The sequence below is a fragment of the Dermacentor albipictus genome, chromosome 5, assembly GCF_038994185.2.
Source record: "Dermacentor albipictus isolate Rhodes 1998 colony chromosome 5, USDA_Dalb.pri_finalv2, whole genome shotgun sequence".
Taxonomy (NCBI): Eukaryota; Metazoa; Arthropoda; class Arachnida; order Ixodida; family Ixodidae; genus Dermacentor; species Dermacentor albipictus.
In genome coordinates this window covers 130916276-131060454 of record NC_091825.1, presented here as the reverse complement: position 1 = coordinate 131060454, position 144179 = coordinate 130916276, and the positions used below count along the sequence as shown (strand labels likewise).

The 144179-nt window shown below is 45.1% G+C and overlaps 1 protein-coding gene across 4 annotated transcripts; it reads right to left on the bottom strand.

The window, feature by feature from the left end:
• Positions 1-24198: 24198 nt before the first annotated feature.
• Positions 24199-80091, bottom strand: LOC135906438 (uncharacterized). Of its 4 annotated transcripts, XM_065437826.2 has the most exons (5): positions 80062-80091; positions 79131-79209; positions 63583-63693; positions 27190-27975; positions 24199-24791 (listed from the first exon to the last, which is right to left on the bottom strand). In XM_065437826.2, the coding sequence occupies exons 3-5, from the start codon at positions 63656-63658 to the stop codon at positions 24271-24273; spliced, it is 1383 nt and encodes a 460-aa protein (XP_065293898.1). In that variant the 5' UTR covers positions 63659-63693; positions 79131-79209; positions 80062-80091; the 3' UTR covers positions 24199-24270. The 4 variants fall into 4 exon arrangements, with proteins under 4 accessions (XP_065293898.1, XP_065293900.1, XP_065293897.1 ...); XM_065437828.1 differs by lacking the exons at positions 63583-63693; positions 79131-79209; positions 80062-80091 and adding an exon at positions 61133-61383; XM_065437825.1 differs by lacking the exons at positions 63583-63693; positions 79131-79209; positions 80062-80091 and adding an exon at positions 42522-42898.
• Positions 80092-144179: the final 64088 nt, after the last annotated feature.

Genomic DNA, 144179 nt, shown 5'->3' with positions numbered 1-144179 from the left:
TCCATCGTAATACTAGTTTGAACAGGCAAAGAATGAAAAGACAGGAAGGAATAATGACAGAGATTTGTGACAAGAAGGAATTTGGTGCCCTTGTAGGCTTATAAAGAAATTACAGGGCTCCAAGAGGAAAGAAATATAGTAAACCAAACATGAATCCTAAAAACTTACGGGCTGTAAAAGAGCCCCGCAAGCGAAATCCTGAGACATTCCCTTGAGATAAAAAGACAACGAAATGTTGTACTGCTCTAAAATACTACCCCACAAACTGAACGCTCTTTTGGCGGTACTTGACGTAACATTTTCTCGGAATTTCTATTTGCATATTTGCCCCCTAGTAACATATAAGCGTGTCAAAAACGGCAGCTCTCTAAAAACAAGCGTCTTCACTAGACTAACATAATCTTAATATAACTTTTGTATTGGCCTTCAATTCTCATACTCCTTCGACTTTCACTTGTAAGCTATTGTGTTCTCGCTTCGCAGTCTAAGAGTGATGATTCTTAGCCTCAGCGCCTTTCTATTTCTTTTTTTTCTCAAAGCGATTACTCGGTATTTTTGTCATTCCGTTTAAATCGCTTCTCCTCTCGGCGCACAGATGATGAATTGTGCCGCAAACGAATTTAAGCACGGGGTTCCTTTTTCAACGTATTTTTTTCTTTTTTCTTTGAGTGTGTGTGTGTGTGGAAGAATACGAGAAAGTATAAGCATCCCATGCAGTAGAGCGTTCAACGTGCTCGTCGTTGATATGCCATAGTGTGCGAGTCATTTTTATATATTTCGCCCATTTCTAGGCATAAGTGCTTATTTACAGTACATGTATGTATATTGATAGGACATTAAAGAGGAGTGCCGAGCCAATAAATAGGTCCGGAAACTCGATCGTCAGGACAGGAAAAAAAGCAAAGTGCAAGAAAGCAGTGAACAGCACTGAAGACAGTCTAAGTGCCCGAACACGAGCGCAGACTTACGCGCAAGAGCATAAGATAAACTCGGAGAAGGGATCCGAAAAACGGGGCAATTGCATGCAGAGTTTCACGAATGAGCTGAAGTGCCGGAAGAATTCCGAGAAGCGCCGGAGATCGCACAATTTCATGCATGAGCGAAGTGACGCAACTGTTAGTTAACTACGCAAAACATCGATTATAGCAAGTTAAGCGTGAATCTGTAATTTCGCGCTCGGACGCAGATATTCGATATAAACCTGAGGAGTACCTCTCTTTTATGACAATTAGAATATCGGCTATCCCCGTTTGCTCTCTGATCCACACCGCTCTCTTCCCGTCTCCTAACGTTACGCCTAACGTTCTTCGCTCCATCGCTCTTTGACGATGCTTAACTTGTTCTCGAGCTGCTTGGTCGGTTTCCAAGTTCGTTCGCCATATATTAGCACCGATAGAATGCGCACACCTGTCTTTTTAATGAGATTGGTAAGCTTACAGTCAGGATCTGACTATATATATATCAAAGAATGTTGAACTCTCCCCTGCACATTTGTTCCGTGGTCACGAATTACCGGTTCGTGGCCGCATTGGCTTTTCGGACTAGTAACGCATTGCGTGCTAAATAAAACGGCGCCGCGTTAACGTTGTCTACCAAGCCGTAGACGATGGCGTGAAAATTATGCAGATCTTTCCTACTGTGGGAATCCAAGACATGCGAAGCATTTAGCGGGTAGCTCGCCATGGTGTCAACTCTGCGGCAGTGCCCCTCGACCGCCTCTTTGACTATCTCGATGAGTTCGAGCAGGTGCTCATTGTGAAGCTCGGACAAGCTGAAGCTCACAACGAGTGCGGGCTTGCCTAGTTGCTTGATCATGACGAGCAATTTGCTCTTCCTCTGCTCATAGAGTAGCAGGCCATCTTCTCGCTACTCAAGTATACCCCTGAGGAGCGCAAATTTTATTTCACGCGCTTTTATACAAAGCTGTGGCCCTCTGATAGCTTCTTTCTTAGCGTCAAAAGCCCGATGTCGTCGTTCCGAGCCACACTATTGAAGCTGCCACGCTGGAGTTAGGCGCAGCATTGTCGCACTCAGATGTCATGTGCAGGATTAAAGAAGCCTCGCGATGCTTGAATAAAAGGCCTGGTAAATACGAGAAGAGCCGTGAAAGTCTAGCGAGGACGCGACACGTTTCTGTCTGGCGATAAGGGATCAACGCTTGCGGGATACTTCCTTTTGAATCGCTCTTCGTACGGCGGCAACGCACCATCAGGTAATGCGCAGCCGAGATGCCTGAACCATCTTACGCGAGCGAGCTGGCTCGTGCGCAGGTAGTACGCGAGAATTAAGGGCAAAAGTAGGATGACGAGGCTCGAGTGACCACGATGCAGCGACCACAGCGGCATCGCCTACACGAGCATACATCCAGCGGCTCAGATTGATAGTTCCTGCCACCACTGTGACGTAGTAGGCTAGACAGATAGATGGATACGCTGAAAAGCCTTAACTTGGCAAAAAATGTTCCGAATTATAAAAATGAAACGTTACAATATATGTGTTCTGAGTATAGTTTGGCGGAAAGTGCACTTTAAAGTAAGGATGAATTGAAAACAATTAGGTGGATACTGACTGCTGATTCAACGAGTTGTTTTCTGCTAAGTCAGTGTTATTAGTTTTCTACACCGAAAAATGATTACGGATAGAAGAAACGAAACACCCTAGCTGGCATCCACCATTAGAGAGAGAAAGAAAAAAAAAGACAGCAGGGGTGTTAACAAGTCAAGAGTCCACTTGGCTGCCCTACGCTGGGAGAAGGGATAAGAGAAATAGAAAGAAGGGAAAGAGAGAGAGGAACAGAGACGAGCACGGACAGCACTACGGAGTCAAAGGTGACCACACAATCCCGACGTCCTCAGAAAGCACAAAAGTGCCTTAACTGCCTTCTGAGCCAATCATGGGTGGGTACAGTGTCATAGTATTCTGTTCACTCAGAAGACGACTTCTTAGTTTCCTGAATACGTTGGACAAAGACAGTCTTTCTGCTTAAAATTGATAACAATGACACAATAAGTGATCATTATTCTCCTCGCAGCCAGAAAAGTCACATGCAGGACTGTCAGCTGTTCCGTTACCTCTGATTAAACTTATGTGAAGGCAACTCCTAACCACATCCGACACAGTAGAGACGCTTCGCGTCGGTGCAGTCCGGCCGAAGGTCCGAGTTGCAGCGAAGGGTTTAGTCTGTGCAGTCTGGTGCAGCTTATACACCACCAGAAGAAGCACAACGCCTACTTGTTCTAAAAGGAATAAGGTACATATATTTCATTTTATTTATATACCTTAAGGACTCAGAAGGGCATTACATAAGGGGAGATGACATACAGTAACCATGAACAAGAGTGGTCTTTCTTAACAAAGCAACATGTTGGGATGAAGGAAAAGCAGTCAGTCATCAAAAAATAGAGCAAGGACCACAGCATAAATATAAAAAGCACTACGCATTGCTTATACAGCATCAAACGTTAACATGGCGAAAAGCGATGATCGGTTTCAAGGAAAGCAAGTGAAGCAGATTGGAACGTTGATTGCTGTGTGTGGGCGACATTGCTAGCGGGCACAAAATTCCCCTCGTTATTCGAGAAAACAAGGGGCGAATACTGTTGTTTCTTTTGTACGAGAAAATATAGGTTTTATCTTCTGTTCATGGTCGATGCGTGTGGAAATGTAGGAAGTCGGGTAAATGAAGGTTCAGTAGAATGGCGAATCACTGTGCTATAACCTGTGGCATAATGATAGGAGGAAAATCAAGTGCGCATGACAAGTGGTGAAAGATTTAAACTTTGTTCAATGGAACATACACTTTCGTAACAAGAATAAGATAACAAAATAAACCGTGAATCTTTGTTTTGAACAGATTCAAGCATATCAGTAAGGTTTGCCGTGTGCGGGTGCCATCCTATCGAAGCGTATTCTAAGGATGGTCTGATTACAGTGTTATGCACCTGAAGTTTTGTATCTTTGTTGGCAAGTTTCAAGCGGTGTTTCAGAAGACCAAGTTTTTTTAATGCTTTGCCCGTGATGTATTCCACGTGTTCAGCCCAATATAAATCAAAATTGAAGAAAATGCCTAGATATTTTACTGCTGGGACCATTTCAATTACTGTGTTGTTTGCAGCGTCTACGTTAGGCGACAGATCTGGAATGGATAAAACGCGTACGTACTTGCTTTTATGAACATTAATTTCCATTTGTCATTAAAGACTATTGAACGTAAACTAGGACAGCGATTAAGAAGGATAGGACATAATTATTGAAAAAATGGGGAGAGGTTAAAAGAAGAATGTTGGGTACAAAGAAAACAACTTATTTGGACACCTTGGGATAACAATGCAAGAAAAAGACATGCATCTGCATCACACACATCAGCACGGAAGTCGACGTCTGACAGATGGCCCACAAACCAGTACCAAGTTAGACCACATCAGTGATCAGAATGATTACGAATGACACAACAATAAAGAGTCTAACTGTGTAGCCTTCAAAAATAACAAAAGGGCTCGGCGAACTTGATCACGCATGGCTTGTAGGAAATAGCACAGTCCGTTGTAGCACCGAATAAGCCAGTTCGTTGGCAGTATATTTGTTCAAGCAGCAGAAAACTTCACTATCTTATTAAGGGAAGCTTGTTTCATCGGGCTGTGGGGATATTTTTCTACACCTTTCTTACAGCTGCATCAGCTGCAGTATATCAAAGAATGTAGCAGTGTTCTGGCAGATGATATCCTGATAGCGCATGTAACCGTGAGTAGCTCGGGATGACCATCCTAGGGATAATATTGTACTCACATACAAAAAATCTTGAGAAGAAGTTAAGGACCGCGCAAATAACGATAGAACGAGTGAGTGAGTGAGAGAACTTTATTTCGAATCAGAACGATACGCGTCCTCCGAGTTAGTGGGCTGGAGCACCCGCCGAGGTTACGGCCAAGAGTTCCTGCCTCTCAGCTCCTTCCTTGGCCCGCTGGACTGCCCAGAGTAGGTCTTCTAGGTTCGAGCTGAGCAGCGCGGCCTGCCATCGCGCGCGGAGGCTGTCGATGGAGGCTTCGCTCGCATCGTCCTGTATTAGCTCCTGGCATTGCCAAAGCATGTACGAGAATGCTAGGCATAACGTTAAGAGACAGAAACAGAATGGTTTGGATAAGAGAGCAAGTGGGTATAGCCGATAATCTAATCGACATTAAGAGAAAAAAATAGAGCTAGGCAGGTTATGTAATGCGCAGGTTAGATTACCGATGGACCATTAGGGTTACATAATGGGTACCAAGAGAAGGGAAGCGCAGTCGAGGACGGCAGAAGACTAGGTGGAGCGATGACATTACGTAATTCGCGGGTGCTAGTTGGAACCGGTTGGCACAGGACTGGGTTAATTGGAGATCGTATGGAGATGCCTTCGTCCTGCAGTGGACATAAGATAGGCTGATAATGATGATGATGATGGCGACGACGACGACGACGACGACAACGACGACGACACAAACAAATTCCTAGGAAAGTTGACGCGTCGATAGCCGTGGCGGTAGCTTACTTGATGAAGCCCCGTACACATAATACGGAAAACGGGGGGATTGGCTTTCTCCTGCGGCAAGTTCTCTTTTAGACCACTTTCATTTCAGTTTTTGTGATTACTTCTAGACCTTAAATGCATATAAAAATTTCCTTTTTGCTTTCTCTGGCGTCATTATCTGTTTGCTACGTATGATATAGAAGGCGGTTGCAAGCAATATATCGTGCCGACCGAAGTCGAGCAGCCAGTGTAATTCATTACCTAATTCAGTTTCATTCACATTTGCATTGTATGTGTGTGTGTGTGTGTCTCATCCATCGTATCCCTTTCCCCTTCCCCCGGTACAGGATAGCCAACCGGATATATTCTCTGTTTAGCCTCCGCTGTCCTACCTTTGTCCTCTCTCTTTCTCTCTCTCTCTTAGTGTTATCGGAGACATTGGACCTCGCGTTCAAAGCATAATACCGGGGTGCGCTCAGTAGAAGACATCACACTGCCTAGTTCATGACATCAGATTTGTGCAGTTTCTCGTCGGCATCATGTACAACAATCTGCGACTGTAATTCATCTTTGTTTCGTAATATGGCATGGTACGCAATCGTTCCTCGCGGTTACAAAAGACGCCCACGATGAGCTTATGCAAGAAAGCATAATAATGTTTTCTAATGCCGAGACACCACGGTTCCGCCTGTCGGAACAGCCTAGCCAAGGACACTTGCGCTGAGCTGTGCCTGGCGCCCACGCGCGTATTCTCCATCGTCTCGCCCACGTGCTCCGTCGTATGGCGCTGATGGGCTCTCGGGTAGATGCTCGTGCGACAGTGTTAGAGAATTGCAACGGCCTAAGTAGCTTTGGCAGGACGGTCAAGAAGTCAGGTGGTCTAATTTGATTCGGAGCATCCCTGTTAGAATGCATGCCGTAGATATCGTCTTGCGTTGGGGCTCCAAAGAAGTGCTTGCATAATATTTTCGATATGTCATTTATTTTGCGTTGAATGTACAAACCCCGGAAACCCTAGAATCGATGGCAAGTAACAGAAGGACGCATTTGGGTCGATCGGCCGGTTGGTCGGTCTGTACAAGTGGGGCACAAGAATTTATTAGTTGTTTCCCATTTATCTTTCAAGCTCTTCACGGAAGTTCACATGCCTTGAAGTGCTTGAGAATTGGTTAGGTTCCTATATTGTACCAGCTGCTCCTAATATTAGAAACTTGTTCAGGTGCAGTCGTTGCAAATGCAGCCTCCAGTGTTTTCGCTTCTATAGGTATTTCAACTTCTGTGGTGCATGCACTGGCGCATATGTTTCCGAGGATTGTGAGTGGCGTGTGCTTTGTTGATGCGGCCAAAACGTTGCCATTGAGCGTTTGCCGAAATTGTCATCCTCAACCAATTTTGGCCTATGTAACGAAAAGTTGGACTCCCACGTTGCAAAATGCATACCCCAGCCATGGAATGCAAACAAACGTGGGAATCGTTATCACTGCGTGCTGTTTTGTACCTTTATCCTCTTTCGGATTTTAAGGCGTACAGCGTCACTGACATTACGTTTGTTCATGAAACTCTGACTTTTACTTGTTTGCCTGTCTATTTTTCGAAGGGCGCCGACTGCTAATGCTGAGAAAAGTTTGGTTTTCGCTGTACAGCACGTATACATTATTCTGCATTTCGCAACATAGCTCGTATTCTATGGTACGCGCATGAGCTATTTAGTGCTCCCAGTGAAGATTGCGAAACGATTTCAGTGTAACCGATCTGTGATTCGAAGAAAAGAATCAATGTTTCACCGCGACAAATTTACCCTTGGGTCAATTCCAAGGCCGCCACATCATTACATTGCAACCAGTTGTCGTGAGCAATTTATCCTATATATATTGTTTCACCTGTCTACAGGTACTGGAAAAAACTTGTCTAAGAGGGGAATCGTTGAAACATTATTAGCACCACTGTAAGTGACATTGTTGGCCTTTACGCACAACGAGTTTGAAACTTCGCGCTCTACAGATAGTTGTCGAAGCTATTCTTGTTCGTTCTAGCATCAAGAGTTGCCGTTGCTAGGACTCGCTCCCCTTTTCACGAGTAATGATTGTTTACCCTTCCTGGTGCGCAAGTCTGGCTATTTATGCTTGCGCTTTAATACTTAGAACATGCATGAGCTAACCTATCCGCATCAGTATTTTCTGCGGAATGTTCTTATGAATTGTCTCGCCCATAAATGAACAAGGCAAGCAAAACCAGTAATCGCGCTCTTGCGTCGCGCGATTTTGGTGTTATTCTAAAACGGGGCGCTTTAAGGTCTCTACAGATTAGGAGGTCGGCTACGTGGCAGAAATATCGTTGTCCAGCAATCGCGCCAAACACATGTGTAATCGCTGTGCTCGCTTATTGTTTTCTTTGCTCGTCTTTGACAAGCACATACTTTGTTTTGCTATCGGACGGTGGCTCTTTTTCAGCAGATTGCCACTGATATCGATTTGTCGCTCGGCGCCGTAAATTCATTATTGTTCTCGCACATTCTGTCGTTCATCTGGTTTATCTCCCTGCCTTTCCTCTCTCTCTGTCTCTCTCTAACTCCAGAATGTTTGTAAACGAGTTCGGGATACTATTACTATATGTACTGTGATTCATGTATGAATAGTGGATGCACTCGACCCTGGGATCAGATTTCGACGACCGACGACTGTGCTCATCGCTGCTATCGTTGAGCTTTAAGTGTTGCTTCAATGCTCAGTGAAAACAAGATTCCTGACACCGTTCCACAGTTATTGGCTTCTTCGCCATTATTACAATGCGAAACTCCTGTTAAAAATATTATCAATGGAGTTTTATAGAGTCGTTGCAGAACACATTGCGAGGTGGTCAGTAGTTGTCGCCATGGTATGTGATACATGGTTGTGGCTACCACTGTAGCGAGATGTCCACCATAGTATACATTGAAACAAAATGCTGTTTCTGCACTGTTAGGCTGTGCCGGCTGCGAGCGAGTTCTGGAGTTTTACGTGCCAGAGCCACGATGATTAGATTATGAGGCACGCCGTAGTGGGGGATTGCGCGGATTGACTTTGACCGCTAGGGGCTCCTTAACGTGCCCCCAATGCGACAGACGCGGGCGTTTCGCCCACATCGCAATGTGTTCACCACGGCCGGGATTTGATCTAGTGACCTCTTGCTTTGCGTAACACCATAATCGTTATGCCACCGAGGCGGGTTGGTATAGGTGATAGTTCGGCGAAGTTAAGGTTATATTGCTCCAAAGTTAAACTTATAATTAGTTTAACCTCTAGGCGGTATGTTCACGTTATTGCGTTAAATTTTGTTTTTTGTTTTTTTTTTATTGAAGTGAATGTTAGGAGAGGTTGGCGCCTTTATGTGGTGGCACCGGCTACTCCTTGTCACTTGGCTGACGAAACAAATTTACACAAAAAGGGAGAATAGCGACACTGAATATAACACTCAGTAGAACACCGGATCAATAAAAAATATACAGTCCATGAGTCGCAAATTACAGTACATGAGTCGCAAAGTTCTGTGAATGAGTTCAGTCCACGTACGCATATATGAAGTCCGATGTTTTGAACAGCCAAAACACACAACAACACTTGTAATACACAACAACTACAGGACAGAAATATACGTATTGCGTAAAAGTTGCGATCACCACATAAACCAACTATGCACCACGAACAACGTTTATGTAACTCATTTAGCGTATTCGGATTATCCAATACTTAACATTTTCCCAAAATGTTGGTGTCCTCTAAAAACTTTTTCAGAGCAAGAAGCGCTCTTTTTTGAAGGCCCGCAGTTGGCCATGGGCCAAGTATCTTTTTTAGAGTGAATGGTCTTCTGTCTAATATAAACAAATTAGCTTGCAGTACCGTTCTTTGTGTATCGTATTTCGAGCACTCGAGAAGAAGATGATGCACATCTTCGTCTGGATGGCCACAAGAACACTGCGGACTAGAGGCACGTTTTATTCTGTACAAGAAGTGTCTCGTAAATGCAGTACCAAGACGCAGCCGGTGTACCAAAGTTTCAAATTTTCTGTTGTTTCTTAGAGTTTCCGGCATTGATAAGTTTATACATGGGTCTAATGAGTATAACTCCGAGTTTTTAGTTTGCTGGTCAAACCACGTAGTTTTGCTGAGACGACAAGAAATCTGTCTCAGGATCAGACGGACTTCACTACTCAATAGGGGAAGATTGGTGGTCTCTGCGTTATTGTGCGCTCGATTCGCAGCTGCGTCGGCTGCAGTATTGCCAGGAATATTGCAGTGCCCAGGTATCCATTGAAATGCAATTACGTGGTCCATTGCGTTTGCTTTGGTAAGTTCTTTGAGCGACTCATACAATAGCGAAGTGTTCAAAGAATTTTTCTTATTGCTCTGTAGTAATGTGAGAGCGGCTTGCGAATCGCTAAAGATAACCCATTTTTGCGAATGGCTTTCTGATGTTATGAAACGCAAAGCACACAGGATTGCAAATAGTTCTGCCATGGTGGAAGATGTCTCCCGGGATAATTTGAATGTTTGCTCTAGCGCTAAATGTGGAATGACGAATGCTGAAGTCGAGGAATTTTTATGACACGAACCATCTGTATAAACATGGATGTACTGGGGATATAATGAGTAAATTTGGAAGAGTGCCAGTTGCTGTGCGGCTACTATGAACATGTCTCTCTTTGATATAATCCCGTCAACCGATAATTCTATTTTAGGGAATGTTAACATCCAGGGAGGGTAACTTACATCCACTTTGAATAATTCAAATCTTGGTAATAATGCTTTATGTTCTCGAACAACATCGTGAATTTTGCTTTTGTTTCTTTCGATGAGCGCGAGGTTTAATGGATGCTTCTCGTGTTGGGTTGAGATGCGATAAATATGTCGGCATGTTTCAACCATTCGTATGACTGGAAATGGGGGGTGACGAGCTTCAGCAATTACTAAAGAACTCGAGGTAGCCTGCGGAACCCCAAGACAGACTCGCAGCCCCCTTGCTAGTAAATGCTGAAGACGTTCCTCAGAAGTCTGCGACAAACCATGGAGAATAGGTGCCGAGTAAGCAATTTTTTGTTTTATGAGTGCGTTATGAACTTGTAGTAGCGAAGAGACTGATCCCCCCCACGTTGTGCCTGCGAGTCGCCGAAGTACGTTTATTACTGCATTGGTCTGTTTTTCAATTGCGCGGATGCGTGAAGCCCATGTAAGTTGGCGATCAAGAATAACTCCAAGAAATTTATGCTCTTTCACAAACATCAAAGCTTGCCCGTTAAGCCTAAGTTGGAAATTAATCAACTGTCGTTTAGTGAAAGGAAGTACGGCTGTCTTTGCGTATGAAAGACTCATGCCTCTTTCTTTTAAAAAGGTGTCGATACTATCAAGGCCCTCTTGCAGCGTTGTTTGAATGTCTTGTATATTAGCACCAGAGGCCCAAATGCAGATGTCATCTGCGTACAGAGAATACCGTAGACCAGACGGGAGCTTTTGTGGCAAGGCTGCCATGACACAATTGAATAAGAACGGACTGAGAACACTGCCCTGCGGAACGCCCTGCGTGATGCTGTGATAATTACTTTCTCCTTCTATTGTTTCAATAAATAATTTTCTATCTTTCAAGAAGTTGGATACCCATCGCAGCGTTCGACCGTGTAGGCCAAGCTCTAACATACCAGCAAGGACGTGTATGTGACTTACAGTGTCGAATGCTCTTTGAATGTCTAAGAATACTGCTACTGTCACATTTCCGCAGCTTCGTTCCTGTTCGACGTATGTGGCAATATCTAATACTGCATCCATTGCACAACGATTTTGTCGAAAACCGGTCATGTGGTCGGAAAACACATGTGTGTGTTCACACCACCATTGCAGTCGACTGTCTATCATCTTCTCCATTAGTTTGGAAAAACAGCTTGTGAGACTGACGGGTCGGTAGGAGTCAAGACAAAGTGGAGTCTTTCCTGGTTTTAGCACTGGAATTACCCGAGCTAGTTTCCATGAATCCGGTAAAGTCTCTCTTATCCAGATATCATTAAATATCTCCAAAAGAATCATTCTTCCTACTGGACCTAGGTTCTTCAACATCACATACGTAACACCATCTGGGCCTGCGGTTGTCTTTGTACGGCATGACGAAAGAGCACTTTTCAATTCATTTAATCTAAACTCACAATCAAGTTGTGGATGTTGTGACATAAAGCACGCACGAAGCTTCTGTTCTGCTAGTGTTATCGAACTTGCAAATTCTTGGCAAGTAACCGGAATTCCTGGTCTGGATATAAGTTGACAAAATTCGTCAGCAACAGATGTTTCCGGAGTGCTTCGAGCTACGACAAGGGCTCGAAAGGGATGGCTCTGGGTAACTGCACCACTAAAAGATCGGACTACAGACCATATTCTGGGAACTGGAGTAAACGGAGACACGACGCGCAGTATTCTCGCCATTTTCTTGTACCTAATTTTTGTAAGCGTCTGCGCGAAGTTGACTGAACTTTCTGTGCCATTTTGTAGTCATCCAGCTTTCCACTGCGGTGGTAAGCCCGTTCCGCGCGTCTTCTAATTGCTCTTAGGCATTCATATTCGCCGTCGACTGCAGCGTATTCATTTGGAATAATGACTTGCTTTGTGCAGTTCTTGTAGGACTCACACAATGTATTTGCAAAACTTTGAAAGTTCGGATTTTCACCTAATGAATTACTTAAATGGTGCCGAAAACTTTGCCAATTAGTATACTTTGAGTAGCGGCGGGTCCCTTCACTCCGTATCAGGCGATGTTTGACCAGGATCGGAAAATGATCACTACCGTGCGTTTCTATGTCCGTTGACCATTCAACACCATCAAGAAGGTCTTGGGAGCAGAGCGTAACATCTATACAGCTTGAGTAACGAAACCCCCGCAAGAATGTTGGAGAGCTGTCATTTAACACAATCAGATTACTTTTTTCTGCGGCAGACTCTATAATGCTTCCACGGGAGTCATTTTATTCACTGCCCCAGAGGACGTTATGTGCGTTGAAGTCCCCACAAACCAGCACATGTGAGTTTGTGATACCAAACACATTCACCAAGCTTTCTACTGATATTTTGCTAGAACATTGTAGATAAAGACTGATCACTGTGACGCATGTATTTCTAAAAGATATCTTGCATGTTACGAACTCCGGTATGTTTGAATTGCTCGACTGTATTAAATAGGACGGCAGGTCTTTTCTCACGCATAACATCGCTCTACTGTTTCCAGCAATGCGCGATGATTTATATATAACATAGTTGGAAAGACGAAAGTCATCTCGTACGCCTGCTTCCTGTATGCATAAAACAGGAAAGTTATGTTGGGCTAGTAGTTTGCGAAAATCAGCTGACTTATTTCAAAGGCTATTAGCATTCCACTGAAATATGAAAACATTGTTATAACGATTATTCATTGTAAGCCTGCAGTGGAGCTGTTGGTGGTTGTGGAAGCACCAACGATTCCATAGAAAGCAGTGCTTTTACCTCTGGAAGGTTGTTTGCGTGTGGAATGGCACTGAGAATTACACGCAGAGCTGTGAATAGCACGGGCGGGATCATCTGTGCCACGGGTAAAGACGCGTAGTCACCAAACGACGCTGAAGCTCCATGTGTGCTCGAAGCAGGTCGCTGAAGAACTGACTGAGATGGTCGCTGGGATGACAGATGTGGTTGAGGCGAATGTTGAGGTAGTCGCTCAGATGTTAGGTGAGGCTGCTGTGTCAATGGCACAGGGCGTTGTTTAGAAGGTCGGCGAAGTTCACTCGAAGCCTGGACAAGATGAGTAGTGTTCTCTGGAGGTGGATCGTGTCGCTCGCTGTCAGAATGTTGTCGACCTGAGCGCTTTAGAGCTGCAGAATAGTTCATATTGACCACTTGCTCTTTCTCTTTGTTGGCAGTTGGGGGCGCGCATCTTACAGCATCAAGGTTGGGTGGGGGCGCATTACGAGGAGGCAGCCTTCCGTATTTCAACTCATGTCTGCGCAACCTTGAGGCAGCTCTGCTCTGAGGGCACCCGGAGAAGGAAGCTGTGTGGTTTCCGCCACAGTTGGCACACTTTGGCTGACACACAGTCTTGCACTCTGAATGGTCGTGGTCTTCTGAGCATATCTTGCAGCGACGTGGACTGCGGCAGTTCTTCGATAAATGTCCAAATCTCTGGCAGTTGTAGCATCTTAGAGCAGGGCCGTGATATTCTTCTACGGGATGACTTGTGAAACCTAGATGCACTCGTTGCGGCATTGGTTTGTCTTCTCTGAAATGGAGAATGACAGATCTCAGAGGGCTTGATTCTACCGCTCCATCTTCTTGGCGATTGTAGCGTACTTAACGACGGGCAGATGTCACGCCAAAGTCCTTCAGGAAGTCAACCAGTTGTTCTTCTGTATACTCAACTGGCACATGGCGTATCCTGCCGACATTCTTGGTATAAGATGCCGGAATGAACGGTTTGACTCCCAAACCAGCCACTTCGCTCATCGACAGAAGATGTCGTACAGATGGGACTGAAGTAACGTTGACAGCGAAACTTCCATCTCTGTTCACGCGGAATGACTGTACTTTTTCCTTTGCCGCGGAGACAATTTCCGACGCAGCGCGGTTTGGATTCACTTGCCAGAAATTGCGCCCTTCCTGTGAGGGTCGAAAAACAACTGGAATTCCCTCAGGCCGCTTCTTTTTATACGATACCAAGGAGAACGGCGTGTCATCGCAGTCTATGTCTTCATCGTCACTTAGCTCATAGGTAGATGCCTTGTCGTCGTCAACCCGTGGTTTCTTGGCTTCACTTTCGCCTGTCTCAGCCATATTCACTGAAGGTGCGCTTGAAGGTAGGGCAGCGTTGAAAACTAGCGTCGCCGGCTTGACGACATTAGGCGTGTGGTGTGGCACTTCCGAGTGCGGCGCCGATTCTGCGGCGCTCATGCGCCTAGGAACGCGCTGTCGGACGTATGGCTCGTGCCGGTGTTCTTTGCCACCCACCGCCGTGCAGGCGTAGATGGGCTGCGGAGCGCAGCAAAACCACGCGATACTGTGCGCGATCTCCAGCACACAGGTATCCCACGGGATGTCCGTTCTCTCTGGACAACAGCGAAGTCTCAACACAGCACTGATTCTTGAAGAAAACAGAAAACAATATCTCACCGAAGAAGCGGCGGCGGCTCGGAGGGACTACTCGGAGCCCGTTTTGCTTTTTCTTTATTTGATATGTCCCGATGCGGTGTCTTCGCGGTGCGAATATTCTCATATTGTATGGTAATAGTGTCATGGCTACGAAATTCAGAAAAACTGGGATACACATGTAGTTTTGCCGAGCGATCACTTTGTAACAGTGGTTGACCGGTGAAAAACGGGCCACTAGAAAAGCATACACAATGTGCGCGTGTCAGTATGGACTGACTTTCGTTCAGGTTTTCTTGTCTCTCTCCAAAAGCTATTTATTCAACGTACTTACAAAGTACGTAGGTATTTATCTATAAAGTTTCTCAATTTGTCTAGTACAATTTACTCTCTGTCACGTTGTCCGTAGAAAACCCGTGGTGTGCTCTTAACTTTCGATCAACCATTGTCTCGACATTTCCTTCAGCGTATGTGTGGAAGAGACCATCTACAGGAAAGCAAAATGCGTATAAGACGACTGCCCGAAACTGCCTCTACTTCTTTTCAGACGAGCGCATGCTGACTTATGCGCGTGTGCGCCACAACTTCAAGGCTTCCAGCCTTTCTCGATCACCACTTACCTTGTATCCCGTTTCCAGTGGTAGGGTAGCAAACTGGATAGAGTGCGGGTAAGCTTCTGTGATTTTTTTTTTTTACTACTCCTCTGTCGCGACAGAAGAAGGCAAAGCCACGAGTACACGTTTTAGCTGTCAACACGCGTGAAAGCTGTTTAAGTATCTTCTAAACGCAGTTTATAACGTTGTAAGACACTAGTAACACCTGCCAGTTCTCCCGAACCTCATTGCACGCTTGTGTTAGCTTACACACGGGCTTGTGTGTGCATGTGTTGCGCTCGCTTTGTTGCCCTCGACACAGCGAGAGATTTTGCCTTTCAGCAAGGGCGCAAATAACGATTGGACTTGCAGCGATCAGGTTCCTTGCTAACGAAGCATTTCAGCCGACTGCTCCTGTTCCGTCGACAACTACGAATGGAAGTTGTTCCAAGGCTACAGGCGTAATTAAGAACGACACCATAAATACACGCGAGCGTAAACGTACTGCCTTGTCGGTAAGACACGAAGCACAGGGGCAATTGAATTCGACATACTCAGAGTGATTGATAAACTTAAATGATGACTCAAGGCGCATTTGCGGCTGTGGGTAAGCGGCAGCGAGGTCGGGTAAGTTTGGCTCACTATGGAAACTTCCCGTGCTAGTCTGTGCAATGAGCATCATTCTCGGCATTGCCATTTCTCGCAATGCCATTTACAGGCATTCCGAAGAGGGCGTTATCTGGTGCGTGGAATTCTTTAGTTTCGCGCAACCTTGCTTCAAATTATACTGATAGCATATGTGCGTTCGAACTTTAATCTGTAATTTTCTTTCTTTCTTTTTTTTTTGCTTCGTTCTCAGTTTGTGTGCGCCTGAATATTATTTGATTCGTTTTTTCTTCTTTCACTCGAATTCTGTGGCACTGATTCACAATTTTATTCTTTTTCAGCTTTTCATGTTAATCAGTGTTTTTAACGTATTTTTATTGCTCCTACCGCCTTAGTCCATACATTAGTGAAATGGAGTCGCGGGATTGAAGCGCGTGTTTCTAACCTCACCAACTGATCCTCCAGCCAAATCTACCTATTTGAGCATCTCTTTAATGCTAGCCCGTGGTTTCACCCAGACCTCGAACGACGTTGCCGCTTTTTGCCGGTACTTGCACCGCAATGTTCTTAGTCCTTCACATTCCTATTTGAGGTGACAAACACTTGTACTTACCTCTCTTCCGCGTATACAGCATTTCACTTGCGGAGGTGATTTCGGGCAGTCAAGGTCATTACGTTACCGTTGCTGCTGCTATAAAGCAACCGCTAAAAACACATGACTTTATTTGAAACGGGGCAAAACGTATATTCAATCATGCCACGCTTACGAGAAAGCAAAGATGCCTTGCTCATCACACCACATAAAAAAAACTATTCTCTTACAGCGATAGCTGTTATGGCCTCACTCCTTGGTCGTTTTAATGACCACTGCTACCACTTAGCTTTACCAGAGTATAGTAGAGTGATTTGCCTGAATGTAATAATTAACAAATACGCAACGCCCATCGAGGATTCGAATTAAATCTGTACCTACAGTTTGGTACCGGACAATTCTACCTCCGAGACACTCCATCAATGCTGCAGATAGTCTACTGCGCCTAGACACTACTGTGTATGGCCTCTTGAGTGCTAAGTTGATAAGCTCAGGCTACTTTGTATAGGTTATCCGTAAACCAGCACCGAAGTGATGAAAGAATATAAACAATGCCGCTGCAAAAAATGAAAGGCCGGTTAGGGAAGAGGAGGAAGAAAGAGCCGTGTCTCTACACTTGTCCACCACCGTTTTGCGCAACCAAGACAACTCACACCATTGAGGCATCACTTGCTAAACTTTTATTTCTCTCGAAAGGAGATTGCTTGTTCGCATGGTGGTGGTCATGGTGGTCATGAAGATGTTGCTACAGGCAGGGTTACTCTGGCCGACTTGGCCGGCATTTGCTACACCTAGGCGTCTCTATAAAAATGTTTAGTGGGTGCATGATCTTGCAATCTTCAGTCGTGTCTCAATATTAATTTTTTAATATTATGTAGTGTGCGAATTGCATACGTGCTCGATCGTGAACGTGATACGAGTTCGTGTATAATTTTCCCCCTTTTAGATAAAGCTGTTTCTTGAAGTGGACGCTTATATTTTGTCCGCTTGCTTAGTCATGTCCTTTATTGCACAAGAACTTTCTACACCTACCTGTACAATGACTAGCAATGTCAATTTAGACGTCACAGCCAAGGAAGCCCGTGTTCGAGGAGTCCACGACGCAGATCCCGTTTTCTCGCGAGGACGTTAGAGCTCTCGTCTCGTACGTTGGATGGAGCACGCAACTCGCTCATTTGAACCGACGTTTGTCGTCTCTGCGCTTCCTTTCTCAATCGGCCCGCATTGCGCTTTAAGCGTTCGGCGGACACTTGGCAAGCAAGCAGAGGGCGACCCACTCCCGCTTGAGGCATCGCGTTGCCTACACTGTAAATCGTTTAAGCGAATATATTTCTCCCCTTGTTCACTCTTTCACCAGTTTTCGCGTTGGTCAGTGATTGATGGCTGAGCTTTCATGGCCGATACAAAGGCGCCGAAACGAATGACGCATGCTGTCGTGCGACCGAGTTGCACGGCGCATTCTTCACTGAAACTATTGCACAGCTTTACTTTAGTGTGTTTAGCGTAATGGCGGACGTAGCGGAATAGCTGGGATGCAATGCGCACGCGCCGAGTGGTAAACACAGCATTTAGCGTACGCATGCTATTTCTCATATTTAACGTCACCGTCTTTGCGTGGTTTACGTAGTTTCCGTATAACATGGCGGTGGTCGCGGCCGCCAGCGTTTAACTAAATTTGGCATTGCTTTTGTAGAATTCACTTCATTCGTGGCAAATGACTGGGTAAACGGCTTTTGCTTAGTCTCAGGCTGCTTCGACGACAGACTATTACGGATTCCATTTCGGAGTTTTCAGGATCGCGTGTCGTTTCGAACGCGTCCACCCCAACGGCAGAAATTTCCGGTGCGGCCGCGGCACCTATCGGTGAAGTCAAGAGCACGGCGTGATGGCGTATAGCCTCCGAGATCGCTTCTATGCACGGCAGGTCTATGCTGTTTTCACCGCGGATCGGCGTACATGTAAAGTACAAGTACAAGGCGCTCCCAGGTTTCATTACGCTCCCTATCTCACTTTTCTGGCGCACCCGCAAAGCCTACTGAATAGACAAGATCACTTATGTGCATTATTATACGCATCTTGCATACTGCCAGCCTGACATTCAGGCTGGCAGTATGCATGATGCGCATAATAATGCACATAAGTGTTGTAATAAATAAATAAATAAATAAATAAATAAATAAATAAATAAAGTTTAAAGCGGAATTGAATAGAATCCAGAGTACGCAAACTACTCCATCATGCTATACTAAAGCTCACTTTCTGCAAAGTCCGTTTGCGGAACTGTAATGCTATTTCCCTTAACCAAGAAATTACGCTAACGTGAAACTAAAACTGTCTATCGTATCTCTTTGAGACTCACGTGCTTTCGCGCGAAAGCTTTAGGGCGTCTGAAGGTTTCTATGCCGTGGTGGAGTGCTCAGGAAGGATAACCCTCCTCTTCTACCGATGCCCTCTCCTCTTGTCTCGGCTGCGGGGGAGGGCAACGTCAGTGGGAGAGTAGGATGGCAGCCACGACGGAGTTCGCACTACTGCAGCCAAAACACACAGTCCGCGTCGGCTTAAGTGTGGAGTCCCACATACTACCACCGCTGCTGCACAAGGACTGCCGGTGTTGCCGTCCATTCGTGATGCGTGGCTTTCCTCGAGAACGAAACGTTTACTAATCCGTCAGCGTTGTATCGCCAATGAGCAGCGCCGCTTCCTGGCATAATACATTTCTCGCAACTTATCTACACGTGCACACCCCAACTCACACACAGACTTACGCCCACTATATCGCCCGCGTATCAAGAATAAGTGAATGGGCACACTCTTCAATCAATACGTAGAAGCATGGGATTTTTCTCTCGCATTTACAGCTAAATACCCGTTGAATTTTATGTTGGACATTTTATTTTTCTTGTTTCATATCCTTCGTGTCTTTTGTATTTTAGAACGACAGAAAGCTGAGCTAGTTGGTAAGGATTCATTTTGCAAAATAGAAGTGAGGCGGGCAGACAGGACACAAGAGTGGAGAAGTGGACAACGCGTGTTGTCCACTTCTCTACTCTTGTGTCCTGTCTGCACGCCTCACTTCTATTTTGCATAATGTGTCTTTTGTACTTTATCTTTATTTCAACCACCCTTTTGAAGAAGTGAACCCTTCGTGTAGCCGGATTGAGAATTTCAGCTTGCATGAATTTCCCGCCTCCCTCTGTAAATATAAAGGGTTGTAAATTGAGGGATTGTATACCATATTGTATACGAATGGTATATTGTATACCATTGTCTGGGTGAGATAACTCTTTCCCTCATTCGTGCTCTTAACTATTGTGGAGTGAGAGATAGCGCGAACAAGATGGCTGAAATAAATTAGGAAGGCAAGAAAAATATGCGCACTAGTAACGCTACTGGGGACATAAAATTACGGATCGTGCTTTTAAGAGCTGTTTATGACGTTATATTCATTATTCCCTGGGTTAGTGTCTAAAACATGCGTTTTTATTGCTGGTGCATTTTTGGTGGGATTCAGTCAAGGAGAAATCCCGGACCTTACACCAATGATGCGGTCGTTGGTGGCGCAGTATTAATTTGCGGGTTCAACACAGGCGACACTAAAGCTTGGGAAATAAGTATTCATCTGCAAGCGATGTTCTTTTTTAGGGGACCATTTCAATTTTTTGTTTCAAGTAACATTGAAGTGGTTCAAAAATATAAGCTTCCTAAGCTTGCGCAACACTGGTTGCCTTCATATTCTCCGTCCTGCAAAGCTGTTCTCGTTAAAATAATTGCAGCTTAACCCCTAAAGAAGTTATTTCCAAACTCAAAGGTACAGTTCCCGATTGCCTAATGTATTAGGCTTAATGTAGTTGTTGCCAAATATGTAAACCACTGATAGACTAGGTGTCGTTTTACGCGTAGTAATCTGTAGTCAGCCCCTACTGATCAGCGCAAAGGGATAAAAGAACCTACGGTAGACATCCTGCACCTGACTTCTTTTTTTTTTTACAACACTGCTTTCGCAACAGTATTATTACTGCTTTCGGCAAACGCACATTGAAGTGTCGCCAATGAGATTGAAACGCTACAGTCAAGGTTGTGCCGTAAATATTTAACGCCACCTCCAGCAGACGGTTTTCCGAGAAAGCCCCTAACTAAATGAAATGCGCGTGAATACGAGTGCATTTCTTTCTGTTGTCATCTTCTTGTAAGAGCATTGATATTCAATCGGAAAGCCCAAAATGAAATTCTCCTTTACGCTCGCGTCAAATTCTACCCCTGTGTAGTAAGGCTTTGCAAGTTCTCATAATGAAGACATTGTAACTCTCGGTAGAAGTGTCTCAGGAATCCGACTCTCTAAAACATTCGTTAACAGTAACAGTAGTTACGAAATTTGTGAAAGTCCTGCTAAACATAGCGATGCCTCCATAGCGGCTACCACGGAGTCATGAGGTGTCGCAACCTTTTCGGGTTTAACAGAGTTTTTCTCTAGTCGCGCGTCGTCGCAGCCCCCCTCTGAGAAAGCGACCTTTCAGCAATCTTTCACACAAGACCCTTATGCCATCTGTAGTGCTCAATGTGGCTAGGGTTGAAGAATAGTTTACGCAATCACCTGGAGGTACGTTTTGCAGGCTCAATCGTAACGTATAGAAATGTATATACATATTTGGCTTCAACTGCGCTAGACATGATATGGAACTGCGCCAGCATGCTGCTATGAGCGCGTTTAGTCATCGCTAACTTCAACAAGGTTTTCGTAACCAGCAGTGGCTCCTAGTGGGCCACAGAAGTGGTTCCCATTAGCTCGCTATGATGAAATGTGCCTTAGATGTCGATTCCGTGGCCTCCCGCTAACGATGGCTGCCTAGAACGAACCTCCTTCATCTTGCGAAATCGAAATACGCACCTTGTCTACAACACCGGTCACGCAAGAAACAAGCGTAATAGAATGTAGTCCAGACTGAATAGACGGAGAATTTTTTAAAACAAGATTGCTTCCTTTGCTATTGGGATGAAGACGCAAAGTACGTAAATCCCTTTGACATCTCCAGGTTTTCACAGCAGTATACTGAGTAAGAGACATAGCCTGCTTTCGGGTGTTCTTTAAACCTGGTCTCATTTGAGGTAGGAGGGAGCTGTGGCGCTTTTGGAGGAAGTTTCAAGCCTTTTTCTGTTTTTTATTTCGGATGAATACCTGCAAATGAAGGTAACTATGCAGGCAGGGGCTTTACTTTGTATTATATTTGTAATTGTATTTATGCCATGCTAAACACGGACAGAAACAGCTGGTCGTAAGACTCCTTCCAAGCTCCTGAATCAAGGAAGGCCTACAGAGAACCAAGAATGCACCTATAATTGTGCTATACAAAGCTAAGATTGTACTGGATCCTGGACTGAGGTCTCCGCCCAACCGGGGTCCTGCCCCTGCCCGTGCTCGATCGAGTTTTGTACGAAAACTTGTTTAGTATGAAACAATGATTACAAAGCCAAGAAAACAAGGTGACTTGAAAACAATATTAGACCACCTGTGTCTCACCTGAACAAGGCCACCTTTTTCATAATGAAAAATATTTTAAAACAGTGACGTGGTGCAGCATCGCTTGCTGTCTAAACAACGTTTTGACAACAGTTATGAAAGCACTCCCTGGCGTACCATTTCTTTATAATAATAGGAGAGGTTGGCGCCTTTATGGAGCACCAGCTTCTTGTCGCTTAGCAAAGGAAACAGATATGTGCAAAAAGGGAGAATAATGTAAGAAAATATGGCACTCAGCAGAACGGCATGAGAATAAAAAACTTTACAGCCTAACAGCACATCAATCGCAGTTTTGTGCATGAGTTCAGTACACATACGCGTATATATAAAGTCAAATATTTTGAATAGCCAAAGGTGCACAGAACACATGTAATTACACTGCAAGCACAGCACACGAGCAGTTACACATAGCGTGTAAATTACGATCACCACATAAATCAATTTTGAACCCAGAACAAGATTTATATCACTCATTTAGTGAATTAAAATAAGCTGAAATTGAATATTTCCCCAAAATGTTGATGTCCTCGAAAAACTTTTCCAAAGCAAGAAGTGCTCTTTTCGGAAGGCCCGCAGTTGGTCATCGACGAAGTATCTTTTTTTAAAGTGAATGGCCTTTTGTCTAAAAGCAAGAAATTTGCTCGTCTTCGTTGTGGATCGTATTTAGTGCACTCGAGGAGTAAATTATGCACATCTTCGTCCGGATGGTCACAATAACACTGCGGACTAGAGGCACGTTTTATCCTGTATAAAAGTGTCTCGTAACAGCAGTACCAAGCCGCAGGTGGTGCACAAATGTCTCTAATTTTCTGTTTTCTCTGATTTGACGGAATTGATGAGTTTATACACGGGTCTATAAGGTATAACTCCGAGTTCTTCGATTGCTGATCAAACCACGTATTTTTTCTGAGACGACAGGACGTCTGTCTCAGGAACAGACGGACTTCACTACGCCAAACGGGAAGACTGATTATGTCTGCGCTATTGTGCATCCGATTTGCAACTGCGTCTGCTGCAGTCCGGAGTATCGTACTTGGCACACTCTTCAGGCAGATTATAAAAGCAACGCACGGCGTGCGGCTATGGAGATATTCGCAGTATATTTTGAATGTGTTTAATCAAGCATTGTGACAACAGCGAAGTCGCCATGATGGCCGTCACTGTACTGCTGCGTCTGGTAGAAACTCGGGTACACTTCCAATATATTTAAATGTCTCCACTGTTATGCACCTTCACGAAACAACTAGTAGACCAAAGCAGAGTATAGCCTTGGGTAAATTTCAACTTTCAAAGCTGATCAGAACACCTGTTACGTGTGATTACATGGGACTGCGACGAGCAATCACTCCTTTGCCAGTTCTTAATTCTGGTGTAAGCGCGGACGTCCGTTTTGGAGCCTACATAGTTATTCCACAGGTAAGAACGCAGGTGGACCTGTAAGCGCAACAATCATTGTCTAGTCGTTTCTGACTTGCACGTGTTTAATTTATGTTGATAGTACATTCTAATTGGAAAATAACGTGAGTTTATCATTGTGCACTACACTTAAAAATAATTGTGGAGGACAGCTTGAACTAAAGCGGAAGCTTGGCATGCAAAAAAAAAGAGGAAACCAAGATATAACCCTGGGCATGAGGCAAACGTGAACTTTCAGCATAATTTATACATTACGCCATCTATTGCAGCCACTTTTAGTCAGAGGTAGTGAAACCTTCATTATTTCAAGCCATTCACTTTGAATCTTGAAACGAACGTAAACTTAAGACGAGGGTGCTTGCAAGCTACTTATGCAAGATAAGACCAAAATACGAAAAACACAAATATACGCGAACTCAGTGACTTCACGCCTAAATGAATGGTACTACAGTTTGAGATAGAAATAAAGACGGATTATTTGTGGCCATCTTGTTCTTCGCCAATGTCCCGGACCTTTCCTTGAAACAAATGTGCAGAGTTTCTGACGTAGGAAACTGCCAGTCTAGCTCGATTAAATGCTCCTATTTATTGCCCACTTAACCAATACTTTTCGGCAGTCAGTCGTAACCGTTCAGCCTCCAAAGACGTAATTCCTTCAAAGTCTATCGGTAATTGATAAATCATAACTTTGCCAATTCAAGTAAACTTATGATATATTCTCAATGCGCATCGTAACAAAAGCACTGGTAGTTGTGACTGCATCCGTCGGGAAGCAATGCCATCAACACTTCGTAAATCGTTGCCGCCCTTCATGCCAGGTACTCTGTTTCGACAACTACATAGGCAACGACTATAAAATGTCACACTTTATTCGCACACTACCATAGAAACTTGTCCTTGGTGCTCGTCATCCTAATGCGCGTTTAAAATAAATACGGTATCAATTGGCACTTGACTAAACTGCAGTACTGCTTCCAGTACTCTCCGTACTTCTTGGAGCACTTTTCCTCGTCCCTATAGCTTCGGTGCAGGAGCAAACCGCAGAGATAGAGCACGTACACATAGGGCACGATGCTTGACGCTCCGGACGGCAGGGACCAGCAGAGAGCGGCGAGAATCTCGAACACGTAGTTCATGTGGCGGCTCAGCGACCAGAATCCCGAAGCCAGAAGCAGGTTGGTCCTCTGTTTTCCCGTCGCGTCTCGGTAAGACGCCTTGATCAGTTTCGGCGAAGATCCCCAGATGGCGCACTTTCCCTGCGTCGCCCTCACCACCTGCCTCTGATAGTCTGTCCAGTAGTTGAGGCCTATCATGGCGACGCCCATCAGGAATGTGAGCGTTGCCCCGACAGGGCCGGACTCGGGGCTGTTCTCGACCATGTACAGACTCGTTAGAGGGTACATCAGGCTCAGAAAGCAGATGCAGCCCCAGCAGATGTAGTAACCTATAATGACAAAAAAAATTAGCACAGTCAAACGTAGTCGATATCATACGTAATGCGATGCATTCATGACTTGTAAAGAACGGTTGTGTGAAGAATGTAACTGCTGTGTAGCTAGCGGGTATCTAGAGATTATAGGTCGTAGATGTTTATATTTATAATAATTGGGATATGATGTTTGCCATGGCAAGATATAGATTGTGGTCAAGCTAAAACCCAGTGGCGTCACTCGGCTTCCAGGCACACGGTGTGGCTTCTCGGCGTGTCAATCCCCCGCACACTTCCCGCCCGCTTCCCAACCCCCTACCCTCTTGCTACTCTCTCATATTTCTTAACGCAAATTTTATGAAATGAACGTGAAATAATTTATTTAAAATGGCGACGCTCCAATTGTGGCCTGTAATTCAACTATTCCTCTAGAATTTCAGCTGCCCCTGGCACTACATGTTCATCGCATTCAGTTTCCAGCCACGGAGAAAACAAAGGCTCGAGTGGCACCACAACACAGCCGCCGCTCAACAGGCTGCCTCCCCCCCCCCCCCCCCCCAGGCGGGCTGCATCCAGGGCAGTCCACCCGCCCCCCTCCCAGTGACGCCACTGACTATATCAGCGGTACAGTCACGTGTATTATGACAGTGCCCGTGGTCGAAGCGGCTACAAGAATGTACGGCTGTGCAGACACAGGGTAAGTTCCAGATCTAAACACAGCTTCGAATAGTGGTATTTATTAAACCACTATTTCACATGTCGGAGCCACCGCGCCGGCCTGGAGCCCCTTCGACCACAAACAGGGGTGTTGCAAGTCATATTGCACGCGACTGTACATACCCAGTCGCCCCAGTCGCACATAATTTTAGACTCCACTATCACCGGGATGGGCCCGCGAAAACAGCGAGATATTCTCGCACGCGAAAAAAAAACAAGGTTGCTGGACTCAGAGAAGGCTGCTTCACATTTAAAAGTGTACGCGCACTGTTTTGTGTTTGCGAAGAAGAGTTACTTGAGTGCAAAAGCTTTCGTTTTTAACGTTTGTCAGGTTTGTAACAAAAATTTCGAGTTCAGGTTGCTCAGACATTTGAATCGACGGTTAAACGTTTCGAAGTTAGACATCGGTGGAAAAGGCCTTCGGTTCTATGCGATCGAAACACGAGTTCTGGAAGTAAGCATCATGTTGTGTCTGCTACGTTCTCAAATTAGGACTGCGCCCCTGGACTTTATAGAGATCGCGAATGCTTTGCGAAAAGTGAGTTTTCTCGGGCCTCTGTAATCATAGCATTTAGAAGTCCGATGGCGCTTTATCATTACCTCTTCCAGCTTAAATGTCAGACTGTACAAGCAAGGCCTGCCTATTAGTCTTTACATAAAAACTCACTAAAATCAATTCAGCCGTGTACAGCTAAACCAACATACATTTTAGAGGTCAATATGAGTACTATTCACCCATGTACGCAATTTATCTAGCTGTGTGCAATATTCAGCTTTTTAGAACATAATTCTGGCCGACGTTCTAAGAGCCCTTGAACGTTCTAAGTTACTGCCGTCGCAAATGGTGGTAAATAAAAAAAATAATAAACTAAAATAAATAAGAAAACTTAGAAATTTGCGTTAAAGAGAGTGCGCTGCCTACTGGTCTGGAGCTGACGTAAATTTTATGACCGGGTACATAATCGTTATCGCTCATGGCAGCGTCTTTGTGATAATAACAATGCCTCTAAAGGAAAATACAGCGTTCACAATGATATGAAGATTGCGGCTGCTTTTTTTTTAACTAAACGAGGTTCACTTTGCTTTTAAGCGACGGTTGTGCATAATGATAATAATAATAATGCTGGGATTTAACGTAGCAGAACCGCAATATTATTATGAAGCAGGCCGTAGTAAGGGGGCTCTAGAACAATCTTGCCCACCTGGGGTTCGTTGGCGAGCACCAAATGCACGTTCACGGGCATTCTTGCACCAGCGTTCTTGCATTTTAATTGCAAGAACGATTGATCAGTCTTGCTAGATTAATCTTCACCACCTGGAGTTCGTTAGCGTGCACCCAATGAACGTTAACGGGCGTTCTTGCATTTTGCAAACGCGGCTGCCACGGCTGGGATTTGATGCCGCGTCTTCGGGCATAGCAGCGCTACGCGAAAGCTACTTCGCCACCCCTGCAGGTGTGTCATAGTAGTGAAGAGGATCATCTTACTGCAAATTACTGTGGAAGCATGACACGCCTACAGAGAAATTTTTGCCATTCATGCCAGCAGCTCATGTAAAAATGATAAAAAAAGACAGGTAATTTTTAAAAAAAGGTATCATTTGTACTCGATGATACTGCACGGTCAGCAAGTTATCGGCCGGATTATCGCGCGGAAGAAGAAACACCCGCAAGCAATGTTAAACGTTTTCGGCGTACCTGCTCTGTCTACGATGATGTCGATGGTCTGCATGTATCCGTCTTCCCACCAGTAGAACTTGGCGATGTAGATCGTCTGCAACAAAGCTGTGGTTGCCATCGACCAATTCCAGCCCGTCGTCTCCACTTGAGCCTTCCAGCTGACCAGCACCAGAAGCTGCCACATCATCATGCCAAAGCGACAGTTGGTCCACTGCTTGACGTCGAAGCGGTCTCCTATGCGCGGGTAGAGCTCCAGGCCCCAGTAGATGTCAAACACCACACTCCCAGTCGAACCGTACTCTCCCGGAGACGGCCACAGTTTGCCTTTGATGTATATGAGCAACGTAACGACGTAGCCAATTATTGTGAGGGCAACAGCCACTCCAGGCAGGTTCCTGTAAATGGACCAGGCGCGCGCATCTTGAACGAGAAGAATGAATGCGGCCAAGGCCATGCTTATCACGTAGTACGTGAAGCCAGAGTTGCGGTAGACAGGTCGATGGCCCGTTAACGTTGGTGGCCCGTAGTATATTTTTCCGGGAAGAACCAGAAGGGAGAGACCGCTGTAAGCTGCGAACAAGGCGAGGAAGACCCAAGTCTGTGGTGCCCCGACACCATGCAGTGTCCAGGCGTCGTACCAGAAGGGTAGCAATCCCCGCTCAAATGCGTCTCCCGTGGATGACCCATAGGTGACCACGAAAGAGATGGTGCACACGATAACGTGCGGTACAAAGAATAATAGGAAGATCGGGAGGAACCAGTGCCAGAAGAAAGTGAGAGAGGACTTGTCCGTGACCTGCACGCCTGCGGGAAAAATTAAAGCGAGATTACTTCACAAGGGGACAAATATAAAGCACAAATTGATGGCGGACGGATCTCCTATAACGTCCGTCGGATTTTTGATTTTCTTTTCGCCTGCTATGTCTTGAGTGCTCGATCGATCAACCGATTGATTGATTGATTGATTATTTCATTCATTCATTGATCGATTCATTCATTCATTCATTCATTCATTCATTCATTCATTCATTCATTTATTCATTAGGAAAGCAGGCCAAAAGTATGTTGGTTCTTTATCCACGGTCTTAAATTCTGAGTGAAAGGATATGGTGTGACGTTAAGCGAATCCAAGTTAGACAGCTCGCTTTATTTTCTGCGCATCGTCGTATCAAAGTTATTTGTCGCCTAAACGTCAGCGTTAGTGTCAGCGTTTATGATGTTATCGAAACATGAAAAAATGATTCCCGCGATTAAAGATCTCATTTTCTCGGAATAACCACGGACTACTCGACACTTGAGAAGCCAAGTGGGGAGGCAGAAAAAACAATTGTGAAATATGAAGCAGGGACACGCATCTCCAAGTAGCTTCATGTTCTCTAGGCCTCAACGCAAAAAAAATATTATAATGCAAAGCAAATCCCAGACTTCACGTCTTATTTTTTTGTCTCTTATAAGAACATTTCAAGGAAATCGCAATTCGGCGGAGCCTGTCAAAAGATAAAAAAGATGGTGCCGGGAAGAACAAATAGTGTTGGTAACTTAAGGTTGTTTTAAAACCTAGATCTCGTATTTAATTTTATTATTATTGCTTTCTTGAGCGTTTTACGGAACAGTCTTTTATATCCACAGCATATGTCACTAAGAGCATATATGGGTCGCTATATTTATTAAAGCAAAGAAATATTTTATGTCAATGAATAAATTATTGGTAGACTGAGATATGTTTGAAATGATTAGTTCATAGTAAGCATTTAGTGCCCTACACTGCTGTTTCTCTAATTAAGTGTTACGTTTATTAAGCAAATCTAATAAATTAGCGAATGCCATGCAAAAAAAAAAATTGTGCGAGAGCTTTATAGCCGTAACGGGACGGTGCAGCAACGCGAAGCAAAGAAAAAAAGGCGGATTCGCTAAAGTAACTTCTTTGTTACCCACCCACGCAAGATACGTTTCGTTATAACAGCGTAATAATGGTGTAAGCGTAGCGTGAACAGGACTAATAAGACGGAGAAAAAAAAATAAAACTGCGCATACTATATTGGGATATTTCCCGATTGTTAACAAAGCTTTCACCATTGATGCTATTGTAGTTCGGAGGGCTGAGCGAAGAAACAGTGAAAAAAATGGCGCACGCAAGCTTGCGTAATTTATTAATGACTTTCAGGAAAAGCGTGGGATTGTGAGCGCCGACCTCGTCAATAAATTAGTGGTAGCGGGAATCGTTCTCGCGTTTATCGCAAGCAACAGTCTTAAACGATCCGCCTGCTATGAGCTTCCCACTCTCCGTTCTATTCTTACGCTGCGACTGTCATTTGAGCATTGTCGTACGTATTCGTTTCTTTTGTACCTTTGAAAGTGCTTGCGCGTGTCCAAAAAGGCTATGTTTTCAATGTGTTCCTTCAACAAGTTTCTCGATGTCCTCTGCCCGGTTTCTGTGTTATCCGTTGTTTCTGTGAAACTTCATTGTTGCCAGAATCCATGTATAGCCTTTTCTATGAATAAAGGGAAAATCAGACATCCATCCGTTCGTAGCAATTGCTACGAACGGATGGATGTCTGATTTTCCCTTCATTCATTACTTCTCTCCACCTTGCGGGTTTCCGCAGAACTACTACGTCAAACTCTTGCCTTTGCTTCGTGTTGTCGACAAATTCGACTTCGCCTTGCCATCTGCTAGCCGCCTGGTTAGCTCAGATGGCAGAGCGGCTGCCCCGGAAAGGCGGTGGTCCCGGGTTCGAGTCCCGGATCAGGACGAATTCTTCTTACAACTATGAGGCTTTTCTTTCGAGGAAACCGTCTGGGTTTGCTTTGTAGCAATTGCTACAAACGGGTGGATGTCTGATTTTCCCTTTATTCAGTACTTCTCTCCACCTTGCGGGTTTCCGCAGAACTACTACGTCATAGCCTTTTCTAGTTCAGGCAACGTGTTGCCGTGTGGCTACTTTGCTCCTCTAGGTTCTTTCTTTAGTTTGACTTTTATAAATTGCTGCTTTGTGTAGTCCTGAGAAGGCACACTGGTCTGATAATAAACTTAATGCTTGCACGTCGAATGCTCGAACGAACTAGGAAAGTATTGATTATGCATGTTTCTGAGTAGTTTTGCTTTTAGTAATTCGTAAGATCAACTGAAATTTTTGTCTTTGTATTCACATAGGTGCTAAACGTTGTCGGCTGCTTCTCACTTGGATATCGCGCCAGGCCGGTGACACTTCTGCAATTTCTATAACGCGTCACCTTTAAAAAAAAAAGTCGCGTACCTAGTTATTTGATAAACTTTTACATGCTTCCGGGCCCGTTTCGAAATGCAAAAATTGTTTTACCAGTCATAGTAAAAAAAAAAAATATGAGATCTGATTAAGTGATAGAATGCTAGATCGCGTGGGCCTCTATGTAAACAATCAATGAAGCTAGGTTAGACCGTAATGCTGTACTAAGACTTCATTCTCTTTCTGAATCGCTTAATCCATGTGGTGTGAGTCATACGTGTCTCTGCCGCAAATCTTCCAATCTTGCTGGTGTGGCGAACAATTTCGGTACGAGAAGAAAGAAGAATCCCTGAGGCATGGGATCTCAAGCTTTCATGTCTTAAGCCGAGCTACACTCCAGTGTTAAAAAATGCAAAAGATTCTGAGGTTGGAAACAGTATTGTTTCTTAAAGAAAATAGGAAGGAGACTGTTACTCTTGATTATGCAGTTACCCCCGTTGGAAATCACTGGTATGTTATATGCAGGAGCATATAGTAACATGCACTTTAGGCTTCTTTTTTTTCCCAATGCAGCCTATTTATTGAACAAAATGTAACTATAACTAGTATTGCTATAATTATCACATAACTTAATTTCGGGGTCCCGAAACTGCACTGCTGGCTATGAGGTAAGACGTAGTGGAGGACTCCAGAATAATTTTTACAACCTGATATTTTATGATGTGCAGCTAAGACCAAGTGAATGGTCGCTTTTGAAAGGCGGCCTCCGCGTACGGGAAACGAGCCCTCGACCTCGTGCTGTAGCAGTAGGACGCCATAGCGACTACCACGGCGGGTACATTACTTCGGCATGGGAACCATTACTAACGAAGTGTCCAGAAGGCACTCTCATTTGAGGTTAAACGGAAAGAGATAGTCTTCCTGTTATCCGTAACCATTGGTGATGTGCGGTGGCTTGCGCACGGTTCTGAAGCCTAAACGCAGTTCGAATACACGTCGCATGGCCGATAGAAGCAATAACTACAGCAATTTAACAATGACGCGGACAGGGAACATCGTGGGTCGTCAGGCGCAGCGACCGAGTATGTTTTGCGTTATGCAATTCGCAGCGCACCAGTGACCGACGCAATCAGCACATTAGGTACATTACAAAAAAAAAAAAGAAACGTTATTATGCGCACGATCAGGCAAGCATGTGTATTTTTTCTCTTTGTTGCGTTCTATTCGCAAGGCACGCGTCATTAGTAATTCCCTGTAAATGTAAGTACGATGACTTCAGGAGGCAGAAAATAAACAAGAGCTTCTTATGGCACTAAAACGTTCAGAACGCGCAATCCGGTCTTTAGTCGGTGAATGCACGTGATCTCAATTCCAACCGGGTCATTTCGTGCCAACATATCGCCTTGCTGTATGCGGTATGATAGTATTGCTTGATTCATCCCGTGGAACGTGGAAGACAACAGGTAAGTATTGACGGTCATCGGTTCTTGAATGGGTGCCAGACAAAGGACAAATGGAGCAGCCTTTTTTTATTTTTTATTCTGCTTCTATCGGAAAATGGACGCCGCAGCTGCGATTCGAGCACGTCACCTCGTGTTAGGCCATAAAGTTCCGTGTGGCATTTTGTCGTTCAGTAATAAAATGCGAAAGGTGCGGAGGTTAACCGGAACATAAATATCCCCTTTGCTACCCTCCACTCACTAACCCTGACTAACCCCGACTTACAGAAAAAGATAGAGATTAAAAAAAAAACACGTACTCGCATAAACACATAAAACAACACGGGAGTGTCCGAGACGTTCATGCAGGGTGAGACGTTGTTTGGTCCAAGATATCGATTTATTTATTTTGCCGGCTCTTTAAAGCGAATGCCTGTAGCTTTCAAAAAATAAGTAATGCTTTTAACACACATATTTATTTCATTTTAATTGTTACGTTGCCTGGTAAGTGGGAATGCCCCGTCGTGGAATCTCAATTTCGTACGAAGCTTACATCGCATGAGAACAACTTGTGCATGAGCCAAGTTCCGGTTTTTTTCTTTGGGACTTTCTTCTTCTATGTTATGCATTCTACAGTCATTAGGGACGTCTCGGTAGCTATCATTCGCTCCTTTTTTATTTGTTTGTGGTGGAACGCGCTCTTCGGAGAGTACACCCGTCCGTCAGACACAAATTTCGTGCCTTTTTTGGAGTCAGTGATGGGGGGAACACAACCACTGATACAAAGAACGACGTGAGTCTTATGGCAAATGCTACAATTCAAGCATGCCAAAATATAGAGATCACTCCTGAACATTTGTATGCTCCCATGCATGCGCTATCGCTGGCGGAAAAATAAAAGCGACTCCACACGTAAAGCTGAAGCAGTAAAGCAAATAAAGGACCGCACGTACAGAGAAAAAAAAAGCTACGCTAATTTCTACAGCGAAACAGAATAACCCTGAGTGGTTTTGCTATATCAAGCAGTTTTACACCACTTTATTTGCATCTTTCTCAGAGCGCTGAGTCTGTGTGATTTAAATTTTGTTGTCATTTGCGTTAGTGCCTCGTACAAATATGGAACTAGAGTTATTATCTGCACATGAATAGTAGCCTTGTAAGCAAATAAAAAAGCGCTTCCTAGCAGCTGTCGCACAGTATACAAGAAGGTTATCTGTCTTGCCTCAATTCATTTACATACCTACAAATAGACATACTTCCAATTCCAGTGGTATAGCATAGCATTTTTCTTCATCTTGCAACATGTCGAAGCTCTGTGTCTAGTAGTCTTTGACAAGAAAGACAGATTTGGGAAAAATCAACATCTATACTAACAAAAGAAAACGGAAACATGACTTTCTAAAAATTTTGCGCTACGTACGCTCTCCGCGTCGTAGACTCCTGAGGCTCCGAGTTAGCATCCGCAACCGCCAATGCATGTTAAGCGGAAACGGCTGAAGAAGCGGCAATCGCTCTCGCCACCACTACTTGCACAGACGCCGCGGTTATATTCACCGACTCCCAGGCCGCCTGTAGAAACTTCTCGAGGGGCCGCATCTCGGCCGATGCACTCAAGATGCTAAAAAGACGGAACCCTCCGCTCCCGCACACCTGCGTAACGTGGGTACCCGGACACGAGGGACTAGAGGGGAACGAATCGGCCCACGCCGCTGCCCGCGAGCCCGTCAGCCGTGCCCCCCTCTCCCCACGCGTTCTCCGACCCGCGATACAGTGAACTAGAAGCAATTCAGTGCAACGAGCGGAGGGGGCTGCGCCTTGCGGCGTGTGTCACCCGCGGTGGCACCCGAAGCGGTGGCGCTGCCGTCGACCACTCTTGAAGGCGACAGGTCTGGGCACGCAATACCATTGCATTTCAGCGGTGTGTTTTGGTGGTGGCTTTTTGCTCTGTGCGGTTGTGCGTCGCAAGCGTTCTCTTGTGAATGCGGCCACTTGCATCAATGAGTGCAAAGCAACGTCTCAACCATTGCTACGCCCCAGGGTGTAGCACAGGATACGCCCGAACTAACAGTGCGAAGAAGCTATCGTTATTCAAGGCGCCTGCAGACCCGGAACGGAGGTGCACGTGGGAGAGAAACCTACATAGAGCCGACAAGCCGCTAACCACAGACTGCGCGGTATGTGAGCTGCATTTTGAGCAGCGCTTCATTGTTCGGGACTATGTGCACCGTATAAATGGGGAGGAAGTTCGCATCCCACGCGGTACGCCTACGCTTACTCCGGACGCAGTCCCCACAATTTTGCCAAATCTGCCAGCTTACCTGAGCAAGCAGCCTACTCCCAAGAGGAACGAAAGAAAAAGGAAAGGCGATGACGAAGTCCCACCACGAAAAAAGGCACGAGGGCAGCTTGCAGAGACGACAGAGGTTGACGAACCTACGGGTGCGACGGTTGACAACGAAGTCTGTGTGGCCGCGACTGTCGCTGCGGTGACGAAAATAAAAGTGCCTGGGAAGCGCTGGACGCTACATGAACTTCACGACGCAGACGGAGTATGTTTTACTTCATGTTCCCTCGACTCGCTCTCAGGTGAGGTGAATGTGGAAAAGGCCGTGTTCTTCACTGCAAACAGTGCCGGTGCTATGAACTCGAAGACGTTCGTGCTGGGTAAGCAGGTGGCTGGCGCGTCAGTGGCAACTATTCAAGATGCTATAACCACTCTGCTGGAAGCGCATGATATGCACCTCTGCAAAGGCGCAGCGTCACGGAATGAAAGCTGCCTAACTACCAGCTTAACAATGAGATTGCAAGGCCAAATTAGGCGCGAGGCAAGAGCAGCTTATAGTACTAACTGCCTAGGCAAGACAACAAAAGAAGGAACAGCTTGCGTCGTTTGCAAGTATCTCAGAAAAGCCCTTGTTAGGCGGCAGTGGCGCCTCGAAAGGCGTCAAGGTCAGAACCAAAGTTGCAATAATGCTAGCTCGCGGTGGCACGGCAGTGTTTTGAAGAAGCTGCAGGCATGTACCCGTAAAAACAAGCGGCTTTTATCGAAGGTAGACAAGCTCGCCTTGGACCTCAAGAAAATCAAAAGCGAATGTGCTGCAACAGCTGAAGATGTACTTGCTGAAAAGTTAAGCTTTTTGTCACCAAAGCAGCAGCTCGCTGTCAGGCAGTGCTTCGAGGCATCAAGAAGGAAGAGTCCGCGGGGCATGAAGTACGACAAAGAATGGATCCTCGAATGCATCTTGCTCAAAATGAGAAGCCCAAAGCTGTATCAATATATGCGGAGGCAGAACATTTTGGTGCTCCCAAGTGAAACAACCCTGCGTAAATACACTGCTCAGTACAGAAGCGGCTACGGGTTCAATGAGAAAATGCTGAGTGTGTTGGAAAAGAAGGTTGCCCACCTGGATGTGTTCCACCGACATGGTGGAATAGTCGTGGATGAAATGAAGCTAGCTGAACATTTGTCAGTGACCACAGGAGCGAAGATTGAAGGTTTTGTGGACCTGGGCCCGTACACACCCGAAAAAGAAAAAACATTGCCATGCAATCATGGCCTCGTAGTGATGTTTGTGCCAATGGTTGGCAGCTGGACTCAGGTTATTGGTGTTTTCGGAAGCAACGAGAATGTGAAAGGGGACCTGTTGGCCAAAATTGTGCTTGAGTCCACAATTTTAGCAGAAAGGGCTGGCCTGTTTGTGGACTTCGTAACTTGCGATGCAGCGGCCTGGAACAGGAAAATGTGGCGCATCTTTAACATTCGAGCATCTTTGAAGGAAGTTGTCTGCAAGAAGCCCCATCCTGTTGAGAGCAGTCGGTTCTTACATTTTCTCTCTGATTTTCCTCACCTAGTAAAAAACGTGCGAAACAGGCTTCTCACCACGACTTTTGACACCCCTGATGGTGCAGTTTCAATGCAGTTTCCAAGAGAAGCTCTCAAACTGGATAGCAATGCTGTCACTATGAAAGCAATGCCTGGAATAACCAGCGTCCACGTATTCCCCAACAATTTCGAAAAAATGCGGGCAAGTTATGCATTCCAGTTGTTTGGGCATGGTCCTTTGAGGGCATTCTTTCTTTACCGTACTCAGTTGGAAAGGAGGTGTGGTAAAATTGAAGCGACAGAGAAGTTCTTCATGAGAATGAAGTCACTGATTGCTGTGATGACTGCAAGGTACACAGCCGAAGATCTCCGACTCCATTCTGCAGGTGAAGAAACCATTGAGGAAATGCTATGTTTCCTGGACGTCTGGGAGCGCCATGCTGATAAGAAGAAATTTCTGAGCGAGTCCACTGCAGAAGGCTTAAGAGTTACTCTAACAAGTACTCTTGAGCTTCTTCGCTATTTGCATCACCAAGTTGGCTTTAGCTACTTGTTGACATCCCGGCTGAGCCAGGATAAAGTGGAAAACTTTTTTGGAATCGTTAGACTCTCATCTGGCTGCAACTCACACCCAACGCCACAGCAGTTTCTGCTAACTGTTAACTGTCTCTCTTTTCATAACTTGGCGCACAGTGTTGCAGGCGGGAATGCAGAGGGAGATGTCATCAGTTCTCTTCTTGATGTTGGGGACCGGGAAGAAACTTCAAAGCAACAGCTGATTGACCAGATGAAGCTTTGCACAGAAAAACAAGCAGTACCTTCAAGTTCACATGGCAGTGAAGCAGTGGAACACGAGTACAATGTCCAGAGGAGCGACTAAAGGCTTATATATTACATTTCCGGATACGTGGCCAAAAAGTGTGTGCTGCCCACCAAATGCTGTGCGTGTAATGACAGCCTCTTACTTCCAACAGAAGAAGGGCGCCGCTTGCATGCTGCAGAATTTGTGCGCCATAATGATGAAGGAGGTTTACTCTACCCCTCGGTGGAACTGTTCCGCTTTATAACAAGGCTTGAAGACATTTTCACTAATTGCTTTAGTGCACAAAAAGTTCATCGGGAAAGCGTAATGGACATCCTGCATATGATTCATTGCGCCGCTCCCTTGAAGGTGGGATGCAGAGATCATGCAGAAAGCCTGACTCCTCGCATAGTCAGCTTTTATGTCACCACACGGCTCCATTTTTTTATCAAAGGCTTGAATAAAGCACATATGCTGTCAAAAAGAAAGGCAGCACAGCACCTGAAGCTAAGCAGACTGACTTAGCCCAATTTCTAAGCTGCTTGTTAAGTACATAAAGCTCTCGGGATGATTCTTGCGCTATTACAGAGCGCCTGGAATAAAATCGTATGGGACAGAGAAATCAGTTTCGAAGTCGTTCTCCCTTTTTTTCTGCGCGTCAGATTTCGTCTTGTGCAGCACATACTTTAAAAATGAAGTGCTTTCTCGTGTAGCCTTAATTTGACGGATATCTGTGCATGTGCACCCTAGCAGACACTGTAAGGTGTCTTTTGCGATCGCGAACATCATGCGAATATTTGGTCCCGCAAATGACAATTGCTTCGCAAAATTTGGTACTCGCAAATTATTCCGGTAGTGCCATCTAGTCCGAGTTGACGACTAAGCGTGAAAAAAGAAATTGCAGCGCATCGACTGTCCTTCGTCTGCTACTGGCTTTGCTCAGTAAGACACGCCCAAAATCTTACGGCCACCTCAAACACCTCTACGCACATAAAGTACCCAAAAAATAATTGAAAACCCAAGCTGAATTGCGTTAAAACAGCGGCTGTGCATAACCAAACACGCTTTCTATTTTTGTGTGCCACGTACGCTTCAGAGGGGAACAGGACGAGCTTTCAAGAGCGGTCGATTGCAGCGCCGCCGCTGCAGGTGCCACCGCGCGCGTCAGCGGAGAGGCGCGGTCGTGCCACTGGAAAGTATTCTAGTACACTGTACCCGCGACAGAAGAGGCGGAAGCCGTAACCACCAACTATTCGGCCATATTGCAACACTACAGGCTCGAGCGTCGAGTGTGCCCTCCACCGCACCCTAAACTCGGCAGAGAAGAAAGCATGATCCTCAGACACCTGCAAAGTAACATGTATACTCATGGAACGACAATGCATCGCCTCTACACGACGCTACACGGCTACCTCCGCCCACTCTGCAACGCACCCGACACTATGGCGCACTTGTTCCCGGAATTCCCGTGGTAGGAAGGCAGCGAGATGCAGTCGGAAACGGACGCAAAACGAGCGCAAGAAGCGAACCACCTATTCGAAACGTGGGAGGCCAAACTCGCCCTCTGGGACCTGGAAGACCAACGACAACTCGCCGCCAGGGCCAAGAGGGCAGACGAAGGCAGAAGGTTGCTAGACTTTAAGAAGCCTTCCCACCTTAGGGTGATACCGGGCCTCACTCGAGTCACTGTTTCGAATAATAAACGTTTCTCTCTCTTTCTCTTTATACACAGCCAAACTCTAATACCACAGAAAAAATTTAAAGAAGCAAACCATATTATTGACACCACTGATTTCAATTCTTACACACCACTTTTCAAAATCTCACTACACCCTAATTTACAAGGAACGTTACGAAAATAAATTTGGTCATTTATTTTCACACGGAAATTTAACTGCTAAAAAAAATGCACCATGACATCACAAACTATACACCTTGCACTAGTCGCCACCGACACATAGTCGGTGGCTGTTTTCACATAATCGCCACCGACATTGAGACAGTCGTCGTAGCGTGCAATCAGTTTTGAGAAACCACTCTGGTAAAACTCGGTGCCCTGCGATGCAAGGAAATGTCGCACAGCCTGCTCCCCCTCAGCATTATATTGGAAGTGACGTCCCGAGAGTGGGGCCTTCAATGCAAGGGCACAGGTGCCCGTTGATGCCGGATCCCAGCACGCGCTTCTATTGGAGACCACGTTGTCTCAGCACGCGTCTGTCTACCATCGTAATTTGTACTCGAATAACCTCGGGCACCCCCCACCGCTCTGCTGCTACTCTCTCTTCTTCGGCGCTCTGCGCGTGCGTCATTGCTCCTCCGCTGAGGCTCCTTCCGTCGTTGAACGAGCAACGGTCGTTGATTCTTACGGTGATTGTTCGTTTCACCTGGTGTACCATCTTTGCAAAAAGAAAAAAAGAAACAGAACTTATCTGCGGAATTAACGTGTCTCGTATAGCTAGGCCATTTCTAGTGTAGTTGGGTGCAGTTACAGTTGGGATGAATGAAGAATCAGCTCGTGGGAGTGTGAAACACTTCTTTTGAAGTTTCGTCACTTCGATTGCAATTAGGAACGCAAAGGGACGTGTGGCAGTAATAAACGCACGTGACAGCTGCAGAACGCGAATCCTGAGGCGTCGATAGACAACCAAGTCTGTTGTCATAATAGCAGCTTTTCCTCTCTTTTGTTCACTGACATATTAGTTATCGCATAATATGTTGGGGAAACGCATACAACGCTCGAATTATGTCCCTACACAGAGTTCAGAAGCAAGCCATGAGCATTATCACTTTGCTAATGGCAAATTCCTGCTACACAGAACAACATCCTTGCCATTTCAGGACTCACCAAATACAACTTACGTATTTTTTTTTTCGTTAGATTTGTGAATAATGACCTACCACCGATAACATATAAATCATTTAACCTAATGATTTAGAGCACTACCAGATTCGCGTTGAATAACATTTTTCGTTTACCGAGTCGGGACTAACTATGGTAAACAGACTGTAAAACTACCTTCAATATCAATATGAGACACACTACAACTCATAATGAAACACGCAAGATCTTTCTTGAAATTTGAAAGAAAAGTAAAAATGTACCTAATATGGACAGAATAACGAGAAGGTTTATTGTGTCCGTTTTTTTTTTTCAATCAATTCACTTGTAACAATAAGAATAAACTCTCGTCTTCTTTCATATCCATGCATTTATTCTCTTACGCTGCAATTTTTCTTGCTACCATGAGATAAGCTAAACCTCCTTATTCTTTGCAATATTTTGCTCCGTTAACGTTTTTTTTCTTTTTTCTGCAGAACCTTATCGATCTGCTGCTGCTCCTTTGAGTTGTTAACTCTCCTAGCTGTCTTTGTACAGGAGGTCCCTATAGAGTATTTAAGTACGGGCCTCTTTCTGTATATTAAATACCCGTAATGTGACCGAATTTCCACAAAATAACTGTGATTCTACAATTTCCCGACAGTCGAAACAGCTTCTACGGGGCCATTGCGGACTGGTCACGAACGTATACCGCCATTCCTGTTTAAAGGACCTTTTCATAGGCTTGTATAGAGCCTCCAAGTTGGGGGGGGGGTCGGGGGGGGGGAGGGTGCATCTCCATCTTGCGCGGGTGAATTTCTGCTGCAGCGGCAGAAACAAAAATGAGAAAGAAACGCGATTTCGTATTGCGCAGCGTAAATTGAAAGTTGCGCGCCCACGTGCAGCTGAATGTACAAGTGCACCATATTCACGAACGTGCGCCTTGCCTAAAACCCCGAACTTGCATTGAAGATTTCGATTTCTGCCGACTCTGCACGCCCGCGCGCTCGAGACAAGTTTTGCCCGGGGGCGCTGTGTAGAACGACCAAACGAGAGCAAACAAAAAAAAAAGCGTTCATCTTCAAACTTACGTGATAAGCGCGGCGACGTGCTGCGCTCGGGGCGATCCATGTTTGCGAGTGAGGTCCTCCGACGACTACTGGCGCAAAGTCAACCCCGTCAGGCTCCCCGCAGCCACGCGTGTTATTTAACACTTAGTATACGCGAGAAGTTCACGAGTTGGAACTCAACGTCGACCCAACGCGCAAATACAGCGCACTGCGCCCTGGCGTCACCGCCAAGCGCTGGGAGACGGCGTTCGCGACGAGCTCGGCACGAGTACGGGCAAAAGGTTCGAGTGGTTCGTCGACCTTGGCCCTGTCAGCCCCGCCTCGGCTGGAGGGAGGTGAAGCGGGGTGTAAGGAAGATGGAGGGGGAAGGGGCGCGGTGTTGGGGGGGGGGGGGGGGTAGAGCGTACTCCGTTGGCTTTCAATGAGATACGCTTGTCGTCTGATAATTGCTGTCGAGCGGCGGCTCGCCGTGTCTCTGCAGCGAGTGGCGGTTGAAAACCACAGAGGCTTTAGCCACGGCGTGCTTTCCCCGACACAAGTGGTGGGATAGTGCTTACGCTGCAGCTGTTGGTGGTGGGGAAGGTCGACAAAAGACACGCGGTGCTGCAGATTATGTTGCGGAAGTTGGGTGCCCTTGTGGAACCATGCAGGTGCAGCTGCGACGATCTATGCCTGCTATGCCACTCCGAAAGCGTTTTTTTTTTTCACGTGGGCGACGTGAAAAAAACCGAGCTGAGCTGAGGAACGAATTGTGAGCTGAGAAACGTGCAGATTTCGAGGTTCGTGGAAACTGGTAGCGAAGCTTCCATAGAAGCCCACATGTCTTGGAAAGTGGTGGCTTGTCGCGACCGCCGCGATTGGTGTGTCGTGGAAACTACTTCTGTCAAGAAAAAAAATAATAAAGAAGAAAGCATGACGTCATAACCGGAGGCGCAAGGGGCGTCGAGATCTTGCGGTACTTGGCGCGAATGTTTGAAATTACTTAGGGTCCGACATTTTGCACGCTGTACGCGAGCTGTTACTTTTCTTCTCTGAGAGTCAGCGTGTCGTTAATATAGAGGAGTGGTCTGCGTTTTTAAAGTGAACCTAATTGGGATGTCAATAACGGCGGTTGCTACTGCACACTCCTCAAGAACTTGAGAGAATAAGATGTAAATAAGTGACACACTGAGAGCAGTTTCAAAAGCCACTTCAATTTTATTTTCCTAGAACTGCGCATGTGGTGAAGATGATCAAAAATTTTTTTTGAGGGACGGAAGGTACTATGGCCATAATATATACTTATCAATATAGCAATTCATGCAAAACCTTTTCACAGAGTCTTTGAAACACTCACAATTAAGTGCAACACCATGGGTTCATACTCATCATTTACCGGACAAGACAGCATTGAACCCATATAATCATTCATAAAACATTTCAACCTACAAATTTTTCCTCGTGCAGTGCTCTTGGAGCTTGTGTGACGGGGAGTGAACAACATAGTCCGACATTTCTTCGTGTAGCGCTCAGCATTCATTGTGATGGCGGAACACACTTCGGATGCAGCAGCGCGAACATTCGCGATATCGAACTGTCAACACTCATACGTTTTAAGCCCAGACCACACGTACGCTCGCGAACGCGCGCAAGCTCGCGTCCGCGCGCCTAGTGCCTTGAGCGCCTCGCGAGTAATGGCGGTTTGCATCCACAAAGACGCGCGACAGCGCGCGCTCACTGGGCTCACTCACAGACGCCTTGGTAGGCACCGCTTCGTACTTTGTTATCGATAGTGTATCAAAATGCTTCGATATCTATAAACTTAATTGTTATATTTTTATAGCTGCTAGATCAGCGCATAAGGGAAAGAAGAACCACTTTCTTGCATGATATAAATCTGCTTCACGGAGAGTTGAACGTTCCGCGCCGTAGGTGCGTAGCCAGGCGCGCAGACGCGAGGCAACCCAAGCGCGCGATAACAGGGAGGAGCTGTTCCCCGCGCTCACGCCGCGTTTCGACGCGTACGAGCCATGTCGCACCATCTGCGCATGCGTGGGCGCGTGAACGCGAGCTTGCGCGCGTCCGCAAGCGTACGTGTTGTCCGGGCTTTACAGATAAATGCTGTGCGCTAGCTCAGGCTAAATCTGTAGTCCAGAGCACGCCACCCCTTAGCAACGCATATAAATAAAGAAAATGACCAACCCATCTCTTACCGGAAAATGGGGGTAAGCAAAGCTTGACCGGCGTGCATCTGAACTTCGACGCGGTTAAGCAACCCACAGGAAACGGCGCCAGATTGCTTTGGCTTCCCGCTCCCTCAGCTAGGGATCTTCTTTTCATTGCTGTCAGATTGCCTGGGCTTGGGCGGCTCTAACGGCTGGATCGGCGCGCAGACAGCGAGCCCTTTCACGGGCGAGTTCTCGCCGCCGCTCGTCGAAGGCTGCCTGTTCCTCAGGGGAACGTACAACACGTGGCCGTCCCATCCATTTGCTGTGGATTAACTAAACGGAACGATCGAACCCGGTGGCAGCGCACGCGAAATGGCTCTAATGGCTGGATCGGCGCATCGACGGCGAGCCCTTTCACGGGCGCTTGTGCAGCTGGAATCCTTGCTTATGACTCACGCTCCGGTGCCGGCGCAGCTGTCAACTCATAAAACAGCCCTTTCCCGCAGCTGCTCTATTCTGTGAGCAACTGTGCTTTTTTTTGCGTGACCACCACAATGGCACTGAAATTTGTGAGCCAATACAAGCTTCGCTTCAGTCTATGCTTCAAAAAGCATAGATTGCTTTGAAATTTAGGACAGTGAAGACAGATGAAGCGCAATAAACAAAGTCACAAGAACGCCTGAATCCACAAGTACAAAGATCAGACAAATCCATGTACTTCTCATGCATGGTGGCTGAACTATTGCGGCGCCAGAGTTCACTCTAGTAATTATTGTAGGAAACTCCGTCAGTGGTATCATTTTTGAAACGGCGCGGTGGCAAGTAGTTCGCCCAGCCTGCTTCATCTACTCAAAGTTTACAGCAGCTATCCCGTTCTAGCATGTTGCCTATCTCTCATTTGTGTTTTCTTTCGAGAACGACGCACCGCCCTCTAGCCACTGAAGTTTGCTAATACACACGCACTGGCTTCCATTTCATGTATACATAGGCGATGCAAAATATAGTAGCAATTTTTATGTGCGAAAAGCCATTGCTACAGATGCCATGGGCATGTCCTCACTCAACATCGCTAGAGATTTGTACACGGCATCGTCGCATTGATGTTGCGCTGTTCATTTCGTAGATGTGTGGCCAGAACAGAATGACGAAACGTCAATTTACGCATTCAAGCACAGAAGTAACTAGAACGCGAATGCAATTCTCCACAACGTTAGGAAATTAATGTCTTGAAACTGGTGTCACCCTGGTATAATTCGTTGCAAGTGGATGCGCCTTGGGAACTTCGCTGCTAGAATTTGTAAATTGAAATATATATATATATATATATATATATATATATATATATATATATATATATATATATATATATATATATATATATATATTGGTCTTCACCCGCGACACTCAGGGCGCGCACGCTCCGATTCCGCGCGCGCAGCAAGGGGGACCCTAGGCAAAGCTCTCGAGAAGACAGAAAGTACATTTATTAAACTGGGACTAAATACAAACATCAGTTTTAACGTCCCTGTCCGAATCTGAAGCTAGTTACACAAAACATGGCCGAATGGTCGCCGGTGGCCACTAACGGCGCACCGCGACAGAGAGAGAGAACAAAGAAACGAGGAACAAAGAACAAAGAACCCGAGCAGTAAGCAGTTGCCTATCCTTCGGTCAGCGCCTGCCATCGCGCGCCCCACAGCAGAGAAGAGGAAAATAGAAAAAAAACGACAGACGAACAGACGGAGGCACGATCGGCGGACGCTGCCTCGGGACATCGAGACGACGGAAGAGTGCGCGCGCGCCCGCCGAGGCCGGGACCCCGACGAGCCGAAGTAACCATCGGCCGGCGGCGGACAAAGGGGGCCGCCGCCGGCAGAGAGGAACACGTACGCACCTTCCGACGCCCCGATGTGGTCTCCCCGGGCCCCGTCTTGTGCGCGCTTACCCGGAGTGCACGCAAGCAAGGCCCGAATCCCTCCAAAATGTCGGCCAATCGGGAAAGCCTGTTGACCTTCCCGTGGGCGGGAGGATGACAGCAGAGTGACAGTGTTTTATGACCCGCTGCCACCCCGTCCAGGCAAGGAGGAGAGGGACACGGAGCCCCCATCAACACAACGCAATGGCCTCCACACAACCACCGCGAGAGCCCGAAAAACTCCGCGAGAGCCAGAAACCCCACAATATATATACATATATATATATAGTGGGATAGCAGGCACAATAAAATGATTCCACTTAGCGAGCACCGGACACCGGCACATCGCATCTTTCCCCGATTAGACCATGGCTTTAAAGTACAACCAAAGATCGCTCGTACCAAGCTTATGCGTCATTCGCCATTGTTCTTTGCCATTTACCATTGGAATAAGCTGCCTGCGGAAATCGTTTTTGTCAATAGCCACGACGCTTTTGTTAGCAAACTGATGTGCTTATTGCGCGCCGACTGTTAGAATTGTATTGTGCTGACTGCTTGGAATTGTATTATTCGCGATTGTTTCCACTACTATTTCAGTTCTACTTTTTCTAGTATGTTCTTGATGTTTGCAATGTATTTTTCAGTAGGTTTTATCAAGTTCTGTTCCCAGCAAATGGCGCTCGTTTTCATTATTTATTCACCGTAATCTGTAGTGTTATGTAAACTCCTATATATTGCCTGTAAAACGGACTTTAGGGTACAAGAATAAAAAAGTATTAAACTGTGAACTTTCTGCTGAAACTTTTTCACATGGCATCTATTATGTCTACTACTACACAGCTTCGTGTTCTTCCATATCTTCTCGCGTCACTTCATTTGATCATTGCTATATGTAATATTCATGTTGTTCGTACCTGTACTTTTATTTCACCTACATATAGTTCAACAACTACTGCTACCCGCCGTGGTTGCTCAGTGGCTATGGTGTTGGGCTGCTGAGCACGAGGTCGCGGGATCGAATCCCGGCCACGGCGGCCGCATTTCGATGGGGGTGAAATGCGAAAACACACGTGTGCTTAGATTTAGGTGCACGTTAAAGAACCCCAGGTGGTCAAAATTTCCGGAGTCCTCCACTACGGCGTGCCTCATAATCAGAAAGTGGTTTTGGCACGTAAAACCCCAAATATTATTAACAACTACTGCTGCAATTGGCGTTTTTCAAGGTTTGTGTTGTAAAACTTGTACTCAAATGTGTGATTAGTGTTTTTCGAAGATTGTATGTTAAAGCTCGTGCTGCTCTTTCTCGTATTTCACATGTACATTCTTCACATTGTACGTGGCAGCAAATTCTTGTATTCTCATACTCGCACTGGATTTTCACGCGTGTTCTGTTGCGCAGTTCTGCGCATGAAGCGAATGTTCTGATACACAACTGTGAATCTACTTCAGCCTAAGGCCTCAACTACAGACCAGCAGTATTTAACTAACTAACTAACTAACTAACTAACTAACTAACTAACTAACTAACTAACTAACTGAAAAACCAACTAACTAACCAACCAACCAACCAACCAACCAACCAACCAACCAACCAACCAACCAATTAACCAACTAACTAACTAAAGAAATAAATAAAAGAAAAATAAATCAGCAAGCAAGCGAATTTCGCAAGTGTGAGAGCCCCGTTGTGAGAGCACCGGGATTGTTTGACCATTGCACGCGAACGCCAACTGCTCCGTATCTGAAAGCGACGGCATCCCTTTAGGCCATCGTACCCCGGACTCGTTGCGTTGTCCGCAAGAGCTGCCGTCTGTTTTCCCTATCAGCGCCATGAAAGAGTGCGCCCGCAGAGCCAAACGGCCAACCCAAGCAGCCGATGTAGACAGACGTCCTTGCAAAGAAGAGAATCCCCAGGGTGCCTGCGGCGATTTGCGAGCATTCCATGCGGCTGCTAAGAGCAAGAGTGAATCGCGTTGCTATAGCGGAACCCCTCCCGATGCGGAGTATGGCTTAGCCTTCGGGACTGGTGAATTGTCCCGGGAGTACCAGCTGTCTCTTTTCGGTACAAGGCCGCTCTATATTGGGGACGGACGACAACCGATCAGGCCTCGAAGCGTTTTTCGGTTTTTGTCTGCTTTTTCGCTGCTGTCTTACATTAGACGTTACATAAAAGGAACGTACTCTGTGAGAGCATTTGTTGCCACTTTTCTTCCACTGTTCCTTTTGTTTTTTTTTTCGTGATTTTCTTTATGCCACATCAAGTGGTTCGCGCTGGCAAGTTCTTATCACGTCGAATTAGCCATTGCGTATATTGCTGTCACAGAGACTAGCTGCCCTAAGCCCCCGATATTACACTGCGGACAGAACTTTTTCACATATTCCCGACCAGACCACTTTTTGAATTTCGGTTTGTGTAGCCAGCGTACTTTAGAGGAGGGTGTCTTGAAAGTAAAACGGTGACTCCGGGCTTAAGAGGAAGCTTTAGCTAGAGCCCAACTCCGAAGTGGCCTATTCAAATACATGTAAAACGCAAAAACATTTTTCTGAGGGGACCCCTGGACCAACTTTAATGAAAGTTGTTGCATTTGAGAGAGAAAGGTTAAATTATAGCGAGTGTTGGAAGCGGAATTTCGATTTAGAGCCTGTATTTTCATAAAGAGATTTTCCAAAATTCAATGATATTAAAAAAATAGAAGCACGAAGTTTACAAATTAATAGCTCTCCATCATGAACAGATATCGCGGTTCTGTAAACGGCGTTCGTGAGATCGTTGAAAGCGGACAAATTGAACATGTCAATATATATCTTACGTGCATTTGTTACGTTGTTAAAAAGGGTTCTGCAAAAGCTTTATTTCTATATTAAATTTTTTTGTAATATTCCTTTGTAACATATAAATTTTGTCCGCTTTAGATGTACTATAAGGTGTAATTCACAGAAGTGTGCTATCAATTTTTGTTGCTGAGTTAGATAGTTGTAAACTTAATAGTTTTGTTTTCTGAAAATTCTCGATTTTTGCCAATTTTTAATAAAAACATTGAAGACTTAAATAAACAATTCAAAACAAACAGTCACTAGATTTCACGTTTTTTTTAAATGCAAAATACCTCGTCAGATATGGTGCAGTGGTTGCCGAAAGAAACGAATTCTCCTTTTACGTGTATTTATATAGGAGCACCCGAGCTAAAGCTTCCTCTTAAGGGTACGTTAAGCTAAGCTAGTTTGTAATAATTCATCTCCCCTCAGGTCTTCTGACGATTCCACGTGAAAAGACATATTGTGAAAACATCTTGAGGCTTTATCATGAAAGGGTTTTGTTATTTTGATTTGATAGAATTGTTATCCGTCGCTACAAGTGGCTGATCCATGTGACGGCGGAGATGGGGCTCCGTGAAATGCGATGATAGAGGGCAAAAGCAATAAAAAAATGAAAAAGAATAATTGTTACAAAATACGCACGAAATAATACTATGGCGTTTCAGATCTATCACACATCACTACGGCTATTTTTGTGAGCGCTATAATTACTCACAGATATTATTCATAGTATTTTAGCTTTCTAAATAGTCCTTCCGCATCACGCTGTTCTTCACGCTCTCTTGCACGCAAGCATAGTTCAGCGTAAATAGTTATTACGCGGACGTATCATTACTAGTTGGGCATATTTCCTCCCTTTAATGACTCCATGAAATTTTTAAAGATCGCCTGTGGCAGATAGCAGAATTCTTGGCGTTGAGCTGGATTATTCGAAGAGGTCGAGATTACTAGCACGAAAAATCAAAACATTTGTTCACCTGATTAACCAAAACTCCCTAATTAAATTAATTTCTTCCCAGCACATATTGCAATTTAGGAATTGTAGCCGGAGAGCTTGCAAGACGTATCTACTCGAAATGAATTTGTAGGATGACAGCAGTCTTGAGATATTTCCCGCAGTTTGGGATGAAATACATGGGCGTTCCAATTATTTTTGCGGTTTAGTGCATAAAAAAGCGTTTTGTTGAAGAAAGAAAGTAACTAGAAAAACAGCGCATTTTTACAGCGACTATGATGGGGCGCATCTCCAAATTGGCGTTTTTCTGGAAATTATTTCCAAGTTGATACACCTTGCAACCTCACCGGCTTCAATCGTAAATTACAACCTGTGCCCTAAAATATTTAATAAAGAAGTTAATTTGTGATTTTTGATAATTAGTCGAATATGTGTTTCCATTTATTGTCCTAGTAATGTTCACCTCAACGAATAATCCAGCTCAAGGACAAAAATTATAAGAATCAGAAAGACAAGACAGGTGATTTTTCAAAATTCCATAAAACTTAAAATTATCCCCTGGTACACTGCGACGCTCTTAGCCCTTATGACGTGCACGAAGCTTCAGTTAATAGGTGACGCATTTGAATGATTGCACTCCATCCACTCTCTTGTTTCGTTCTTCATATCACTTAGCCCCGCTTATTTTGGCTTCATATTTCTGGCAGCAAAAGATAATGTCGATAGTTCACCAGGCGGAGTCTTGTTACTGCGTGCGCAAAATCTTTTCCAGTAATGCCACTATACTGTTGCCCGTTCAACAAAAGTGTATATATAGAATAGTATCACCCGCCTACTCACATTTATTATGGCAGGAATTGCTTGCTATCCTTATTTCTACTAAAGACAGAACAGCCATAACCGAGCCCCGGCCGAAACAGCACGAAAGCTTCATACGTGCTATTATCCTTCATTGTGACATATTTTTGTGGGATCTTGAAAAACTTGTCCTTCGCTGATCTATCCATACATCAGTCCATCCATCCATCTATTAATGCATCTGACCGTCCGTCCGTCCGTCTGTCTGTCTGTCTGTCTGTCTGTCTGTCTGTCTGTCTGTCTGTCTGTCTGTCTGTCTGTCTGTCTGTCTGTCTGTCTGTCTGTCTGTCTGTCTGTCTGTCTGTCTGTCTGTCCATCTGTCCGTCTGTGTGTCCGTCTGTCTGTCCGTCTGTCCGCCCGTCTGTCTGTCCGTCTGTCCATCTGTCTGTCTGTCTGTTGCTCTGTCCGTCCGCCTGTCTGTCCGTCCGTCCGTCTGTCTGTCTGTCCGTCTGTTTGTCCGTCTGTCTGTCTGTCTGTCTGTCTGTCTGTCTGTCTGTCTGTCTGTCTGTCTGTCTGTCTGTCTGTCTGTCTGTCTGTCTGTCCGCCTGTCTGTCCGTCTGTCTGTCCGTCTGTCTGTCCGTCTGTTTGTCCGTCTGTCTGTCCGCCTGTCTGTCCGCCTGTCTGTCCGCCTGTCTGTCCGTCTCTCTGTCCATCTGTCTGTCTGTCTGTCTGTCTGTCCGTCTGGCCATCTGTCCGTCTGTCCCTCCGTCTGTCTGTCCGTCTGGCTATCTGTCCGTCTGTCTCCGTCTGCCTGTCCGTCTGTCCGTCTATCTGTATGTCCGTCTGTCTGTCTGTCTGTCTGTCTGTCTGTCTGTCTGTCTGTCTGTCTGTCTGTCTGTCTGTCTGTCTGTCTGTCTGTCTGTCTGTCTGTCTGTCTGTCTGTCTGTCCATCTGTCTGTCTGTCTGTCTGTCTGTCTGTCTGTCTGTCTGTCTGTCTGTCTGTCTGTCTGTCTGTCTGTCTGTCTGTCTGTCTGTCTGTCCGTCCGGCTGTCTGTCTCTGTCTGTCTGTCTGTCTGTCTGTCTGTCTGTCTGTCTGTCTGTCTGTCTGTCTGTCCGTCCGTCCGTCCGTCTGTCCGTCCGTCTGTCCGTCTGTCTGTCTGTCTGTCTGTCTGTCTGTCTGTCTGTCTGTCTGTCTGTCTGTCTGTCTGTCTGTCTGTCTGTCTGTCTGTCTGTCCGGCTGTCTGTCTCTGTCTGTCTGTCTGTCTGTCCGTCTGTCTGTCTGTCTGTCTGTCTGTCTGTCTGTCTGTCTGTCTGTCTGTCTGTCTGTCCGTCCGTCCGTCCGTCCGTCTGTCTGTCTGTCTGTCTGTCTGGTAATCAAATCCATCTATATGTTAATCAGTCTGTCTGTATGTCTGTTACGCAAATCTATGTAGTATTAATCTGCCTGTCTATTTGGTAATCTAATGTATCTATATATTAATCTATCCATCTGTCTGCTAAACAAACCTATCTAATAATAATCTAATCTATTCGTGTTGCTTGCTATCGTCATCAATCACCAGTCAGAATGAGACTTCATTGTGTGTGGGGGTTGGAGGGGACAGAGAGAAAGATTTCTACATATACAGCTGTTTAAGATAAAAAATTACAAAACAAAAGAGTTGCGTTCAGAGTGTCTGGATCCGAATACCCAACCGCGTCCACACTAAGTTGTTCGAGCGGCAGCAAACAAGATGATGATTATAATGATCCTAATATATGGCGTGTACCCACTAAGGGAGATAGGCCAGGAATCGGTCGGTAGGAAGACGGGTAATAGAAATAATTATTCTAAATAGGCGCACGTAAAAAAAAAAACCGCATTTCCCACGCCCTGTGAGAATCGATGTTATGCAAAGCAATGTGTGGAGAGCCCACCAAGTTAACGAAATTACCATGAGAGCACCAAGACATAAGAGGCTGTTTCATGACCTAAATGAGATGCATGTCGCGATATTCATGTTCTGATCTATCATTTATGTTTGCATGCATTCTTGTCCTACTATGCCAATTTTGGTACATACCAAGACGTAGGCGGCTGTTTCGTGACCTACACGGCACGCATATCACCATGTCATGATCTATCATTTATGTACGTCATACGCTCTTGGCATAATATGCCAACTTTGGCACTTACCAAGTTAATGAAACGACCATGAAGGCACCGCGACGCAGGCGGCTGCTTCACGACTTACATGACACGAATGCAGTTCCGTTCTTGTCATGACCAATCATTTATGTTCGTCATACATTCTTGTCATACTATGCCAATTTTGGCACGTAGCAAGACATAGGCGGATGCTTCATAACTTACATGACAGGCATATGGTGATATTCATGTCGTGAGCGATCATTTACGTTCTATTTATGTTCATCATACACTCTTGTCATAGTATGCCAATTTTGGTACACACCAAGTTACCGACACGACCATGAAAGTACCAAGACGTAGGCAGTAGATAGATACCGTCAAAGTGGCAAATGTTCACCAAGAACTGCTCCTCATTTAATTACCAAGGAAATAGTGCCGAGAGAAGAAAAGTAAGCCAGCATGCTTTCAGATGATGCTAGACAAGCACAGGCATAGGGGGTTAGCGTTTCATCATGCCTAACCTATACCGTACACACACCAAGTTACCGACACGACCATGAAAGTACCAAGACGTAGGCAGTTAGATAGATACCGTCAAAGTGGCAAATGTTCACCAAGAACTGCTCCTCATTTAATTGCCAAGGAAATAGTGCCGAGAGAAGAAAAGTAAGCCAGCATGCTTTCAGATGATGCTAGACAAGCACAGGCATAGGGGGTTAGCGTTTCATCATGCCTAACCTATACCGTAACGACGCTGAGCTGAAGCAGCGCAAGCGTAGGCGACACTTATTTCTGTAAAAGCCCGGAAAACGATACGTAAAACAAACAACAATTTGACATTCGGATTACAAGCATGTTTTGCGACGAGAGTTATGGGAGCTAAAAGAGGGGCTGCAGCGGTATTCCGCATTGAGGCGTAAATGAGCTCTAACGAGGAAGAACATCACAGTGCGTATATTTAATCTTTCTCTTCGAAGAACGCCCATTGTAATAATCCTGCGTCAGAGATGTACAAAGGACGCAGCCAACTATCGGTATTCGCCTTTAGCACCGCTTGCCATTCTACTGCACTCTCACTACTACTGTGTGCGCTTTTGCCCGTTCCGCCCTCGAGTTAGAAAGTGCTCTACGATGTCTCGTAAAGATGCAGCATAGCATGCCTTGCGATTCCTTTATCCGGATGTCGGACTGCGCATCCTCCCGGTATCCGTAAACGTAAACGTAAATTTCTAGTGGATACCTTCGTTATTTCGATACAAGGCAGGTCAGCGCTTAACCCGAACGCCCAACCTTTAGTCGTTATTTGCCTTCCGGGTGAAACGGTATGGCATTAAACTGTTTTTCGACTGGCTCTCTAGGAATGTACAATGAAAAGCGGTGGACATTGGTTCGGCATGCTTCGCCTGCGAGGAGACTGCCACCAGTTTTGTCCAAACTGAGCCCGCGTAGCCAGTGCTTTTCAAATTTCTACACTTTCAGTATTTTCGACCAGAGCTTTCGGTATGCAGCATGGCAACAGGCTTTGTACATGCTTAAAATTATTGTTTAGTCTAGAGTTTCCCCAAACTAAGTTGTTTACAAGGATAGGGCTCTTGTTAGAACTAAACGGGAAAACGTCGTTTGAAGTGCTTTCTCCCATTTCTTTCAAAGCAGTGTTTATCGCTTGTATAGAAAAAAAATCGAAAATAAATATACGTGATTGCGCTGAAGGCCAGTTATCGTCGAAAACGAAACGCAAGATCCCCCAGTTCCACGGTCGTCCTTGATTTTACGGCATGTTTGGGAAACTGAATCGTTCAGTGCCGCCCTTAGCTAAATAGATTAAAGAAAAAAAAACGCCATCGTTTTTCGTTCGCCGTTTGCATTTCGTCCCGATTTGTGCGCCTTCCAAGTACACGTAAGCTTAAAAAAAAAAACGAAAACCGAGGTGCATGGAGCACCCACATGTATTCCCTGTTTAACCAATGTTGTTGCAAACTTTCTTGAACGAAGAAATCCGCAGGCAGCCATTTAGTAAATGCACGCAGCCAAACTTTTTTTGTATTGTTTTTTCTCTCTTCTCGCTTGCTTGTCGCCGTTTTTTCGCACTAAGATACAAAAAGACGCGTGCCTTACCACAAAAACTGATTCTTCAAATTTTTTTTTCAACGTAGCTTCTGTACTTGCGCGCCAAACCAAGCCACAACTTGATACAACATCATCGCTATAGCATTTAATATTATCCGATATTCGTAATCAGTACTCCGAATTTCGTGTTTATTGTCGTCAATAAGTTTTAAGCATTTACGGAACCGTTGTCCATTCGCTGAATTTCAACTGCCTGAGTTCTAACATACGGTGCAGAAAAATAATTTCGGTTGCTAAGGGCCGTTCTCCATTGCCATTTCATGCGTCTTGTAAGGCCAGCGCTTTCAATTGGCCATATTATATACAGGGTAATCATTTCTAAGTTTTACGGAAGTTTAAAAAAAATGCGTGTGGCAGGTAACATAATTCTTGTCGTTGATTTGGAATATTCGAAGTAGCGCACATATGACTAATTGACATATTGAATTTTTAATTAACTTATTTTACGGCACATACTCTAACTTAAGAATTAGAGCCGGTGAGTTTGAAAGATGAAATGACATGAAATTTATTTCTGGGATGACACCTATTTCGGTATAGTACTTCCCAAAGGGTGCGATGGAATACATGGCTGTTCAAGTTAATGTTGTGATTCAATGCATAAAAGAGCGTTTTATTAGAAAAAAAGAAATGTGAGCCATTCTACTCTGTGAAGGCGCATGACCAGCGAAGCTTTTGAAAACGACCACGACAACTGCTGAGGGTGGTATGCAATGCTTTATGGCTTTAGGTTAGTGATAGTAGTGCTATGTGATATAGTAATGGTAGGAATGGGAGTAATCGTAATTTTGACAGTATACACCACGGCCCAAAGCGTTGCTGCAACGACATTGAAGTCAGTTGCTAGGCTGTTTATTTTATAAACGAAAGGCTAGGGACGTCGCACTCCAAGTCGAAAGCTGGCGTCACCACGGCAATTTGCGCACCAGTAATGTTTACCGCTAACCGTATGCGGGGAGTGCTATATGTATACGTGCTTCGCATTACTATCACGAGCGCCTTATATAATCAATTATGCGGTTTCGGATGCTTCTTTTTTAGCTTATTCTTTATTGAAACGTATGCTGCTCTGCATGTTGTATGCGTGATTTCCTACGTTTCTGGATTGACAACGCCCGTGGGTTGATCTGCCGATACCTTCTAAAGCAGCAAATAGACCAGCGTCTTATACACGGATCGTTCCCTCTCCGTAAACGTGGTCGTGGCTTGCCTCGTAGTGCCAGAGCACTGTTAGTGAAATTAGGAGTTGGCTCTGTGTTTTGTTATGGAATTCCAACCGGTGCCACCAGTGTTACGACATCCAACCGGTGCCGCCAGTGTTACGAACTTCAACCGCTGCACCACGAATACGGCTTTGTGGTCCCGTAGCGCTCGTCACCCGTTTCGTGACAGAGCTTTGGTAGCGAAGACTCCGAGCCTGGCGTCGATGAGAATAACAAAAGGGACTTTATACATTATATACAGGTTATCATACAGGACATGAACGGATCGGCACTGGGGCCGAGAGCTCACACAAACGCGACTGTTCTCGCACGACGGCGTCCGGCGAAAACGCGTGACACATCTCACCCCAGTCGGGAGCGACCCTCTCTCCAGGTGGGGTCAGCGGATCCTGTTTTCGAGCGGCGTGTTGCTGCTTTTATAATCCCCGAGGCCCATTGTCACTCAAACGGCCCAATACAAAGTCAGCACACGACGGTCGTCCGAGGGGTCCAACCAGCGACCGCGCTGGCCACCCGGTTCAAAGTTCGCGCGCGCGGTGACCTCCAGGCAAGGGAGGTGCGGCGCCGGGCCGTCGGGCACACGCGGACACGTCAAAACACGCTGCTCCGCCGAGGCTTCTCCCGCACGAAGGCGCAGCATCTTGACTTGTGAAGGGAGAGTTATGGCGCTCGCAGGATAGATTCTGCATCTTGCAGATTCGGGATCCGGGCTTGTGGTAATGGCACAACAGCATCCCCGCCCTCAGATAAGGCGCCGGGAAGACGAGCTGCCTCCACGTGGCTCGGATGCCAGGCGCGCACGTTCGTCAGGCTCGTCCAAGTTCACGTCCAGTGTCGGGACGCCAGGTAACCTCACGTGCCCAGGTCCGACTCGCCAGGACAGGAGCTCTGCTCACCACGTCGTCGCCAAGGCACCTTGACCAGCTCCGCTCGGGTCGTTCCTAAGACCTTGCTTCTCGCCACTGGTCCCGCTTGGTCGTTCTGCAGCTTGCAAAACCGACCGGCAAAAGGCAACACCCAACACGAACAAGTGCCCTCTGTCTCCCGTCAAACACCAGACAAGGCCATAATTCAAATCAACCTAACTAAATTGTTTTCCCCTTTTTTTCTCCCGCTGCAACAAGAGGCAGGTGTACGATCTAGCACACAAGGCTTAAACAATCAGTTTTCAAATCAACAACACATCAAAATAGAAACAATTATTAATCAGCAATAATAATTACAAATAGAATGGTCCCCTTGAAATCGCTTTGGACCGAAAACATACTTCTGAGGAAGCAAATGAGGTCATTCATTTTTCCCGGCGATATTTTCGCGGAATCTGAAGCTGCTTATATTTGCGACCCTGCTTATCCGTGTAGCGGCGGTACAATAAGCCAGATTCCTTGCCAAATGAAACCTCCTTTTTTTTCACTCCCCGTTTGACGCTCTTCCTCAGATCGGCTAGTGAACAATCTTCCTGTTGTTCGCGAATCCGAGTTTCCCTTTCAACTGCAGCCTGCTCCTGCCAGCTGGCGGAAACCGGAGCGAGTGTGGAGCCCGCGTCGCCTAATTGCGGCGTCGCGTCTCTATCGCGGCTAGCACTGCACGCGTCACTCCCACTCACCTCCAGGACCCGCTCGCCTAGGCCAGCCTCCGAGCTCTGCCTCTCCCGTGACTGCTCGCCACTCAAGTTACCGTGATCGGTCCGTGTGCCGCACCGCCTTTCGCTAACCGACGCTAAGCCAAGTTCCCTCGACAGCGGGCGCGCTTTGGATCGCGTGGGGGCCATGTACGCCACGTCGGCAAAGAATGATTTGCCCTGATCCCTCAGCAGCTGCTCCGAGCTATTTGAGAAGAGGTAGGAAAATTGCTCCGGGAGGGCGGCTGACACAGCGGCTTCGGTGTTAAGTTTCCCAAATTCTCCTTCAATGCTAACCGTTGCGATCGGTAAACAGACACTCTCCTTCTCGGCCACTTGCCGTATCCTAACGCACTCTCCCGTAAAATCACTCGAGGAGACGAAAGACGGGTGAACAACGTCCATAGTTGCTGCAGAGTCCCGCAGTGCTCGGCACTTCTTGCCGTTTACCTTAATTTCCTGCACATAGGGCTCCAATAGACGTATGTTTTTGTGAGTTTCCTGTATCGTTGCAAAAGCAATTCTCTCTGGGCAGCTTGCAGCGATGTGCCCTTGCTTTTTGCAATTGTAGCAGGTTAACGGTCTCCGTTTTTCAAAAGAACGCGTCATTTCGTTTCGCTGTTTCGGACCATCGTCATCATTCTGAGATGCATTCTGTCCATCCCTTACAGTTTCTTTGGGAAGGGACTCGTCGTCCCGAAACTCGCGACGCGTGATTTCCTTCCGTTCCTCGGGCTTCCCGTAGAACCCATCTCTTCTATCTGCTTTTTCTACGCGCACTGCCTTGCTGTGCAAGCTGCGGCGGGTGTAATACTCTTCCGCTAACTCTGCTGCCTTGTTTAGCTTAACCTCCTTTAGCCTATCTTGCAGCCAGAGCCGGACATCCTCATCAATGCAACGGTAGAACTGCTCCAACGCGATGCATTCGACAATTTTGTCGCGGTCGTCGAAAACCTCTTCGCCCTTCAGCCATTCCACCAAGTCGGCTTTTAGACGAAACGCGAAGTCAACATTCGACTCCTTACCCTTTTTTGCATACCGGAACCTCTGCCGGAAAGCTTCGGGCGACAATTTGTACTTCCGCAGTAGCGCTTCCTTCACATCACTGTAGCTCTCAAACGCCTCTTTCGATAAGCAAGTTATTACGTCTGATGCCTCCCCAGGAAGCAACGCTAACAGATTCTGTGCCCAGAGGGATCGCTCAATGCTATTCCGTTCGCACACGTGCTCAAATTTCACGAGGTATTTGGCCATATCCTCTCCGACGACAAAGGGTGGAAGTTGATCGCGTATTCTTGGAACGTTAGAAGTGAGACTAGGCGCTGGCGAGCTATTTCGAGTCTCCAACTCTTTCATTTTAAGCTCGTGCTCACGAATCTCTCTCCTTTCCTCCATGCAACGTTCCTTCTCCCTCTTTTCCTCCTGTTGCTGTTCTCTCCTTTCCTCCTCTTCGCGACGTTCCTGTTCTCTCCTTTCCTCCCTTTCCCGTCGTTCATTGATATCCGCCCAGGCCTCAGCGGCCTCCTCAGCCGTTACGTCCCCAGTCCTCATGACCTCAAGGATCGCATTCTTTCTTTTGGTTGAGCCCAACTCAATGCCCAACTCCTCACAAATTTCGAGAAGTTCCTTCACCTTGTACTTCTCCATCGTTCACACTGTCCCCCTGCTGTTTACCCTTTTTGAATATACCTGCCGTACGCTACTATAACACTACTAGTAAGACATATGCAAGTATATCACACACTGCCCTGTTTACCCCCTCAGCATCCCCTGGATTTCAAAACACTCTTACTAGGCTTGAAACACACAAGGTTATCACAATGCAACACCAAATCCTTCCTTAAGCTACTATAACCTGTGTCAAAGAAAGTCTGGTGTTTGAGGTAAACTTCAGGCACTCACCGCGCCGAGGTAGCTGATGCCGGTCAATCCCACCGCTGCCACCAGTGTTATGGAATTCCAACCGGTGCCACCAGTGTTACGACATCCAACCGGTGCCGCCAGTGTTACGAACTTCAACCGCTGCACCACGAATACGGCTTTGTGGTCCCGTAGCGCTCGTCACCCGTTTCGTGACAGAGCTTTGGTAGCGAAGACTCCGAGCCTGGCGTCGATGAGAATAACAAAAGGGACTTTATACATTATATACAGGTTATCATACAGGACATGAACGGATCGGCACTGGGGCCGAGAGCTCACACAAACGCGACTGTTCTCGCACGACGGCGTCCGGCGAAAACGCGTGACACATCTCACCCCAGTCGGGAGCGACCCTCTCTCCAGGTGGGGTCAGCGGATCCTGTTTTCGAGCGGCGTGTTGCTGCTTTTATAATCCCCGAGGCCCATTGTCACTCAAACGGCCCAATACAAAGTCAGCACACGACGGTCGTCCGAGGGGTCCAACCAGCGACCGCGCTGGCCACCCGGTTCAAAGTTCGCGCGCGCGGTGACCTCCAGGCAAGGGAGGTGCGGCGCCGGGCCGTCGGGCACACGCGGACACGTCAAAACACGCTGCTCCGCCGAGGCTTCTCCCGCACGAAGGCGCAGCATCTTGACTTGTGAAGGGAGAGTTATGGCGCTCGCAGGATAGATTCTGCATCTTGCAGATTCGGGATCCGGGCTTGTGGTAATGGCACAACAGTTTGTGCACAGACGTTTGTATCGTCAAGGACGTGTGGACACTCCGTCGTGTACGTCCTGTGGCTCCTGTGACACACTTGAACACCTTATATTGGGTTGTCCCCGCATTCGTCACACAACGTGCACTGCTAATTAAGGAATATGGACTGATTGGAGTCAAGTTTACGACCCTTGACGATTGCCTATTTGCGAGAGGGAGTGTTGCTAAACGCGACGAGGCCCGTAGAGCCTTGCTAAGTTTCATGCAGAAAACTGATTTGGCCTCCCGTTTATGGACATTTTTTTTCCATGTTCCTACTTTCTTTTGTCCGCGTCTCTGTCATTTGTTTATTTCGTATTTTCTACCCTATTTCTTTGTGTACTGTCCTCTTCTCCTCTTCTCCTCTTTTCATTCCCTCCTCCCGAAAGAGTAGGCAGGCGTTGTGCCCCTCTCGGTGGCAGTTGTTAGCTTGCTTCCTCCCTGCTTCCTTTGTGCTTTGTATGTTTCAACAACAACAACAACAACAACAACAACAACAACAACAACAACAACAACAACAACAACAACAACAACAACAACAACAACAACAACAACAACGACGACGACAACGACGACAACAACAAGAACAACAACACAACAACAACAACAAGAACGATGACGACGACGACGACGACGACGACGATGATGATGATGATGATGTCCCTTCCTTTCTATGCAGTAGGCAGGCGTTGTGCTCCTTGCTGTGGCTGTTGCCAGGCTGCTTCTTGCTTCTCCTTTCGTGTCAAGAGTATGTATGTTTTCAAAACAAAACAAAAAATATATGCGCTGTTCGCTGCACTTTTCCGAGTGCTTGTAGCCTCTGCCTCAAGGGGGTATGAGCCATTGATGATCATACTTTTTGTTCACGGAGAACAAAAGTACACGGAACCTTAACCATATACAGCTTCGCTGTAAAAGCAAGTGGACCAAGAGCGCACTTTTATGGCGAGTTCAATGGCGCATATCTCCAAACTGGTGTCGTTCTGTAAATTCATTCCAAGTGGATACGCCTGACAAACTCACCGGCTGCTATTCTTAAATAACAGTGTGTGCCGTAAAGTGAATAATTAAGAAGGGAATTAACGGATTTTTGTGTATTAGTTGAATATGCGTTTCGATTTTTCATGGAAGTAATGTCCGCCTCTCTGACCAGTACAGCTAGAGGACAAGAAATATGATATCCGCTACAGGGGATTTTTAGAAATTTTATAAACGTTAAAAATAATCACCCCGCAGACAGATTGGGCTTGTTCGTGTTGCATTGTTTTGAAGACACGGCCTTCTTCAGCTCCTTCAGACGGGTGTCGGCGTATATAGCAGTTGGGTGTCTATCTGGCCTTTTGGTTTAAGATGGCCCCTTCGTGCTTCCAGAGCGTCGTAGGTCTCAACCAGACAAGAAAGAATAATTAAGGCAGAGTAGGTGAAATTGACAGTATAAGGGTGCAATTAGTGCCAATATAGTCAAAAACTAACCACATGGAACTATTGTCTGCACAATCTTCAGGATCGACCCAACTGTCCTCTTGATTAAAAAAAAGGGGGAGGGGGGAAGGTGTGTTGATCAAAATCAACGCGAAGGAAAACAACACCGATTAGGGCGCGTAAAAAAATATGAGAAAAGAGAAAGAAGAATAAACGAAAAGCCATGAATAAAAGAGAGTCCGCGAAAAAAACTAGGCACTCATAATGTAACTAAAATATACAAATAATACAGAAAAATGCCATTCTCTTATGCAACATCGCATAGGGGAATCTTTAATGCTCCAATTTCAGCACATACATTACATCTACAATGCATGCCCGTCGACTTCGTCATCTTTCGCGTCACCTTTCGTTGACACGCATTACCTTTTGTGCGCAGCGCCGTTGCAGACACAGGATTAACTGTGGCAGTTGGGTTCTATAACGAGCCCCCAGTGTACTATTTTTACCCACCGCAGCGTTTCTATATACATCAAGCCCCTATCTCAATGCGGCGCCTCCGCGGCCGGGCATAAACCCAGGAGCTCGTGCTCAGAAGCGCAGCTCTATAGCCACTGAGGAATCGCGGTAGCTACAATCATCATCATTCGTCATCATCATCATCATCGGCCTATGTTTATGTCCCTTGCAGGACGAAGGCGATTTACAATCATCCCTATCTTGCGCTAACTCATTTCTAGTGCTCCTGCAAATTTCCTAATTTCATCACCTCACCTAATGTTCTGCCGTCCTCGGCTGCGCTTCCCTTGACACCCCTTCTGTAACTGTAATGGGCCAGCTGGCTATCTGCCGTAGCCTATTATTATCATCTTGCCGCTTATACTTATCAGTCAGTGCAATTTTGCTCCTCGAAAACAAATATCCCGCTCGCCTATCACTCGCCCGACAAGAACGGGCAGCAAGAAGTGGAAAGGCTGCGGCCACTCACCGTTCGCGGGCAAGAATTCACGACCATCCGAACGTTTCATTTCTTATTCTCGGCTGAATCTGCGTTCGCTCTTGACACCGGTGCAAACATATACTAAGTCACAATGCGAAGCGAGATTACCGCAGCCTACGCAGCACCTTTTGTGTTGCGGCGTGCTGCAGCCAAGTTTAGATACACCGATGGGCGCCTTCGTCCCCGACAGCGACACGGTTTAACAGAAACTGGTTGCAGCATTCCCTCGTCGACAGCGTCTATGGCTATGCGAAACTGAATAACAGCGTTCTCGTCTTCGGGGAGGAAAACCGGTTTCACGGCCAGCTGAAGGAAGCCGTTGGACTCGGCCCTCTTAATCGAGCGTGCGCTTCTTGCCAGTTGCTCTTCCCGCGCCTTTTTGAGTGCGCCGCTGACTCTCGCTATGGTTTTGTAACGTTTCTACTTTGGCTTCAGCCAACTGCAGGACACAGACAGACGTGCCATTTTCCACAGTCCTGTCGCGCGTCTGCCTCCACTGCGCATACGCATTCTTGTAACATTAGTGGAGATAATAATATTAATATTATACGTATGGAGAATATATTACTCGAACTTGATTATTTATTTGCTCATAATAATTACCATGCCTTTCAGGTTATGCTTAATAACGGGTTCACGTACCACTTAGTTCCTTTCAATTCACTGACGCATGTTAACCCTACTCACTTTGCTCAATAGAAAAAAAGAAATTCCTAAATCATTCATCAATGAGTTTTCATTTTTCTGCTTGTTTGTAACTCGCTTCCAGCTACTGTCACCTGAACTTGGAGCCCTCTTCTGCCTATTATGTTTCTGTAATCATGTTTTGACAAACTTTTATAAACTTCATACTTCGAACTTAAGGCAACAAAGTTTGCACAACCTTTTTCTCAAAAATAAATTAGATTGTGGGGCTTAATACTCCGAGAGCGAAAGAGAGAAAGAGAGTGAGCGAGAGGTCATAAGGAAATGGTGGGGAGGCTTACCATGCTCAGCACGACTGGATAAGAGGCACTGGGTCAGGAGGAAAGAGGGCTAAAAGATTATAAAAAGGAGAGAAGTTCGCAGCATGTACGGACACATGCGCAAAAAAGCGTTCATCGTTGACTTCATCACAAGCTGCACAATAGTTTATGAAGTACTCCACATAGTCAAGAGCTCTGGAATCCATGAGGACAGACACACCTGTCATCGCCTTGGTCATGAGACACCTAGACACGTATTAAGTGCAGGATAGAATAGCTGAGGCCTGGGGCCTCATTTGCTCTAATTTGAAACATTCTGTGCTTCGATTCCGGCTATTGCTAAACGCTTTAAGATGATGATTATGATGACGACGAAGGCGTGGCGTTTTTCATTTTGTAGCGTTCAGCCGTAAAGTTTAGCTACTAGCCATGATAAGGGAGATAAAAATAATGTAAGAAAGTAATGGGAAATAAAAACAAAATAAGAACGATAGATAGACAAGGACGGAAAAATATATTAAAAAATATCCCGAGCGCTGTCACACGCCTTCTTGTGGTAGAACTCTCCTTGGATGGCGTGTTACAACTTACAGCGTATATAACCAAAATTTCCGACGGGGCTGTGGTGAGTGTGCCGTTTAAAATTGTCGAGGGGCGCATCTGTGAAACATTTTTGTGGGGACCCCTGGCACTTGAGCGCCCGGGTTGGCAGCCACCTTAGCGCATATGTTCATGCGGACCTGCATGCAGTGATATCACCACTAATGACATTAGATCGGAGACCATTCGAAGAGAATTTTCTGGGTGTTTTGCATACCATCTGTTTAACTTGACCGAAACGAACTGAATGCAACAGTGCTTTACGTACATAAAGCAAGTTTTCTTTTTTCCTCCTTGCTAACATGTGCCGAAATAAGTCATTGTGTTGGGAAGCTCAAGATGACCGGCGCTTTTTACCAGTCGGTGTTTGTCCCATTCTCTCGACAGTGAAACCAGTCTGTGCAATTTATTTGACCGTTTTGAAATGTAGAAAGATGCAACTAGACTTTTATGACGAATCCCTCCAACTTTCCAATATAAACATGTGCCGCAAACTTTTTTGATGACAAGTTGGTTATTCTAATTAGTTTATCTACTGGGTAAATTTCTTTCTTTTTCTTGCCAGTGATTTCCGCCTGGGCCGATAATTATTCTGTAGTGACGTGATAGACACACGCGCGCGCGCGCTGTTCTCAAATTTGTCAGATAAGTCATAATAATTTCAATAATAATAATAATTTCAATAAGGCAAATGCCTACGTGTTAATATATAGATAAAACACCGCATTCATTGAAGAATATTCTTAGAGCACTTAGAGCACAGCGCAGTAAGCATGCAATACATTCTGCAAATAGCCTTTCAACGGTTAAAGGACGACCATGAAGGCGTTTCCATGCTACAAGATTCTACGCCCCAAATTTTTTCTTGCATACCAGTGTAGGTGCGGCCTTGCTTCCGTTGCTCTTCATGGTGCGAAGACATTCCGGGAAGAAGCCACCCCTTTTGCATTGGCGGAGTCGAGCGGTCTTCTCAAAGCGCTTCTCCTGAGAAGATAAACACAAGCATCTTGCTCGTATCCAGTTATTGGGTTTTTCGATCTTTCAGCTTGTGGGCGTTATATTTGAACCTCCTTGGAGACGAGCATATTGCTTTATTTTCTCAGTCGGTAACGAAATAAGTGTCCCCGGCATTCATCGTGAACTGCCTCCTTAACCTAACTATTACTGCCTCTGATTACTATTTTTTTTTTCTTTTCGTCTAATCAGCTCCGCCCTGCGTCCTGAACGGCTTCGTGGCTGCAGTTTCTCGATATAGGACGGGCGAGCCAGAGCGCGAAAAGAAAAACGTGCGGAGTTAGCATTTCTAATCAAAGCTCACGGGCAGGAACTGGCAAACATGACTAATGAAGTCTGACTAGGAAACACAGCCGCTGTTAATGAGATTGAACTCAAAAGCGCCAAGATTCTATTGGGAAAAATGGGATTGATTTGAACGCGTGCTTAAAGAAAAAAAAAATGCGTTTTGCGACTCGCTAGTTGACCTCGTCCTACAGGCTTTACTTTTTTTTTTTTCAGACTCAGCTTTGTTTTGTGAAAGAAAGCGTGAGACCAGATATTACAATATTGTCATCGCTCCGGAGCAACGGATGCGTTGCCCGTGAGGAAGGTGCGGTTTGTATACACAGACGAGCTTAAGTATCGCTAAAACGACAACACGTACAGGGCCGCCTTCCCGCAGTAGTTCAGTGCCTATGGCGTTATGCTGCTGAACTCGAGGACGTGGGTTCGATGCCGTCCACGGCAACTGTATTAACATGAGAGAGGGAATGCAAAAAAAAAAAATGGTCGCGTACCGGGCTCTGGGGGCTCGTTTAAAGAACCGCAGGTGGTCAAAATAAAACCAGAGCAGGTGTCTCATAAATAGATCGTGGCATCAGCACGCAAAATCCTAAAACCTAATTTAACATGCAAGTGAGGAAAAACATTGATTGAAAGTTATTGCGATTGAAAACTAAGTAAAAAGAACATTTTATTATTTTTCTGTTCTTCAAACCACGGGTACGATTAAAGCAGGACATTTAATTTGAGTTCCTCTAGGTTGACCCCCCCCCCCCCCCCCCTCCATCTTACATTATACCCACCAGTGCGACCTAGAAGCAAATGTATAACTGTCTCATATTATACATACGCCTGCTGCGTTAGCTCAGTTGCGATGGTGTTGGGCTACTGAGTACGTGTCGTGGGTCTAAAGCGAGACGTGTCACAAAGCTGACGTGTCTCTGTCTGCCCTCTACGCGCTTGTCGAGGTCTGTAAGTTCATCTGATCGGTCGTCCGGCGTTTACAAAGAGTAAACAAAAGAAAGTAAGCAGTGTAGCCAATTTTTAAAAAATGCGACCGACGTGGATTACGCCAAGAGTTGACACTTTACATTACTGATGCATTGTATAATATCGCTATCGCAGTGCCTTGTTTTTCCTATTAAGGCCTAGCCTCACTGCGACACATGGAGGCTGCAGTTTTTATGTCATGTCCAGGGAAACACTAGAGTTGTAGAACGTGACGGGAACGTTAGGCTTGTTTCATGCGTGTAGCTCTACACCCTCAGCATCCGCTAAATTATGTGCTCGGCATACGCCATCGATCGATCAAAGCTTGAAATTGCGCAAATATTAATATGGCATGTAGAATGGCCGCACGAAACTAGTTTTCTCCACTGCGTTCCAACTTTGAAGGGGAAGCAGCTAGCGTACTTGAGTAAAACACTCTTTCTTGACACCATCGGAACCTTCTGTTGTTATTCCGTTTAGGATACCCCCTGCTGACCAGTTTGTGAGCTTGAAAAGAAGGTAGCGCAAAATATGAGGAAAGAAATAGTCATCAAGACCGTCACGCTGGCTCTAACATTTTCTCAATAAAGGAGTTCCTGTCATGTGCAGAATTATAACGAGGTGGCAAACATTGGGAGAAACTGAGATGTAATGTCATGAACAGCTCACCGTTAAGATCTGCGCATGACAAGAGAAAAATATGCGGTTTTGAGTAACGCTCGCAGACAACATTAGTTCGTGCCCATGCGGTGAAACGCATTGCGACAAAAACAAAAAAAAACGTTATGCTGATCCAACGCACATGTCGCAATATATGTGAAGCGAAGCTCTGGTACAATAACCTGTTTTGTATAAAAAAATAATCTATCGCGTAATCGCACGTATGTGTAGCATTTAGCACGTAGCATTTATGGACAAATGGTCAATGTACATTACGGTGCTCAAAGCAAATTTGCCGTTTCTTCCTCCAATAAAAAAAAAAGATACATATAGTTAACGGAATTTGCACAACGTATACAGTATCATCCATGATTTGTGTGCAGTTGTTCATACGCGTTATAAAGGGCAAAGCATGACAGCCTACCCGATTCGAATAATGCGACTGTATTTCGTTCCACACACAACATTAATTTTAATTTTAATAGCTATGTGGCTCACCTGTAGTGACTTCCTTGTAAACCAGATCATGCATAGCCAGATAGGCTACTGGAACAACATTCTTGCTCAAATCTCCTTTTTGACATTGTACAATAAAAATCTGATTGATTGATTGATTGATTGATTGATTGATTGATTGATTGATTGATTGATTGATTGATTGATTGATTGATTGATTGATTGATTGTAACGTCGTATGTGCAGAAGTTCAGATTGCGCTTTAAGAACACACTGACACAGTACCATGTGCAACAAGCTAAGCTTTGTATTCGGTTATGTTTTATGTTATCATACCCAATGAATTCCCCTTCACAGATCAGTCTATCTTATTTGCCTTACAATAAATTAAATACAGGCAGTAAATCTGCAAACTCAGGGTATGATTCAACGTGCGAATTTTCCTTGATCTCTTTAGATATGCGACTGAGCATTTTAGAGCACAGTGGCAGCCCTACAAATGTCATTTAATACACAAACTAAGCTTCACTGAGAGCACAAAGGGACTCGAGAAGGGATAGCAAGGGGAAATTATTCTGCAAAGCTCATTTGTTCTCGTATTAAAGTTTGAACGATGTCTTGCATTACCCCAGTTGCATCACCAGATCACTCTGAAATGAGCAGTGGAATATGCCACTGCAGTCAGTGGTTAGACGCATTAACACACAGCAAGATGGTTTCAGCCATTCATCGACACATTATCGCCTTAGCATGTGTAAGTTGGCGGATTTAAACTTCTAAGCCGACGTTAAGCTCGGCAGCCGCTGGGGAAGTATCGTGATATTTTGATAATACCCCACAAATCCCTTTCACCAAGCGAAAGGCATATTCGGTAATTCTATCCAGGCAGCTCAGGATGCTTGCCGTGCTAGTATCAACACCAAGCCGAGCAGCACTTTTTTTTTTTTTTGCACCCAGGCTTATAATTACCCAGCTTAAGCGGTGAGGACTGCAGCCACAGAATAGTCCGGGCCTGAAAATGAGAGGCCCAGTAATTTCAGCGAAGTTTGCCGGTGCACGAATTGTGAAGTCGTGGCTATACACAGTAGTACAGGAGAGCGTGAGCTATCGAATGTCGAGATTGCAACATTTCGCCTGCTTTTGACATCACGTCATGCAGCGAAACTCGTTCAGTGTGGAAAGTTGGAGAGTTGCGCGACCTGCAAGAACATTAGACGTCAATGTCGCGCCAATGAATATGCGCTAGAAGTAATTTTCTTTTTTTTTTGCATTGTGAGCATACGTATAGCATTTTTTTTTTCCTATTCTAAATCTTATGACGTGTTCATGATATTGTTACGTAGGAAGACGCAGACGTGTCGGAGCCGGGGGAGTCCGGTTGTCGTCGCCGGGAGCCATGAATGAAAGCTCGACGTACCGTCCACTGCGAAGCTCCATGACGAGGTACAGGGAACGTCCACCTCCACCAGATATGTTACGTAGGAAGACGCAGACGAAAAGCTATGTACAAGTATATTTACAATAAAATACGCTGCGCTTGGCCAAGAGGCAACAGCCTGCGCTAGCTTCTCATCGTCGTCGTCGTCTTCGCACTGCTCGCCTTTTCGTGATCGCACATATTGTTCCGTTGCAATATGATGCCTGCGCTAGATCGTTAAGTATCCTTTCTTGTTAGGTTTCGCAGTCTTTTGCGTGGCAACTTCATGTTTGTTACTGCCATGCTGAATTCAGTTCTGGATAAACTGTCATTATTTCGTTTCTTTTCCTTTCCTTTCTTCTTTAAGTAACCCCAATCTAACACTCAAATACTCGTCTGTGTTTATGACTGCACCACTGACTCCCTGAGAAGAGAAGCTTAAGAGTTGGTGAGCTGGTGGCTCCCAAAATGGTGAAGCCTTCGATTTCGGGTGCGACGGGTTGTAGTATTCGCTATAATTTCACTCTTTAAGGATACTTGCCGGTCAACCTGTACGAGGCCAGGTGCGAGATTCGGTGGAGCTTAGTTGATTTGTAGTACCTGAAACCCCTTCGTGAGAATAAGACAAAAAAGTGTCACTCGAAAACGAAAGCTTCATTTGACTTAGACGGAGGCCAGAAAGTGACGCATCAGCCCGTAAATATAGCTTGTTTTTGTCTGGGCCCCGACGTTGACAAATTCGCTTGCCGGAAAGTTGGCTACGTATCAAAGCTTCCATTGTGAGCTTCCTGCCAGTCAATATCTTACAAAATGCACCACTTTGGAAATCGCTTGGGCACGTTGCTTCGTTTTTGCTTCCACGTGCGTTTGCCCTCCGGCGGTAATTATAGAAGTACGTTGTGTTGCAGGGTGCTGGGCTCTGTGCTCCTCATGGTTATATTGCGCTCAGTTTTACACAGACGACATTAAGGAAGGACAGGACGTGGACGGACGTAGCGCAAACTACAAACTGTTTAATAATGTTAAATAACGCGCTTATATACAAGGAGATATGGTGCGGGGGGGGGGTATAAAATACCTTTTTATACCCCCCCCCCGCACCATATATCCTTGTATATAAGCGCGTTATTTAACATTATTAAACAGTTGGTAGTATGCGCTACGTCCGTCCACGTCCTGTCCTTCCTTAATGTCGTCTGTGTAAAACTGAGCGCAATATAACCATGAACGTTCACCAACTAGCCCCCTTCATTGCTTTACTATCTGTGCTCCTCGATGTCGCAGTGCTCTGGTTTCCCGCCGCTGGGTGACGTAATAGAACGTCGCCTCGACAGGTGTGGCATTTGCGTTCCTTGGAGCCTCCCAGTTTTGGTTTTGCATGCTCTGATAGCCGAAATTCCTCGTGCCACAGTTTCGCATGTAATCGCATTCTTCCAGATCCAAAATTTCAAATGGCTTGTACGGGCAGCTCATATCCATTTCCCATTTACGATGAGCACACAGAAATTTAAAAAATTAAAATTTATCAAATAATTTTTATTAACTAACGACTCATTATCATACATCACTCGCCACCTCATGGTCACCAGCAACTGACGGCATGCCTCCGAAGAAACTGTCTTTAATTCAAAACAGCTATTTTTAAATATTACATAGAGTCTTCGTAGAAACACTATGTATACAAACTGGAAAATATTTACGAGTTTTGCTTCCTTGCCAAAAAACAAGCTTTAGTACCAAACAGCCATTCAATACAAAGTGGAATGCTCCCTACGCCCCTCCCCCACACCGCCAAGCTCCTCCTTATTCTTCCTAGATAAACTTTCGCGAATGTTGCAGTGGAGGTCGTTCCCCTCTCTGCAATTTTTTTCTTGTAGGTTTTAAAAAATATATTAACAAGTTGATAACTTCAGCCCTAGTTTCAGCTTGTGCATACTTAAACAGAAGCAAGTTTGTCTCGAAATTTCCGTTGGAAGTGGCAAAGGCAGCAGCGTTCGCAAGAAGCTCAGAATTTAAAAAAAAACAAGAAATCCGAAAAGCATAGCCCTTTCCAAATGCACTGAGCTGCGCCGAAACAAAAAATAAAAGTAAAAAAAAAAGACTAGGCATAACATAGAACCGTTTTTTTTTTTATTGATATGATATAAGGAGATGTTGGCGCACAATTTAAGGCGCCGGCTACTCCTCATCTCTTGAGTGGTTCCGTCACACATCGTACAGGGTTCAAGGTTACATATCAAATAGTCTTTTCACAAAAGCACCAGGACTTATCACGCAGCGTTTCCACAGGAAGACTATGACGTAAGGAACACATGGTACATACAATATACAATATAAATGTCTCCACACTTATGAAGATGAAAGTCTCAAAAGTACAAAAGATATTGTCGCCTAATAACACATTGTCTAGTCAGCGGGCGGTACATACTTCGTGTAAATGCATTATCACATACAGTCGCGACAGAACAGTCAACATAACATAATTCACAAACAGATGGATATATACAGTGACAATGAAATGAAGAGAACAATGAAAGCGCTAATACCTTCCAGCAATGCCGCTGTCTTCAAGAAAACTTTTTAGTGCTTTTAAAGCACTCGTCTGCAAGGCCGTTGTTGGCCAAGGGCCCAAAATTTTCCTTAAACTCAAAGGTCTGCGGTCTAATTTAATTAGCGCTGATTTAAGTCGGCTTCTTGGTGTGTCGTGATGTGGGCAATCTAGAAGGAGGTGATATATATCTTCGTCTACAAATTCACAATCACATTCGGGGGTTTCCGCACGGCCAATTCTGTGTAAGAAATGCTTTGTGTAGGCAGTGCCTAGCCTTAATCGATGAATAAGGGTTTCCACAGTTCTATCTAACGAGAATGAAAATTTGAATTCAATAAATGGATCAATATGGTATAAGTCCGAGCTCTTAGAATTCTGGTCAAACCAAGTGTTTCTAGACATATTGAGAGACGTTGTCCTTATAATGCAGCGTAATTCATCCTTTGATATTGGGATCGGAGATGCATCATCTTTGAGGTGTGCTTGTCGTGCTGCTTCATCGGCTGCTGTGTTGCCAGGGATGTCACAATGCCCTGGTATCCACTGGAATGCTATTGCATGTTTTGCTTCGCTTGCCTTTGTGAGGTTTTTAAGTGTTTCATATATTATACTGTCACTGAATGTTTTCCCCTTTGTGTTGCAGAGTGATGTTAGAGCCGCCTGTGAATCACTGAAAATTACCCATTTTTGCGCATCTCTTACTGACAATATAAATTTTATCGCACCTAGGAGTGCGAACAGTTCAGCCGTTGTAGACGAAGTCGCACGAGTTAACTTAAATGATTCTTGTTTGTTGAGGTGTGGTATAATGAATGATGGAGTATAATGAATAATGAATGATGATAGCACCGTTAATTGTTTAGTATGCGAAAGCATACTTCGATGATTGTGACGTCTCGAGAGCCGCGCGCTCGCGCGTTACGGACGGCCTTGCACAACTCGTTTATTAAAGTCACGTTTCCGTACTTCTCATCTCTTTTGCCATTTCGTGCACACTGGGTCGTGTACGCACGTCATACATTGACGACTCTGTTAGATACCTCCAAATTGAATGAAGTCAAGATAGAATGCTGTAAAGAACTGCGGGGCCGACGGTGGGGTCGGACCTGTGTCTTTCCAGCAATGAAGCCCCAATCCCTAATTGTTGGGCCATGGTCACCCACAAGCTTCTCTCGTGCCAAAGACCATACATTTAACGTCTCGCGCATGCGTCGCGTGCCAGTTCCTTTGCATTCTTCCCTCGTGACAGCTAACGTTTTGAGACAATCTATGTAATAGTGAACCACCTTCCTGCATCGGCCCACATATGCAGATTGCACGGCCTTCTTGATGGGCGCGTGTTTTTAGACTGCAGTGAATTAGAGGTGTGCCTACATTTACTTTCTGCACGGCCTCCGTGGTTGGCCCCTCGTTTTACCGAGGGCGGATACGTACAAAGTGTTTGACGTCCGCCTACAGTGCTATCGCATAAATCAAGATAAGCTGGTTTCAGTGATTCCTCAGCCTGTGGAGTAATTTGCTGAAACTGCAGCTGGTTCGCAGAGCGCGCACTGCCATCTACCAAGAACAACTTATTCTTGCAGAAGTGAAGACGAGCAATGCTAAAGTCATGTCTGCTAAGAAGAAATCACAAGACTATAGCACTACTTTCGAGATATCCGTGTCCGAAATCTACTGAAAGATGTCTCGGTGTTACAGTCAAGATCGTCCCGAACTGTTAGAGACATGCTTTTGGGAAACTTAATTCCGACTTCAAGTTTCTTTCACAGCCCAATCTTGAGGTCTCCTATCGAAAGCGGTGTTAGTCTTAGGATTGCTGCTAAGCAGACCGCACTTCACTGCTCCTCCGCCTTAATTTGTCAGTTACAACATGTGCCCTAAAGTTACTAATTAAAAGGTTAACCAGCATATTTAGTTAATTAACGAAATTACCATTGAAACTGTTCCCGCGGCTAACTTCAGCCTATAGCCACGTAGCCTCTACGCAAGAACGTGAGGGGTCTAGATAGGACAGTAAAACAAAGAAGTGTCTCGTACAAAAGGGGAAACGTGAAATATGAAAATGGTAACCTAGGAAGGCGCGCTAATGGCTTCCCAGAAAGTACAACGGCAGCCTCACATTCGTTTTTCTGTCTCCATACCTTTACTGAACCAAAGCTCTTAAGAGACTGGTCTCCCAGCTCGTCTGCTTAGACACACAAGCTCGTCTGCAGTACATGAGGTCAACAGATTTCAGTGCCTGGCTGTAGATACATGATACCTTGCTTAGTGCGTGTGAATGACTTAGGCTAACGCCGTTTCTCTCTGTATTTCTCTCACTACCCCAACCCCTTTCACACGTGTATAGGTTAGCAAACATGACCATGTTGAGATAACCTTCCTGCCGTTCTCCTTTTATCTTTCAAAACATGGCTATTGTATTCCGATCAAGAATGTAAAGGGGGACGGGCCAACATCCCGAAGAAGAAAAAGTGAGACAGAGATTGGAGATGAAGCAAGATTTTCAAATGTTGGCCGAGGGTCTAGGCGGCTATTCGACGAACCGTGTCTTTGTGCACTAACAAAATGCCGTTAAAGTTAGCGCCAGAAACGCTGAACAAAAAAATATAGCCTTCACTTTATTATGACGGGATGTGTATGGCGAACAGGGCTCTAGATTGAGTGACACGCTTTGTCAAAAGTAGTCCGGCGCTTTTTCTTCCTGCTTTTATGTAATTGATATCGAAATCTCGGATTGCCATATGTCTGGCCGCTGGTAGCAAAGGCAAGTAAAGGCTTTGTCGTGCCAGACGCCAGCGCTCTATTTCGCCCAAATTCTTTAATAAGGACGGGAGAGCTCCCTAAATCGGGAGCTTGCAGCCACAGTAATGCATGAAAAAAAAATTTAAAACGAGATGAAGAAGGATAGGGAATATTGTCTCTGTTGCCGTCCTGCTCGTTCTCTTTTCGCGTGCATCCACCAGTGATGCTGATTTACTCTTTTCCCTGTCTATACCCCACAGAGCAACTCGATAGCAATATGCTTGACGAGTGCTCTAACCAATTTGCTGATGAAACACCGAATACCCTTCGTCCCGGGTCGTATTTAGTTTCATTGACCTCTCGTTCATTTATTAAACCAACCTTGGGAAAATACAAGGGTAAGGCACAAAGTATTTTTTCTTTTCTTCTTTCTTCCCCCCTCTCTCTCTGTCCCCCCCTTTTTTTGTAGCTGGTCTGTGGCATTGGCTTGTCGCTGTTACTAATAATATTGCATTGGTCGAAATCTCTTCTTGCAAATGACTCTAGCGTATGGACAGTTTGCAAATATTTTTCCACGTGCATCAGGAGACAGGACAGCTGCTAATGTGTTTACCAGCGAAAGTCTGACATAGATACGAGGAAATGTACATGCTTTCAGCCCTCAATCACCCATCAAAGCAATATATCAAACAGTTGGAATGCAATGATAAAGCGATGTTTCACTAATGCACTCGGTTCATTTTTTTTTACAGCGGAGCCATAGAGAAAGAAATTCAACAAGAGGGGAAACTATGCGAAGACTGGCAACAGGAAATACGGCAGGGTTACGTTAATGCAGTCCATTAGGTACCGCGAGCATCGGAAAAAAGGCGAAGAATGTGAACCCAAGTTAGTAGACATTGTTGTAGACACTGTGAACTCAGTTAGTAGACATATATATATATATATATACAACATAGTTTCTGTGATTGGTACTTCTCCCCGAGGCGAGGCATTGAGCGCATACATCGTCTTGGAACAATGCTGTCAAAAGCGCGATCCGTTATTTTTCGGCTGTATGACTTCAAGGAAAAACAGGAAATTATGCGCAACTGTCTCAAGTTGAAAGGCGTGAACGTTTCGATAAGCGATGACTTCTCAAAGAGCGTGGTGCACAGGAGAAAGTGCCTATGGGAAAGCGCTAAAAATGAGAAATCGAGTGGGAAGCGAGTGCGCCTAGTTTATGACATGCTTTATGTAGACGGCTAGGCGTATTACTGGGATGATGATACTTCCACACGTAGGCCCTGTCGGGAGCCGTGTAGTCATGACAAAAGTAGCAACATGGGCGGCAGAGAAAAGCCCTACGAGAGGGGAAGCAGCTCTGACAGCAGTCACGAGTGTACCTGACAGACTAGTAGCTTTAAAGGTCAATGCTCGGAGCATATGCAACAAATCTTCACTTTTGGAAGCTGTCCTCTTGGAACATGAACCGGATATGGTAATTGTAACTGAAACCTGGTTAAATAAATTAATTGAAAGCGCTGATTTCCTTTCTCCGAACTATACGACTTGCCGCAAAGACAGAGAATCCAGATGAGGCGGTGTTGCTATTGTTTATAAAACTTCAGTGGTCTTCGTTGAAATTTCATCCCCTCCAGAACTGCAGTGTATCGTGGGTACCACAGAGATATGTGGTCTGTATTTTGTAATTGTTGCAGTATATCGCCCCCCTGGCACCTCCAAAGAATACATGCTATTGCTGAATGAATTCTTACTTGAAAAGTTTGGCAACAGTACATGTAAGATTATAATGCCCGGAGATTTTAATTTACCAAATACTGACTGGTTATATTATAGGGAAGGTCAAAATGATCAGGCCGTGTTTCGTGTTCTTCTGAATCTGACTGTTTCCCTTGACATAACACAAATAGTAACTATGCCCGCATGAACCCACGAATCGGGAGAATCACTGCTTGATTTGGTGTTTCTAAGCAGATATGTCACACAATCCAAGTACTGATGTGAAGTCTTAGAAGGGATTTCTGACCACAAAATGGTGATCACGTATGTCTCTACCATATATATCCGAGCAGAAAAGAAGTAAACTTTGCTAGTCTCCGATTTCTCTAAAGCAGATGATGTTGCGGTATTGGACCGTATAGAGGAAGGTTATGATGATTGCAGCCTTTTTATTTCGCTAAAAACTACGTCAGTAAATGATGCTTGGGAGAAGTTTAAAAGTGTGGTTTTGAAATCAATAGCACGATTTATTCCCAAGCGCCCCAATTATTATTATTATTATTTGTTTTGAACAAGTATACATATATATACAGGTATCAGGAAAGGGAAAGCGAGGAGTGGGCTGGCAACTGCCACCGGAAGGGGCACAACGCCTGCCTACTCTTCTGAAGGGAGGTGACAGCAACACAGAAATGGAAGATAGGAAGGAGGGGAGGAAAAAGGAAAGAGGAAAGGAGAGCAACAGGACAAATCTAAAGACCAAAGTAGAACACGCCTTAAGAAAGTTAACAGAAAAAACTCATGGATTACAGGAGAATAATTCACAAAAATCGTCTCCTTAAACGAATGAGGTCTAGAAAATTCTCTACAAGAACACGTCATTGTATTCATTCCGCTTCACAGGAACTTAAAACGGAAATTATTAAAGCGAAACATTCTTGGATGAATAAAACACTTACCAATTTTATTAAATCCTCTCCGGGAAAATATTGGAGGTACATTTCAGGGCCCAAATCCGGCATTCAATTTCAGACAAGTGAAAATAAGACTGTCACGAACAGCTCTGGAATGGCTTGCCTCTTCAATGAATATTTTGAATTGGTCTTCACATGGGATGATAGTTCTACACCCCAAACAGTACATTCCATTAGGCACTATATATCTGAACCAACTATTAGACAAGACGGCATTTTGAACCTGTTCCTTAAGCTATATATATAGATGAGAAAAGATGTCCTGGCCCTGATCAAATTCCCAACGCTTTTTTAAAGAGATACGCTGAGTGGTGTATGTTTCCTTTCGGATATCTATACTAAATCTCTTGAATCTGGTGACGTTCCGAGAGACTGGAAGCGGGCTAAGGTAGTACCGATTCACAAACAACGTTCCAAACATGACGTCACTAATTACCGATCAATCTCTTTGATAAGTACATGTTGCAATACGCTAGAACACATCCTAACTACACACCTAACTAAATTTGTGTAAGAGAACGACATTTTGGGTAAAAACCAGCATGGCTTTCGCCGAGGGTACTCCACAGTCACTATTCTCACTGAAGTTACGCATCAAATCGGTCAGTGTATTGATGGAAGGGGTCAAACAGATATGATCTTTATCGATTTCCGCAAAGCATTCGACAGAATATCCCATAGAAAGCTGCTTATGAAGCTGTCTCATTTCTTACGTAATGCCCAGCTATTAATATGGATTGAGGCATATTTGTCAGAAAGGGAACAATTTGTTTCATTAAACTCTGTTTGCAGTACCAATAAACCAGTTCGATCGGGTGTGCCGCAAGAATCTATTATAGGCCCTTTACTTTCTTCCATTTACATTAGTTATATGGGAGCAGGTCTTTCGCCGCAAACATCCATCAAGCATTATGCATATGACACCATTATATATGCTAAAATATTCACTCCTAATTATCAACAGCAGCTTAGTAACCATTTACAAAAAGTCATTCTCTGATGTGATGAATGGCAAATGGAATTGAATGCATCAAAAACTGTTTGTTTGCGTATGACGCGTAAAAAGAGCCTTTAATTTTCCCATGCAGTATTAACGGAGCCGAATTAGCTGAGGTTAAGGAATTTAAATACCTAGGAATTCATCTCACACATGATTTGAACTGGTTGGTACTTGTCGAAAACATCTGTAATAAAGCGATGTGCACACTTTGGTCATTACGATGAAAACTGCACGACGCCACCCCAGAGGTAGAAACAGCGGCCTACAATATGACTGCATTTCCTGTACTGACTTGCAAGCCATGACTTGCAAGCCATGTTTGGGAGCCGTACACTCACTGAATCGCACTAAAATGTGAGCGCGTACAAAACAGGGCCTTGAGGTTTATTTTTAACACATTGCTAGAACCCAGTCCGTCACCGAACTTAGAAATAGAGCTGGCCTCATGACTGTCAAGCAAAAAATGCAGCTTAACAGGCTGACATTCTTTTTTCGCGTATTAAGCGGAGACTATAAAGTAAACTTGGAAAAACACATCACGTTATAGAGACCTGCTAACCCCAGAACAAAGTATCCAAAACATATTAAACCCCTTAATTATAGAACAGAATCCTTCAAAAATTCGTTCCTGGTTCGAAGCATAGACGATTGGAACAACTTGCCACGTGATATAGTAGAATGTACTGATTTACAATATTTTGTAAAGGCTGTTACCAATTATTTGTAAACCATTGAGAATACGTTTTATTGGTAGCTGTAATAATAATAATAATAATAATAATAATAATAATAATAATAATAATAATAATAATAATAATAATAATAATAATAATAATAATAATAATAATAATAATAATAATAATAATGATGATGATGATGATGATGATGATGATGATGATGATGATACCTGTATATACATATATGCGTCGATGACAGGCTTCGCTACTCGTCCTTCTTCAAAGAGTGGAATAGGTGATGAATTTGTCTTTTTTTTGTACCCTGGTATAGTGGGCTACCGACATATTCTTGCGCTCCTTCTGCACTTCAACTCTGCACTATATACTGCACTATTGCACGATGGTAAAATGAGAAAGGTTGTTGGACAGTATGCGACGCATTTCATACAATTAGACTTACGGCACGGAACCGACACTTCTAATACAGCATGAAACAGCTCTGTCATTCTGGCGCAGTTAAGTTAATGACTCGTACTGGGAGATGTCTGCGACACTTTCTGTGAGCCCAACATTATTGCAATTTACTACGGTATAGTTTTTGGCACGCTTGCCACACCCGACTTTGGGACGCAGTTAGCGAAAAGCATCTCGACCATGTGATGCAGTTAGTTTCACGTGTACTGAATCTTGCTGCGACAAGTTCGTGACGCTTTCTACGACCCACAGCGCGATTATAATTTATTCTGATACTTTTTGGGACACTTTGGGGTACGCGCGCTGAGCCTGGCATTGTGACGCAGTTAGCTAAAAGCAACTCAGCCGTGGCGATGCAGTTTCGCGTGTAGTGAATCATAGTTGGACAACTTCGTGACGATTTCTCTAACTCCCAACATTATTGTAATTGATTTCGTTACTTTTTGGACCCTTTAGCATGCATATGAATCTCTGAACGCGAGCGCGTTTTTATTGCAATATCTTAAGAAACCAGCCTATACGTAGCCGCGCTAAGACCCGTTATAGTGCATTAAGTGCGTTAACGTCGGGGGCATGCCATTATAAACATTCATACAGCGCTGCTTCAAGACTCAGTGAGATTTCTGCCGCGTACGAAATCGGCCTATAGCGTCTCTCATCAGCTAGTACCGTAGAAAAAAGCAGCGCAAACGAAACAGAGCTTAGAAAAGTTTATTTCTGAGCACTAAGCCTGTGTTTGATTATTTCATCCCGTGTTATCGTTACGGTGGCTTTTTGCTTTTGGCATTACTATGCTACCAACTCACCGAAAGTCATCATTTTCATTGAATCTGACATAGCCGGAGCTCCGAGGAGCGGCGGCAGCAGAAGAAGCTGCAGAGTAGACTGCCAGTGCAAAGCCGGCTTCGAAAACCCATCTTAATTAACCTTTGAGAACAAGTGTAAGGAGATTGTGACGGTCGCCGAAAACTAAAAAAAAAAAAAAATCTTAGAGGTGCCGTGCAGAATGTTAAGGCGTGTCTGTTCTACAAAGCAGAGTTGAAGAAAACGCGCAGGAGTTTTTGTTTTTTCATTTCTCCGTTTATGAAGCTAAAAGAAACGTTTGGGGGCGAGGGGGGTGGCACACTCCACTATGACAGTCTTGACCTTTCGAAAGGAAACGAATGAGATTGTGTGTACAAATTCCTACTGCGAGAGAAGAGAGAGAGGGAGAGAAAAGGATACATAGAAAGACAAGGAGGTTAACTAGAGGCAGTTCCGGTTGGCTACCCTGCATGGAGAGAAGGGTGAAGGGGGACAAAAAGAGAAAGAGACCGGAAGGGGGAGGCAAAAAGAAATAAGACGAGCACAACAAAACCGCGTACACTACAGGGCGGTAGGGGGCGGCATTCTTACAGTCTATCGTGAAGCCCCGCAGACCGCAGGAACCTTAATAACGCAAGTAAGGCCTTTAGCGTGAATGATTTGAGGGAGTACTGACCTGAAGTTTTCAGTTCTGATAGTGGACGATTGTCCAACTGGTCCAGTGCTCTGCACAACACTATTATGTTGAAGTGACGCTGTAAGAAAACGGCGAATAACGAAATTCCAGGAAATTCTTTGCTCCACTTGCGTAATTTGAGTGTCATCTGTGTCATATACGTCTGGGACAGCACGAGAATGAGTATTGAAATGGGAACATCAGGGCGCAGAAGTACAGTGCTAGGTTTTTAGCTACTACTGCCGTTACTGGCGTGGCATGTATACGGGAGATGTGCCCTTGAACGCCTGTCAAAAGAAAGATGGCCACTGTTTCAATTAGTCGCCCGCCTTCTGCAAAAGTCTGTTAGCTGTTACTGTGATATGTTGGCTATCCTTGGACCATGACCGTGTGCATGGCTGTCTTCAGAAAGCCACCAGGGCGTTGCTGCAGCGCATGAAGTCGACAGGTCTCTGTGACTGTTTATAGACTTGCCGGGCGCCTTCATGTGCTCTGCAATTAGTGCTCTTTCACTTCCCCTTTCCCTTTTTCGTCCCTATACACCTTTATCCCAGAGTAGGGTAGCAAACAGGACGTGCGTCTGATTAACCTCGCTACATTTCCCGTATTTCTCTCCCTCGTAACCATTACCTGATGCTACGAGCAGCCCTTATTGCCTGGAAACATCTCTAAGAACACATCTAAGAACGCATCTGGTGTGGGGCATGAGCTATCGGTGTTGATGTACAGAGAAGATGATTATGATGAAGTAGTAGTAGTAGTAGTAGAAGTAGTAGTAGTAGTAAGTGGTGGTAGTAATAATGCGAGGCTGTTTGACGTCATCCCAAATGCGGAAAAACTTTCAAGAACGACCTCGTCTTTCCACTACTGTCATTGGCAGTTCGAAAATAAGAAAGCACAGTACAACAAAACATAGAAAACATCCACATACCTGGTTTCTGAGAAGTTAAGTCCTGCTGGACCAAATCGCATACCTTAAGTAAAAACTAACCTGTAAAGATAAAATAAACAAGCATTTGATCATTTGTAAGTCTTCTACTGAAAAGTAGGTACCGATGGGCGCGTTGCTGTGGCAACATATGACACAGCATCGAAGAGACAGTAAGCTGCCTTGTTGTTTTAAAGCGAAAGCTTTACTGGCCGCGAACCTTCGCTTTCGCCGTGGCCGTACTCCGAGGAGGCACATGACGTCACATTGCGTTCCTCGTCACACCACGTTCCTCATTGTTGCGTTCGCCTCCGCTCGCTGCGCCAGCTGCGTCGCATGCCTAATAACATGTCGGAGGCTTGAAAAGGAGAGCTCGCGTGCGCCGCAGCTACAGTTGAGGCGGCAGTATGGATGGCGACAATTCTGATAAGCAGGAGGAGGCCTGGAATCGACATCGGAACAATATGAAGAGGAAACGAATCGCCCAGGAAACAGACGAACAGCACGCCGAACGACTGGCTAAACGCCTCAACATAGCTAGACAGCCAGACTAACCTGAACTTGCAATCAATATTAACCAAGGCTAACCATGCTATGCCTTAGCTTTCGCTACGTGTATCCTGGTATAGCCGAGCTAAGCCACTGCCAATTTTTCTTCGCTTTGTTTTTGTCTTTGGCGCTGTTGCCACCGAAACTTCTTTTCATCGTTATGCCCCCCTCTCCGTCACATTCTTGTCAACCTCCTTCCTTCTCCTTCTCCTCTAAGTCGCTATTTACAGAATGATTTGGTCAGAGAGATTTCTTACTTCGTTCCTCGTCAGGGCTGTCTTGTGAGGCAATCCCTACGCTGTGAGTGACGAAATGCAGTGCTTGGCTCTCAGTTTAACACCCACTAGTGAAAAAGAAAAGATGTTTATCCCGTCTATACGTGTACACTAAGCTTGTGCGTGGGACTTGGAGTTCGGTGTCTGGCAAAGTTGACGATTGCCTTCGCGGGCGGCCGAAAATAGCGTGATGTGTTTGCTCTTCGCTCCATCGACCATTTCCTTAATATCCTTTTCTTGCGTATCAGAGCGCTCGCTTTTGTTGTGTCACCGCAAACACGTCGTATCACTGCCAGACCCAGTGTCACTCACACGTTGTTTGCGTTCTCGCCACCGCTTGGATAACTTGCGTAAACTCCATTCCGTGGCACTTTTTCGGTTTTCAAGCCGTGAAATATGTGATCTGCGAATTACATATTGACCATTCTTTCCTATTTTATCCCATCGTTTCTAGGCACGTGGTTCCATTGAGTATTAGTGCGATAAGGATTTTGTACATGATCCTTCGTCTCAAGGATAATGACATATTGCTGTGTTCCGTGTGATCATGGATGCCTTGTTTCGCTGCCTAATCCGTGTATTAGTGAATGTGTTAACCTGCCCGTTCGCGTTGTTTCAAGATTATGGCTGTGATACTTGCTTTGCCAACACTACTGCCCTATAACAACAGAGCGCTTGGTCGTGCAGAAGATAACTGCTATTTTCTTCAATGTTACTAAACATACCTGCAAAAGATTTAGCATTTTTGTGCGCATATACAGGATATTTTCAAACTGAACAGTTTTTCTACATGGCCTTTTAGCATGCAAATTGGTGGCGGCATACATAAAAAGAAGCAGACTAAAGACACCAGGCATCATATGTGACCACACTGATGGGCGCAGAACTTGCTGCACTTCATGCTACACTTCAATTCATTATCAAGGAGCCACCGCTTTTATTTACAATTGGTCTCATACCTTCTGAAACAACTGGTCTATGAAATTCGACAGGCCTACCATCGCAGCCATTGTCAGGAACAAGAGACAGTTCTTCAAAGGCGGCCGGGCCACTGCAATATCAGCGAGAATGAACACATTGATAAAACCAGCCGATCTGCGCATAAGAGTGGTCGATGTGTTTTGATTCCGCGTTCGCAAACTACGTGGCGGCTGGGCTCCGGTCAATGTGCCGGGAATGTATCTGCGTTGTCCCTGTGGGACTCTGATGTTCTCACCATGTGTCGTTTACGTTTTATCTATCCGGATATACAGGTATATCTAGGGCCTGACTTACCGTTTGTACCATGTTATAGCATGCTGTACCATTAGGGGTTCTGCGCCACATTTACTAACTCCTATGTATCCTTCATTGGAATGGTCAACAACCTCATGTGCGACATATGCAGCGCGACGATATGCTCCCACACATTATATGTGTGTGCATGCGCTATAAAGCTGAAAGGCAAGCGTTGAGCCAACTGCTGGCATAACTGCATAGTCATCCATTGGAAGAATAAAGTAATCTAGGCCATTGCTTCCCTAGCCCCTCCCCCCCCCCCCACCCCCTCAATAAAAAAACTCCGCGCAGAAGACTTTATTCACTTTACTCAGGTTCTCGAGGTTTTAGGGCCTTCATGATAGACGCCTGCTACCGCTTCATAGTGTAAGCGTTAACTTTATTCCCGTCTCTCTTTTTTCTCTCTTCCCGCTCTCTTTCTCTTTTTTATCTGCCTACGCCTTCCCTCCATGCAGGCTAGCCAGCCGAAACTAAGTCTGGTTAACCTCCCTGCCTTTTCTGTGCATCTTCTGCCTCTCTCTTTCTCTACCCGTCGAAATGAAAGGCGCTTAGGCACGTAAAAATGCCGTGCCAAGTAATGGGGAATGGTTGGAAGGAAACAGAAATGACTTGAACAGCGTCTGGTACGGGCGCCTTAATAAGGGCTCATTAACCTTATTCAGTAAGCTTTACCTTCTCCGGTTTAATTGCGTCTTCCATTCGCGGGTGCAGTCAGAGTGTGCATTGATTGATCACACTGGAACCTCCCTCGGCTCGTTTGCACTGAACTGCCATTTGCTAGACCGCGTCTTCATCCCTCACTTCCACTCCTACTTCTCTCTGCCTCTGCTCGTCACCCCTCCCTCGCCCTTTCCCTCTTTCCCACAAACTTACAACAATCACTGCCGCAAGGAAACTCGTACTAATTACTAATACATACTCAGTTCTAACATCGGTTTCGTAATCAGCGAAACCTATATGTGAATGTAGAGCGGGGAAAAAAAACATGACCGCTAACCACGGCTGACATTCCGTTTTATTCGGCGTATAATAAATAGGGTACCGAAATAATAAAAGAAAAGAACGATTAGAACGCATGTTGCACCCGAGGTAAAGAACATGAAAAAAAATTATTCGGGTTTTTAGGTTTATGAAGAGAAAATAACGAATAACCAGAGGAAAGCGGAGAATTGCATTCTTGGCGCCAATTAGCGAACAGTGAACGTGGAATTACTCTTGTCGTCGGAGAGGACATTCTTTTCCGGTCATCGCATGTACACCTCATTAGGGCTAGCGAGGCCCGAAAAGTGTGCTTGTAGAGCTAGACCGGCCGGGTAAGAAATGAAAGAAGCAAAATTTCCAAGAACAGGGACATCTTTTCTTTCTTTTTTTTTGTGGGGGGGGGGGGTGCTTTTCGTGTGAGCTGCAGTCACAATCCAGCACCGGGCTTCGCTATACGGTGACATCTGGTACATCTGTCCCAGCAATGTTTATTTTCATTTTCTCGTTGGTGTATCAAAACTCCAATGTCGTTTCCAACACCCGCAGCTGTTGCTGAGCGATTTTTCTGCTATGCGGCCGTTTCCACATTACCCCCTTCGCCCCCCCCCCCCTCCCCCACTGAACTATGATACCAGCGTGCCGGGAAAGAAGAAGAAGAAAAGATTTGGGCTTAGCAGGAGGAGAAAAGTTTAAGAAAGGAGCAGATTTAGGTACGTGGTAAAGAGGAGCTTTCATTTGGGGTCAACTGCCCTATCCTATTAAAGAGAGAGAGAGAGAAAAAAATTTGTGACACAGAAATTGTCTGACCATTTTCAACAGCACAGGTTTATTTTAAATTAAAATACTATGCTGCAGTGACTTTTGCGAAGGTATTTAGGATCTACAGATCCTCTAATTATTGTATCAATGATGCAAAAGATTGTTCAACTCAAACAAAGAAGGAAAACAATGAGGTAGCAACTCAAATGCCTAACGCCACGCCAAAATCATGTCGCAGTTCGGCAAACCTGAATATAATTTATTAATTTAGAGTTCGCAAGGAAACCTGCCGTGCCATTACAAAAAAAGAGGTTGATGTTCACAAGCTATCGAAATATTTTGGAGTAACTTCTTACATACGAATAATCTCTTACGATGGTATTGCACAATTGTTTGTTACTTAGTTGTGACCTCAGCGTTCATTTTTAAATCATTCAATTGTAACTTTGCTGCCTCAAGGTTTCGAAATTTTCGAGCGTTCCGGCAATTCTCGCAAAACAATTTAGCGCATGCATTCGCAACATGCTTCCAAGAGTGACCCGAATTCGTTCTATTTTTATTGTTACCTACACACGGCCACACGGCCAGATGCACGCGCCACACGTTTCAGAGAGCGACTTTGGCACGTGAAAATCATGCATGCGAAAGTGGCCCATAGTGCTTAGAGCAATGGGTTGCTGTGCTGGAAGACAAAAGTTCGATGCCATCAATGGTAACGCATTTCTTTATATCATTATGGGCAGAAATTCCTATTATGGAAGTACCTAAAAGAAAACTCGAGGTGGTGCTGAGCATACGCAAGAGTGTCACAGTGTACACAAATTCTCAAAAGAGATACTAGGCATAAAAACTTCATACTGCGATAAATGATAGTCGCCCGTAGAGACGTCATGTCAGGTCGCAGTCTTCAAGACATCACGATCATGATATTCTAATTGTGCTGTCGCATGCTCAGAGGATTAGCGTTAAGTTCTGGCCTACTATTACCTTCTTTTTTTTAATTTCAACAGATTTTTTTTCAAATCAGTTCAGTGTTGATAAATTGATAGCGTTTTCCTTCTTTTCGTTCGTATGTTACACTGTACTAAAGACATAAAGCTACTAAAAAAGAGCGAAGAAGAAGAAAGGACCTGAGTCGTCTTGAGATTATTCCCATTCCTCCTTTATTGGTGTCTCATAATCTGGCTGCTGGTTTGGAACACAGCACCCCCACGAAATATTCGTGCTATAAATATTATTGTCCTTTCCTGCTTGCTCAGCACAGGAATCGTCGAGAAATATTGCGAGGACTTCGCGTCCGCCTTCTGAGAAACATGGCGTCTGGGTTACCTGCTACATAGAAGTGCTTGTCGACAAAAACGATCGTGTGTTTGGGTCGTTATATCAGGAGGTGCGCCTCTTCTTATCAAAATATTGGTAGAAGTGACCTTAGAGATCTGGAGCGCCAGCAAAGTTCTGGGTAAAAACAGCGTTTTAGTGGGAACGCGGTTCCTTGGATTGGCGTCACTCTTGAAACAGGAACTGCTGCGTTACAGTATATGACAGCGATGTATCTAGGTGCGTAAGGGGGGGGGGGGAGGAGGGGGAACACCATCCAGATGAAACGTCTTTTCTTTTTATTTTTACAGTGTACGCCGGCCCTTTCAGCTAGAAGTTATTTCTGATAATAAAGCCAAAACGACGCACTCTTCCCCCGCGATATTGGCTTCAGATATATTGGCCCACGCTGTGGAGTATGATGACAGCGATTTCGTCAAGTTGGCCCGTTGATTAAAATGCCTGCGTCTATCCAAGCTTAATTTCACGACTTCACTGCTTTGCTGCTGTCGAAAGCGCCCTGCTTTCCGCAAAAGTGTACGGACCAAACAAACTCGCGTATATTGGTGTTGCCTCCGCTGGCATCCTTTGTTCACAGCAGCAAGATGACTCACGAAAAGCAATATAGCCAGAATTCTCGTCCGTCCGGTAATGCGCGAAGCGCTCACTTCGCCAAATATGGCGCATCCACGTGTATTCCGTAATGAAATTTCTTGCGTGTTAGTGTATTTGCGGCGCGGAAGCTATTTCAGTCGGAAGGTTCCCGAAGTGCTCTTGCATAGGCGCTGCACGAGGTCTTTAGGACAGTTTGTTTTGAGGCTAATGTACTTGGAACGAAAACCGGGCCAAGCGAATGAGACAAGACACAGCACTGACTTGCAACACTCGCCACAGTTGCAAGTGGTCATTGCGCCTGTCTTTCTTTTTTTTTCTACTCCCGTTTTGATTGCGGCGCTTTCCTTTCTTCACTAACAACTTCTGTGGTGCATTTCATCCCCATCCTTCCGACGTGAGAAGCTTCCACTCCTGGGGGCCTTTCCCTTTCCCCACGTACCAACAAGTACGTTAAACATTCCGCTGCAACTGAAGATATGCGTATTTAGGGTTAACTCCCATAGCTACAGAACGTTCCTCCACTTAACAGCCCAACTCGACTTGTTTTATTATTATTATTATTATTATTATTATTATTATTATTATTATTATTATTATTATTATTATTATTATTATTATTATTATTGTTATTATAGCCGTCCACCTTGAAACGCGACGGAGACAAATAGTAACCTGGTCTGCTTCATTTATTCAGCTTTTACCACATTTATCGCTGTCTAACCGTCTGGCTATATGATCTAGATTTAAAGTATCACTACATTGTATCACTACGTTGGCCTATCACTATATTGTGCCATTACCTACACTCGCAATGTCTTCAGTTCTATGAATCTCGTCCTAGCCTTTCGTTTTTTTTTTCAGCAATACTTCAGTTGTCTTACTTATCTAGTCTGCTGACCAGTTAATACTTCCATCTTCTTTGAATCCTATCACTTCTGAAAGGTTGACAGCCCTTACGGGTCTCGCTGGATATCATGATATCATCGTAATGTGGTACCTTGGCATCACATTACGATGGAAGGAGTCATTTCCGCACTTTTTTTGCAGCACCTACTGTTAGATATGGCGCCGTTTCCTGCGGCTACTTAGAGTTCCCCAGACCACATCGAATCGCAGCACAGCTAATTGAGGAATGCAGAAGCAGGGATGCCACATTCCTGAGGCAAGACACGTGCAAACAAGTTGGCGGCCCCCAGGTCGTGTGCCGCCGGGGAACTATTCAATGCTTGACTTTTCCAGAAAGCGAAGGGATAGCCAGGCACTGTTGCGAAGAAAGGGGGGTCTCGAACCAAGACGGCTGTAATGCGCCGTGACAGCATGACGGCTGTAATTGAGCGTGTCCGCCTTCGTCCGCCGTCACCCCCTACCCTCTAGGCTGACGGAGCATTGCAAGTCGGCAAGGCAAGACCGCAGGGAGCCGCCTGGTGTGGCACCGCGGCACGGGCGCCAACCATTGGCCGAAAATGGCGTCATCTGAGCGGACTCTCCCATTGGATGAACATGACGCGACTTCCAGTCCTCGAAGGATTTATAAGAAGCATTCCAGAGATACCAGAGCATTCTGGAGAATTCCCTGATTCCCCTCTCTCGAACTTCTTGCCGCGGGCCGCAGCGTCCGAGTTGCTGCCGGGCCGTAATGACTGTACGACTGTTACGTACTTGACTCTCACCTCTCTGTATATAATGTAAAATAAACCCTCCCAAGTTTGTTTTCATCCCGAAGTCCGTCCTCAACCCCTACAATACATGTGGCGCATATTTGTTGCGGTATGTTTTTATCCTCAGCCAGCCAGCTAAGGCCTCAAATAGCAAGAGGCTTTACCTTGCGTTATAATAGAGATGTACCCCCTGATGTATTTCTTGTTTCTTTATTTAAGTGCTCATTAAAAAGTCCGAGTGGTCAAAAATGAACCGGCAGAGCACTTCGGAATTACGTAGTTCGTTGCCTACTGTTCAGCTTCGGTGTGTAAACGATCATTAATTTAATAGAATTGTTGTGGTTCGTACTGCCTAAAAACGATTACCACTCGGCGATGTGGCACTTCACATTTAAAGTACATAGCTAAATTACTCGTCTGTGACCATATCGACAAGCTTATGGTCTATTTTATTGAACGCGCTCGCGGCCCATGGCCTCTGGCATGAGATAGCACCATGGATAAAACATAGCAGTTCGGGCGATGCCAGCTAAGCTTGTTGCATATGGTGGGAGAAAACGCCTCGTCGTGAATTATGATTGGTCGCCGTGATTCCTACTAAGGAGCGCCTTGCTCCTGGCAATTAAGATAAGGTCGCTTATTAAAAGTTCATACCGCACCCTCAAACTGTATTCCTTAGAGATGACAAATTACTGCAGAACCTCTGAATACCGAGCGTATCGCTACGATGCTACGTATTTACTAACTTAGCACCACGTCGAGACCAGAGTGGGAGATATTTGCTCCGGAAGCGCATTAAGTAGAAGAATCCCAGGTCAAGCATACAGGGCAGCATTGCTGCCTGTTGAAAACCTGCCGCCCGGAATCTCCTAGAATAACAATGGGAGGTTTTGCAAGCATTTGCTTAATGAGATGTACTTTCCGAAGCAATTTACGACGAAAGGTGCTCTGCAACTTTGCAGCAGCCTAGTGCCTGCCGAGTTGCAAACATTGTCTTAATTACGCGTTCCGTCCGACATGCCGAGTAATACTTACAGATTTACACTGTTGATCAGTATTTTCCAAACGAAACTCAAACTTTTTAACCCCATTGATGATATGGGTTTGTGAAAGCTTTAATTTTTGTCTACTTTTCTTCGGGATACTTCGAAGTTTACTGCGAACGAAATCGTTCGCAGTTCAATAATATATTGCGATCGGCAAGCACTTTTGTATCTTCGCAGTTTCCGTGACAGCGTACGTCTAACACGCATGCATGTATATATATATATATATATATATATATATATATATATATATATATATATATATACATATATATATATATATATATATATATATATATATATATATATATATATATATATATATATATATATATATATATATATATATATATATATATATATATATATATATATATACATGTATGCACACAAACAGACACAAAGCGTGCTGCATGCGGGCGTGCTGGGCGCAGAGGTACGCAAGGACAAACCGCCGCGACTTCCTCGTGGAGGAAGTAAATTAGTCTCCCGAAATTCGTTCTCGTAGAAGGGGAAAAGCTTTGGCGCTCCACTCATAAAGTTAGCAGGGCCTAATTAAGATGGAATTACGCTGCGATAAATTCGGTATAGTGACAACGGCAACTTCGAAACGACAACACAGTCGCCTCTTACACGGAAGTGTCGGCGGGCCCTCCCCATCCTACTGCACCGTGCGCGTGCAGCTTATAAATATTGCTTATCCACGCTGGTTGTCTCTCTGGAGTAAATGCCGTGCTTCACCGCACTTGCGATTCTATGACTGACGAGAAAGCAGGCTTATAAGATTCGTAAACTCGGCAGGTCGGCCCTACGGCTTCGTCGAGTTTGCCATCGGGCCCAATGTGAGCAGTGACAGACTTGTTTGTTGCATGAGGGTTTCTGCTCTGCAAATTCTTTGCGCGTGACCAAATCTTCGAAAAATTCCATCCGTTGACGTGGTTCTGGAAGAGATTGGCAAGTATCTCGTGCGTGAATGGCACTTTCGATAAAGTTTTCTCTTCCGGAGCGGGCATCAACTTTTAAGTTTCTTACAGCCATTCTGGTCTTCCACATATACCCTACTGGAAGACATGCTTTCTAAACTCCAAATTCGCATTCCTGATAATCATGACTCCCTAAAAGCCCTTTCTGCGGAAATTCGTCAAACGCTACACATTCGACCGTTCGGCCGTAACATGCGCCTCGACCAAAACCGCGAGCGACGGAAAGCCAGAGCAGCAGCCCTTCATAAACGGTATGGCGATGTACCAAACACAATATGGGTAGACGTTGAATAGCAGGTAGCCACAGCGGTTGCTTACACACCGAACACTGCTCCCTTAATGAAGCAACTACCCCCGGGAACCGACCCAGAGGAAGCGGAAGCGATCGCTATAGCGCTAGCGCTCGCAGCTCCAGCGCTACCTACATCCTGAGTGATTCTAAAACTGCACTGCTAATAACATGAATTACCACAGTTCTTGTGGTGTTGCTGGCCACATCAAGATTTAGTGTGGAGGACGATTGGAGAGGACCAGCGCGGGAGGGGAAGCCCCACCACACGTCGGTCCTTGCAGTCCAGCTCTGGCCTCCCCAAGACGTCATATGGGTGTGAACTATCTTGAGGAAAGCTATTGTGTGTTTTGTTGTATTTATCTTATTACGCTGTGGCCCGCCTCCTAACTTAACACGTCATAACGAGCAACACAGGAGTAGTAGTAGTAGAGAAAAAAAATTGTAAAAAAAAGGAAAAACAAAAAAGAAAACAACAAAGAACGACAACGACAAAATTGATACGCGCAACGAATCTCAAGGAACCTCTACACTCGTTTTCGGAATCTGTTTAAACATATCAAACTACCCCTAAGGACACAAGCACTCAGCCAGGCGAGATCCCCCCGGGTAAGACCCAAGGTCTTACCTAACTGCAAAGTTTCAGAACACGTCATACCCCGAGCACCAAAAACCTTTCCAAGGGAGGAGAATGTCTTGTGCGGATCAAAGCAGCTCCGCAATGGAGCATACTTCGCAGACTTTTCACGTGTCTTATCCCTCAACACACCAACATTGGAGTCCCATACGACCGCCAAATCGATCACTAGCACTTCGTCTGGAGTCTCAATAACTAAGTCAGGTTTCAGTCTAGTACCCTCTCGAGTCGTTAAGCGCGGTTCTTCACGAACCAAAACGCTCGGGTTCTTTTCTTTAACTAGACGGGCCACCTGCTTAGCTACGAAGTTGTGTCGTTCTGTTCGTGCGAGGTAAGAGATAGGGGCATAGCTGACGCTGCCAGCTTGCACGTACTGACCCAGAACTCTCGCTTCTCCCGCAGCGCTGAGCTCATCTCGGTGCCCGCGCTCTCGGGAAACCCCGGCAACGAGGCGGTCGATTTTTGAGCCCGAGGGCCGAGAAACCGGGCACAAGCGGACCTCATGGGGGGTTTCTCGAGGGAGCGTGCGTGTACCTTCGCTGGCCTCATCATTTAGATGGAGACGAAATGAAAGAAAGCTCGCGTTTGCGATTCGCAAACGGCAATTCGCAATTTTGCAACTGTGCGCATCTCGCAAGAGGCGTATCAAATACTTCGGCGACATCCCATACACCAGGGAGCGGCCGACTTCGTTAACCGAAGGCACTTGCTGTGGATCCCGGCACACGCTGGATTGAGCACCCCCAACGAAGCGGCTCACCGCGTTGCTCGAGGCCTAACTCACCGAGCACCATCGGAGGATGAGCCCCCGCTGGGTACTGCAAACGTCTGGGCGTGGGAGGATCGTATGACAAGATTCCACGACATCACGACACAGTACCAGTTACGAAGCCGCGTATACCAATTCCCTAACGCTAGGTTAGACAGGATGCAAGCAGTACACTTCAGGCAAATACAAGCGGATTCCTACAGAAACCCCAGACTCATGCACGCCATAGATCCAGAGATGTACACTACAAACAGATGCACATCGTGGGGCGAGGAAATAAAGTTTACGCTCTCTCGCGTATGCTTGGATATATAGGCATAGGTTAAAATAATTAAAATTAAATTATGGAGTTTTACGTGTCAAAACCACTCCTGCATGTCTCGAAATATAGACAGCAGTATTTGTAAATAAATAAAATCTGATTATGAGGCATGTCGTAGTTGGGGACTCCGGAAATTTGGACCCCCTGAAGTTTTTAACGTACACCTAAATGTAAGTACACGTGTGTTTTCGCATTTCTCCTGCCATCAAAACGTGGCCACCATAACCGGGATTCGATCTCGCGACATCGTGCTTAGCAGCCCAACACCATAACCACTAAGCAACCACGACGGGTTTTGGTGTTGGTTAACTTCAGGTAGTCATAATCCAGTGTCCTTCACTACAGCGTGCCTCATAATCGGATTGGGATTTCAGGGTGTAACACTACACAATAATTTTTCTTATTGCATCGACTTTAATAATTTATTACCCCAGGCTACACGACACAGGGTCGACGCCTTTTTCGTATACCGTCGCGACGACGCTTACGCCGGCCTACTGAGGTTAACGTCCCTTTAAGGACCAACCCGCTTCCATCCACCCTGTCTCCTTTTCACTACCACCTGTTCTTTCTCACAGAATCTCACCGAGCCATTCTTCTGAACAACAGACCCATGCCGCCAACGACACCTGCCTTTTTTGCGACGTCTTGAACGTCTTCTCTTCTGCCTTTTTTGCGACGTCTTTGCGACGTCTTCTCTGAAAGCTTACCCGCTGCGGTTGCTTAGTGGTTGTGGTGTTGCGCTACTAAACACGAGTTCGCGGGATCAAATCCCGACCGCGGCAGCCGCATTTGGATGGGGGCGAAGGGAAAAGAACGCCCGCGTCCCGTGCATTGCCGCCACGTTAAATATCCCCTGGGTGTCAAAATTATTCCGGAGCCCCCCACGACGGCGGGCCTCATAATCAATCGTTTTGGCACGTAAAACCCCAGAATTCAACTAAATTCTTTGAAGGCTTCCCCTCCCCTCCATCCCACAGCCCTCCCCACCCATCTTTTCCTCTCCTTCTCCAGCCTTCTTCCGATTCCCCACTTGTCATCGTTCTCCAACCCCGTCGTTTATGCAACGATGCCTAGGAACGCTAAATGACTCCGCCCATTTTCTTTTCGGTCCTTTACATCCAGCTGCCGACGACGCTAGCACGTCACCTAACCTACAGGATGTTACCCGTTAAATGTAACCCACCGAGGATGACAATGCCACCTTTGGCAAAGATAGGTTCACCTATCGAAACCTTGCCCAGCCTTTTTGGGGCCCTTATCCCTGTTTACGCAACTTATATGCCACAGTCACTACAACAAATCCATACCCTTAACCCCATCATTGCTTTATTAAAGCGAAGAACTTTCCAGAGACCTTCGGTTAGTCGCTTACACTGACACTCAACTTCGATGGTTTCTGCAAAAATATAATTTCTATCCGGTCTCACGCAGCTGTCGAGATACGAAAACCTAAGTATGCTACTGCATAACTTGACAGAGTTGGAGGCACTTAGTTCTGGCCTTGTTCTTTCCGTTCGTAACATAAATGTATCTGTTAAACAACAAGTAAAAGAGCATCGAATCTGCACCAGGTGGCGGTGACACGGCAGCCGGCAACCAGTCACCTGACTTATACTATGTGCATGTGTGGAAATTTAGCTTATTGCATAACCTGGCATATTCCACACGGCGACATAACAGGTTACATCGCTCAACTGATGTTAGGCGTTTTACTGCAAGCATTGCCAGCGACAGTTGCCAATATACGCTAGACAGGGTGCTGCTGAGCAAGTTACAGAAACTGCAAGAAAACAGCAAATAAAATTTGTAGGTAACACCAACAGTCCGGGACGGTTGACTTAGTAAAAAAAGATAAAAAGGAACAAATATTCACAATAAGGTGACGCATTTGCCTGCTGCAGAAAAAAATGTGGAGATGAATCACTGTACAATGTATAGGAATGCCAAGCTATTCACCCATATCATAAGAAGCCAACAAACACTGACAAGAAGGACAACATAGGGGAAATTACTAGTGCCTAATAAATGAGATAAAGAAACGATAAATTAATGGAAATGAAAGTGGATGAAAAAAAAAAACAACTTGCCGCAGGTGGGGAACGATCCCACAAAGGAGATAAAAAAACGATAAATTATTAGAAATGAAAGTGTATGAAAAAAACAACTTGCCGCAGGTGGGGAAGTTGTTTTTTCATCCACTTTCATTTCCATGAATTTATCTTTTCTTTATCTCATTTATTAGACAGAAGTAATTTCCCCTATGTTATACTTGGTGCCAGTGTTTGTTGCCTTCTTATGATTAATAAAAATCATGCCCCTCGGCTAACACCCTTTCTTTTAAGCAATTCACCAAGTCAGAACTGCCGGTCATGTCCACCTTCCAAAAGTACCCTCGCGTTTGAAGCTGACGCGACCGTTAACTAAACACCGGTCGAGATAAGCAACAGAAGAACTTCAGTTTGGCCTAGTTGGTATTTACTGCAAATCATATTGACCGCAAAAATACCGCCTGTGCTGTTTATATCTTTTCTTCCTATGTCCCCGTCTTTTTTGCGGTCAATATGATTTGCGAGATAAGCAAGTTGCGTTTAAGTATTGGTGGGAGGAAAGAAAGCGAGGGAGAAGGCTGGGCCGGCACAGTACAAGATAAGGCAAAATGCTAGACTGCAATACAAAAGTAAAACACAAAACATGATTCGCTCCCGCTGGCTTTAGGTGGCTTTGTGGCCACCCAGTCTCAAAGGCGATGTCCTCCATAAATTATGATCCAACACTTCGACATTTCCAATTGACCAATTGATCAATTGACCAATTTTTTATTTACCGAACGGAGCTGTTGTGCGGAGGATAGCGCTAATATAGCTGCTGTTGATAATATGCAGTGCGCCAGCAAAGCTTGGGTACACGTTCACTGCCTTGATGACCTATGTTCCGCCAAGGGGACATCTTTTTTAGCATTGAATCACGTGGCAGTGCATGCTCAAATAAACCGTGTTTCTCGGAACAGAACCGAAAATGTACACGGCGAAGATAATGTTTGGTTCTTTTCCACGACTAATTTGTGCCACTTTTATTTTTTATTTATTTTTTTTTTATTCTGCGCGACTCGGTGGAGCACTCTTAGCCATTTCGCCAGTCCAAATTCACGCTCGTTGGGAAGTTAACGCGCCTGTGAAACTCCAAGCGCCAAGTGCAACATCTATTTTCGTCGTCGCCGAGAGACCACAGTACATTGAAATTGCAGCGCCGTCAACAAGCTTCCGCAACATTAATGGCGCAAGGTGGCGACATCACGACCTCGGGTTTCCTAAGACATTTGACTCAAAGGAGTCACCGCACCCGTGCCCGTAGAGCGGGCGCTATCGCATCGTTCATTTAGATGAACGCGGAGCAGCTCGTTCTTCCCGCACATTCCTGCTCTGGCACTGACAAGAACGCGTAATTAAATCTCAATGCGGGCCAGGCGACGAGTTAATGCGGCACAGACTCACCCGCCCCACAGCATCCATGGAGTGCGGCAACTTCGCGAACTTGACGGGAACTGGCAGTGATTCAACGTTGTGAGCTCCATCGCATGAAAGACGAACTTGGTGAACTTGCCCTAATGAACTTGGCGGCTAGTATGTTGCACAATGCACGGAAGCTCCGGCGGCGTTTCGTTCACCTGAACTCGCTGCGGCAGTCTGACGATTTAAGAACAAGTAAGCCCGCGGGTATATTTGCTCTGGGCTCTCACATTGTCGCGTCAAAAGCGTAGCAGTTTGGGCGAGTTGGTATGTCATGACTCTTTTAGGCTTGTAGCGCAGCTCGGAAGAGCAAAAAAGGAATAAGGTAGGGGTAATCAAAGGGAACGGGAAACAGAGTGAGCGCTCACTCTGTTTCCCGTTCCCTTTGATTACCCCTACCTTATTCCTTTTTTGCTCTTCCGAGCTGCGCTACAAGCCTAAAACACATTGTCGCGCCTATTTCATCACCCGCTGACCATTTGCTTTATCTTTCGCATTTTGTTTTTTACGGGACACTGCTTGCTATGAAACAGCGTGTATCAAGTGCTCTTAGGCTCACAGTACCTAGCAATCTTTATTACATGAACCAAGTGGTGAACACTAGTTTTTAATTGCTTGTGAACGCCAACGTAAACACGAATTACCTCTCTCTCTATCTCTTTCTCTCCCCTTCCCGCTAGCTCTACACCTAAAGAGAATTATAATTGGTGAACAGTTTGATACAGATATTGAGCGCTTAATTAAATACTGTTTCATTGAAAACGTGAAAATCATAGGCACAATATAGAAGGAACTGCTATTTTACTTTGTAAGAGTGCATACGGGAGCACTGACCGCTAGCTAACGTGTAGTTGTGAGGTGAATAAGTGCAGCTCTGGTATATCATACCATAATTTAATAAAATTTAAGTACCCAGCGCGATGTGTGCGCGCGCGTTTGAGCCTACAAACAGTATCGGTGATCTGTTGTGTATTTCCCCAAATTCGTTTCACGAATGTGACCTTATACTGCTGCATTCTGAGTGTAACTATAGGCTGTGATGTAGCAGCTATGTGCAGCTACGAAACATAGCACGACCATACATACCATAACATCATGGGTATCGTTCTGCTTGTGAATAACTTGTGCTGTTGATATACTTTGACAAGAGCTGAAATTGTTTTCTGTAGTCACATTGCGGCCACTACCTCGTTTGTTGGATGAGGTTTCCACCCACGAATAAATTAGCATTGGTTACTAGTAACAGTACATCGTGCAGTGTGAATCACGCAGTCGAGTGGTCGAGCGACGGGCTGCGGATTGAGTGAGCGTCCGAAGCATTGGTATAGATGTTGCATTATAAATTTATATGTGCTTTATAGAGCATGGTCCAAGCATGCGGCATAAGCATGCAAGGTCTTATTGCGTGGTCAATCAGTTTGTTCTTTTTTTTTTCGACAGAAGAGAATAAAACTAGCTCTTTTTTTTGTTCTTGTTGGTCCCGACGTCTGCGACGCACTCACCCGTTTTACGAAAATTGTGTCCTTACAGATAGCCGTCACATCATTTTTAGGGTGTCCCCTTTGGATATAACTTACTTACAGTCCCAAAAAGCAATGCCGAAGTACAAAACTTGTATGTATTCTGCTGGTTTACCAACCATAGTGATACCATCGTTGAGGAACACCATCTCAGTCACACAGGAGTCTAACGTAGACATTGTATAGCGATTTAGGGTCTACTAAACGTTACATTAGGTTGGCCGTACTCGAGCGTGTTTTAGTTCTTACGCTAAGCGATCAGATAGTGCGAAATTTTTTTCCCAATTCAGGCTGGCAATCCAGAGACGCCGTTACTCTTCCCCGAATAAGAACTGATACAGCCAGAATAGTTCGCAATGCGCAAACACACACTGCGGCTGTTGATGCCCATCGCACGTATGCGAAAACGAAGAGAACTGTCCGCATACTGTGGTTACCGCTTAATCGAAAGGCTACACAGTGGCTCTTCTATGACCTCGTATGAACGGACATCACTTAAGTTTCGCGGAGAACGAACTGAAACGCCTTCAACTCGTTATGCTGCACGTGATGGCAACACATTCAAGCAGCCTCCTGCCGGCTCGCACAAGCCAGAGAGGAGGAAAAGCTCACCCGACACCCCTTCCTCCTCGTCCGATGAAAAAGTCTATATAAGCATACCGTACCACTGTTTTCTCCAGTCAGTTTTTCGACTGCAACCGCTTTTTGTAAGCAGTAGGTCACGAAAAAAGCTCATTGAAGATTTACTATTCCTATCTTAGTTTTCTACTTTTTGTTTCTCTCTCTCTCTCTTTAAGGTAGTTGAGTGAATCTAGGGGCTTCAAAACATTCGGCTCAGTGGATTCCTGCACATTCAGAAGCAGCTTAAAATTTGGAAAGATTGAAGAGCTCTTACGGTTCCACAATGGGGTGAACAAACGCCGACTTGTAATCGTAGTTAACTCAAAGCAACGACCAGAATTTTCCAACATAGTCGAATGTTTGTGCGTAGGCATCGGCAGGTTTCTAACCCTACATTTACACAGGGTTTCCCAGCTAACTTTAGCCAGAGCTTAAAAATATGCAAATGCCACGTAGCGGGACAGAACCAAGGTAATGTTGTTTGCCATCGCTAAGATTACTTTTTCATTCCGTCTAATCAGATAATTAGTATTATCAATTAATAAACTTCTGAAATATTATGAGTAGATTAAAAGTGTGAATGAGCAAATTGTAGAGCGACAAGGAAAACTCCCGATGCAGCTTTCTGTTGCTCCATACGCGCTACATAAAAGTGTTTTTCCGAGCGTGAAAGAAACCCTCCAATGCACGCAAAACTGCCGCTCGACTGGCCGCTCGAGGCACTTTAAGACGTGGACATACTGACCACGTCTGAAACCCCATTGCAAAACCCAATCATGGCCTCTGAAGTAACAGGGAAAAGGAAGAAGAAAATGCAGGAAAACCCCCCAAAATCGCCCAGCTTCCTTGTTTTATGTGCACGCCATCTCGCATTGGTCGAAGATAGTCGCTGAAAAATAAGGTGTGTCAGGTGTGTTCTCGACGCCGCACAAGTTACAGGGTCTATATGCAAGAGTGAAGAAAAAACAATGAAATATTTCCCGGGGTGTTAAACACGTGCACAAATTTGTCGCGTGTGAAGAGGGTGGTGTTCGTATGATACCGCTCTCGTGCAATCGCGCTTACGTTGGGCAGGCGAGTCGGTGCTCAAACAAGAAGCTCCGGGAGCATAGGTACGCTGTCAACCTAATAAATTGCATCGGGCAACTTGGCTGCGCATTGCACAAGATGTGATTGCGCCCCCCACCTTTCTTTTTTTTTTACAGAGCGGAAGTTCTGCTCAGAAGCAAGAACAAGGTGTCACGAGAGACATGGGAAGCGCTTTCCGTGACCGCAGCCGGCGCAAATGCTTGCGTAAGCGAGCTGTCAGCGTCTCTCTCAACTCCAAATTCAAATTTTTAAGACAACATCCCTTTGATGTCAAATGGGACATGTGTCAGATGTGCTTCTTCCTCCTTTTAGCTTCTCTTTATCTTTCTTTCGTCTCCTTTTTTTCATATTTGCACGTGTAAGTTATAGCAGCTGCTTATAGCAGCTACGGTTATAAATTCTTCTTTCTTTTCGAATAAAACTCAGTTGACAGCTTGCGCTTCACTTGCCGCGAGTTCCTTGTTTTCTATAGTGTTTTGCCGTGCTTGCCACAGCACAACAGAGCAGTGAAGCTACATCGGCTAGGCCGTTTTAAATTTCTGCTTATCTTCATTGCATAAGATTACACGCTGCACAAAATCATGACGATGACAATTGTTCGCATTGCATTTACTTGCATTTAGTATTTAATTGACCGTCTCACGATTGCTTCGCTTCACACAGAATCAGACATGTGCGTTATGTGCGAGTTCTTTTTTACTTATCCTCGTGTCAGTATCCAGGAAGGAACAAGAAAGGGGCATATGGCAGTTCTCGAATAAATGACGCTCAATTAAAGGCTCTGTGCGTAATGGAAATTAATCAAGTAGAGAACACTGGCTTGGAAGAGCGCCGGCGAAAACAGGTCTTTGACGGCAGAAGATCAAGAAGCCCTTCAAAGGGTCGCGGGCCAAAACGAACGAGGCAAAATGCAAGTGACGTTGCTATTACGGTAATGAATTCTCGAGACTGAAAAAAAGACAAGGAGCACCTAGCGACTCAATTTACGTTTTCAAATGATCAAAAGGTCATTGATTAATGCGCGTGACGTCATTCCTGCCGGCCACCAACGGGGAACTTGAGTATCCTCGTGGGATTTCATTCGCATCTCTTCGTTAAAAGAGCAGAGGGGTGGAACAGGTTGAATTAAAGAGAAACACACAAAAAGATTTTCGTTCTAGGTCGGATAAATGTCACAACCTGATTTCTGGGACTGTTTGTACATGCTCGTGTTTACTTTGGAAAGAAATAACGTGGGTGATAGTCAATAGGTGACATCTAAGAACGGACTTTCTGGAAGCCATGCGTTATAGGTATTTTGCTTTTTCATTTATTTGCGCAAGAAGGGCGAAATCATCAAACCGAGTTATTATTGAGATAGGAGGTATCCATCGAATGGAAGCCGTGTGCCTCCAACAGCGACAGAACGGTGGTCACGAGGATAACATGGATACTGTTTCGCAAAATATGCCTAAGTGGGCGACAAGAGTTCACGACAGCTCAATAAGGTTAAAATAAATAGCACTACGCGACGCGTTGGATTTAAGTTATTAAAAGGGCAGTGCTTTGCGCCTTCAGGAGTTCCGCGGGTTCGGTGACATGAGGCAGGTATTAGATCATCTCAGTTCATCTAAATTTGTTGGCATCAATGGGACTGCCGCTGAGATGGAAGCGCTGCCCTCTGATCGAAGGAATCTGTAGTCCGTAATGTTCTGCATAGCTTTAATTTGTGATGTTTTTTGAAGACACTAAAGGCGGCAGAAGCGACTGACATGTGCGTTTATTTGCGCTTGTGTCGTAGATTACCATACATGACTGGTACCTTCACCTACGTTCATATTAACGCAAGTAACAGGAAGTCCATTTTGAGAGAGGGATATATATATATATATATATATATATATATATATATATATATATATATATATATATATATATATATATATCCGCCATCTTTCACTACTGTTACCCAGAATTATACCCGACTGATGCGTGTAAAGCGTGCGGACAGACAGCAACAGCATACACACACACATATATATATATATATATATATATATATATATATATATATATATATATATATATATATATATATATATATATATATATATATATATATCACCATTTGTGACAGCGCCAATTTCAAGCTTGCTGTTCAAAGTGCCTTATAGTTCCTTCATTATTTTTTATTTTCGTTCTGCAAATAATGTACTCCACCACTCCTTTCTGTTGTGCCTGCCGGCCTTGAAAGTATGTACAATAAATAAATATATATATATATATATATATATATATATATATATATATATATATATATATATATATATATATATATATATATATATATATATATATATATATATATATATATATATATATATATATATATACACAGCCGCGGTTATGGACGCGTCGCCAACGGCTATAGGGTAGGTGTGTGTTTTCAGTAAGCGTAAGGTTGCGGCCTCGTTCCTGGAAAACGCGAAATATTAAAAACGCTCTCTTTTTATTTCACAGAGGAAGTTATAAATTGCTCGGCAAAGGTTCCTGTGGCTGTATCCCAATACGCTGCTCCAAGTCAGAGTATAAACAGTGCAGCATAAAGACAATCCTAGATCTCGAAGCGAAACTTATAAACATCGTTTTCGGTGAGCAAAAAACCGCCCATGCACACGATAATAAAAAGTGGTCAATGGATTCCCGCTCATTGCAGAGGAAGCATAAGGGGGATACCACCAGACCACATCTGTGTAAGTAAAAATTAGGCGGTGGAATACGGCAACGCAGACTCGTAAATTATACTTCGAACTGCTGGTTATGACAGCATTGTCGGTTCCAAGAGTAATTTAGATACATAACATCTGAAGATTTCACTTATGACAGGCTTGTTCTTTGTATTTGCCACTCTTGCTACTTCACTTCAACTTGAACTTCGATGCGCGAGCACGTCTCGCGGACCTGTCTCGGTCAGTTTCTATGACCATCCATCAAATCACGCAAAGAAATCGTGTTTTTCAGTTACAATTCTACTTTCAGTTAAGCAAAGGTAGGCCTTTTTCAAATGCTTTCTTTCTTTATGGGATATACGACTAGTCAGAAACACACGTTAAAATTATTAATGTTCTAGCGCATCCGATATCCCGGTATACGCTATAGTGAACTACCGGTTTTGCGATGATGATGATGATGATGGTGATGAAGATGATGATGTTTGCTGATATATTGGTATCCCCTTTGTAACGGGCTGTTGACAAATAGCTATCTAGCCTGCTTGAGTTAGTCAGGCATGCTTTTTATCTCGCATTTCGTACACATCTCCTTAATCTTTCTTTTTCTGATCCTTAAAACTTATCTACCTTGTACTGTTACCTTTGCCTGTAAAGGATTCAGTCATATCAAGTTCGCCTCTGCTTTTTTCCTACCAGTACTCTAAACGTATTTTGATTATCTCGATTACTGACCGGTCGATTATTCTACCGCTTTAAATCCAAGCGCTTCTAGAAGGGCTGACTGGGTGAATTCCTTCGCATTCGATTACGATGTGCTGAGTTAGTTCCGGATTTTCGCGGCAGCATACACATGCCTCATCTTTTTGCGACTATTTGTTCCAGTATGTTTTTGTCCTTAGGCAACCAGCTCGAGCATCAAATAGCACAGATTTTCCCTTCCAGTTTTCTTGTAAATCTCCAGGTAAATTCTTGTAAATCTCCATTGCCTCGTCTGTTTCCATTTTTTTTTTCGTCGTATCTTGATAGTGGCCAGATTTGTGGCACCAACTGGTGGCGCCGAGCTCAAACAGACAAACATAGACTTGCTATTGCAGTAACCAAGTGTAATCTACTTCGCTGCTGGTGTAAACCTTCGGCAGTGGCGTAATTGTGAGCACGTGGTGGTTTTAAACGCTTTTTCGACAAGAACACTCGTGTAACATTCAAACATATTGATGATCATTGGGGTCAGACGAAGCGTCACAAGCTGACGCTGCAATCGCCCGGAAATCCGGCATTACGCAAAGGCACTTGCGCGTACCGGAATACCGAACGCGCTTGAACTCTCTAATAGCTCCTTTTCCCACTTGTAACAACACCTATACAAGCATCCTTCTTGTTTGTTTGTTTTTTTACTAGCATACAGGTGAATGAAATGACCTTACTAAGGAAGCAGTCTTACAAACCACCCATGAACCTGTTTGCCTCACACCTTCAGCAGTAATATAGTATGTACGCCATGAGGTGTTATGCTTGCAGTTTATGGTTGTCTATTGATTCTGCGCATGCTTCGAGTAAAGCATCGTGTTGCGTGGATAAAAGATGTATCCCTTTTTTTTGCATTTCCTTTTCGTCTGTCAATTTGGGAAGACCTACACTGTAAACGGAAATAACTCCGAGGTGGGAGTATACTGCTTGTCCTCTAGCGACCCCCCGGTTCGGAGTTTCGTCTGTCAATTTGGGAAGACCTACACTGTAAACGGAAATAACTCCGAGGTGGGAGTATACTGCTTGTCCTCTAGCGACCCCCCGGTTCGGAGTTTTTTTTGCTCCGTATGATCGGAGTAGAATTTTTACTCCGTACGAGCGGAATTTTTGCGTGGAATTATGGGAGCTTTTTCTGTCTTTTCTTTATTTTTTGCTTTGCTATTGACGGAGTTTTTTCGAGGTGCAACGGGAGTATAAAAAGGGCCATCGCGTGAGTTTGCGCGAACAGGTTTACATGCAGAGGCTGCTGGTCAAATTTCGAAATATGGACACGAGACCGCGTCGAATTCGACGGAACAAGTCAATGAAAGCACACATATCATGACATACATAAACATTTCAGAAACGCCCAATGCAGAAATTTGAAAGATATCACACGTACACGCGATACTCAAGAAGCAACGGTGCCAGTATATATAGCCACGATATTGTGTGCCTCGAAACCGCCTAGGGAGCAGCTGTGCTGTTTTCAGAATTACGACTCACATGCTCGTTCATACGAGATTTGCCTCTCTGAAATTAACAGAATACCTTAATCAACACAAAACTGTTAATTCAGAATAGTGAGAGAAAAAAATTTAATGGCGCAATTTTTCAAAATTATCATGCCATTCTGTGAGCGCTGAAGCGACTTCACACACTGCCGGCGTTCGCGGCCAAAAAGTAGTGCGTTAGTTACAGTAAGCAAGAAAAATGTAAGTGCATGTGTTGCATAGCAAAATTAAATTTTTGCGATATAGTAGCGTCGCAAGAAATTATTACGTGTGAGCATGACCCGCAGCAGCCGACGTAACACCGAAAAATGCGCAGTCATACATTTTATACACCGCACTACATGCTCTGCGTCCGAGCAATCTGTCTCGGTTGCAAAAAAGGAGCTACATCGCTGATCTGTCGAGTGAAGTGACCAAAACATATATGCGCGATAACAATTCGATTCACATCGCTCAATAAGAAGCTTTATTTTCAGTACGCATACCTATGTCCTACCGTTTTTCTTCGGGCGAGGATATCCGTTCACAGATACATAAAAACAGTTGCTTGCACTCCGGTCTTTCTCACTGGCAACACAGCACCGCAACGAACTTGGGTTACGTCATTCATGCGCGACTAGCACGCATGTCTTCGCTCGAACAGTGGCTACTGTTGCCATTGCTACGCGGTCCTTTCAAACACTACACTGGACGTTGTCAGCATGTACTCAAAAGGACATAGAAGTCGCATTTCACGTACTGAAGGACACAAGACAGGGTGACGCAGCACGAAAACACAGCCAGAACGTGAGCCAACATCACGAGCCAGTGAGCAGCTTCGAGGTATACCTAAGCCTTTTTCCGCACTTGAAAACGTGGTTCTTGCAATCATCGTTGTCAGCAAAGCGATCACAGCTAATGTACTTGATGCTGAGATACAGTGAGCTTCAGGCATGCCTATAACACTTTCTGGAAGGAAATACGGGAAACAAATTGACGAAACGCTGTCACGGAACGACACTTCACAGACGTAAACAAACCGTCAGCCATGAGCACTGCCCGCTCCGCCGAACGCGCCCCGTCGCTGGCGAGGCGCACAGCCTCATGGGAAGCGCCACGTGACCAACCTGTATCGGCGGAGGGGAGTTTTTTAAAACTCCCTGTCGGAGTTTCACGGGAGAATAAGATTTTTAAGCGGAGTAAAATCGCGTCATGTCGCCTTAATACTCCCGCAGCTAGCCAGCGGAGTGAAACGAGGGAATGGCGCTGTTTTGCTCCCATACATCGGAGTAAATATTTGAGGAGGGGAGGTATTAGGGCACATCACCTCTTAAAAACTCTCAGGTGGGTTTATTTTCGTTTACAGTGTAGCAAACGTAACTCCACCTTGCTAGAACCTCAAAATCGGTGTTGCAGCATCAAGAAATCAATAATATAATTGATTCATTATTGGATGTCATTGTTGAACATATATTGGTCATGCGCACTGAAAAGATTTTGCGCCAAAAAACAACACGCAAGAAAGATGACGACACCATGGGCGCCCGTGGTGGTGTTGTCTTTCTTGTGTGTGTTGTTTTTTGGCGCAAAATCTTTTCAGTATGCAAGATCACCAACTAGCCCAGCAGTTAACTCTTCTAAAGTATATTGGTCAGTCTTCCGTTTTACATACTGTCTTTCCTGTATCTAATTGCTTGTAGGGTCATTCTTCTTGCTCACGCAGAGAAAACGAATAGAGAAAACGAATGGAATGGAGAAACGAATGGAAATATAGCAGCGGAGAGAACAGAGAGAGAAACATCTTTAACGAATGAGCCGAAGGTGTGCGCCGAAAAATACAACCCTGTACAGCCAGTGCCTTGTGAATGTCCCATAATGCCATATGATTTTTTGCTCTATCTATCTATTTGAATGGCCGACAACGCTCTCTGCAATACCTGTCTTTGCGAGGAGACGCTGGAACACGTTCTGTGCGACTGTCCTGAATATAATGTTCAGCGACAGTCCCTGGCATCTGTTCTAGCGCACCTTGACACTAGACCATTGTCCCTCGACACGATTTTCACATGCCGCCGACAGAAGACATCACAGGTGAAGGCGACGAAGGGACAACTTCGGTTTTTGAAAGAGACGGGATTGGACAAGTGGCTGTGACAGTGATATCACGTACCATGCCAGGTTGATGGACTCCAACGGACGATTTGTGTGTGCTGTGCTATGTGCTCTCTCTCCCTCTCCCCCTTCCCCATCTTTCAACTCCCCCATCCCTCTCCCATATCTACTAGAGTAGAAAACCGGTTAAGCTAAACTGGTTAACCTCCCTGCCTTTCCTTCTCCACTTTTTCCTTCCTTCCTTCCTTCTTTCCTGCCCTATCTCATTATTTTAAACATTGGGTGTTCTCACGGTGTACTGGAAGGTATACTGTGAGCTCGCCGGCGGTCTTTGATGGCCGAAACATCAGGAACCTCTCTTTTGGTGCTTTAAGTTCCGCTGCAGCGGGGTTTTGCATACTGAATGTAAAACCCTGATGGCCTCTCAGCGAGGTCGAGTTGCCTCGACCACGCTCAGAGGCCATCAACTTCACGAAGGTACTTGAACGGGAGCGACAATGACTGCGAGAAAAGTTCTCTAACAAATAGCGAGCGAGGAACTTTAGAACGACATGGTGGTAGTTGTGGTGTTTGTCAAGTTCACTGTTCAACTTTACCCTCGGAAGCGAGCTTTGAGTGCCACTAGACCTGAGTGCCTCTAAAAGCTCATATTCCACATAAAACCGCTTATCTCGAAACAACCTTGCCAGAACATGCGGCACTTCTCATTAATGTTGTCCCGGTACCCAGGCCCATATCGAGTGCTGCGCGCTGCGCGCCCACTTACGTAAGAAATCGCCCCAGTGAATGCCAGTGCCTCATCTGACCTGCGTTCTACTGACGTCGTGCATGTCGCATGCCTCAAACCCTATCGCTCTTCTGTCAACACTGATATTTAGACACACTGTGACGGTGCTTCTGCCGCCGGGGATATTGCTACATGCATACTCAGTGTTTCTTTTGGTCGACGCGCGCGGGCTCCTCGACGAAAAGGACGAACTTCTCCCGAGACTCGAGCTGTCGGCTTAACTAACCAGCGCTGCAGTTACTTTGTAAATCTAGGTCCTTATAACGTAAAGCTATTCCAATATGTTTTTATTCCAATCTCCTAACGTCAAATTTGCGTAACCGCCGACGCAAGCATCGGGCGGTGACCCGATGCGTTGCCTCAACAGCCCCATCAAACGCTCTCTTAGTTTATAGGAGGTCACTTTTTTTCTTTTTCTCTGCTTTCAAAACAAATAATATTGCCTTCATTAAGCAGTTTTTCGTTTGTGATTGGCTGCGAGGAGGCGAAGAGAACGCTCAAGTGGAGAGGGATTCGATGCGGCGGAGCCAGCGCACTGAAAATAGATAACTGGATGAAGAGGGTGGTGCCAGCGTCTGCTATTGGTCCACTATATCCCTTACTTAGCTTGCGGTGTCTGGTCAAAAATCGCGGCGGCGTGCAACGGAAGGTTAAGAAAGCAGCTAAAACGGACCCTCAGCAACAAAGAGTTGGCAGAGAAAGGTCGCATACGTGCCGAAAGTGCTCGAAAACTTTACACGGCCACGCAAAAAGGTTTATTATACGCAAATAAACTTATGCTCTTCTGCAGGTGCGAGTACCCAGTGCCTGCGCGATAGGTGGCAGCCATCTTTCATTTCTATTGGAACGGCGCAGCCTGCGGCTATTCAGAAAAAAAATCAGTTTTGTACGGCATGTTAATGCATCTTTAACGCGTACACGTCACTTTGACGTGGTGAGTTTTTGCGGTTTTGTGACGTCGCGTAGCAGGCAGGTGAAGTGGGTGCAACCCGAAACTTTTGACCAATAGCCGAGGGCTAATGGCAAATAGGCATCGAATGAGAAATAACTATATTTCTTTGGTTCCCTCTAAATCATGCAAAATCAGTGTGTGCGCATCATATCAGATGGGGAGCTATCGCGGTTTTCGGGACGTCGCGTGACAGACAGGCGAAGTGGAGGTGGTGGCGAAGTGGACCAGTCGCAGATTGATGATAGCAGAATCGCAATAAAAACATTTGGAATAGTTTTACGGTATAGCGCGCCTGCTTTGTAAATAGTCTTTAGTGTTCAATTCGTCTTTCGCGTAACAATATAACATGAGCCATTGCCTCTGGGACCTAGGTCCACTCAGAGACACATGCCAACTCACTTCGTTTTCTTTTTCCTGCAGAAAGAGGAGGAGGAATAAACTTTTATTTTGGAAACAGTATTCCGGGGTAAGCCCTGGTTCAATTCTCGGTGGGAGGTCTCCTCATTCCAGGAACCCTCTGGCCTTCGCTGCTTCCTTGGCCCTGGCAACGAGACGTCGTTGTTGTTCCAGGTCCTCGGAGACTAGCTTGGCCTCCCACGTTTCCATGAGGTCTTCGCTTTGTCTGGCGTTGCAACAGTATCTCGGTGAAGGCAATGCGTCTTTGTCTAGATGCCATGGACATTCGATGATCAGGTGCGCTAAGGTGTCCGGTACGCCGCACATTGGGCAGTGGTATCCTTGTAGCGTTGGGTACAGTCTATGCATGATGATTCCGTGGATATAAGTATTACTTTGGAGTCTTCTGAGTGTAGTGCTTTCTTCTTTGTTGAGCTTTGGGTGAGGTGGCGGGTACACCCTGCGTTCCAGCCTGTGATGTTGCAGGATCCCTGAGTACGTGATGGGTACGGTCTCTGCCTCCGCTGGCGCAGACCGGGCGTCTCGAGAGTAGGAAGGGTTGGCCCGGCAGGTGTGGCCTCGGGCCGCGGCGTGCGCCGCTTCGTTCCCCTCCAGCCCCTCGTGCCCAGGAACCCATGTCACGCAGGTGTAGGGGATCGGAGTACTGCGGTGCTTCAATAGCTTCAGTGCTTGTGTTGACACGCGACCCTTAGCATAGTTTCTGACGGCTGCTTGAGAATCGGAGAAGATGACAGCTGCGTCCATGCACGTGGTAGTCGCTAGGGCGATCGCTGTCTCTTCTGCAGTCTCGGGGTTTTGTGCACGGACTGTGGCAGACGCTAGCTCTCTGCCCTGAGAATCTACGACGCTCAGGGCGTAAGCGTTTCTTTGCGGGTATTTGGCTGCGTCGGTGTATCTGGCGTCCGGATCTTGCCTGTGTCTTCGCCGTAGTGCATCCACTCGGGCTTGTCTTCTTTCCTTGTGGTACGTGGGGTGCATGTTGCGTGGAATTGGGGCTATGCACAGGGATTCGCGGAGGTTTGCAGGAATTTTTTCTTTTCGGTCCGTGGTGGCTATAAAGGTTTCACCGTAGCTCAGCCGTTGCAGCACTGATCTTCCGGTGGGCGTGAGCTTCAGTCTTTCTAATTGACTGGCTTTGTGAGCTTCAGCTAGCTCTTGCCAGGTGTTGTGTACGCCCATCTTGAGAAGCCTCGTAGTCGAAGCCGTAGATGGCAGGCCCAGGGCGATTTTGGTGGCTTTCCGTATTTGAATGTTAATTTTTTCTACCTCTACATTCTTCAGCGCGAGGTAGGGCGTGCCGTATGTTATTCGACTGGTGAGGAGTGCTTGCATCACGCGTAGCGTGTCCTGTTCTTTAAGTCCGCTTCTATGGCTTGCAACTCTCCTGACGAGATGCGTGAGCTGTGATAGCGTTCGCTGTAGTCGCGGGAGGGTGGCCGCCCCGGACCCGTCTTTGTGTATGTGTAACCCTAGAACTCGTAGGGTTTCCACTTTTGGAATGGGCGTTCCATTGAGGGTGACGTTAGGATCGGGTTCATCGTAGCCGGGTGGTCTGCCTCTCGTTCTTGACTTGAGGACGAGGTGTTCGGACTTCTCGGGAGCACAGCAGAGGCCGCATTTGTGCAAGTAGCTCTCGATGGTATCTACTGCTTCCTGTAGGCGTGTTTCTTGTGTTCCAGTGTTTGAGGCCCTTGTCCATAACGTGATATCATCTGCATAGAAAGTGTGTCTTACGTCTGGTATCGCGTCAAGGAGGCTGGGTAGTTTGATCATTGCGACGTTGAAGAGCAACGGCGATATGACCGAACCCTGCGGGGTGCCTTTGCTCGGTAGTCGGAAGCTGTCGCTGCGCAGGTTGTATATTCCAACGGTGGCCGTGCGGCCCGTGAGGAAATTCCTGACATAGTCGTATATCCGGGAACCGCAGCCCACGTCTTCGAGGTTGCAGAGGATAGCTTCGTGACTGACGTTGTCAAAGGCTCCCTTTACGTCGATGGCTAAAATCGATGATTTGCTTCTGGTACTCAGGTGGTCGATGAGGTCTTCCTTGAGTAGAAGAAAGACATCTTGCGTTGACAGGTTCTGCCTGAAACCGAACATAGTGTTTGGAAAATATCCGTTGTCTTCGAGGTACGAGGTTAGCCGATTGTGAATCATATGCTCGAAAAGTTTCCCTACGCACGAGGTAAGGGAAATTGGGCGCAAGTTCTTGATGCTGAGCTGTTTATTTGGTTTGGGGATCATGGTAATCTCCGAGTGCTTCCATGCAGCCGGTAGCTTTCCTCTCTCCCAGCATTCATTGAAGTACTGGAGCAGGGCTGCGGTAGCCTGCTGCGGAAGGTTCCGAAGATGCTTGTTCATGATCCGATCTTTGCCCGGGCTGGTGTTTCTTGTGAGCGTCGATAGTGCTGCAGAGAGTTCAGCATGCGTGAAGGGTTGGTCAAGGTCGGGGTTTGGTTTGCCACCGTAAACTTTGTCATATGCCCTCGTATTAACGGGTGGGTCGCCGCACAGCTTCTTCTGAATTTCTAGGAGGAGGTTCTCTTCTGATCCGGCGTGGTTGTGCACGAGCCTACAGAGGTTCTGTCGCTGCTGCGTCTTCGTAGGGACGTTGTCGAGAAGGGCGCGCAGGAGATGCCACGTCGTCTTTGTGCTCAGGGTTCCCTGGAGTTTGTCGCAAAATGCGTGCCAGTTCTGTCTTCTTAATCTCTCCGCGTATGCCTGTGCTTGCTCGGTGAGGAGGGCAATTCGCTTCTTTAATTTCTTGTTTAGCTTCTGTCTCTTCCACCTCTTGAGAAGAGCTCTTCTGGCTTCCCAGAGGTGGAGGAGGTGCGTGTCGACGGCTGGCACTACTTCATTCAGCTGTATTGTTTTCGTGTGGCGTTCTGCCGTGTCGAGGACTTTCTCCAGCCAGTCATCTATGTTCTCGATGGTGGTCTCGACATTTAGCACGTCTCTGAATGACTTCCACTCCGTTACCCGGGCCGTTCCAAGCCTAGCAGGCTTGCGAGTGTGAGCCACGGTTAGTTGGAGGATGTGGTGATCGCTGCCCAGGGTTTCTGGGAGTCGGCTCCATTCTGCCGAGGGCACGTTTAGCGTGAAGGTGAGATCGGGGTTTGTGTCTCTGGAGACACTATTACCTATCCTCGTTGTTTGGAGTGGGTCATTCCACATGGTGAGTCTGTGCTGTTGTGCAGTGTCGTGCACTCGGGCTCCTTTCTTCGTGGTGGTCTGGTATCCCCAGGCCATGTGTGGGGCGTTGAAGTCCCCAACTATAACGACTTGGTGACCATCGGTGCGCTTCTTAATTTCTCGGACAAGGTGTTCGAAGTCTGAAAGGGCGTCTCTGGGAGGGCTGTACACACTGACTACGAATACGCTCTTGAGCGATTTCCTCTCCGGTATGATTTAGATTAAGGTGTGTTCGATCGGTGTATTGACGGGTTCCAATTCCTGTACTGTGAGATTCTTCTTGGTGAGAATTGCCGTGCGTTTCGTTTGTACGTGGGCGTTGTACCCTTGTAGCCGGACGTTTTGTGTATTTGTTTCTTGCAGCGCTATGAGGTCGGGTGGGTCTTGTTTGACAAATTCTTGTAAGGTAGCATGCCGTGGTCAATAGGAACGACAGTTCCACTGCCATATGCGGAGAGTTGAAAGCGCATTTGTAGTCCTGTGATTAGGGACCGCCATCTTCGGTTGTTGCTGTTCCCTGCCGGCGCTCGCGGGTAGGTGAAATTGAACGAGAGGCACTTCGGTCGTTTGCTCGCGGCCGCTTTCTGTCGGGCTGAATGTCATTTAGTGACGCGTTGAGGTGCTGTTTTGTTACATACGTCTTCTTGATGTGGGCTATGAAGTTGTTTTGTTGAGCTGCGAGTCCATCCACCTTGGCGTCTAGCGTGTTGACCTTATTGGCTATACTTGCGGCGAAATTCGTTATTGCTGCCTGGACGATTTTCTCAATTGTGTCGTGGGTATTTTTCATGAGAGTTTCTTGGAGGATTTGGAATCTCGCGTCAACTACGGATTGAACATCTACGTCGGGAAGTGAGAGTCGTGGCTGTGCAATGTTCTCTTGGCCTGTCGAACATCTCTGTTGCAGTTTATCAATGATATCTTTTTGCTCCTCGCACTTCTGTAGAAGCCTGTTTATGTTGTCTTGCTGTATCTGTTAAAATTGGATCAGCTTGTCGATGAGAGCCTGTTGGCTCTGTAGTTGACTGTTTTGATTGTGCAACGCGTTTTGTTGAATTTGCACCTTATTTTCGAGAGCCTGAAGGGCCGCAGCTTCGGCCGACAAGAATTTGGAGCTCCTCGTGGTTCTCGATCCACTCGATCCGCTTACCACATCCGCGTAGCTCACGCGTTTCGGCGAGTGCGAGCGTGAGCGTGATCGGGAAGGCGATAGGAGTATAGATCTAGATCTACTTCGTTTGGGGACGCTGCCATCACTGCCCCTCAAGCTGGTGGTTGAGCTTCCTAATTGTGGGAATTGTTCGCCGCCTGAGCTCCAGCGACTGTCTCTCACTTTGAGCCTGTCGATGCGTTGCTGTCGTATGTTGAATGGCGGCGGGTTGGGTTTCAGTCTTTTCTTGCAATCTTTGCTTGCGGTTTCGTGCCCTTCTCCACATAACTTGCATGCGGGTTTGCACTCGTGATCGGGTAGTTGATCGGTTTTGCCACATTTAAAGCAGAAGGCTGGCAATGGTCTCGGGCAGACATCCTGGCGGTGTCCCGTGTTGCCACAAGTTCTGCAGTATTGCACTGACTTGCGGTAGGGTCGGCATCGAAAATCGAGACTCTGGAAGCGGACGTAATAAGGAACGTGCGGTCCTTGGAAAAAGATCACGGCCGCGGACGATTGCCCGAGCATACGAGCGTGGAGGACGGTGTACCTCGCTGGTGCGCGAAGACTGGCCTTGAGTTCTTCTTCACTCGTGCCGGGCAATAGCCCGCTTATTACGCCTCTGGATACATCGTCCGGGGTTCTCGTGTTGCCTTTTACAGTGAAAAAAGTGCCGCCAACTTGTATTGTGCTGATATTTTCGAGTTTCTTGGCGTCTTCCCAGTCATCGGTGCTTGCAATAATCAGGTTCTCAATTCTTTGCACTTGAACGCAAAATTTTTTACCGAAGTCTTGCTGCGAGAAACCGCTGGCTCTTCCGATGGCGTGCATAATGGCGACATTGTTCCACTTTGCAAGCTCGAGGCCTGGTTGCGGGCGGAATACGACCTTGTAGTCGTCGACTGGTAGAGGTGGCATTCGGGGCTTTCGCTGTTGCGGTGGTGGTGGCTTTCCATTCGTTTGTTGCTTGGCTGGGTTGCTTTCTTGTGTCGTTTGATGCTCTGCGTCCTTCTTGCCTTTTCTGCCCCGCGTAATCCAGATGCTCTCGCGTTCAATAGTTCTTCCGCTGCTTGAGTCATAATTCCAGGCAGTTTCTGTGTTGTTTACTTCAGTCGGGTCCATCTGCATTGTGTTTGTGTCTTCCAGCTGGTCTCTTGGTGTGTTGATTGCTTCTACTGCTGCTTCGCTCATCTCGGGAGTTCGTCGCTGCGTGGGCAGGCACCCGTGCTATGCTCGCAGATACGCTCGAGCGGCGCGAGCACGCCCCACGGGGTTGCAGCCGCTCGTTCGGCGTTGGGCTTAGCTAGGCGGCTGTGCGGTCGTTGCAGAAATCAGTAAATATGACACTCACTTGGTGGTGGCTAGTGCCCGCCGATTCCTCTCGTCTTGCCGGTTGTGCAGTTGGCAAAATTAAGTTGGTCGCTGGCCGTGATCCTGGTTGACAGGCACGAGAAGCGGGAGCCCATGTGAAGCGCGTCTGTTCTCCACGGCCCCCTAGCGGCTTTTTTCTGCAGAAAGAGGTTTTTAATTTTGACTAATGGGCCTAAAGGTCACGGGGATCATTTCTTCTCCGATTACCCGCCACACGTTGCTCATTCATTACCAAGAAGAAATAAATAAAGATTTAATTACTGTTTCTGAGGGGATGGTAATATTGCTTGTAGTGGTGGTGGTGGTATTGAGAGAGAGAAAGATGCTGTCTTTAATTTAAAAAAAAATGGAGATGTTTGCTGAGCTGACGGCCTGTCATGCCACGGTATGTGCCGGATGGAAATTTAGTATATACCTTTTAGGTTTACATTTAATTATTAGTGTGAATGTTTGTACGTGTACGTGGGTGCTTGTGCCATTTAGGTGTTCATGTGATCACTGCATTTGTGGTGTATTGCAGCTAAAAGGGCGGTTTGGCCTGGCAATCGAGGCCAGCAATTTGTCCACCTGAGATTCTACTGCAGCATCACTCAGACAAGTAACCGCAAATCCAGTAAACCGACGTTTCTAGGAAATCCAGGGACTCTTGTACTTTTAACTGTTGGACGATTATTTTACTACTATTAACTGTTGGACGATATTAACTGTTTCCAACCCATTTTGGGTTTTTGACACTGGCGTTCAGGCCGAGCGACTGCCGATATCTACTGCCTGGCTCTCATCGCCTGTAACAGTCCCACCATCGCTACTTGAAGTAAAAGCAAGCGATGTCGCCACTGAATTAGTTGGGTGATGCGAGTTTTGAAGTAATTCAATATCACGGCTCATGGAATGAAACACACGGTCTCGAGGAAACGATATGAGAACTTTGTTTGAGTCCAAGCGTCGTGATAGATGCAAGCATACGAAGTATAAACGTGCATCAGGCGCTTGCCTATACGTAGCTCATCAATTATGCATAAATCGAATTTAAGCTCGTATCTAGGTCACGCACGAAACAGTGCTTACGGTAACAAGGTCCGATGATAGTGATGTTGACTCCGCGAAAGGTGTAACAGCGTAATATAATGACGGTAATCCGCAGAATGGACGCATTTAGCCATAAGAAAATTGTTTATATTATGCAAATTTGCTTAAGACTAACATAATAAGGTATCGTGCTATAAACACAGAACACACGTGACTCGCATTCAAGAAAAGTGTGCGCTAATACTATTCCAGATGCAGAAGCACGGTTGCTGTCGCTGCTTCTTGTTTTCTCTAAGAGGAACATTTATAACTGTAACATCTGGAAGCATCAAAGAATTACGCAAATTCTGCCAGTAATTAAGTTTGTTTTTCTCATGAAGCTTCTCCGGGAGTAAGTTGCTTAGACACGAATTCCTTGGCTATTATTTTGTTTTCTTTCGTGAAAATTTATTCAAACGACTGTTGCGAGAGCGGACCTTATTTGGAGTGAGTTATGGTAGATTCAATTTTTCTCATAAACGAATTCACCTGGCATAAAAGACCGCTTTATGCTGTCTTGGCGACTTGGAAGGTTAACTTCATCATGGTATATATACCTTGCGATATAATGAGCCAAAATGTTTGCTGAGTGATATCTTCTTTCTTTAGTTGGTTTTACAAAAGTACTTCGTTTCTCTTGTCACGTTTACCTCTGCACCTAATGAAATCAAGTACACCAGCTGAGGCAGGAGTTTTTCAATGAGGTCCAATAACTTGGCGTGATGAGTGAAGTCTAGAAATTTACACGGTATACGTAAATACATCTGAGTTCATGTATCGAAAACAATGCGAGTGCATTGACGCCGAAAAGAAAAAAAACAAGCAATACAGCAGTGAAGTTTCTTAGTAGTAATGGTAATCGGTTGTTTATTTTTTGATGAAATGAAGAAAAGGAAAGTGAAGAAATTACTGCTGACAGCACTGTAACTGTCTAGCTGCGTCTGCTGACGCCTGAACGATGGTCATCAGTGGGAATGGCAGCATTCAGGGGAAAGGGAGTGAAAGAGCAAATGAAGGATAGACTAGGAAGAAGTAAAATATTTACATAATCTGCAATGTGCAACAGATAAGTAAAAAGGTAAATAAAGCATAAAGAAACTCCAAAACCCAAGAAGAGACTATTTGTCAGCATAAGAAGAATATACGTCGCTGGCGCTGCAACTTGGATGAAGTGACTCTCACTAATGCATTCAACACTAAATTGCGCAGATATAAGCAAGCGACGATTACATAACAAAATTAGATGGTAGTAAGTCATTTACGGCTATGTTTGGTCCATGTGGATATTGAAAACGTTATTTAACGTTAATTACTGCTTTTTGTAACAAAACAACACTTGTAAAACCGAACCTCAAGGCTGAACTCCTGCCTGATTTTCACTGTTGACATGTAAATAGAATATCTTCCTTCTATATTCATGTTTCGGGGCTTTTAGCTAAGAAAAGAGAACCCTAAACAAAATGATATTTAAATAATTGATAACTCGTTCTTATAGCTATGCCCTGTAGTGGCACGTTACAATATCTCTTCAGTTCTATGAATAAACGATGGAAACATTCCCAATCGAAAGTTAAATAATGGAAAAAATATTTATCTACGCCATCTTGTGTTTCTGGCCAAAGCTTTCTTTAAACATATAGGTCACAGGCTGGTTGCCTGTTTTACCAGTCAGAGTTGAGAAATGTTTTACTTCTCAGTAACGGCAGGGCAAAATGAACATTTTTCATTGCTGTGTCTAGCTTGAACAGCACTTATGCTCAAATGCAGACGCATTTTTTAACGCAACCTTTCTCGCGTTTATTTTTTAATTTGTTGCGTCGGAACTAGAAATAATAGGTATGATCAGCGGACAATTCTTATATTAGCAAAAGAAACACTGCAACTTGTGCCTCTTTCCCGCTGAATCATAAGTATTTCACGGTAGCTATCAGACATATATCCTTAAAAGGAAGGTTTAGCTCGGGGGCTCTTATCTAACTACATGGGAACAAAAGCCGGCAGATCTCACGCCTTGTGGGAATCGATGTTATGTAAAGCAGTGTGCGGAGAGTTAATGAAAGGAGTTAATTAATGGGAGTCAACGAAATGACCATGAGAGCACCAAGAGGTAGGCGGCTGTTTCATGACCTACATGACAAACATATCACGATATTCATGTTATGACCAATCATTTGTGTACTTCATACAGTCTTGTCATATTATGGCAATTTTGGTACTAATTAATGAAATGACGATGAGAGCATCAATACGTAGGCGGCTAGGTAGATAGATACTGTCAAAGTGGCAAATGTTCGCCAGGAAATGCTTCGCACCTAATACATCGTTTTTCTCGGCAACCACTTTTACTGCTTTCGTTCGTTCGCCCATGTAACAATGCCATTAAAGACGTCGTAGGCACCTGCATAAGAATGTATAACCAAATCAGATGCTCGTGGAGCTGCTTCTGCCCCGAAAGCGGTTGAGTAATGCCTATAGCTTTTGAGTGCGGGGACGCAGATGCAGAAAAGCGAAGCGGCTCAAGTAACCCGCAGTCAGGCATGGCGTGTCGAGCAGAAAAATACAGCGTGCCACATTTTATGAGTCACGCGGGTTCACGAGATATCCGGGAGCCCTTGCTCAGACAATCTGACCTCCGCAGAGACTCGCTTGGTGATTTTAGCAAGTAAATTGGACGCACCTTCCAGCAGAAAGCTTTACTGCACTTCCTGCGCTATGCGGTATTGCATCTATTGATAAACATTATATATATATCTTTTACTAGACCACCTCATGTAAAAAAAAAATAAATCACTCTCTGTGATCCGCAGTCGTTGACCTTTCTACTGGATTTTAAGCTTTACTGTTTATTTTCAATTATATGCACTGTGTCGAAAAGGTATGAGAGGCACGTACACCTTTTGAGAAGCTGCGTTTATGAGAGGCGCCCGCTTTTCGTGCACATGCCTCATCACTGCGCGCGATGCCAAAGTTGACTACCAAGAGTTCGGTTGGGCCCTATTGTATGTTTTGCACTGCCACAAAGCAACGTTATGTATAAGCCCAGTAGAGAGCAAATTTTTGCGCGTGTATCGAAAACTTATGTGAGCTTAGCAGTGTGTTCAATGGGGCTGGTTGGCTCATCTTTCGAATAAAAACAGGAACATCGCAACACAGGACGAGCGTGTAAACAGCGCTCTGTCCTGTTTACTCGCTCGTCCTGTGTTGCGATGTTCCTGTTTTTATTCTAAAGTATGTGAGCTGTTACGCAGATTGTAAGATATAGGTGGACACAATGCAATCCGAAAACATTTATATAGACGATCCGCGCCATTATTATTTTCTTTCCAGGGACAGTACAGTCTTTCGGTCCAGGAGCTATTAAGTCACTAAAAACTCACAACTAGATTTGCTCTCCTCTACATGGATCATGACGTTTACGTGTAGGAAAAATAAACGCACAGATTTTGAAAAGGACAGCGGTGGCAAGAAATGCTATAATGTGGAAGCACCAACATGATATACTCATCGTGGAGCCAGTAACCACTCTCTTGTGGTACATCTGCAATACAACTGTGCTGAGCTGTCAAAACAACAACAACAAAATACATTTTTGAGGCAACGTAATCTAGAAACATATGTGAAGGAGGTATGCAGACTACATGAGGACCGCAAGGAATTCAGTGTAAGGACAACTTTGTTACTGTCGTATTCTTTGAATACCGTCCAGCTCCACAGCATTTTATTGTTCCCCTATATTTTTCTTTTAAATACAGGTTTAAATCTAGCTGTCACTTTCGGATGAGCGGGCATTGGTTATTTAAGCTTCCCATTTTGTTGCGATTAACTTTAGCAGCCGGATTACGATGTCTTAAGCAGCGCTGTTCAAGCCTTGGAGCGTTTAGGAATGACTGAAGAGCTGTAGTAGAATATCTTCGACAGAGTGTGCATTGAGGCTCATGAAGTGAACAGCCCCAGGCTAGCCCCCTGCGAAACTTCTAAACTATGTATTCCGTCTCCCCTTAACCTCTATATATGCCGGAGTTATTGCCAGGTAACTTATGTGGTTCCAAATTCGCGTAAAAGCTGTTCTTATTCTCCCCTTTTCACATTCCCCAGCGTTGTCTTGCTACCGCAGAAGGTAACTCAAAGCTGAAGTCCAAAAAATAAGGCATATAGTAATAATGAAACAAACAAAATTCTCAGCAAGTGACCATCATCATCAGCTAGCGTCTTTTCGTTTAAAGGGGCCCTGAACCGCCCCTCGGACTTAGTGAAATAGCATAGTCCAGTGGTAGCATATGCTGATGTGAACATCCCAGCCATGTTTTGCTGCCGTACACGGTGCGTGGAGTTCGCAAGCGGATCGCCAAGTCACCTTTCTCTCAAACGCTGTCTTTTCAACAGAGGGCCCTGTCCTCACTCTCTTCTAGACGCACTATTTGGTCATCGGACGCACTATTTTGTGATTGCCTTAGACGGCTGCTATTGGCCGATAGCTGACATCAAGCTGAGGTCAGCAACGTGGCGTTGATACCGCGGCCGCCGCGGGGTGTCGCCACGAGTCCACTGGCTAAGCGCACTGCGGCTCGTTGAGGACAACAGCGTTTGGCTTACGTATAGCGCGTCGTAGACACCAAAGGCGTAAGTCGTGGCGTGCACGTTAACATCCGAAATGAAATTTGAACTGCGCGCTAGGATGACACTTAGAAGGCGGAGTTTTGTGGGTACCTCCCACTGCACCGTAGCTTTCGCAGTGCAAGGCATTGAAGAAGGAACGGGAGCACAGCGGAGGCCGTGCTTGATTGCCGATAACTCCGCTTCTGCTGAACGCATTAAAGTACTTTTTGCAGCAAAGTATTTCTGAAATAGCCTGTTTTCGCTTCAAACGCCTTTCTTCCCTTCAATAAAAAGGGGTTCAGGGCCCCTTAAAAAAACGTTAACCGACGATTACGGTGCTTTGTTATGCGAATTTCAAGCCCATCTGTACAGGTATTTTGAATTCGCTATATCTTTTATGGCAAAGGATTTGATTCTGAAGGACAAGGTTCTCTCGGTGGCGGCTCTGAGCCTCTACTCAGGTAGCTCGTTTAGCAGCAGCGGCAGACGAAGCCTTTCCATCTGTTCCGTTGCTCATTATTTAGAAAAAAAAAAAAAACGTGAACACAGGAACCCCTGGGAACGCGAAGCGGCGGCGGCGTCTCGGGCGAGGTAGCGCACGCCAGCATTCTGTTTCCGCGCGCGCTGGTCGTGCCAGCGCTCCGGTTTCCTCCTCACCTCTTTCGTTATACCCTCCTCCGCTTTTCGCCTCCTGGTTGCGCTGCAACCTCTTCTCCGCTTTCCTCCTCGCGTCGTTCATCCCCACGCTGTGCTCCGCGTTCGCTTTCATCTTTCTGCCGTGCACGTTCGCTCGGTTACGCCAACGCCGACGCCGACGTTTGCCGCAGGGACGGGCGCCTAAGAGCTACGCTCTAAGATGAGTGTTTGGGGCCGCGACCTGGCTACATTGTCCAAAATAATATTACGAGCACAGCCGCCACACCCCTTTGAAAAGACTAGTCCAATGTGGCATTAGAGTAGGGCAGTACACGAGCAGCTTCGCAAGAATCGTTTATCACAGAAGCGACCTTGCATGAAATGAAGTCGGTCCTTTTTTTAACTCACAGCGGCCTTGTCCCGCCATCGCTTCATGTTGTACAATTAAGCTTGCATTAGCGTCTCAGTGAAAGAAACAACTCAGCAGTATTCTCTGTGTTTGCAGTACACTTATTTCTATGCACAAGGTTGCTGTACACAGCGCCGCTTACTATAGCAGGGAAGAAGTTTGGGAGTATTGGTGGGATACATTCAGACTGGGATACATAACGCAAAAAATGACACGGGGACAAGCAGAACACAGGACGAGCGCTAACTTTCAACAATTGATTTATTGCAGCTGGTGAGTATATATATATATATACTCACTGAGACGCCGCCACAATAGAACACACTGAAGGGAAGGAGGAAAAGACAGTCATGTGACAATTATGCCCAAAAATTCAAGCTCTTTCCTTGATAAAAATATAGACGGCGTGCTAACGCACTCGTCACCTGCTCTGGCTATCTCAGCTGCTTCCACAATTTCCCTCGTAATTTTATTCCTGTGACGATAGACAACAACAGTTCGTTTTAATAGCGGGAAGCATGGTGCCTTCGCGTCACATTTTCTACAATGGGCAGCCAGATGTCCATCTATTGCGATGCTCTCCACTTTGTTACTATGCTCCTCCAGACGCACGTTTAAACATCTGCCCGTCTGGCCCACGTAGTACTTCCCACACGAGAGCGAGATATTATACACAACATTGCGAGTGCATGCAACAAAAGGATCTTTGTGCGCGGTAGCGCAACCAGGCTTTGGTTTCCTCATGGGACAGCTCATCACACTCAACCTCAATAGTTTGTTAGGTGCTGTAAACACAACGTTTACACCAGAGCGTTGCCCGACCTTTTTTAGGTTGTGGGAAACCTTATGAAAGTAGGGAATTACCACCACTTTTCGTTTTTCTCTTTTTTCATTCCTTTCTCTTTCGTGGTGTGCTCTCTGCTCATCGCTCATGCGTGAAGTTAGTTTCTTTTGACGATGCAGGCCTTCAGCAACCGAGATAATGATATGTCTCGGATAGTTCGCTGCTTCCAGACGCCCCACCTGCTTACTAAGGCCTTCATCTAGCAAGTGAGCACATGACTTAGATAGGGCGCATGACAGGAAGGAACGTACGATGCTTCTTTGTATGAGTTTAGAGTGTGCAGAACTATACCTCAAGGGCGGCGTATTAGCTCTGGGCTCATATACCCAACACACGTGTTCACGTGTTCAACACACTCATTAGCTGCAATAAATCAATTGTTGAAAGTTAGCGCTCGTCCTGTGTTCTGCTTGTCCACGTGTCATTTCTTGCGCTATGCATCCCAGCCGCTTACTAAGCAGACATGTTGCGGCAGTTGTTAGTGCTCCATAACACAGAAGCGATGCACTTTGCGGGAGCCTTCTTTTTTGCCCAAGATGCCTATCACGAGTGCGCTACGCGAGGTGCCCTACGCTCTTTCGCGTCAATAAAGTCACCCAGCATGCTATGTAGTGCAACTTCTTTAGAACATGCAACTTTACAACGTGCAACTTTGCTAGTATATACTTAATCTGGTGCGACATTGCAATCGTTTTCTTCAAAGGTGCACGCTAATTTATTAAACGTTTAGAAAATCTTCGGGTTCGGAACTGCTGCGATAAGCACAAAGTGTGATGGTGTTCCAGCCACCCGAATGGAGGCACGATTATATATTTGTGCAATGCGAGCTCATGGCGAAATTTGGTATTCCGAGCTCCCCTCGAACGCCCCTTGATACAACACGCAGGAATGCAGCCCTTGGTCCCTCGCTAAGCGTACTAAGCGCGATCATGCAGCCTCCAGTCGTATTCTCTTCACTGCAGCTCCCTGAACAGGTACCATCATAAACGCGACTGTATGTTACCTGAATGTGAGCTCTGCGTCGCCGAGGGAGTTTGATTACTCATTCATGACTGCTCCTCATTCGTGCCATAATTAATAACCAGGCTGTAACTCGGTTCGTTCCTTTAAGTCTTAACAAAGTTCAAATCACGTGTATTTTTTCATTTTTTTATGCTTGTATTCCGGCGGTTTACTTTCACAGCAAATTCAACAGACTTAAGTGAACACGGAGTTTTTATGTCGATAATGTGTTCTATACGCTCATATTGTTGTGATAAGCTATGTCAGAATCGAAATAAATGTGCAACGCGGGGTATTTGTAGCTAAAATCACTTTAAAGGCGTATGTCTCGCGAGTTCACTATATCTTGCGGGTTGTGCTATGATGCGACATAATAATGAATAGTGAAATTCAATGTCCCAAAGCATAATCCGGAATTGGACACGCAGTCAGTCAGAGAAAGAACTCGATTATTAGTCTTGTAGAGGTTTTTAGCGTACACACATACGAGAAATTCACCATCACATGACTCCGAAAGGGCACGACGTCGTGTTTCAGTGGTTGCCTGGCCATTGCGGTATCTCCGGCGACGACCTCGCTGACGACGCTGCTAAGAAAGCACACGAAGGAGCAACCTTTGTTTCTATACCTTTATCGCGTACTGACGCAGCCCAACACTTAGGCAAGCTAGCGCACCGTATGACATTGGAGAAGTGGCACACACCTGATTTCACTCAACATCGATTGCATTCCCTCGATCCATCTATGCAACTGCGGCTGTTACCAGGGCTTCCGCGTAATGAGGAAACAATGCTGTGCCGCTTACGCTTGGGCGTCGCATTCCCGAATGCATATACGTTTTTGATTGGAATGGCTGATAGCACCGAGTGCAATGCCTGCGGTGTCGAAGAAACTATAGACCATCTACTGTGCTACTGCCCATCATTTGAAAATGAAAGACAAGATCTCTGCACAGCTCTCAACCAGTTAGATAGAAAACCGTTTACCTTGAACAAGATCTTGGGACCATGGCCTCGCATATCGCAGCTACAAAAGGCCACAAAAGCGCTGCTGCGATATTTGATACAGGATTGAGTCAGCGTCTGTAATCCGGACTGAGTGACTGAACGATATCCCCGGTGGACTTTCTCTATGAGGCCATGGCACATGAAGCTTGCTTTGGTGTAACTATCTATAGGTACATCTTAGTTTTGTCTTCTTTCACTGGTTATAACCGGTGTGCGGGAACTCTTGGCGAGTTGTCAGGGACAGCCTGTCTGTCTGAACTAACGGTTGCGTGACACATTAGGAAATAGAAAACGAAAGCACGCTGTAAGCAAATGCAATGAGGAATGTAACAATGTGAAAAATGCGAAGACTTTTAGCATCTGCATGCGGCACGCCGTGCACAGGACATTGCTGGGTTGGGAAATATTGGAGCAAGTACAGTTTTCCGTGGTCTTCTCGGCAGCGTTGAACTTGTAAAAGAATCGAGGATGGTGATTGGTGAACAAGAAACATTCAGCTATTCAGCAATTCGACACCAAGCGTCAGGCCGTCACTTGTAATAAAAAAGAAGGCATAAAAAAAGTCGCTTCATTGTGAGTAGGTCAGCAGAAAAGTTGGAGGGTTGTTTTGTAATCACTAATTATCTGAAGGCCCGTAGGTCTAGAAAGAGCTGGCGTCATCGAAGGTAGTCACGTAAGTAGGTCACGTTCCGCGGCATGACCACTTGGCTGCCAGCAACAGCCTGCCGATAGGTCAACTGATTGTTCCGACAAAGTCGTTGGTGGACCACGAACATCATGTTACGGCAGCGCGAGAAGGTTTTGAGAGATGTCGACATCATTGTGAAGCTGGCAATGTCAGCCTGAATGATTATCATGAATGTTACTCCAGGATATTTAGGTGTTATGTTGTCGAGGTGAACACAACGCAGTGACGGCCTTGAAAATGCGTTTTCACGTTTATCGCAGCTGTCACGATGACGCTTGCTTGACGGTTAGCGGACACCTATACCGCGGAAAATTTCGAGTTTATGAAATGAAGGTTAACATTTTATTCCAAGCATCGCAGCCATTGCGGCTATAGGTTGTACTTGACCATGGCATGCTGACCTAATGTGTTCATTTAACCATGACGTAAGTGCAACGGCATGTCACATTTTCGTACACTGATGTTGCCGGTAAAAAGCCTAATGCTGTCGGGAAAGCTGGCGGTAAAAAGTGAAAGTACTCTAGTTGGGTAATTTATGTCTTTCAGCGGTCCAGTTAACCAATTCCTGCGCCGTGGTCACGGCGTACAGCAAGCAAGAACAGAAAGAAATTTCGTTAAGAAAAGTAGCACCGGGAGAAACTATATTGTCTCTCGTGTAGACTAACGTAGGGATGGACACAAAATGATTTTTATTAGAATATTATTAGCACATTATTAATCAACTCATCTTACTGCGTAGCATCTACTGAATAATAGCTCCAATACGAAGGCCCGTCAAGGTGTCGGCGCAACGTTTTCTTTACGCATGGAGCGGCCAGAACTATGGGCGTAAGCGTTCTTTGATAGGCGTCGTGTAATTGCGGGACATGTCTGCGGACACGGCGAGGCGAAATGAATAGGAGCGCCAGAGGTCAGAGTATGGCACTAGTTCATGAGGATATAGTGCTCTGTAACGCAGCAAATCTTCTTGTGGGGCCAATTGCAGTACAAGCTTGTGCTACGTTGTTTTCCGTCTAATGGAGCGACAGGGTATACTCCAGTATCGGAAGGGGCTTCTAAGCGTAGATGGTATTCAAGGATGTCCAAACGGTCTTTGGAGGTGGCGAGGATGGTGCCCGATATCTCTGCTTTAGGAATGTAAGGCATTGCATGTAATGCGATGGAAATATTTCCACCCTTACATTGCTGCAATGACAGAACTATCAGACATTGACAGATGTTCTCCTGAACAGCTTTCGCGTGAACAGAAAACGAACGAACGAACGAACGAACGAACGAACGAACGAACGAACGAACGAACGAACGAACGAACGAACGAACGAACGAACGAACGAACGAACGAACGAACGAACGAACGAGCGAGCGAGCGAACGAGCGAACGAACGAACGAACGAACGAACGAACGAACGAACGAACGAACGAACGAACGAACGAACGAACGAACGAACGAACGAACGAACGAACGAACGAGCGAACGAGCGAGCGAACGAACGAACGAACGAACGAACGAACGAACGAACGAACGAACGAACGAACGAACGAGCGAACGAACGAACGAACGAACGAACGAACGAACGAACGAACGAACGAACGAACGAACGAACGAACGAGCGAACGAACGAACGAACGAACGAACGAACGAACGAACGAACGAACGAACGAACGAACGAACGAACGAACGAACGAACGAACGAACGAACGAACGAACGAACGAACGAACGAACGAACGTGGACAATGCGAAACAATAATTACTTCTTGTTATTCATACCCTCCCATGTGATTGTTTCTTTTATTGCGATAGGATTACATATGGACGCTCGAGGTGCATTTCTGCCGTTGGCGTCGGCGTCGCCATCGGCGTGTGGTTCCGTATAAAGTTTCAAGTGCGATAAACACCAGCGTTTAGACAGCAAGTGTCTGCACTCATCGATGTGTGATGTGTTCATGTTTCCTTGTGCGCGCTGACACCATGCTCCTTCATTCGGTTAGTAAGCGAATGTTTCTAAGTTTATACGGCCGATAAAGCTACTATTCTTACTTCATATAGCTGTCAACTAATTCGCTATCGCAATTGATGTTTCGTCCCTTTCGCGAAGAACAGCTACTTCTTGGCCCTACCTTCGCTTACGAGTATGTTAAAAGACATAATAAGAGTATAGTGTAACGAACTTGAAACCACCCCACCGATGGTGGTGTGTTATCTTTTTCCGTACTCCTATTTTCAGCACAGCAGCCTCATGATCTGACCATTAGGCCACGATTACCTGGAGCACAGAAAAGCAACCCTAAATAAGCAATAGCTGAATCAGTACATGTTACCTGCACCCCACTCATCTCTATCACGCCAAAACACCATTTACTGGTGCCCCACTCAAACCAAATTTTTCCTCCCCGAGCACTAAACTATGTTACATGCAGGACAACAAAATAGACCTCCTGTGCAAGCATTGAGATGGCTACTTGGACAACCCCGACGCTCTTTGGGACTGCCCTCATCCAATTCAAACGAGCTCTTTCCAAATAGCTCGCATCTTTCCTTAAGATATCTCCGATACTAAGTGGATTGGCTGACTAAAGCTCTACCGTCACTTAAGCGCTACCAGGAAGCTCAGGCAAGGCATGTCAAAGCGGCCCTCGAAGCTTAGCGTCGGACCAGGCATGTGAAAATAATAAATGTTTTTTTTGCTTATCTCTCTCTCATATTCTAACGTTCTGCCTGCCGTAATCAAGGCATAGAATCTCGCCAAACTTTCTATCTTCATTTGATAGCGAAAGGCCATGCAGTCTCTTATCGCCCATGGCTGGGATAAGCACTCAGTGCTCTGTATTCGTAAATCCTATTCATAATATTGAACGCTTCATTTTGCCTCTTATATTGAGCACTTTTATTAGAACGGGTTCTGAACTCGGAAATCCAGTTGTATACCCAAGAGCAATTATGAAGACCGGTCGGCCGCGAATCGGGGTGTTTTAAGGCGAGCTCTTACATATGAGCTATAGCGAATGACGCACAGAGCTTGCGAAAGAAAAACTTGAAGTCTATGGAGCATAAGGAGCTTAAAGTCGGAGCTTTCGCACAGCTGTAGAAGCTTCGACTGCAAGCCCAGTGAGTGCAGCTCCAACTCCTTTGGCGAGCCCGGAATATGAGCCTGTGATGAAAAGTTGATGTGGGAGGCATTCTTATAAGTTCCGAAAGTATATTCCCTCTCCTGTACCGGTGAAAAAACAGTGAGTTTAGCGCTTGTTTTTCGTACCCTCGCCTGTGTCTTTTTTCATGCTCTAGTTCTTTTAGAAGTTATATCCACCGTTAACTTAACGCCAATTGATCTGCACCAACGCTGAAAGGCGTTGTGTGTCTTTGTTTTTAGATTAGCCTGAGACTCCTGTTACGCTGTTCCTTTTGACACCGTACACCATGGTGGACCGCCAACACTCAGCTGAGAAGACGATCGCTACGCTGCAAACCGACCTCCATCGCAGGACATAAAATCACACGAAATAAAGAAAAAAATAAACAGAGAAGCAATGGAGCAGGTACAGCCAACTTGTAAATCTCCCAGTGGCACACCGCAGTCAATGGCGTCTCATATAAAGCAACTGTGATAATGAGGTTGTCTGCGAACGATTGTCTGAGTAATGCGACACCATCTAACGCAAACTCAGTTAGGCTGTCAGCCGCAGTTGCGAAGTTCGGACAATGCTAATGTTTCTTTTCCCTAGCAGTACCTATGCAACGCCACTAATTGAAACTAGGAGCCTATGTAGAGAGAGAGAGAGGGAGAGAGAGAGAGGAAATGCAGGGGTGTTAACCGGACGCGAGTGTCTGATTCGCTAAGCTTTAAAGAACTTGGCGTCGTTGCAAGTTTTCGTGTTTCCTCAGGCTGTATACTTATTTTTCCTTTTAAAGCTTAGCCAGTGTAGCAGTGCCCAGCAGAAGCATAGTTTCTGCCATATTATTGCGTAATTAGAAAAGACCACCGACATAAATAACAAATACAGCATTACGTACAGCATGAAATTTGTGAGCAGAAGTGGACGTTACCTTTAACTGCTTCCCTCCCCGAAACATTTCCCGGTTAGAGAAAGTTTGTCTTCGTAGGATTCCGGCTGGGGTAGGTCCTGACACTTGCTGTCCCATCGGGCTTTGTATCTGCAAGTGACAACCTCACAATCTTTCCTAAGTACCCATCTCCTGTTCTACTACGGGCATCCATCAGCTTTTGTGGGTGCACCTCGGTACTCAGCATATTAGGCACAATGTTCTCAGGGAGGCTAGACAAGAGCCTAATCTTCTAGGGGACTATAGCCGTTGGATAACGGACAACAAATAGGCTTACTCATTGCTGCAGGGCCTGCATCAAGCAGGATTGCATGCGTTTATTCGGTGCCGCTTTAGTTGATAATTTACAACGTATGCCTTGTATCAAATCTTCCTACTAAAAAAAAAATAACTTTACACGTTCCAGCGCACCATGACCAACAAATATGTTCATAATTATCCATTGACTCCTTCCTCGTTTTATTTGGTGGTGAAGGCCATTGCGCAACATTGATTACTGCTGAAGTGACGGCTAGTTGTGAGGATATAATTTGAAACTCTAAATGTCGGGTGCCAAGGCTGGCAATATAAAATTCAGTGAAAAAAATGCAGCGTAGGCGTTGGCGTGTAGACGATCACAACCACATTCTCTTTTTTTCCCTTTTTTATTGTTATTTTGCTCATCACGACTTCGGCCTCTTAGCGACTGGCCAAGCCGCTGCACTGATGGGTGTGTGCCTGCGTTAAGGCCAGCTCACTCGTCGCCACTGTCTGAGTACGCCACCACCCCTGTTGGCTCAGTGGCTACGGCGTTGTGCTTCTGAACGTGATGTCGAGATTCTTATTCGCTATACCTTTGTGTATGTATACCCGCAATCAAAAATTTGAGGACCAGGGCAGAGTCCGGGAAAAACTTGAAGCTACTCGATGCCTTGGCAATGAACACTAAGCTGAAGACTGCAGTCTAGACTTGGCATTGCAAACATCGCTGCACATTCGTCACTTTCGGCTCACAGCTCTTAGTTCGCAAGAAATTGTTTTTTACAGTATTGAGCTCCGCGCTGAATACTGTCAGTGATGAAGTTCTGGCATGTTTCAAGGGTGTTTGTTGCGGTGGGGGTGAAGAAGTGTGGGTGAAGTTCACAGTGTATACAATCGAGTCGATGGATAGCACACTGAGGGTTTATCGTCCTGCAGTGAAATACGTATAAAGCAGAATGACGTAATAAGAATAATAAGGAAAAATATTTTATTCAAGTTTACACGTAAAACGCTATAAGCGGGAATAGATCGACTACCAGCGCCTTAATTTAATTTTTTCTGTTTTAGCGCTTTTGAACCTAACCCGTACTATCAATCAACGTAGCCTGTTCCTCAAGTAAAACAATGCGAAAACCCATTACATCGAGTGAACCTCATGGAGTAGTAAAGAAGAAAGAGCAAATGCAGATCGGGAAATTTAATTTTTCAAACCTGCCATGTATGGCCGGATCGTGGCACTTGACTTCTTACGTAACTTCAGGAGAATAGTATAGCACATGTTTTGGCGGCGCGGTGGTGTAAAGCTATATTGAAATATTTTCCCCAGTGTCCGGTATCGGCTCCACCTTGTTTATCACAAAATCTAGGCCAGACTCCACGAGGCAAGACTGCATGACGCAAGACTCTATGATGTAACACTTCTTGATGCAAGAAGGGAACGAGTTATAATAAAGACACAGAGTTAATGTACTTTTATGACTCTCCAATCATCGTACGTCAATGCTTGGGGGCACATGTCTTTATCAGGCGAAGAATAAGGAATAGAAATGGGCAAAAAGCGATGAAAACCTGTCCCACGCTCATTTTGTTGTCTTGCCGTTCTTTTTTTCTCTTTGCTTTTTTTGGGGGTGGGGAGGGGTGGTAGGAGGAGGATTAATAAACATCATGAGGGAAATCAAATTGCATAAAAGTCTCAAGAAATGCAGTCGCGTTAGGAAATGCCTCCCACTCCCCCTTCCTCCAGCGATTTGCTTTCGTTTAGAAACGTAGTTCGTGGTTCCTATAGGAATATTTTGTAAAGCTATAGCACCTAAAAAGTGCATTCCAAAAATCATTGGCCCACGAAAACGGCGCGAACGTTCAATCATTTACACTGCAAAAGCAGCACTAAAATATCCATCCTGTTTAGTGCGAACGATGTCATAAAATCCTCTAGGGGCCGTAATCTATGACGAATCCTGCCCTTTATTCTCACTCTATCAATTCCTTATATGTTCAGTTGAGTGACTGCACTCGAGTACTGTGGAGGGGCGGCTCTGAGCGATCGACTAGCGTAATGGCGAATCTAATCGAAAACGAAAATAATCGTTGCGAAACTCCTCCTAAAGATTGGAGTTCATCAACAGTGTGATTAGATTTTATATCATATAGGTAGGATTCCGTGTTTTCGGGTCAAACCGAAATAAGCCGAAAAATATCCACCGGCAAATATTTTAACCATTCGGTTTCATTCGAAAAACACCGATTCTTGCACCGATAAGGACGGGAGTAAAAAAAAAAAGCAGTCGTATCGACTTTTTCGGATGAGAAAGCACCAGTGGCCAGAAAAAGTTGAAAGGCGAAGTTAGAGGGTGTCCTGGTTTGTAGACAAACGCCACTGTGACCGTGCAAAGGATGTCATGTAAACACTGCCTAAATTAATAACTACTTCGGGATACCAGATCACTTGGTTAGTCATATTTTCGGATGCAAGGAAGACCTTCACGAGTACTACGCAGTTGTTACTGAAATGTGGCTGCACACTGTTGAACATAATGCTTTCGAGTGAATAAAGTAGGTGAGCGAATCTTTTTGGTTTAGTGTTAAAATAATTAATACGAATATCAGGACTGAGCCGCCGAGTTCCTTCCCGCAGTGCGAGCACATATTCAGGTTGGCGCTCATTGGTAGGGACATTCCACAACCCGTGTGTGATTTTCGAAACTATCGAAGCCAGGTGATTGAGAACTTCATTGACCTTATTTCGATCTGGAGGCTTCAGGCAGCGCAATGGCCAGCACTATACCAGTATGCGCTCACACTACTAGCTTTACAAGTTACCAGTGGCAACGTGGAAGGGGTATTTTCGATATGCTATGAACGATTGATAGAAAGGAGTGGGCTACCGTCACTGACACGAACCTTGTCAAGTATTCCCGTACCCACTACAACGACAAGTAATGCGTGCTGTTCGATCTTTTTTCAGCTGACCTAGCGTCACTGCACTTGAATAAAGTCACTTCCCGCATTCTGGATGCTTTGTGTGTGTGTGTGTGTGTGTGTGTGTGTGTGTGTGCGTGCGTGCGGGCGTGCGGGCGTGTGGGCGTGCGTGCGTGCGTGCGTGCGTGCGTGCGTGCGTGTGTGTGTGTGTGTGTGTGTGTGTGTGTGTGTGTGTGTGTGTGTGTGTGTGTGTGTGTCCCTGCTTATAACGTGCGATCATTCCAAACACAAAATATGAACTCCGAATTTCGGATAATTAGAGATTTATAAAAGATTAGCGCCGATAAACACCGTATCTTGGGTAAAAGAATATAAATAAACACCGAAGCTCAGCCAACGAATGCCGCCAAAAATTAAACACCGAATACCCGGAACTCAACATACGAGCACACATCACACTTTCGGGAACCCTTTCATTCGAAGGAACTCAGCACAGCGAAAAACGAATGAAGTTTTTCTTTGTTGAATTTGGCAGAAGTGTTCGAAAATGGTTTTAGCGACAACCACACATAACCGCAAAATTTGCACTATGTCGCGCAAATAAAGGCAGGGCTCAGTAAGAAAGATTCTTCGAGGCTGCTTTCAAGGTAACCTTGTTAATAACGAAACAGCCCTGACGTCTTCTGGTGTATAATTCCATGGTAATATATCCGAGCAGACGGCGGCCCGCATTGGCGAAAGCGAAATGCAGACGACTTTATAAACCTTCGCCGGCGCCATTGTAAACTTACAGCACTTTGAACAACTAAAATTGTTTCCGTTTTGCGGCCCGTAAGAACGCCAATATGCTATTCAAACAAAATGTAATATAATAAAGAATCCTCACGCGGCCCGAAGCACTCGGGCCTTGCGTTAGGTCTGTAAATGCACCACCTGTTAAAGCTACGCTCTTCGCTATGTAAACAGAGAAAACGTTACTCGCCCGTATTTATATAATACTTCCTTTTCCGGAACTGGCTTCTGCAAATATGCACTGTTCTGTCGAATTCAGAAGAATTGTCGACGAGGATCTTCAAATTCTCGCTGAGACTTCGAGACGCGAGAACAAAACGGGCATTAGGGGTATACTTATCCGCCATCATATAACTGTCTATGTTGAAAGCTTGAAAGTCGTCACAAGGGATGCAGCAGAATTCTTTCCAATCAGCAGGAAGAAAATGTCCAAAGGTAATTGAAATATTAACATTTAGACCAAACGCTTTCATGCGGGATGTATTTTGTATAGTGCATAGCGTCGCCTTATATAATATCAGAACCTGTTTTTGAGTGAAAGCCCGTTCATGAGCATGCAAACCTTTCCTCCGCTTAACGAAATGACTCGGATTTTCTTTTTCGTAGTTTTTACAATGACGATAATTTTAATAATGACTGATAATAATCTAGCCTAACCGAACGATTAATCACGGTGAGGCCGAGTATTCTGAGGAGTGCTCTCGAAAATAAGGGTACTCGACGCCGACTGCCCTGCTATGTTTCCTTCGGACAAGACTGATTGCACCGGTCCTTTAACCAAAACTTGTGAGGCAACTGTCAGGTGAAGGTAGAAACGGCAAACATGCATGAAGGATGACACGAATACTTTTAAAGGCAGATCAAAGCAGGGACCAAAGGAACAAAACTAGATGAAAACCGTATGTTGTCAAGCACAGAGAAGACTTCTTTGGAGTTCACCAAGACAATATGAGCGCCTTAAGTAGAACATAAAGGTAGATAAGTAATTTAGTCAGAGAAACGCAATAATCCATGATGGTTATAATAGAAATTTTATTTTCGAAAGTAAGAGAACGCAACGCCGACCACCCTGCTGTGTTTCCTTCAGATAACACTGATTGAACCGATCCTTTGACCATAATTTTTGAGTCAACTGCAAGTTGAAGGTATAAACGGCAAACATGCATGAATGATGACATGAAGACTTTTAAAAGCAGATCAAAGCAGTGACCAAAGGTACAAAACTAGATGAAAGCCGTGCGTTCTCAAGCAGAGAGAAGATATCTGAGGCGCTCACCGAGTCAATATCAGCGCGGTAAATAGAAAAGAAAGAAATATAAGCACATTAATCAGTGAAACGCACTTGTGCCATGATGGTTAGGGTAAAAATTTCATTTTCATAAATTTAATCAAGTTCTCCAATCGCTATGTTTCGATTCTAACTTACTTTCTAGAAACTTTTGTCCTCTTGCCCTTTATTTTTACTTATACCTGATTCTTGCCCAATCCCCCAGAATAGGTACGTGCCAGTATACCACAAATATCTACATCCACATCTACATTTACCATGCAAGTGAAGGGTGGCTGTTCAGTGCGGGATAGAGGTATTCTGGTCCGAAATCTTCCTTCACATGCATGCCGCCAAGTCACCGTTTCGACTGCCTACACATCTTCAAATATCAATTTACTTGCTAAGCAGAAGCTTCGCCTAAAGTTCGAACCATTAGTACCATCTCTGAGTACGCTTTTAAAAAAGAAGAAACAAAAGAAAACGCACCTTTGAGCCTACCGTTGAAAAAAAAATTGCAAAAGAATACTGAGTTATCTTGTTTCGGCATTTCGTAAGACGTTGTCGTTCAACGAACATCACTTGAAGTACAAGTTTATTCGTTCTTAGCATTTTAATATGTTGTGGCCCTTGGCTTGCATGCGTCAATCCAATATACTGCTGTAATGGACTGCTCTTCGGTGATCGTTAGAAAGAACGAAAGTTTAGCAGCAAATCATCGAAAGACGTGGATTGGGAGGTCTAGAACAACTCAGTGATATTATGACGTTTCCTTCTCCCTTTACTGCTGGCGCTTGAATGACGGCAAAGCGTTACTGGTTTTTCGACTCAGTTTACGTTGACGACACTGGTATGTTCGTAGTCTTGTGTCGCCGCAGCTGTCAGTGTCAGCGAGGCAAAAGGGGCGCGAAATCTCGAAATCGTTGTAGAAACTCGGGGAACATTTCGGCGCGCACACACTTTACGAGACAGTTTGTTTGAAAGATGTATTCGCGCATTCGATGTCCATAATTCTGTAGCGTTAGAGGCTAGTTGGAAATCGTTGTTCCAGACCACCTCTCGGAGCACCTGTTTGTTTTTACGTTTTTATGGCTATAATTTTATTATTGCGCCCAAGAATGTTGACGCCGATAAAACTAATTACTGTTTTTAGTGTCCATCGTAAGCAGTAGTTAAAATAATTTGTATCGCGCTCCTCTCTTATACACCTAATTATTTTTGGGGCACAAAATAATGTCATTAACCAAGTTGAACTTTGCGTTACCCAGAAAATACACGAATAAAATACAGGGAATTCGGTGTTATAAGGAATCAATAAACACGATGATGTGCTGTAATCTACACTATTACTTATGAAGAGAAGAATTTATAAAAGGCCGAGAAGTCGCCATGAGCTATAACTTGCTCTTACCTGCTACTCTGCGCTCAAAACGTCTAAGGAAGGTGTGGTTACCACTGCGAGCTGCTCAAGCCAGACCTGTGCATGCTGACGACATAGGTGTTGAAGTGGCAACTGCAAATGCTTCTTGGCTAAGGCACGTGAATGCTGCGTGGCGTTGCCTGAGAGGCAACTAGCATTGGCTCTTAGTTAGGTTCGTTACAGTGCAATACAAGACAAGGACACAAGAAGGTATAAAACGACGACACAGCGCTGACCTGTGTATTGTATTGCTGACCTTGTATTGCGCTGTAAGGAACCTTACTATCAATCCCAACCAACTGGCCCAACTTGCCGTTTTGATAGCGCTTTCTCTACGCCGCTGTTTTCGGGCCAGAGCTTCAAGACCCCACAGTCTGTACTAGCTGGGCTTCCAGGTATTTATGTCGGTGTACAACTGTGTCCCCTGCCCCACTTGCCCGCCGTCTTTCATGTCTAAATAATCGTCACGTTGACGTCACCAAATTCCGCGTAAACACTGCGAATACGGGCTGTACGTGAGCTATGCATAGAATGTATAGTTAAAAGTGGCGGTGTTCCACCGCTTCAAGCTCTCTCTGGCTAGGTGGTGAAAAGAGGTACTTAAGCAGTAAGTCTGTTTTGCGAGGATACCATGCCATGCAATTCCTGTCGCAGACTACGCTCGCAAGTTGTCAAAAAAGAATAGTGATTGCGATACGGTCTCTTCGTGGGTGCGCTGAAATCGACACATCGCAGTAATCGAGCAAATCCACACCATCCTGCATTATTTCTTTTTTTTTCAGTTTGTGTTGACAACACAAATACAAGCTCCCAGGTCGGCGACTTGGGGAGCGGCCTTCAGAGTAGTAGTTGCGGTGGCGTACACAGGAACTAGCTCCTCAGAGTATTAGTAGGCAGCTCCTTCCTATTGGCGTCCACGTCCATCGACTACGTCGTATCCCCAATGCTATGACGAACGCCCAAGGAAACGTTTTTTTTTTGTTTTTTTTTAAATTTATTTTCAACTAGATGTACTTTTGTAGCTGCAAGCTATAGCGCTTTACTAAAGTGAGAATGTTCTTTCGAGAAGACAGATATTCGTGTAGTGCAGTCTGACACCATGTGGTAGCTGAAAAGTAAATTTTGGCGCTACTTAATTCCATGCATTTAAGATGTAGAAACATCTTGGACGATATGTTACTGCATGATGAGCCATACCATTTCCTCTGTGACAGCAAAGCGACTGCGCAACAAGGTTTCAGGTTCGAAAGATAACTTTTTGCCGCAATTTGAGACAATATTTATCCTTTTTTACATCTTGTGCGCAACCGCTGATGCAGTTAAATCAATAAATATTATTTTCACTTACGCTGAAAGCTTACAAACATTATGCAGATGGCATAAAACTCGTACTGTCTGTCAACTTGCCGAGTAATAAGCGTCGCTCGTTGCGCAGAATATAATGCATTACTAATCCGCAGTGCCGCTGTGGCCACGCTAACGACGATGCACAACACGTGCTCTTCGAGTGGCCACGATGCGAAACTGTGAGGCGAAGGCTTATGGCTGACTAAATTTTGTATAACCGTCGACTGTTAGCTTCGAAAAAAAAAATCAGCCGGTAGTCGACGGTGCACTTACAGAAACGAGCACTCAATTTTCGCTGTAAAGTATTTTTGGGGGGAACTACAAAAATGATACTTTGATACTAAATCTCCGATTCTTAGCACATTATCACACCTAGTTAAACACAACAGCTCATATTTGTTCTGTGAACTTTTAAAAATATCATATATAGTTATGTGCTGCGTTATGTAACTGTGTGTAACTACGTCAGTCATCTTGTGAGCGAGAACTCTCAACTTCTGTGTATGTCCTAGAGATAGTTTATGTGTATTTTTCCTTACTTAAAGAAAGCTGCGTGGGTCTCTAAGTGTAACTTCCTCTCATCTCTGCCTTCCGTTGTACTCTAGCGCGGTATTTACCAAATACTGCGCGAGAGTGCTTTCCTGTCTTTAGTGCATTCCTGCTTTTTTTTTCTTGCTCTTATTTTTTGTTTGCCGAGCAACTAGAAGCGGTCTGCGCCACTAAACACACCAAACTCTCCTTCAAATTAGTATCAACACAAAGATGAAAATGTTACCCAAAGACTTTCATCGCTTTGGATTATATTCGATCAAACCCAGAAACCAATTGCTTAAACCAAAGAAAAAAACCTACCTTTTTTTAGGTTTACACATCTTAGAACAGCAGACTATATATGGAGCATGGTTTCTACGCCAGCCGCAATTCCCAAAAGGTCAGATCCGTCGTCCCGCCTCCGGCCTTCTTTGGGCTAGAAGCCCTAAAGAAGAGAAACGAAAGATAAAGTCACGTGACAGGCTTCAAACATTACAAAGAAGATTGTAGAAAAACTTTGTGACGAAACATTCGCTTGCTGGGAATGAAGTCCTGACGTTACGCTCGCTCACCTCAGCCCTCAATGGGAGAGACATGTTACAGTACTACATTGTTTTATACGAGATGAATTGGCCTTTTCTAAAATAAGTAGTCTGATTGGATGATTCACCGAAAGCCTCCCCTCTGGTAACTTGGAGCCTTGGCCACCCGGTTGTGCTTCTACTTTAAGTGACACTGACTTTGTCTTCTGTTGGAATGCCTAGGCCAAGCAAAGAAATAAAAAGTGTTGAGTTCTCTAATTCAGTGCGGCCAGAAATGCGATTTCGCCAGCCTCTTGCAGTGAGATGTAGTGCCACAGCTTTAATGCGAATCTTACTCTCATATTCAAGCCGAGTGTCGGTAATGAGTTGACCGTGATGCTAATATATATATATATATATATATATATATATATATATATATATATATATATATATATATATATATATATATATATATATATATATATATATATATATATATATAAAATACCTAATAATTAGATTATCAGTCCTGTAGCGGTCCTGAAACTTTCTTACTAACTAGCGCCAGCACGCTTCGATATTCACGTTCCCTTAGGACTTGCAAACGAGATATTTGCATTGCCAATGTCCGGCTGTCTGATAAGTACGCTGCATAGGAGCTGACAGCTTTTCACGCCTGTCAACGTAGGCACGGAATGCATAATTTAGTTTTCCCACTCCACTTCTCTGTGCGCTGCCGATGAAACCTGTAACTGCGATAAATACGTCACAGAATGTCGTACTTGAAAGAAAACTTCACGTTGCCTCTGCATTGAGCTCGTCGATATTTGCCGATAAACGCGCCGAGAACTACAGAGAAACACAACGGTCCCTCATTAAAGGCGACAAATGCGTCACTTCACGTCGCTGCCGTCTAGAAAAATTACGGGGCTTCGTTTTGCGCCAATCGGTGCAAGACATTTTTTTTTTCTTACGCGTAGACAGATTGTTCTCTCAATATTATTTGAGGGATGCCATTGTATAAAAAGGCCGTAGTTGGACGGAAAGGTAGCTGGAAGTGGCAGCCATCGTTTGTTGCAAGGCCGTAATAAACAGTTTTTCTTGATCGATAGAAATTTCCTTCCGAGGATAAAACGGGATATATTTGAGGAGAAGAGGAATGCCCGTCACAGTAAAGAAATTTGTGCCATACGGTGTATTAAAATGCAGCGTCATGAGACACGGATTATCCGACAGTGAATACTCGACAAACATGGCCGCTCGCAGAGCTCAAACGAATTCATGCCTGCTTAGAAAAAAGGACGCGGAAAGGAAATAAATATAAGTTATCAAAATAAGTTAAACATGTAAATATTTTTTGCATATCCTGTTACTCCCCGAGAACAGTACGCTGCTGCCGCACAGTAAAGTACAAGAAGGCCCGCTAGGACTTCCTAATTAAATTTAATCTGTCCGTTTACGTTTTTCTGAGTCGTCAGAATCTGTAATGAATGCTTTGCACTCACTTGAATTCTTTTATATATAATGTTACATATTTTTGCAAGTTATCTTAGAACCTCAGCGAATGTGCTCAGAAGGCTTAATATGTAGATATATTTGGCCTAAGTACATGATTGTCAAATGCGCATTCGGTTAGAATAAATAATAAAGTAATTATCATACCAAGCCCTCTGACTCGGAAATGCGGCAAAGTTGCCTTTTCTTCAACTTTCATTTACCTTCCACTTAGTGTGAATACAAGTATATACGCAGTAGTTTACGCTCATCTTCAAATACTATATATGCACATCACGTATACAAAAGAAGTCCGCTTATATTATACTTTCCATGTCTGAAGTGCCTTTCGTCTTTGTATGCTATTTCGCAAGAGCCTTTCAGGTAGCGTAATTCTTCTCGGCCATGGGCCCGTGAGGTTCATTTTTGGCGATGATATTTGCATCTAAGTTAAGCCTGTGTTTCTCCAAGAAAACATTACCGTGTACTTACCTGTATGAGAAGGGCACACGTAGTGATTTGCTACGTGGTTACGCTGCATAAAACAGAAACAGAAATAACGTACGTCAGAAAGGAAAGTTATGCAAACCAAATTAAATATCAGAGCCGGTAACGAAAAGCGTCCTGATTATCAGCCTTGCAAATTGCGACCATTGCTCACCGAATGTACAGGCACTGGAGATTTTGCAGCAGTAGACCGTAATGTGTCCTCGCCTTCAGTTCATTTTGTGCCATGAATTCTCACCTTTTTCACTTTTCCCGGCATTTCACTCCGGAAAGGCCTTCTGAGTATTTTTTTAAGGATGTCGTACAGGTGCAGAGTGCCGATCATTATTGAGTTTATATGAATTTCTGCTAGGGTTCTCATGGATAAGTTCCCGTAATTGTGTAATACCATATCCTTATTCTCGGCATTTTGTATTTATTTTATCTATTCATACATACTGCATACTGAACAGGATCATCGCTGTAGTGAGGTGCAAAAAGCAACAGGTGCCACGCACACAGCAAAACACAAGTCCTAGGAATATGTAAAGAAAAAGCGGGGAGGGGGGTCTCAATATACACGTATATGCACATGTGCATAGCTTACAATGCATGGTCCTAGGAATTCCAAGGTGTACAATCGGTGATTATCTTCACAAATTTATGAAATGACAAATTTCGAATGTTAGGGATAAGCTGGTTCTACGTTTTCATGGATGGGGGGGGGGGGGGAACTATATTTGAATTTGTCATTCCTGGCGAACACAGGTGTTGCATATAGCGGGTGAAAATGCCTCGTATTAGACGCTTTAGCAAATTTAATATATTCCAAAGATGAGCAATGATCAGAGTTAGCAGTGGTGCAACAGTTAACAGGCTTTGTGCATGACTCCGCTCTACTAGGGAAGACAGGTTCAAGGAGGGAAGGTTAGAAGAGGGGTAGAAGTCCTTGTCGTAACGCCGGTATATAAATCGAATAGCTTTCTCCCTTTTTTTTGAGAGATTCGTTTTTTTGTACGTCGAATTTCAAATATGGAATCCAAATGGCACAGCCGTGTTCCAAGGTAGGCCGTACTACAGTTTTATAAGTGAGTAATTTTGTTTCTTTAAGGGCAGACCGCAGTGAACGCTTTAGGTAACCTAGTCGTGTGAAAGTTTTAGGGCAGGTTGCTTCGGTATGTTTGAACCACGATAAATTGTGTGTCAATATAATGCCAAGTTACTTATCTTGAGAAAGAATGCCATTGAAACAATAAGCAAGGCGCAAAAGTGTAGTACGTGTCGAGAAGGACATACAGACTGTTTTGCGAAAATTAATGTTCATCTATCACTTGTTACACCAGGTAGAAAAGTTGGAAAACGCTCTGTTCAGAACAACATGATTGCCATGACTCGTAATTTTGTGATAGATAACGCAGTCATCGGCGCAAAGACATATTTTAGTTGATAGTACGTTGTCAGTCAGGTCATTTACACACAGGAGGAAGAGAAGTCGGACTAAAGCTGGACCCTGCGGGGCGCCAGACATAACGGCTGCCGTTGGTGATATTGCATAATTTAAACATTTTTCTTTATTCCTCCTGCAATATTGCCTTCACAGCACTGCAGATGTATAAATGAATAAATTAAATAATTAAGCGATGAAGTATATAATAAATAAAGCACAAACCAAATTAATAAATGAATAAAAATTTGACTGATATATAATTCTTGAGATTCTTAGTGGAATAGAACTTGTATAAACAGGAATAAGGTGCCTCAGACAGATTGATACATGTTTAGATAGGTAGTTATTTGCCAAAAGTGGCCTTGTCACCCTTATCGTATTACTTCAGGGGTTAGTAGGTGGACGTCACACGGTGTCGCAGTCTGTGGCGGCTGTTTGTAAAGGAATATAGTGAAAAGAAAATCAGAGCTGGTCATTGCGCGTTTCTAGGCATAGTGGTGGGGAAAACTGATTTAGAAAACGAGGTGGGGAGAGCAGTGGAACTGGGGCGGAGGCAGTAAAAAAATCAAGAAAAAATAAATGGAGAGGCGGAGAGGTGGAGATAGGAAAGCGTGAGACAACTGGTCACGAAACCATAAGTTTTAGGCGGCCTGCGCTTGCGGTTTAAGGAGACGGGTGGTGCGAAGAAAACGGGATGGAATATATATATATATATATATATATATATATATATATATATATATATATTCTGTGGTTTTACGTGCTGCAACAACGCTATTGTATGATCATCAAGCAGGCCGTAGTAGAGGTGCTCCGGGTTAGTTTTAACCACTTTGGGATCTTTACACTGCATTAGGTGCACCGCACAGGTGGGTTTTTGCACTACGCCACCATCGAAATGCGGCAACCGTGGCCGGGATTTGATCCCGCGCACTAGGGCTCCGAAGCGCAACGCCAAATCTACAACGCCACCTAGGGCGTGTGACGCGGTGGATGAGAACGGGTTGGTCTTTAAAGGGACTTTCACTTCAGTCGGTGGGCATATGCGTCGTCGTGTAAGTCATGCAAAAGTTTAACGTGGTGTAGAGGTCCCTGTGGTGTGGAGGGGCCGCAAAAGCTACGCCGACATTTGTGGACGTGTCAGTGGCAATTAAAAAAAATACGAGGGAGGAGGAAGGAGGGGGGGGGGGGCACACGTGCTCTTAGAAAAATGCTGGTATGGAAGGTCGTTAAAGATTGGTATGCGTAGAAGAGTAGAAAGACGCAGGAAGTATTAGACGAGTATACTAACACGATGTTCTCCGCTATTCACCCCCTTACACCAAACGAAAGTCCTGGAACGCCAAGCTCTCGAAAAAGACTGACAGCGTCCCAAATATTTCAACACAACAGCCCCTCCACCGCCAGTCTCGGCTTCGCTTCCCAGGAGGTTACGGTGTCTTGACGTCACGACACAGTATGAGGTCAGGTGGGATCAAGACATCGCGACGCTCCGACAGCCACTCCAGCCCACTCGGTCACCTTCCTGAACTGCTGTTTGCTGTGAGGGCCGACGTAGCAGCATAGCAGACGATCGAACGACCAGAAGTGACCGTAAAAACGATGCGCCACGATGCCACAACGTAGCACAAACGAAACCGAGACTGGCTTCAGATAGGCTAACACACCAAATCATTTAGGGCGCCCGGAAGAGCACCAGCACCCGCTACGGGACTTCTGGGCCTTGTACTTCGGGACATCTGGGCCCATTCAGTGCAAAATTCGAAAAGTCGAAAGTATCATTCAGTACTGCTTTAAACTGAGGGATGGGGGAGGGCAAGGAAGGAGGTGGAGAAAGGGACATAGGTTAGATTAAGAGTCGAGGTTAGCTGGTTGTATAACGTGTTATTCTTCTTTGCTAATGATATCAAACATTTAAAGTTATATCACAGCATATAGCGATTCTAAGTTGCGACGTGCCAAATTGATGCCCGGGAAGTGTAGGCATGTAAAATTGTGTAAGAACTATGACGCCTTGTATAAACACGCACAAACAGGGAATAGTGTCGCAGCGTTTGAACCGAGCTAGTTTTACACGATGTTAACAGCCCTGTATTTAGTATGGTAGGCAGGGTGCTCCCTTCTCTGAAGGAAAACTATAGGGAAGCGAGCTGAGTGAATGCGATATCCTTTCTCCGTTATAAAAATCAGAGAAAAAGGTAAGGCTTCGTCAGCACTTTGCGAGTTTCTGTTTTTCTTGTGAATAAAAATTGGTCTTGAGTAATATATAGATATATGTCATATATATATATATATATATATATATATATATATATATATATATATATATATATATATATATATATATATATATATATATATAACATTTACGCAAGACAGCGGTCTGGTGCTGCCACCTTACATAAGATGCTGCTCATCTGAGCATTAGAAGGCAACTCGCCAATTTTTAAAGAAGAATTACATTTCTTACGAAACCCCAATCCGCATAGGTACGGCCACAGCGGACCATCACGCAGTTATCCTATTTTTTCATAACATCCTCATATCAATGAAGTTACTTCAAATACAGGCTAAATTCATACCGGAATTAGGCTGCCGTCTTGTTTATGAAGCACTGTGCGGAATATTGAATAAGGGTTCGTTAATAAAACATTCTTCAGCAGCGTATGAATGTTCAGTTATAAACACCTGTCGTAACAATGTTCGAAACAGGCTTAAATGTGATGGCGACCTTTTTATCCTAGAAAGCTTCAATCTCCGCGAAACCTGAGCAGGGCTGGAAATGTAGTGTCTCACATGAACCCGATCTTGTGGTCAACACTAGAAAAGAGTTCCTCGAATATATTGTATATAAGGCGCTTGTTGGCCATACACAACAATTCGGCTTTATTGCATGCAACATTGCTGTCAAGCAACGAAGCTCCGAATTATCTCTTTCGATAGACCATATAGCTGCTGCTGACAAAACATACTTGCGCCTATCCAACGCACACGTTGGAATCTATGGGAAGCGAAGCTTTAGTTAATAGGGTCCATTCGTTGTTGTACAACTACCTACCATGAGTACAATTGTGTTTACTTTCGTCCTATGCAACGTGTAATCTGATGCAATCTTCGAGTTACAATGGTGGTTAACTTTGCTTTAATGGGGCAAGCGCCTATTTGGCTATACTAAGCACGTTTTGCAGTCGTTTGTACATGTAACGCTTTAAGGGTTGCAACATCTTAACGATCACGCCACTAGTAAATGGAACCGTTGAATATTGTGATCCTCTTCAGTTAGCACGTCTGTGTGTTTTGAGGTAACCATGAGTCAACTATACAGGGCGTTTCAGTGAACACTTTCAACAGATAGCAAAATTCTAGTTCATGAGGTGCTCTAGTCGAAGCGGTGGAGGACACTACTTGCACAAAAAAAATGAAATTCAAGATCTACCAATTAACTAAAGATGTACTAATTACCCTTTATACTATTACCTTATGACCCATATTACTATTTACAAATTCTAGCCTCGGAGTTCGCAAAGAGGATCCACCTGGAATGAATCGTCAGAATGACACCAGTTTCTAGGAAATAATTGCGGAAGTTTGCGAAGAAATGCATTGGCGTTGCAGTTACTTTTGAGCTTGACTGCATAAAACGACGTTTTGTTTAGAAAGTAACGTTTTTTTTTAAGTAAAGTAACGTACTGTGTTGCTGAAATGCAGACTAATGCTGCATTAACATTGATGCTAGAATGCGTTTCGCAGTCATATCCGTTATATTATTGCAACCCTAAGCGTTTTGATGACCGCCGAAGTAAACGCGAAGTGCTTTCCGAGACGTTTATAAATAAAAGTGAAATAGGAAAAAAAAATCACATACCTGGCGAAATTCGCATTGTAGTACTGCAGATTGTCAGTCGGAATTGCGAGGTCTCGGCCACTGCTCCGACGCTTCTGCTGAGAATAATAAGGCATCTAAAGAGTGCGATAGCGTCTACAGGGGCTGTGATAGACTCACACCATTCTCTCCAGTTGATTTATAACTAGCACCAAGGTAAAACAACTGAAGCTTAGCTCAGTAAGACGTGAAAGGCACGAACGAGAGAGGAGGACAAAGCAGTTGCGACTTTCCGGCTGGGGCCCACCACCTCCACAATAAATACTTTGTTTTTTACCGCTAGTGTATTGCTTCCCACGCACCTGCAAATGTTTACTCCAATTGTTTACGCC

Bases quoted from the DNA above. Each gene is read 5' to 3' on its own strand.
- LOC135906438 (XM_065437825.1), bottom strand. From the start codon at position 42,648: ATGAAAAGAAGATCCCTAGCTGAGGGAGCGGGAAGCCAAAGCAATCTG. The intron at 27,976-42,521 runs GTAAGAGATGGG...TTTTTCCCGCAG, and splicing joins TTGCTTACCCCCATTTTCCG to GCGTGCAGGTCACGGACAAG. The intron at 24,792-27,189 runs GTACGCCGAAAA...TTGTCATTATAG, and splicing joins CATCATCGTAGACAGAGCAG to GTTACTACATCTGCTGGGGC.